We start from the raw sequence: 138,124 nt of genomic DNA, 5'->3' as shown, positions 1-138,124 counted from the left end.
ATCACAAGTTAAAAATGTGAACTTTACGGGGTTCAAAAAAGGGAGTTTGAAGACAATTTAAAAAAAATATCCAACATCATTTATAGAATAGAAAAATGAGACTAAGTGTTAGATTGAAAACTTCCGCTGGAATTTTATGTCAAAAAAGAAAATGATATTTTGATGAAACGGTTTTGCAGTTCTAAAATAGTCATTTAAGAAAAAATAAAACAATGGGGAAGTTAAAACTTAATTAACATGACATTGTTTGTAAAATGAACAGAATACCGTGTAGAACGTATTTTATCCTGGTAAGATCATTCTACTTAATAATCAACTTTTTAATACCTTAGCATCATAATAATTGATGAAAATTAAGTGTGACAGGGATTAAGATTAAGGCTAATGTGAACTTAATTAGTATAAATAATCCAGGTCTCTGTCACAATAACAATCTGAGTCAAATCATGTTTTTAAAGTCTTTATCTTAACTCTTTGGAGTGTTTTACCTGTTATTTAATGTACATTAACTCTGACAAGAACACACTCTCATGATCATTAAGGTTTTAGAGATGTCACGAATACTTCATGGAATCAGGACTTTTCGAAGTTGTTTTTACAGGTAGGCCAAATCTACATGTATATTTTATTTCTAAACTTTTTTTTAGAGATGCTTCGCTTTATTTACTTCATTATATTTTAAGATTTGGTGAAATTGTATTTATTTTAATTTTCAGTATCTGTGATAAGTTCATTTATAAGAATCTGTTAATGCTAGCTTTTTATATACTATAATAACTTGTGAATGATAAGTAATAAATATTATTTTGTTTAATAGGTTTTAAAATATTCCAAAGTAAGAATGGACAAGACTGCATCTCAAGAGACCATTTCAAGATCGCACAGCAAAGTGCATCATTTGTCAGGAGGCAAAATCTGACAAAACTTTAGACTAAACAGCCTCAAGGCATAACATCTCTAAAAGAGTGTGCTGAATCAAGAATTGTTTAGAGATTTTTTTTCTAAATATGAAGCCATTAGCACTGGCCATTAGAAGAATTGAAAACAATTGATGAAAATGACAAAAAATGTTGAAAGTGTTATTTTAATTTTGTCCACAAAGAACTAATACATACTTTTCAGTCAAAGCTAAGTTTAATATAGAACAAACATCAGATTAAGCTGCATCCTCATCAAACTTATCATATACTCCTACTAAATTAAGAAATGTGTATGTTCTGTCAAGAAAAAAAAAAGAAACATGAAAAACTCTTTAACATAACTAGTCAGTGATAGTATTTTAAAGGATGCTAAACATGACGACACAATGCGATTATGACTCTCTGATGTCAACGGAGGGCAAATATCATAAAAAACTTTAAGTCTTTTAGATACGGAGTTCGCAAAACCAAGTCGGACAACTCAAATACGGGTCTTGCCATGGTCTTTCTTTTACATGAACACAGGTATGCTGCAATGAAATCGCTAATACTGCAGCTTTTAGACAGTTGCAACAGATACCGCATAGAAGAGACTTTTTCAACAATTCTTTGTCATTCATATAATTCTAGAGTATCATCTTTCAAAGAAGCCCTACAACGTAAGCTGAGAAACCAGTTTTAGTTTGTAACTCCACTATTTATATATTCTGATGAAAGGAATACACTTCTTGTTCCATATGAATTTGCTGCATGAATGCTTAAAGATGCCTATTATTATACTACTGGTAATAGTGATGAACGGCTGATAATACAGAAATATAATTCCAGCGACGACTTCTTGACAACTGGATACATAGCACTAAAATTAAGGGCTGATATGTTATCTCTGGAAGGACATTCTGGACTGGGTGTGACTGAAAATGTTTCAGTACGTTCTGTTCCGGAGTGTCTGAATTCAACGTATGGTGGCCAAGAGCTTCTAGAAGAAGAATTTGACCATAAAGATCCTGAATCTGATAGGCAAACAAAATTATTAAGTGTAGCACAAGATATTGTTTATGGAGTGAGTGATGGTAAAAAAATGGACCCCTAACACACAGGACTTGCAAGTACATAGCACTAGATGACTAGGTTAAAACATTTAGTTAACCTATTTCATAGTGCAGGACACAGATTGAGCTACAGTGACATACTAGTAGACACATCTTTAGCTGAAAAACAAAACCTTGAATCAATGGATCCTGAAACTGGTCATGTTTTTCCTCTGAATCTTACTTAGAATGAGATATCGAGACAATTAACACTATTGTTCAGAAGTGTATGCATATATCAGAAAGACTGGGACAGTCGCATTCATTTATAACTGTTGCTCTTTACTTTAAGCTTGTGGATTTGAAATGTGCAGTGCCCCAGAATGGGTGGTTTGCAAATATCAATGAATTATTTGAATATGGTTTAACTTTTTGGCACTTCCAGCAAATAAGATTGACGTAGTAGATTTTTATCAGAAGCTTATCATGCAATCACCTACAGAAAAGACGTTGGTTGTTGGCATCGGCTTTTAGGAAGAAGAATCTGTTGCAAACACTGTCATTAAACTTAATTTAGATGAAATAAAGGCTAAACGCGAGGAAGCTGACACAAGAACCATTCTCCATGCTGTTCACAGCAGTAAACGATCAAATTGTGGCACTGTTGTTGTTTCTGCCAGATATACTGATGTATTTGCTCTTACTATGCCACTTGCAGGAAATAAATGCAACAGTATGGATGATGGCTGGAACAGTGAAAAAAATGAAAATACATTCAAGTCAACACAGTGTTAAATAAATCCTCAATAAGAGTTGCGTAGAAATCTACTTGCCTTTCGTGCACTCACTGGCTGTGACACAACATCAAATTTCTGTGGAATCTCTAAGGATCTGTATTTAAAGTGTTTACAGCCAGTGCAAAACTTATAGAAGGTCTTGGATATGGACAACTGTCTGATGAAGTAATGAAAAACTATGAATATTTTATCTGCAAAGTGTATAGCCAAGATGCTGTAGTATTGACAGTTCTCAAAATGTTTGGCAGGTCTACGAGTCCTGAACACATACCCCAACCAGTGATGCTTGCTCATTTCACATTAGAAGAGCTCATTATCAAGCCTTGGTATGGAACAAATCAACTGTTCTCAATTCAGAATTGCCTGCACCTTCCGGCATGGGATGGAAAGTGGTAGATGACACACTAAAGTCAGTTATTATTACCCGTGATCCAATTCCTCAAGCTTGTATTGAGTTCATTGCTTGCAAGTGTACATCTGGATGTAGGACCCTCAGATATGAATGTAAAAAGACTGGGCTCTTATGCACAGATACAGATAATGTATACGCGATAAAAGCATTACCAGCTGTATGAACTCAAGGCAGTAAATTAACATGAAATAAAGCAAATATTTCAATATATATTATTTTGAAACTATTATATGATAAATAGTTTATGGATTTAGCTTCTGTCCTGTAAAGTGATTCCAAATATGAAAAAATGAGTGTACTGTATTCAGCAATAGTTTTGCAATTATAACCAACGTGAATTATTTGATAATCATCTTTTTGGCGAAATTATACAAGTTAGAGTGGGTTTTTAATTGCCTTTTTCTCCTAACAGAGCACACATTTGGATTAAAAGTTATTTATCTTTAAAAAAAGTGTTGTTAATTTAATCAGTTACTATGTTACACATAACTTTGATAAAAACCCCACATATTTTTGGATAATTGTAATACTATTACATATTTATATTAGAAATATATTAATTTGGCGGCCATTTTGTTTTCCGCCATTTTGACCGGCAAAAAACATTTGTCAGATGGCCAACATATATTTTTGAATTCAGCATACCCAAATTATACTAAAAAAGTATATGGGACCAAATACTAACAAAATGCCTGTACCTCTCACATTTATTGAAATCTGGACTAGGCTAAGCAGAATTTCTACCACTAGGCTATCGAGGCGGTTTATGAAAGATATGTAGTGCTTATTATAAATTTCTAAAGTTAACAAATGTATCAACCCAGTGTCAGATAATATTATGACAGATTTACAAAATGTACTTTCGAAGGAAAAATCCATGAAATAAATGAAACAACCCAGAAAATTAGAAAGTAATAGCACTAAAGGAATGAATGTCATATTTTGTTTTTGTTTTACACACTTGTAAAACTTGAAACCGAAGTACACATATCCGATAACGGCCGGGTTTAACAAGTGTGTAAAACAAAAAAAAAAGACATTTATTACTTTTGTTTCTTTTTATAGTCATTGTTTTCAAGTCAAACATTTTTAAGTACTGGCAGTATAAATAAAAAGTGGAAAAAGTAGTACAACATCGGGAGCAGCACAAAAGTTATCCGAATAAACTATATTTTAAGGCACAAATGACCCAAACTGAGCGCAATGTAAGACCTGTCTCGTAATTTGTGCATGAAACCGATTCTTAACAAATGCATAATTTGACAGTCTGATACTTAAGCATAAGCAATGGCGTGTCTCTTTTTTATGCTATGTTTAGGCAGTAGGTATAGGTGGTGATTCGATTCCTTCTTGACTGATTACCGATACATCCGGAAAATACTTTAGACGTGACCGACTCTACGACGGTAGGGAAATCGATAAAAAATATTTATTTTACATGAAAAATACCCATTCTTGCAAATGCTTAGTTTCATAAACATAATTGATAGCGAGATAAATATACATGTCTTTAATAGACCCTTATCTCTGTAATTCAGAAAACGTACCCAGGCCGAATTTAAACTTAAAAGGGTATGGCTAATGATTGCAAAGGTGTATTTATCTGTGAAAGGTCTCTGTGAAAAGCGCATTAAATCATCTAGACGAAGGTATCTTCGATTTGGTGCTAAGCGAAAAGAAAATCCCAGGATAGCCTTACGAGTATAAGGCTATCATAAGCATGGCTGTAAATTGAAAATTGTTATATCATTGTAATTTAGTGAAATGTTGGCTTATTGAAACCAATTTTTTATAAGGTTCATTTCACAGGGACAGGCCATAGACAGGCCAGATTAATTAACAGAATGTTAGAATGTAGGAAGATATAGGTATTTGAGATTTAGCACTGAAAAATACTGGAGCATGGCGTTGTAATTGTGACTAGTACGCTAAAATGCGTTGATACTATTGAAGGAAAAATCATAAAATTAATGAAACAACTTGGAAAAACAGAAAATAATAACACATACTTATCACAATATCGATTGGCATTTTCAGTTGTTTCTGTACAACGAAAGATGAGTAAAATATCGGTTTCAGAACACTGAATTTTAAGGCGAAAATGACCCAAACTGAGCGCCTTGTAATTTGGGCATGCTACTTACCTGATACTTCAGATTAAGCGCTGGTGTTTCGATAAGTGATCAGTTACTTTTTACGCTTTTTTCGCAAATGTGAGCTTAATCTTGATAGATGAAGAACCGCTTCCGTCCTGACTGCCTTCAAATATATCAAGGAATATAAATTTTTATCGTGTCCGACTCTAAGGCGGTAAGGAAATCGATAAAAAAGTTACTCATTTTACAAGAAAAATAGTTATGTTTGAAGTTCAAATTATCAGTCCAAAATGCATGACTTTATGATACCCCTCTATCTCTAATTCCGAAATCGTACATGAGCCAAAATTCGCTATATTTAAAGTAGTATGGCTTATGATTGCAGGGTCGTATGTAGCAATGAAAGGTCTCTATGGAAAGCGCATAAAAATCAGCTAGACGTAGATACCTTCGATTTGAAGTTATAGTAATGTAAATATGGAATGTTGCTTTATTGAAACAAATTTTCTGTAAGGCCTTATTCACAGAGACAGGCCATAGAAAGGTCAGTATAGTTAACAAAATGTTAGAAACTAAGGAGACGATATCGCTTATTAATGTATAGGAGTTGAAATATACAAGTGCATGACGTTGTTAATGTAAAACTCCCGCTAAAATGCGTTGGTACTATCAACTATTGGGTTTGTTAGTGACCCCCACGAAAATATGTGGGGTCAGTATGATACATGTTGGACAAGGCGTTAGCCGAGTTCCCCTATTCATCTTACTGACCCAACATGTTTCCATAGAGGGTCACTAGGAAACCATTTAATTGATTTGTTTTATCAATCACGTATTTTTAGCCTAGAACGACATGAAAATCTACTAACCATGTGACAACATTTAATGCAACGAAAATGCCAGAATCTTGTGTTAAGTAAAACAAATGTTGTATCAGTGAGGCTTGAGATAAAGGTTTCTTCATAATATGACAAAATTCGTCGTAAAACGTTCAGTTCTAGCGACAACCTCTGTATAACGACCACCTAGACAATAAATGGCTTGAACATTACGGCTATCAGCTTTAAAAGGTTTGGATAAACAGCCAAATGATGAATTGTAGTTTAGCAAGTCTAAGTTAATATGCTAGCGGTCACCTTTGAATAGTAGCCACTTGCTTTAAAAAACCGGGGCGAGTAGTTGACGCCACGTGATAAATCATGTTCAGTAAACATAACTCGTGCTGGCGACCACATAAGAATGATGGTCATATGCTTCAAAGGGCTGGGATAAGAAGCCATGTAATAAACTGTAGTTCATCACGTCGAATGCATTCTTGCGACTATCTGTTAATACCAGCCACCTGTCTAAAAAAGCTGGGATAAGCATCAACATTTTGCCTTCGGTCAGCATTTAGTTCCTGCACACCCTTTGCTGCAAGCCGACTTGCAAATATCTCTTATATAAATCTAGCAATGTCGAATAAAGGAAATAAGTGAACAAAGGTATTTTTCTACTTTCCACTCGCGGGCCTTACTACACTGGTTTGGCTGTACATCTACTGGCTTCTGGTATTTCAAAAGTACAAGGACGTAGCTGAGGTTCCATTGGTAGAAATATGTTATATTCACAATGACGGGAAAAAACAACAAAACACGTCGTATAATATATAATTTTAATAAATTTTTAAACAGGAAAATAAAGCTTTTTATTTAAATAAATCCGGCATTAACAAAAGTGTTATCATTCACTGTTGTTTAAGGCTTTGTTGTGCCTGAATATACCCCTATAAACATCATTTGTCCGCATAATGTTAAAGGAAAGGGCTTGTGATATTTTACATAACGTAGAAAAATGGAATTTAGTGTAAAATTGTCCACACTAACCAAATGAACAAGAAATTATTATTTTACCATGGCCGTTATTCATCAACAATGAAATTATTTGAGTTGCTCTGTTATTTTCTCTCTCGAAAGCAGTAAAAATATAAATTTAGTAAGAAGTTGTTTTTTCTGATTTCAAATTATCTGTTAGAACTTTAATGACTTCAGACCTAGTCACACAAATCAACATCCAACTACCAAAATGTTCAAAGAAACACATGGCCGGAGTTCTGACCACAAGTTCTCCACTAAACAAAAATTTAACAAATATTTATACATAAAGCACAAGTATTATCAAGAACTGGCAAGTACATTAAACGATAAACTTCGACAAATCTAAAAATAATCCGCAAGTAAACTTATTTTTGAACGTCTGATAATTACTAAAATATTTACGGGTTTCCTGCCTTGAATTATTCCGATAAAAGTTTTCTACACAACTATGAAATTTATAACATTACAAAACTTGAATAGTGAGCAAATTCAGAAGTTTCGATTGCAAATCAACAATAGCATTAAAATTTAATCTTCTTCAACTTTGTGTAAGAAGTGTACATGATAAAAATGTAAGAAAGACAGTTTTCCTATACAGAAATAACAAATGATTTTTCGTGCAAAATAACTGTATAAATCTATATAAACTAATATTAAATACAGTTCATCAGTGACATATAGCACAAATATTTTGTTTATTTCATGTAAATAAACAAAGTATTCAAAAGTATACAAATATTTTATTATAATCATGTAATAATAGTTATGTTAGTACATTTGTGCCGCGCCATGGGAAAACCTACATAGTGGGTTTGCGACCAGCATGGATCCAGACCAGCCTGCGCATCCGCGCAGTCTGGTCAGGGTCCATGCTGTTCGCTTTCAAAGCCTATTGCAATTAGAGAAACTATTAGCGAACAGCATGGATCCTGACCAGACTGCGCGGATGCGCAGGCTGGTCTGGATCCATGCTGGTCGCAAAGCCATTATGTTGGTTTTGTCATGGCACGGCTCATTTATTTTATGATAGAATTTGTGTGACACAATTCTGCAAGATAGATATTCCTATAACATGAGGGTATTAAAGTATGACGTATTAGATATACTTTTTTTCATTTTATCCGTATAAATATGAAGAAGCATATAGAACGGAAATGTAAGATTCACCAAAACAACAGAAACATATGAGACAAAAACGAGTTTGCACATTTCATTTTTAAACAAGAGCTGTCCGTAAGACAGCGCGCTCTACTATCCGGCGATTTGACAGTAAAATGAAGTTATGTCTCAATAAGAGACATCTATTTTAAAAAAGGAAGATACATAGTACCAAAGCTATGTAAAAAAACGAAGTTTGTCAAAAAATTAAGTATGAAAGGGGCATAATTTGGTCAAAAATACAAATCTGAGTTATGGGGATTGTTACCACACATGCAGATGATGATCATAAGGAAATAATTTTTAATTTCAAGTCATTATCTTTTAAAGTTCCAAAGATTATGTCTATAAACGAAGCTTTCGAAAAAATTCAACATGAAAATAATTCCAAGTATAACACATTGGTGACCTTGACCTTGTGTATAATGGGTTCAGCCCCTCCACATACTTTGTTTGTATGTTGGACAATGTTTATGTGAACTTACAGTAAGATATAAGCAGTAGTAAAAAAGATATAACAGGAAAACAAAGGTTGCCGAAAAACTTTAACCTTAAAAATAACCTAAGGATAACACCTTGATGACCTTGATCTTGGGTATAATGGGCCCAGCCCCTGCACATACTTTGCTTGTATGCTGGACATAGTTTATGTGAACTTACAGTAAGATATAAGCAATAGTAACAAAGACATGACAGAAAAACAAAGGTTGCCGAAAAACTTTAACCTTAAAAATAATCCAAGTATAACACCTTGGTAACCTTGACCTTTGGTATAATTGGCCCAGTCCCTCACATACAACATGTACTTTGTTTGCATGCTGAACAATGTTAATGTGAAGTTACAGTATGATATAAGAAATAGTAAGAAAGAAAAACAAAGGTTACCAAGAAAGCTCTAGCCGACGCCGACGCCGGGGCGAGTAGAATAGCACCCCTATTCTCCGAAGAGTGGAGCTATAAATCGTAGACACAACGGTGGAAGAGATTTTTTATCTGATTTCGCGGTCGGCTGCTTTGAGCGTTACCGAAACGCAGTGGCTTCCCCTAACAGTAAATTTCTCTGCCTGGTGTTATATTGTCTTAAGATTGAGAAAATACCTGCGGCATATTTCATATAAAAGCAAGTTGTTATCTCCAAAGAGTTGAAAGGTTGATATAGTACATGTTTCCTACATAAGTATCAAATGCCATTATACAGTGTCTGTAATAGCCCTGCCTGGTTACTAGTTATATGTAAAACCGTGTGTGGACAATATATATATATATATATATAGAAATATATTACATACATACGAACTTCTAACATTTGTTATGAAAGAGTCTGTAAATAAAATAATGTATTTTGAAAATTATTACAAAAAGAGCATATGGTTTTAACTGGCGGGTCCAAAATTATTTTTTGAAATCCGGGGTGCAGATTAACAACTACTAAGGGAGATAATCGATCAGAGCTAAGCACTTAAAATATGACAGCAGAAAACATTATTTTCACACTGATGGCGACGGTCATTAACTTACGACAGGAAAACATAGTATTGATTTGAACACTGCGAAACAAGGCTGTAATAAATTGATTACAGAAACAATTATAAAAGCCAGCTAACATGTCCCGGACGCTGCATCAGCCGGTAAGATCAATTGACACTGTACTTGTATATTATCAGTTATGCAGGTGATGGTGGAGCCTCGTGCAGCCGCGAAGAAAAGGTGCTAACAGCAAATAGTGTAACTAAAATATCAGCCGATGTACCTGGAAAACATGTTCTTGAACTGTTCTGTTTACAGCAGACGATAAATACCATGAACACTGGTATGGAATAAACAGTAGTTAGAACAGCTTGTGTAATATTTAAGTTACTATTGAACATTATATGTCATAAAATATATTCAAATTAGTAAAACTTTCAATCCTGACGTTTATTTTTAAACAGTATTTTTTAAACAAGTTTGCTATTGTCATACCTATATGAACTCGTGAAAGAACACATATTTATTGCAAATTATAAATGCATATTAAGCATTTAAGAAACATTTGAACATTTTCTTTACTTGGGTTTCTTATGAAGATTTACTGCTGCTGCTGCTACTGCTACTTGAGCTACTGGATTTTGAGGACTTGTTTCCAAGCAAGTTATCCAGAGCATTCAGCGCCGATGAGTTGTGAACAGCTTGACTCTCTGATGTGGAGGTGCTTATAACCGTGACCATGCCAGTCCCGGAAGTACCTTCTCCATCGAAGTTGATTACTCCATTATTAGATTTTCGACCTTGTCCGTCTGCTTCTACAAAATCTACAATAGTATAGTCGTCGGCAACTGTTTTGTTCTGGTCTGTGCCATTGGAGACTCTAGCCTCGTCTGTGTATTTCATGGTATAAGTAGTAGTTCTTTGAAAAGCGCTTTCCCCTTCAGGAGCAATCAAAAGCTGGGTCTGAACAAAACAGAACATAGTCTTTTTTAAGAAGACTTAGAATATTTATAAAACAGCTATATAATAAGACTGTGACAAAAAACAGATCTGGTGCGCCTGTGATATATTACAGACTCCGGTATATACCGGATTAAAGAAGTTTGAACGAAAAATATCTTAAATGTATATATTTTGTAGTCATGGTGATACTAACCCTGACCTTTAGTCAGTATATTATACATATTATATACTAAATGTGTGCTGACAAGCAAAAATTTGCGTATTTTTGCCGTGCGCTCCAATTAATAATCACTTCCGGGCATGCACAGAACGGCTGCACCAGATCTGTAATGAGAAACATTGATATAACAGTTAGTTCTGACTACTAAATTAAATCCAGATGTTATTAGTTCGATCACCAGCCACGGTACGAAATATTACATCAAGCCTTTTAGTCAGTCATACCAAAGAAAGGAAACATGCTAGTTATTAGAAATTCAGATGCCACGGTTTTGAGACCAGTCTAGATTCTCCACCATCAGCGGATTGGTTGAAACTGAGCCCAATCTCAAAACTAACCAATGTCAAGGCTGCATTGTGAGACTAGTCTCAGTTTCCTAACATTGTACTCTGAGAGCCGATTGCGGCATATACTTTTGAAGTGTATATGAGCCGCGTCATGAGAAAACCAACATAGTGCGTTAGCGACCAGCATGGATCCAGGCTAGCCTGCGGTTTCTCTAATTGCAATTGGCTTTGAAAGCGAACAACATGGATCCTAACCAGACTGCGCGAATGCGCAGGCTGGTCTGGATCCATGCTGGTCGCAAACGCACAATGTTGATTTTCTCATGACGCCGCTCATATACTTTTGAAATAATACTTACATTTACTCCAGTATTACCTCCTGACCTAAAAGAAAAAGAAAAAACAATGAACTATTTATAATAGTTATCTGATATACATGTACATGCATTGTTTAAAAATAAAACGCTTTTAATGTGATACGTATTGTGCCGCTTTTATAGATATAAAACCCAATCAAAGTTAGTTACTTATAACACTTAAGCTGCAGTATTACAAAGACATCGGCAATTTCCGTGAGAGTACGTATTCGGCATTCTCCGGACGTAAAGTTTTCCGTATAAACCGGAGATTGCCGAAATCACATACGGAGACTTATGTAATTTGCCAAATGTCATGTGAATGGGAGCGGTGGTCTAGTGGTTAAGGTGTCGGCCGCTCAATCAAGGGATCGTGGGTTCGAGCCCCACTGGGGTCACGACCATGGTTTCTCACATGACACCAGTACTGATTTTTCCAGGAAGCGGGCTCGAGAGTGGTTTCAATAAGCTTGAAGCTTTCATCACATTCGAACTAAACAAATTAGTACAAACTAAATGTCATTACTACCAAATATGTTTGTTAAAAACAATATAAAATACACATCGCCCCGATGTTTTGCATAGTAGGTTTTTGTTCACAGTAGACAGATTGATCAGAGTATCGAGTGTGATTTTCACAAACGCTAAAATATATGTACAGCAAGATTGTACATATATTTATTCAAATGCATTTTATGTATTTATACTAATCTGTGCACTTAAAATATCTTGAATTATTTCAACACCAAGAACATAGTTTCAACATGTATCAACGGAAAAAATTAAATTATATAACCTTTAAGTTTTCAAACTAAACTCAGTGTAAATACATGCATGACAATGCTAACAGTCAACATTAGAAGAACACACATGAGATCCAAAGCAATATTTTGAAAGTCACGGTATATGAGTTCTTTGATTTGTTGCTTGAGTTCTCTTGCAATTTATTAGTAATTAGGTACTATCATACATAATATCTTAAAAGCATTTGCATTTACATTTTGCATTTATCTCAAAAGATTAATAGCTTTTTAATTGACTAATCGTGTTAAAATATGAGATTTTGAAACGCAGTATAAAGAAGAGACTCTCGGAGCAGAGTCTGCTTTGGTTGTATTGAAGAGACGTTGATTTAATTTGCACACTGTTCGCTGTTAAAATTACATCTTGTGTTTAATTATTTAGGCATTCAATATTCCTGCAAAAACAACTTCCAAAGTATTCTTACCGCGCTAACAATTAGGAAAAAAAACCACACACACACAAATACATGCAATAATATTTTATGGTAAAATTACCGAAACTAACTTAGCAGACAGAAACGAAACAGCATGCAGATTGGGCAATTTTCGCGTGTTTTTTTTTTTTTTGTTGTTGTTGTTGTATTTTTTTGTTTGTTTTCATAAGACGTTCATGGTTAGCGTCCTTGTTCGCAGTGCTAAGAATTCGCGAAACGCGAGTGTCAGTGTTTTAAAGACAAGAAACAGATATAGTTCGGTTTTGAAGTCAGCGATGTTTTTTGTATTTTTAATAATGGAACGGTCCGTTACTTAGGTAATGTTATTCAGTGCGATAGTGGTTCTTACCTAAAACCTGCAGACAAGTGTACAAACTGTTCTCTCAAACGTCAAAATCAAACTATTGATATTCCCGTGTATTTTGAATTTGCCAATATTACTGAAAATAAAACTACCGCGACCATTTCTTAATCTACAGTAATCATGAAAATATTGTTTGGCCCACGGGTTTGTCAGTTGACTGATTGTATCACATAAACAAGCGAAAGATAATCTACCGTTAAAATGTTTTAGCAATATTCATACAATTTCTTATGATCATGCCGTGCTTTTTCCCAAAATAATAATCGATGGTACGGACTAAAACGTTTTTGACATGGTAATTGATTTGTCAGTTGTTTACTGAAATCGATTCTATCTCTAGTAGTATGTGTAATTTATAATAAATGCTTTGTTTTTGTTTCTGGTTGGTTAAGCACGAAATATGTGAATGTGCATGAAATCATATTGGTATACTGAGCGCAAATTAGTTTGTTTCAGTTGTAAAATTAAGAGAAAAAAATGTAGAAAATACATCGCATATTAGAAGTTTTGCCATAATACCAGAACAGTTCCGAAGTACAGTCTTGACTGTCCAAATACAGAACTATTGAGTTCGTTGAAAACCTATGCAAGCGCACCTTAACCATGAATCCAACATCATGCAAAAAGTTACTTGGTAGTACATTTATTAAATTTATAAATTACTGAACTGAATGGCTTGCCGGTCAATAATCAAAGCTATTTGCGCGGGATCCCATGAAAGGTTTTTGACCATTACAGTTTCCTTCATTACAAAACATATTTTAAGTTACTGGAAGTGACTGTGTTTCATGCAAACACATTCCGTCATACAATAACGCCACGTGTTTACACGAGCACCCATAAACGATCCTTAAAATTGCAGAACTATAATGCTAAAATTGTGTATTGAGTTGTTAGATGCAAGATAAAAACCCAGATTAAACGGATACAAGTAAAAGCTTGGTTTCTGACTATATATATTTGACCACACTGCTGATAGGTACGACTATATACTTTTAAAAAGCCCAGTCATTTCCTTACCATGTTGTCGTCTTAAGCTCGCCACCTGAAAACCACAATGACATAGAAAAAGTCAAAATTGCTCTTGGTCTACCAGATTTTGAATTCGCAATGCTAACTTTTCTTACATAGGCATATGTTAAGGTATGTATACTGAGTGAAAAGAAACTTTTTAGTGAGAAAGGCATGGGTGGATTACAAACTAAATACACATTTTTACACAAGTAATACTTTAACGAAAAAAAAAACAGCTACTTCAGATTTTTCTAGTCGTACTGATACTTTTAGCGAGCTGTTCTTGAAAAGAGTGTAAGAGAATTGAAGGACCGGCGTCAGAACGCTTAGAACATGTTCTACGAATAATATATACAGAACAAACAAGCACACCACCTAATAGCGGGAGTACAAAAATAAAAGATGGCGCGTTTTATCTAAAGAAGGATGTAGTACGTTTCAAACTTTGGCGTTCCAAAAAAAGTTCACAAGATCATTCATTGAATGTTATCAAATGACTAATTTCATGTAAACCAGCAGTTATGAAGTTAATTCTAATTCTAAATTTATGTATTGTTTTTCTTATTTTTTAGGCGAAAGTCACCGAGAACATGTTCCGACTCTAATCGAGTATTAAACTAGTGGACCTGTAAATGATTATCAGCATTTTCCTTCGACTACGTACCTTTAGAAAGCGATTTCAGTATTTTCCGGTTCTTATAAAAAAGAACTTTCCGATAGTTGCCGAAATAGCATACGAGAGTACGTAAACACACGGAAATTGCCGATCATTATTACGGGTCTAATACTTAGAAATAACAGTTCGCCAAAAGATATCCTACAGTCCCTTAAGAATTTTACAAAGCCCCAAAGAGGAAGAAAGCTACTCACCATCAGAGTTTGATATTTTATATACATATGGCTCAGGTCGCACAACTCTTGGCTGATAATTTGTAAGAGTGGTTTGAATAGGTTCATCGTATGTTCTATATGTCGTCTGCACAGGTTCTTCGTAGCTTCTAGTATATGTTGTTTGCACGGGTTCCTCGTAACTTCTGTAGTTTGTTTGAATAGGTTCCTCGTAGCTCCTGTAGTTTGTCGTCTGCAGCCTAAAATCTTCATCTGTAAATCAGAAAAAAAGACTATAATATGTTTAGGGTTTTGGCTGAATGTTATATTTACCTTAAATGTATTATCGATGCATAATACAGAGGTTCCGCCGTGTGAGTTTTTAATTTGAAAGGAAGCCATTTAAACTTATGATACATGTTTTTTGATAACTTGATATGAACTGCCTTCAGCACCGACTTTGATCACGGAAGCGGTAGAGTAGAAAACTACAATTTATCCCAAATTTAACTTTATAGGCTTTTACTTAACAGCACACCAAATTTAACTTTATAGGCTTTTACTTAACAGCACACCTCTAAAAATGTAATTCACCGAATTTCGGTTTAAACTGGTTGTGACAAGGTAATTGCGCAAAGCAACAATTTATGTCTATAACTTAACCAAGCATGTAACCGGTCTAATTTTTACATTTATTAATAATTGAAAAAACATTGCCATGATAAAGCACCATTTAAGAAATGTGGCTTTGCATCATAAACTATCACGACAAAGTACTATTAGAATAAAAATATGCCTAGTACACAGAAACGCATCTGGCTTCATGTTCACAAAACATTTATTGGTCACAGATGAGTTTGATTTTGAAATTTTAATACTATTAATTCACCAAAACTTCAAAATAAAATTCTAAATGAGACTGACCATCAATACCGAACAGTCATTTGAAAATAGTTATTAACTTAAAATTTTGTTTTAAACATGCGCTTTATATATAAATGACAAACAAAGTTTCATTATAAAACTCAACTGAGACTGAAAATGTTTTGTAAACACGGGGCCAGAGCATAATAACAAATACCTGAACGTCTAATTTTCATGGATATGACTAAATGATTTAAACAATATGGTTTCTTTGAAATTAGACTGACATATGTACGTACATTATGTTTAAATATAACCAGAAGTTGAAACAAAATATTTGGCCAAATGCACTTTTTACATTCATTTTAAAGGTAAATCCCTGTAACACTACATTTGTCACATGGATAAAAACTAATGCAAACAGAGTACATTTCTGACACTATAAAAAGTGTTATTCGTTTTACAGACAAGCTTCCAGAAGACTGAATGTAGATGCTTAAAAAGGACTAAATAAAAATGCGCGTGTCTGTTGCTGATCAGAAATATTATATACAAGTTGCATGTGAAGAATTCTAAGGTAACTTTTTAGTTTGTTAAATTTTTCAGTATGATGAAACAAGTAACACAGGCCTGCTCGAAAGATATGGGATACAGTCTACTTTTGATTTTACTACTTTTTTTAGGTATACAATATCCCAAATCACACTCGCTGGCCTTTGGTACTTATTTACTTTTCGCCTACGAACTAAATGCGTTTCAATTTGCTATGTTCTCTTAAATTTTATATCAAAATTATTTGCCATATGTACAAGGCTATGGCAACATTCTGAAAAAACACCTAGATTTAAGTAGAACCGAACTTCGGTTATCTTGATCTACTATCTTCAAATGTATTAAAATATATACAAGAAAGAATACATACCTATATTTTCATGAAATTTACCCCTGTGAACAATCTGGTTTGGTGACGGCTTGTACTGAACATGGTAAACGTTTGGTTTATACACCTCTCGCTTTGGGGGTGCCACTATCACCTGACGTTGTGGGGGTGGCGGAACCACCACACGTTTGACTGACGGACGTTCTGCGTAGAAAGTGCGAACTGGAGGCAGAAGATATTTCTTCGAAAAGGGCTGCTTGATGGCGAGGTAATGTGACTTTGTGTAGACTAACTGGCGGTTAGGAAAGTTTGGAACATATTCCTTACGGTTCAGATTCGGAGCTGATTTTGATCTCTGAAAAAGAAAAAAAAATGTAAACAATTAATCTCCCAAACTAACTTTTGTTCTACTCCGGCTCCCAACTTCCGGTTTTCCCTGATTTAATTTATTTGCAATTTTCTGACGTAAACAGTTTAGGATTGGTACGTCGCAGACGCGGGAAGAAGTGAAAGGGGGCGTCTGCGGAATAGGTTGATTTATATAAAACCATGACTGAGCTTGCAGTTGTAAATCTTACAGACCTCAACAATTTCTTTCGCATGTGATGCCTCACGCCATATAAAAGGAAAATCACTTCAAACACAGAGATATTTTGCAGATATTTTATTTTTTTCATAAATAATTTTGTGTTCATTGGGTTTAATGCCACACCGATAAAACTATATAGGTAATATGGCGACTTTTCAGCGTTTGATGGTGTAAGAAGAACCCAGTTGCCCCTCCAAGCATTATTTCAGACACGACCGGGCTCCTGGTATAACCACAGACCTTCCGTAAGCAAGCTGGATGGCTTCCTCACATAAAAGAGTTCTACACCCCAAGAGAGTTTTCGATCACACAGCGGCGAGTGTTTATAAAAATGAAAAATTACATTCCCATGATTCTAATTACATGTACGTCTAATTCAAGATCTTCTGTATTGCGAGCTGTATTGCAGACGATATTAGTTTGTCACCTATTTCAGCAATATCAGATACTACAATGCTTATCCATAGAAAGTTAATGTTTCTTGGTACTGCAGATGCAGTAGGTCCATTTCTTTTAGAAACTGTAATGTCTATTAACTACGAATTTCCATAGGTTCGTCGCTGTTTCGCTGCCTGTAGACTGGTATAGGCGACACTACGAGTTTACGATGAAAAAAAAACGTGAAAATACGATGCCACATCATATTCTCGTGTCTTTGTGTCAAGTTTTTGCGAAACAACAATGGCCAAAACGCAGCAACGTATTCGACAATTTCAAATTCATTTGAATAACTGAAAAAAAGGAACACGTGCACAACTTATGTCCTTCTTGTATCTGGAAATACCTGAAAATTATCATACAACAAATCACGGGATATGCTGTTTATGCAAAACAAAAAATAATCTTCATGGGTAAATATTGCAAAAACACAACATAAAGGCTTCCAAACTCAGTTGGAATGCTGTTATCATAATAGACAAAAATAATTGCAACACATCATAACCACATACTACGAACAGAGATATTTTTTATTCTTCTGAACAGAAAATTTGAAAACATAATGTTTTGACATTCTCAATCTATAAAATATGTTGATGTTTTGCTAGTCATTAAAATTGTGAATAAATTTAAAACACATGGATGACTTTGAAAAGAGCTTTTGATGTTTTACTGCGTATACAGTCTGCAATTTACTTTCTGTCCTATCATTTATTAAAATTAATGTGATTATGCAAAATATAGAATCGATGATCGATGAAACAAGACCGTGTCGGTAAATGATGATTCATTAATCGCAATAACATGATCTTACATGTGCATGTAAGGGAAAACATCGTCTCCGCCGGTTCCCTACTGGGAGATCACCTCCAAATTAAATGTAAGCCTACGCAAGTAGTCCATATATGAGCCGCGCCATGAGAAAACCAACATAGTGGCTTTGCGACCAGCATGAATCCAGACCAGCCTGCGCATCCGTGCAGTCTGGTCAGGATCCATGCTGTTCGCTTTCAAAGCCTATTGCAGTTAGAGAAACCGTTAGCGAACAGCATGGATCCTGACCGGGACTTCGCGGATGCGCAGCCTGGTCTGGATCCATGCTGATCGCAAAGCCACTATGTTGGTTTTCTCATGGCACGGCATATAATGAGTCTTAACCTGTCTTTCTTTCCTCGTGTCGTTACTCAATAACAGCTTTATATCGAACCCTGCATGTCCCTATCACATGTTAGATAACAATGGCGTTGAAAGAATCAGAAGTACCGAAAAGAGACACTAACAGCTGTGAAAAGGAGTACTAGTATATTTTGAGGATCGTAGCTATTGAAGCGTTCCTTTCTTATTATAAGAATCCCAAACACTCGCTTCTTTCTATATTTCTTTTGTAGGTGTCTGAAACTCTGATACTCTACAAAATGTCGACCTAACTCCATAAATTAAGCATATTGTAAATGAAATAAAAAGCAGTCTGATTTAGTGGTTTTGAACCTATACAGCGGAGTACTACAGGTAGCTTCTTTTGTGTGAAGCACCGGCAAACGAAAGTTTCGGTTTATTGTCTGTTTGTTTTTACTTTTTGCAAGATTGTCTATCGAGTATTCAACCATATTTATTGAAAATCATTTAATTTTTCTCGCATCATTTATTAACATGTTCTATAGAATTGATTTGATGAAACCCAGTCTCGTAAATTAGATACGAGAGATGCTTCGTCTGACTAGACATTCTCGGCCCAAGGTTGTAGACCAGCCTAAAACTCTAGAATCTGATTGGCTGTCTCTGAGCACAATTTGAAATCTACCAATGAACAAGTTGCATTACTGGACTTGACACCAAGCCTTAGAACATAGTTGCAGAGCGACTGTATTTTTGAAAAGTATTTTTATCACAACTGGTATTTTGTCCTTAAAACTTAACTGCAAAACAGGCGTCCAACGATTCCTTTTTTTAGGAAAAGTGGAACTAGGAATGAACGTGTTACCAGTGGTACAAGGATATGATAATCAGATCAACATGCCGCTGTTAAACGTTTAACTGAAATGTAGCTTCGCAGCAAATGATATGAAACTGTCTAGTAAAAGCATTTAGTTAGAATTGATTTGACTGAATGTTACCTTATAAGCAAGTGTGTTAGAACTTGACTGATTCGGGTAGACAAATCTCTGCCTGGATCTACCGCGCTCATATAGTGGCGTTCTTGGTGAAGTTCGAGTTGGTGATATGGACCTTGCCGTTCGGCTTGTTCGGACCATATATCTTGAATCGCGGGGAGTTTGCTGTGTCGTTACTATCAGAGGCGTAGAGTTTAGATTCGTCGTGGGTTGCGTCGTTCGCCATTCTGAAATGATAATCAAGGCTATAGCCTGGTCGATTGACGTAGCAAATTCGGATTGGAGGTGTAACATGCATATTAAAATCAAGCGTCACATCTATGCATATTTCATATTACGATGTTGCTCATTGCAGAGCATGGAGCGGCCTTCTGCGCATGTGTCCAGAAGTGATTATCAATTAGTGCGCACAGTAAAAATACGCAAATAACTGCATGTCCGTACGCATTTTGTGTATAATATGTATACTATAATTAATAACTAAAGGTTAGGGTTAGTATTACCATGGTTACAAAATATATACATTAAAGATACTTATCTCTTTTTTTTAATTCGCTTGAATCCGGTATATACCGGAGTCTGTAATTTACACAGGCGCTCCAGGTCTGGAGTGAGTCACAGTCTACAGATTATGGTACCCCTTGGTTTTTGGCTCCACTGATCGAATTTCTGAGCCATGCATCAGTGTGTGATTTGAAACAGCCAGCGGTGTTCAGGCAAATATTAGTTACCATGCCCCTTGTGATCAAGCTATCTTATAATAGCACTTTAGAAAAATATATTTAAAAAAGGTAAAAATGCTGTAACTGGACAGCACTTTCAAAAGGTCCTTACTTTTTTCCATCAAATTTATAAATATTTTAAACGGTCTACCATTAGAGCTACCCCCGTGTGCAATAAACTTGAAACAACGAAATCGACTATCGTTTTTGCGTTGTTTCGAGCTAATAATCCAGGGCTATGACCCTAAATGGACACCGTATTTGTATCATTTTTACCTGAATACTTCTGTGGTTTCTCGTTAGATGATATGACCACCATGTCGTCAGTTGATGGGGTATATTCGCTATAATGTTCTTCAAATACTTTTCTGATTTCTTGAAGTTTTTCTTTTCTTCTATTCCTGTTAAATTGTTTCGTCTTTCTGCAAAACAATAAATAAATCAATAAAAATCATTGTATATATGAAATATACAACACTTCTATTAATAAAATTCATCATTCTATTGGTATTTTTTATCAAATTCCAATATTTATGCGGTTTTTTTTTTGTGTGCATGTAATAATATTGCACAGTCATTCTAACCCGAAGTCTCATTTAATATATCAACGGAGAATTATAATTATGCGTTTTCGATATAATCAGTCAGCTCGGAAAACAAAAATTATGTTGTATCATTCCCAAACTTCTTATTTGAAAATGTAAACAATTACATCATAGTATAGTGCGTATTTTCTGACCTGGCGAAGATATTTTTAGTACAGGCTTTACCATTAAAATCAATAGGTAACTTGGTGCTTATCGGATTTATCCGACGTAATAAAACGAAATCTAATGATATAACCGATTACCCTAAACTCAATGATAGAATGGCCCATTTATGACCTTTCTATAAATATCTCCGCCAGGTCAGAAAATATGCACTTTTTTTTATATCTATGTTTACATAAAGTAAACAGGTTTGTGTGTGGATGTCGATCGGAAACAGATTTCCAGTAAAGGTTACTATGACCTTGACCTATCACCTACTGACCCCTGAAACAATACGGTTTAAAACCTACCACATGTATGATGTAATCATGTTATGAAGTTTGAAGACTGCAGGTCAAAGTTCTTTTTAGTTATTGATTTTTCAGCCCAAGGTCACATGGACCCCGTTGGCCTACTGACCTACAAAACAACAGGAGTCATCTAATAACAACACACAATTATCCTATGAAATTTATCGATTATAGGCCAAAGAGTTTTTCGGTTACCGATCGGAAATCAATGTTCGGCTAAAGGTCACCGCAACCCTGATCTTTGAGAACAGTATGGGTCAGTTGTCGGTCACGTCCAACCTGTCTACTAAGTTTTGATATTTCCTTCAATTATCAGTCGGAAAACGAGACAAACAGACAGACGGACGGTCCGCTTACTATATGACATCCCTTCCCTGTCTAAGTGTCCAAGTGTTGATGTTCGTGCACAATAGTGGTCGGAAAACAAGACACACGGACAGGCGCACGATCCGATTACTAAATGCTACCCGTTTCGTTGTTGTGGTGTGGGGGTGCACATTAAAACAGTACGACAAGTAGCACTTGTCACAATGATATTTCAGCTACTGTAGGGGTATACTGTTTGACTTCCAGCGAAAAATGTTTCGTTAAAAGTACACTTTCCCGATAAACCATGAACAACTTTAATATAAAATAGAACTGTATATATTATATATATTATATGTATAACCAATATAGGTTTTACAACCAGCTCTGAATAAACATCAAACTGTAAACAGTGTTTATTTATGATTAAAATCTTATTTCGGACAAAACGGTTAGGCATTGATCATACAGTGATATACATTGTCAATATCAATAATGACCTACTGGCCGCTAACTGACACTCTTTTTTTGATGGAAGTAAAATCTTCACTTTCAGTTAAATATTTCATTTAGTTAGTTTATGTATTTTAATTTTAGTTCGACTGTGATGAAAGCTTATTTGAATAAACTCCGAGTCCACCTCCTGGGAAAAAAATTCTTGTGTCATATAAGAAAGCATGGCCGTGACCTCAGTGGAACTTTAACCCATGACCACAGGGTTGAGCCGCCGACACTTTAACCACTAGAACACCGTTCCCTTTTTAATATTTCATTTCGCGATAGGGCAGTTACATTTTCAACAATTTAAATCATTATTGTTTGATCCGCCTTAAAGTTTTCTGTTTCAAGATTTCCGTTGGATTATTTTAATCTTTACCCTGCTACATTTCTAAAATGGACTGGTCCATCATTCAATTTGGGCAATACCACTTTTCATTCCAAGGGGTATTCACGGAAAATTGCATGATCAGCCTGTACGGATGTTGGTCTGCACTGATCACAAAGGCTATATCCCTTGCCGCCAGCAGGGTAAAGAAGGTTAATAGTAAATATTACCATTAATAATATACGTCATTCTAAAGAGATACAATAAAGACTTTTTAAAATATTAATAAAATCTTTCTTAATTTTAAATTGATCGGAAAAAAAAGTTTCGATAAGGTATATTCATACTGCTTATATGTAACTCCAAAACACCGTTTATCCAATATCCATTTGATTGTTTATCATATTCATATATCTGTTTGTTTGTTTTTTCAGGTGTATTGTATATAAATCGAAATACAGCACTTTTATCTATCAATGTCCATCAATTCGTCTTCAACGCTTAAGATTCTATGGTCAGTCTGTTTTAAAACCTTGTATTTAAACTTCCATTAAAGATTTTGCTGCATTCAAGTGTTAAAATTGCTAAAAACACTTTGATTAGAGAAATCTATTGTCAGCATTTTTTTAGCCGAAATGCCAAATAAAAACACTTATACAATATAGCGCGTAATCCTACTTATGTCTACCACCGACACCTACATTATTTAAAGTGACAGACAAATACTTAATAATGTTGTGCAACTTCTTTTTTGTTACTTTAACCCTCCCTTTCAAAGATTTTCTGCGCTCTGTTGATTGTGGGGTAATTTTGCTTTACATCGCAGGTCGCTAACTTAACAGTCTAATGCTCTGTCTAAACAACCGCCTACCATTTTCAGTTCAACATAGTAGCCAATGCTTAAATGAATATAATACTAAACAAAAATATTTTTCTTCTAGACCGCAATTTTGGCCAGAAATAAAAATTCTGAATGAATTTCTTCACTGTTTAGTAAGCTTTTATTGAAAGTGGACAGTTAGGACATTAAAAGATTTTTACCACGGTGAAAATGTGCAAAATCGCAAATTTTGATTTCAATCCACATTTGTCGTAAAACAAATTAATAAACAAGAGAATAAAGGAGATGAAGTTGAAGATAGCTTAGAGAAAATATTACATAGCTCCTTGTGTAAATCGCCGGTCTATGGTTTGTGCTATTGATAAGTAATTTTTTGTTTGTTTGTTTTTGTTTTGTTTTTTGGGGTTTTTTTTTTTGGCTAACAGTACAAATCTGAGGAAAAATAAGTAAAAATTCCTTTCTAATGTCATGCACTTATTGAATAGTTTGTCGGCCAATAGTCTAATTACTACATTACTAGTTCTATAAATCGCCGTTCCATATTTCGTGCTATACAACCAGTCTAAAGTTCAACATAACATTTAGTTGATCTAATGTAGACTAGCTGCTAGACTATATGTTTTTTTAATTTCATTTTTGAAATTGTGAGTATGGCCAGTCTATATCCTATGTCGTGAACGCCAAGAAGAAGAAAATATCCTGTGTTTATAATCATATTTCAATCAGTTCTCTGAGAAAATATCTATTAAAAATAGACTGGCATTTGGCACTATTCCATGAAATAAAAGAATAATTACAAAAGTTTAAATTTTGTTATCAGTCTAGTGGCTAGTCTAGTCTAAAAGAAAAAATTGAAAGATATCTATCTTAAATTTATTCAGTCTGATGTCACGTAGTTAAACACTTATTGACCATCGATCCTTTCGAACATTGGGCAATAGTTTTGAGTATTGACATACCAGCCATTCAGACCGAGGGCTAATAGTTTTGACTATTGATCGATAAGCCATTCTATAAGGGTACACTATTTGTAGCAAATGTAAGTATTTTAGAAGGTTAAAACGTTTATTTTATCAAGCTTACGTTACAGAATATCAATTAAGAAAGATCATAGCAGATACGAGAAAATTTACTGATAAATTTTTAATTTTATATATATTAATATAACCTATTGAACGTGTTCTTATCGCGTCCATCTAGTACCAGCTACGAATTCGTTTCACTTATTTTTTCACGTAATTATACGCCCTAAATAATTTGTATTTGCTTAGATAAAAAAATAAATAAATAATGTTTTAAATAACATAAAAACACTGACAATGTAAATCTTAAGTAACTGTATAAAACGCAACTTAAAACCGGTGAGCTGTTCTAGTATACGTAGGTGATAAATTAATAAGATGATTTGTCAGAACCGAAATGATGTGTATGAAGCCATTTGCCCTCTACCTTTGATTCTCACGAAGAGTGGAAGTTGTCAGTAACTGACGGGGAAAAACAGCATTATAGAACTGGTAAGTATTCAAACAAACATTAGGTCTCATACATATCAAAAATACTGTTGAAAACAGTCGCCTTAGCCACTCCAATAAATCCGGTCGGTCGTTCGGCCGGTCTGTCGGTCCATCCGTCCTTCCGTCTGTCTATAGACATACATCTAGACATATACGACGAAGTGGCAGATAACTCAATATTCAAAATCATTTCACTCAATGGACTTAACGACGCAGTGTTACTTTACTATACATGAATTCAAATCACTTCATTCATTGGAGACTTGACATACATAATGACAGGACAATCACTGCATGCAAGTATACAACAGAAACATTCAAAATCACTTCACTAAATGGAAACATGAGACATTGGCAGAGCAATCTGGCACTACGTATATAAAATCACTTGATTACTAAGACAATGTATGAAAAAAAAAATAGAGCACTCACCTGACACAGTAGCAGAGCAAAGAAAGGGAGATAACTAAGATTATAAATCCAAATACGATCGATAATGCAGCTATAGAACTATCCGAGATTGGTTTGTCGTCTGCCAGCACTGGACCTTTAATTTACAAAAATAATACATTAACAAGGAGCTAAAGTAAGTTTTCTGAGTTTTAAACAACTTGGAGATACAAACGTTGCACCTTCAAAGCAAATTCATTCTGAAATTTGAAATTGTCATCAAATGTAAATCTTTAACATACCAAATGTAGTGAATATGTTCTTATATTCCTACTACTCCTTAGCCAAATTAGGTTTTTATTTGTTTAAAAGATATGTCTGTGTTGGGCAACTTAGGTAGAAAAAAATCAATTTAAATAAATAAAATACTTTCATTCAGAATCAGGCTTTGTAATGTATTATTATATGTGCTCAGTAAGTATGAAACGTGTGAAGGGTCAGCCGTGAAGTTTTCAAACAAATCTATTACCTGACCAAAATCTGACCACCTTTAAATGTTAAGTGTGGACAACGTCCTGTTAGTTTGCGTTTCTTCTGCTTGGTGCCTTTTGTGTGCGTTTAAATAATCTCCATACATATACAAGCTTATTATTTCCTTATACCCCCCAATCACTGACATAGCTATGGTAACCGTTTGCACCTATGTATGATTTTCAGTTTCCGTTTGGTGCCAAATTAAGATAGTGGACCCGTAACGAACGGCAATTTCCGTGTGGTTATATATTCTCGTTACTTTTCGGCATTCTACGGACGTAAATATGGCTCAAAACGTACACGGCTTTCCGTAAACCGGAGAATCCCGAACTCGCATACGGAGAATATTTCAATTGCCGCCTGTCGTTACAGGTCCACTACCTTAAGTCTGAAAACTGGCCTATTGTAACTTATAACGCCTGTCTGTTATTCGTATAAAATGTTTTGCATTGGATTTAATACCTTTTCTGCAAATATACTGCGGTGTAACTAATTTAGTCTGTGCCTTGAAGGTAGGGTATATCTACTTTTACTATTATAATAGCTAATGACACAGTGAATTGCAAATATTTAGAAAAACCGCTTATTGTTGAAATAAACATGACTTAAGGTTTCATTCATAAGTATACATTCCCGCAGTGTTATTAGATTTACTCATCGTATAATATACATTTGTATTAAATACTTCAGTGGCAACCCATTCCCTATGGTTGTTGATTTCTATTTTTATATGGAACGCAATTATTAACAAATTACACGTGAAAAACATGCATTCCATTACGGCAGACGCCACAAACTGAGCCTTGTAAACGATCAGGCAATCTGACTAAAATACTTGATTTCTAAACGAAGATCTGAGAATGACCCATTCACATTCGTCTTCTGTATATTTTGGATTTCCAATATTGATATTTTTTTTCGCAAATCTATTTTTATTTGAACCAATCAGAAGACTTGTTTCAACACGCGTTTGGCTGAACCATCATAATAGCGCCGAATGTCAAAGAGTAAGAAAAATGCACAGTCAAGCAGGGGTTCGAACCCAGGACCCCTCGCTTACAGGGCAAGTGCCCTACCGACTGAGCTAACTTGCTATTTGACACTTTACGTGACCAAGTCCGTACAATGACATATGATTTCTCTCAAAACACGAAGGCGTAGTCGTGATGTGGTCGTCATAAGAATTGTGAAAAACCCAGGCTAAATATAAATCTTTAAAACTTACAAAATGTTGTAAGTAAGCCTTCTGATTGGCTAGCGGAAGGGTCGTCAGAACGAGGCTATCAACAGCACGTCTTCTGATCCTAAGCGTAGCGTCCGACTGACGATCAGGTTACCGGGTGGTTAAGAATGCTGGCTTCAGATCTCTTGCCACTTAGTGCTGTAGGTTGGTGTCCGCATGGGATCAAAAGGGTTCGAAACGTGTGGGTCATTTTTGTATGGTTTTATAATCATGCAAAAAGAAAACAACGAACAAACATGTGTCGGATGCTTTTGCACGGGGTATCTTATTACGGAAGCTTCAAGGCTCTAAAACGGCTTCCACTCGTGTCTAAAGTAATACTTAAAGAGCACTTGCGTTTTCCTCAATGTTTAAGCATACGAGCTTTAATGGTGAAGATTGAGGTTGAGGCCAATCTAAATACTTATACACTATAATTATATAAAATATGCAATATGTCATGCTGCATATGCAGCCACTACATTATAACATAGCTGAATAGTTAATGCCATTATTAAAATATACCACTTGAAAGAAATATATACCATCTGCCTTTTTCTAATTATGTGCATTTTAGCTATAGTTAATATATTGCATGTCGTCTTAACAACTTTTCATGTGGATTATCGTATAGAACATTACTTTTGAAATGATACACCCTAGTAGAGTACTGAGGTAATGATTCAATGATTACAATAATACGTAGGTGTTGATATCGCCTACCATTTTGCATACCCACTGTTAAAAATTATAGGTTTCATATTCATTCAGATGATCACACAGTGTCACTTATTTGAATTAACCAACCTTGTTAAACGTACACTACTCGTCTTATATAATCTTTAAGTATTTTATAAAACATATGTACAATGTACATATTATACAATGAAATCGTTGTTTTATCTAATCATTAACAAACAGTGTGAAAACAATTCATTTTATGTGCATGTATTCGAATCCTCACCACCGAATAAAAGAGATTCGATCAAACCAGCCGTTGCAGCCGAAGTCACGATTGCATTACGTTTAACCTTTCTAAAATGGAATGGTCCATCATTCAATTTGAGCAGTGCCACTTGTTTACAAAGGGGTGTTCACCGAAAATTTACAGACTGAATAGCTAACAGTGCAGGCTGAGCTTGGACTGCACTGATTGCAAATGCAGCCAGCAGGCTAAAGGTTAATATATATCGCGAATGGCCGCCGTGCGCATTTATTACCATCAAACAAGCCACCATAAACAACGGTATCAGCAAGAAAATTGTTTTTTCCTATCATTTCTCCTCATGATGCTGTAAACCGCTGAAGAGAACTCAATGTTCTAAACTGCTTGGGGTGCGAGAAACGTACTCATGACCCACAGTGTGCAATGTATCAAATGGACCGCTTAAAGTACTGGACCCGTAAAGACAGTCGGCAATTTCCATGTGATTACGTATTGTTACGTATTGTTATAAGTGTTTATAACAGCACATCTAGGACGTAAAACGGCAAGCAAGTACGACGCTAGTCGCACCCGGTTATCGTACACAACCTTGAACGTGACGTCATGGCCGGAAAGAACGTCATTTAAACGCACGTTGGCTCCAAGAAACATTGTTGCCAATGTTGATGGTGGCATACGTGATATTAATGTGAAGCTATGCTATTCTTAATGAAGTGTTGTTGTTCAAGCTACTGTTTTTCAGTGATCATGGAATTGAATAACACGAAATTGTTACACACTGTTGCTATGATATGATATAAACAATGACATAACTGTTTATTATGTAAAACTTTATGGATTTGTTTTATAAAATATTTAACAAGCCTCGATGACCGATTGCAAAAGTTGTTTAGTGCCGTGGGGAGCGTTTTAAGCAACATAACAAAATCATATTCAACATTCGTAGCGGCCAATAGTACGAAACCCGTCAGTTCGAAAGTGTGCTTGACTGTCTAAACGTAGAATTAGCTGTATTTTAGCGTCATAGGATCAAAGTTAGAGCTATGATTAAAGGGTCAGAGATTTAAACGGAACTGCATACTACCAGACCTTCGGACTTCTGAACCTTTTCATTACTGGGATGTGGACACATAATGGACTTCGCTCAGATATACCGTGCAAATGTATGTAGTGGTATTAATGGAAACTAATACGCAAGATTCATGTAGGCTTGTAGTCACTGAGTATTGTAGTGACAAGGCTCTGTTACTGTATTATCAATAGACAAGTGGAAATCCACATTTTTAAAAAAAAAATTGTTTAGTTTTCGGGTCAAATAAGTGTACTTTTTTATATCATCGAACCGGCCGAATGCTTCCCAATTTTTAACTATGTTATAATCTATCTTGTTTCTTAACGTTATTATATACTCGTATGTATCACCGCGGGCTCTCGTTTTACATCAATAATCTTGTAAACGTTCAGCCCATAAAATATTTTTGTACTTTTTTGTCAATTTAATTTGCATCATTTGAATGGAATGCTTCAAAGCTTCAGGTAATTGTCGTTGTTATGGCGATGTAACGCCTATACTAGCTACCTATTTAATAAACTTTTATATCATACGTATGGAAAGGGCGATAGAATTACCAAGTTAAAGTTACATCTTGGTCGTAAGGGAGACATATATCAATAATAAATGTGGTCAATCTATGACAGAAATCTAATAAAAACTGGTTTCCTTTACAAATACGACAAACAATATTTAGATGAGACAATAAAGGCAGTTTTTACACAGTCTGATGCTCAAATAGAATAATCAGAAGGATATGCCGATAATAAATTGAATATCAATGATTATCTAATAAATTACTTTGTCCACAAACAATTGGTTTTATCATCTACACATAACTGGCAATATCATCCACATAGATTTGTCACATAATTAGCCGTATCATTCACGAACAGTTGTTACAATGACTGGTTATATCATCCACACGTGTTTGGTCACATGTTTGGCCACATCATCAACTCATCATCAACTCAAAACCTTTCCGCAACTGTAACGTAATTAAAAGTATTTGCGTCTGATGGCCCTTTCACGCTTCCGTAGAATCAACATTTATCACACGAAATTCATTTTGAAAATATTTCTGAAATGTCTAGGTCTGCAGCTCTCAAATACGGAACTATCTTACATCCGAGGCATATACTGACACTTTCAGACAAGATCAAAAAGGACCTTTTGAGCGATATGATGAAGTTCCAAAAATCTCTATGTACCCTTGCTCCGTTACGGACCCTTGTGGGATTTGTGTTTATCCCGGGCTCAAATATGTTTTCGTAGATGAAAAGCTGACATGTCGTGCTAAAGCCCAGGTTATTTCAAGTCGTTAGAAACTGCTGAAAATTGACTCCCCATTAGCAAAAAAAAAACCCCCCCCCCCCCCAAAAAAAAAAAACAAGAACTCCACGCGCATACATTTTGACGGGATGACCCCTGCGTATGACCCCTGACTATCGACCAATCCAAAGGCGACTTTCGTTTTCAAGTTAATTAAGCATTTATACTTTCATTTTCTTTACTTCCGGAAATAGCTGAAGGTCGAGTGACGTCATTTTTCTGTGTTGTCAAAAACGTATATGCCTGGCGGGATTGCTCAAAATGTGCCTACTGTCCTAAGGATATCTGGTCATATCATCCACATAATTCTAAACACATCAACCACACATAATGCAGACACCTACATGATACGTGTTATTTATTCTCCCCCTTTGTTAAACACATTTCACCTGTAACAGCATTACATAGTTACTTTTTGAAGTTGCAGTATACAGTCATTCATTCTGCAACTAGATCTACTACTTTGTGAAACTGATGATAATATTTTCAATTAATGCATACACTGTAAAAACATACCGTAATGATTTACGGTAAAAATCCTGGCAGCTGGTTTCCAGGACTTTTACCGTAAAGTTTACAGGACAGACAGTTTCCTTTTTTACAGGCCTAACCATGATTTTACGGTAAAGGTCCTGGAAATCAGCTGCCAGGAATTTTACCGTAAAAACAGAATTACAGTATTTGTACCGTAAATGTTTAAACCTACACACTTTCAGTTTAATGAAACCAGTCGCGTATTTGAACACCTATATCAACTGCGTCGTGCGAAAATGAAAATTTTTGGACAGCTGCTATAAAAAAAGCATCTCTAAACAAAGAAAATTTGATACACGCGGCCATTTTCTTCCAGCAATCACCGCGGTTTCACGGTCTAAATTCCGTAATCGCATGTACGGGCAAAATACCGTAAATATTCAACGGTACATACCGCAAAAATTACGGTATATTTTTACACTTTTTATACTTATTGCACACTTTGCTGATAGTTCTTGTTTCAAAATTTGATAACAGTTCTCGTTTGACTTTTTGCTGATCTTTTTTGTTTAACACTTTGCTGATAGTTCTAGTTTCACACTTTGCTGATAGTTCTAGTTCACACTTTGCTAATATTTCTAGTTTCACACTTTGCTGATAGTTCTAGTTCACACTTTGCTGATAGTTCTAGTTTCACACTTTCCTGATAGTTCTAGTTTCAAACTATGCCAATAGTTCTTGTTCTTGATAGTTCTTGTGGTATATTTTGCTGAAAGTGCTTGTTTGAAATCGTGACGCTTCGCACTTTGTAGGTACTTCTTGTTTCCCACTTTGCAGATAGTTGGTCACACGAGAATTTAGTGTAAATTTTAAATTTCCAACTTTACAATTACATCTGTACCTTGTATACTCAACTCCTTTCACTGTTTTGTCACCAAATTCAAATGAAACTTGGTAGATATCATTGACATGAAGTCGCATATTACAGGGACTTTCGGGGTTGATTATTATTTCTTGAACAAATCCATTTTACGAGTTTATAATACTACGACTAAATCTATATCTCTTCATACAATTGCCATCCAATTCAAATGAAACTTGGTACACGTCTTCAATATCAAGTTGATATACGCATTCTATTATTATAATAAGTGTTTAATGTTCGATCATATTTTTAGGAGTTAGCCGCTCTCTGGAATTTATAACATTATATCAAGCACTTTCAATGCGCACGCGCGATAGGTAATACAGTAGTAAATAAATTTTCTATATGTTCTACACAAAATAAACAATATTCTGAGAGCTGTCACACACAGCCAGGCCCATTTCGATAAAAAAACAAACAAACAAGAGCTGTCGGAGGACAGCAACTCTCGACTATTCAACAGCCTTGTCAACTGAATGAATATAAAAGTCGAATAAGGAGCATAAATTTGTAAAAATGCGAAACAGGGTTATGGAACCTGCATAGTGCTTATCAGCTCATGACAGTGGACACGTGTGTGAAGTTTCAATCCATTCCCATAAGTGGGTACTGAGATACCAGCTTACATGTAAGAACTTAACCAAAAACTGCTAAGTTGAAAAAGGGGCATAATTTTGCAAAAATGCAAAGTAGAGTTACTGAACCTTTGCACTGCATGTCACATCATGACAGTGAACAAGTGTGTGAAGTTTCAATCCTTTCCCATTAGTGCATACTGAGATACCAGCTTACATATAAAAACTTAACCAAAAACTGCAAAGTCGAAAAAGAGGCATAATTTTGGAAAAATTCCAAGCAGAATTATGGGACGGACCTGCATAGTGCATGTCAGATCATGACAGTGAACACGTGTGTGAAGTTTCAATCCATTCCCATTAGTGGATACTAAGATACCAGCTTACATACAAAAACTTAACCAAAAACTGCTAAGTCGAAAAGGGGGCATAACTTTGAAAAAATGCAAAGTAGAGTTATGGGACCTGCACAGTGCATGTCAGATGATGACAGTGAACAAGTGTGTGAAGTTTCAATCCATTCCCATTAATGGGTACTGAGATACCAGCTTACATACAAAACCTTAATCAAAAGTTTCTAAGTCGAAAAAGGGGCTTAATTTTGTAAAAAAGCAAAATAGAGTTATGGAACCTGTGCAATGCAAGTCAGTTTATCACAGTGAATAAGTGTGTGAAGTTTCAATCTATTCCCACAAGTGGTTACTGAGATACTAGCTTACATACAAAAACTTAACCAAATCGGGACGCCGACGCCGACGCAGACGCAGACGCGGACGCAGACGCACGGGTGTGTCCAACAGCTCACTATTCTTTGAATAGTCGAGCTAATTACTAACTTTATGCTCATAAATGACCTATTTAGTACTATTATATCTATAAGAAATATTGACTTTCTATAATAGTGTCAATTTCATTTATATTGTACCAGTAAATTAACTGCATGAAAATACCATGTTTCACTCTGATTAAATCACTTTCAAGGTTTTATGGCATTTTTCAATCACGCATGTCACTGCGGCAATTTTCCTCCAAAATAGTTGTCGCAGCTTATCTTTTAACTATTTCTCCAAGTTTTAGCTTATTTTGCCTCATTCTATTATTTTGTATTCATTTGCAAGCAAATAACACATTAACACTGTTAAATATAAAAACTCTTAGCTCTGATACTAGTAACTATATATGAATGAATAATATTTATGTTCTCAATACGGATGATTTTGAAACAAGAGCTGTAACTATTAGTGACAAATGCCCCCGAAGTGTGCCCAAGAATGCTGCAGTTGTCTGCGCAAAATATGCCAGAATAGTTTAGGTGTGAACTTGACCTTGACCTGAGACACCCGGTCACCGGGTCAGAAGCGCGACACACATCAATATGGTTAACATTTGTGTCAAATTATTTTCAAATCCCTTGATAAATGGCAGAGATATGAAACAGACAAGAAACAAACCATGCTAAACTTTGACTTCTAAGCGTGACCTTGGCCTTGGAGCTAGGGGTCTGGGTCTTGCGCATGACACGCCACCTCATTATAGGGAATATTTATGAAAAGTAATTTTAAAATCTCTTCATCGATGGCAGATGTATGGATCGAACACGAAACAGACTTTAACATTTGACCTCTATGTGTGATCTTGACCTTGGCGCTAGGGGTATGGGTCTTTCGCATGATACGTTGTCACAATATGGTGAACATTTATGCCAAGTTATTTCAAAATCCCGTTTATGGATGGCAGAGTTTACAAGTTTACAATTACACGGACGCATGGACACACTTACACACTGACACACACATGGACGGACAGTGCGATTTTAATATGCCCATCTTCGGGTGGGGGGGGGGGGGGGGGGCATAAAAAATAAACCCAAAACAGTGAATATGCCAGTCATGGCTACACGCCATTGAAGGTTTCAGTCTTTCTTGCTATACTAGATCAGCCGCGATACTTATTTAGCTTTCTTTATGACTATTTTTGCTGCAGTTCATGAGTATACACCCGTCTACATTTTTGCAGAATCATGATTTAACATTATTCCCCCCCCCCCCCCCCCCCCCCCCCCAGTTATTTGCAGTATCTTTTTTATCTGCAAGCTTTTGATATTTTGCGGTTCACTCAGATGTATTTATCTATAACATTTCAAATCACGGTTACACCCTGTTGAGGTTTTTACCCTCCTGTAATAAACTTTCTTTAACATGGTTCAGTTGTGAATACGTAAATAAGTTTCATTACCTAAAAAGGCTTGAATAAAACATATTCCTACCCAGGTTAACACGTCGTTAGGTTTATTTTCTAAAGTACTTCGTCTGGCTTAATGTTTTTAGCTATATATTAGAAGTAGTCTAAACGGATTTTAATTTTGACTATGACTTAAATAGGTATCAAGTTTCAGTGTGGTACCAACCCACATCGGCGCTTAAAATGAAACGTTTGATGCTTTCTGTTTTGTTTTTTTCTGCTCTCATTTTTTTATATAAAAATATATGCACCTTTAATCGCATATCTTTGTCGCATTGTTCACAAAGAATAAGAAATTAAGCACAATAACCCGTTTGTTTCTATACACAAATTATATTAAAATACCCCAATGGAACTCAATTATTATAAATATTATCGGAAGATGTTCCCAGTGTGATACTTCTGTTTTTATTCCAATTTTTTTCCCAAAAAAACGCCATTAACATTGATGTATAATACCTGGTTGGTAAAATGTTTAATCCTTCAACATCCAAATAGCAATATCCTGTTTAAGAGATGTTCGGAATCCTTACAGTAAAGTCTTGTAACCTTAACATGCGCACACGAAATAAGCAGAAAGCGGCACTTTTAACTGCAGACAACACCAAATTTAATTATATTTTACTGCCTTAGGTCCGAGGATACCGAAATGATTGCAATTAGTACGACAATCACTTAATATAACAGGTGTGCTCCATATGTTGATTAACTATATATATGAGACGAAAGTTGACAAGTACCTGTTAAAATAGATATTCCATTGTACGGCTAATTCCCTACTTTCATAAGCAGCCGATAAATAAGTGTGGCAATGTTGCTGAGGCTCGGCTGATAATGGCCTTGTTACGCTTCAGATGAGCGGCTTGATCACTAAATTAGATCTAATGGCTACATGACACAGGAGTTTGAAACGCGACGTAATATTACGGCGGGTGTATTTCGATTTATTGATAAAAGGAAATCTATGAATAGGTTAAGAACATATTGAATAATACACTTAAGATCAATTTCACCGTGAACAGGACAGTATATAGTGAGAAAGGCTTTAAGTATTTTGGCCATAGCTTTGATTTTGCTGTGCTAAAGCGCGAATTAAACGAATAAAAAAAAAAAAGCGAAATCGTGACGATATAAATAAATTTCAAATGAGTTTAAAGAATCCATTAACTATATGATTTGCTTTATATGTAGGCAGGATCGAAATGGGGAAACTTGGACCACCGTGACGGTATTTCACCATTATAGCACAAAAGAAGGAGACATTATGAATGTACTTACTTTTATAGAAAAAAACAATTATGATGATAGTTAATCTTGCTATGTAAATAGTATGACAATGGCCAATTTATTGGCTTTCTTGTGAATAATGACATAATAAACTTTTTTATTATAAAGGTAATTAATGAATTTTTTATGTATCTAAAGAACTGCATTTACCTTTTAAACTTAATTTTAAGGTGAAGGTCATTAAACAGTAACGGGTGTATACATAATTATGCAGTTTCAATTCATGTAAAATGCAATAATTGTACAGTACACGCGACCAAGCAGCTTAAATTGTAAATGTGGACATCTATTATTATAATATTAACGGGTACCTGTGAGAATGAGTAGGCAAGTTTAAAAAGCGTCCTCTGCGTCCTTAAACCATAAATAATTAAACAATTATCATTATGGTGATCAACATGGTAAATTATGCAAGCAAGGTATTCAAAACACTTCGTTTTAGATTAGAAGGCAACCCATCCGCAACAAATGTAGATATTTTCATATTCAAAACCACTCACCTATACAACCAATTAAGAACACTAGACGAAATTGTGTAAGGCATTCATCCATATCCTTGATATATATGTTTCTCAATTTATATCCGATCTTATTCGTCCTTGAAACCACATGCTGTCAGGATTTAAACCGTCTTACACGTTTTTGATACGAACATTTCGAAGTTTTTCACACAGTCGCATAAAATATTCATAGGCTTATAACAGTTATAACAAGTTAATCGAAATAAAGTAAACGGACTTTTGCACTAATTTAACCGTATAAGCAAATTTTTAAAAACCGATATTTTATAATCCACACAATCAACCCGGAAAGAAACGATATATTTTGTACTACTTTAAATAAAACTAAGCTGCAAAATTCTGCTTATTATGGGGATTGTTTCGGCTGGCTTTACGGATGAAAGCACATAGTAATAGCCCCGAGACTGCATAATCAGTTCTTTAGACCCGATTATCGCTGTTTGATATCAAATTTGCGGCTCGTACTTTTGTTCATAAAAATGTCCGCATTGTTTAAGTGTTTCTCCATGTTTAATGTATGAATGAGTTGCACGGGTTCATTGATAGGGCATCAGTATCCCACTGTTTACGTACAATTCGTGCTCGTACCAGACTGATTCAGCGCTCAATTACCAGACTCGAACATGTAAGAAACTTACCCCGGGACTGCGGTACGCGTTTCTTTACTTTGATTGTAATTACATGTTACTGTATGAAATGTAGCAATATGTTTGCGTTAGTCATCGGTTAAATGTACTAGCATAAAGACCAACTTTCACGACAACACTCATTCTGGTGTGAAAGCCAATTTAAATGGAACGCTTGGACAACCAGGCCATGGTCAGATTAGAATATCTCTGGTGAAAATCTTTCACGTTAAAGCATTCAGTGAACAGACATAAGTGTAAATTGCCAAACGTTTCGAAAATATTCATGACTTGGCCACTTTCAAAGTTTTGTTTGAGTTAAACGTATATTTCGGTAGCAAATTTAATAAAGGGAGATAATCAGATAAGCTTAATTTTATTCAACTGTCTAAACTACAGTTCAATTAATTATTATTCAAATCTCTTTCAAAATGTTTAGGACACAACTAGTATTATGAAAGGTAAAGAGAAATAGGGAAGTTAAATGTAAACATAAAGTATCCTTAGCCTCATTTGCATATCTTATTTCAGTCGTGTATTTAAATAAAATCAATAATAACAAAATATAGAAAACCGGTAAATAACCAGATTCAACGATAGGCTATACATCGTGTGAATGAAAATTATTTATGACCACCCATAGAAATAAGAACTAATTTAGCATTATTATTTATGTTTTACGTTTGATCGGACACGTCATTTAAATGAACGTCAAATGAATAAGCGACTATCAACAAGGGCATCATACAACATCAAAAAAGATTGAACCCGCTTGATCTTAATATCTTCAGACATTTGTAGTTTTTGAGCACGATATTTTGCTAGATTTATCTTTATGGTCACACCGTGGGCTAAGGTCATGTCCAGAGTAAAGTCACATGGTGACTGAACAGATGGATAACTTCTTTACCGTTCACGTGAAAATGTTCTCACTCGCAAAGCTAAAATTAACCGTGATTACAGCTTAAATGTTTGTTAAGATAAAGAAAGTTGATGTTACGATTTACAGTTGTTTTCTATCTTTTTCTGTTTTCTTTTTAACTGACACGTTAATTTTACGTCCCATTTCAAGAGTTTTTATTTTATCGCAGCTGAGTGCACGAAATCAGCGAATACTGAAACACGAGGTTATAATATCTGGCAGTATCACTTAATTTCAAAATGTTCTTATCACCGTATTTTTTAACCAGTCTTTGAACAATCTTTATCAGTTTTTATAAAAAAAAATCATTTAATAACAGTGCCTTGATCTGCAATGTTGTTTTCGGCTCAAGTTCATTCCGTCCAGTTTGGATTACACGAATCGCTTACGTTGCGTCACACATTGTGTCGAATTATCATAAAGTCGTTTTGTATTTTAGTGTTTTGATGTCATTATGTCGTAATATAAACGTAGTGATACCAAGTTGTGTTGTCCTTGTGTCGCAAAGGTTTGGGGAACGTTTTTTTTTTTTTAACCGCGCCGTTACGACAGTGAGATATGACTCTAGGACAAATCGACGTGACATGACGACAGTGAGTAAATAAATAAATAAATAAATAAAACAAGCGATGCGATAGGTACGGATACGATAAAGCGCATTGACTTGTATCGTACCGCCTTGCTTCCCTATGCCGACTATGCTGGTTCGATTCTAGAGTCGACCAAGACCGTACTTTAATTCTGGTGACTCTTGTGTGCCTAATAAAAATCAGTTGTTAATTGTACGACCGAAATTTAACCTAAGCGAGGAGATGGGGAGGTGTGTGTGTGCTTGTGTAATGAGAGGAAAAGAGGGGGGAAGGCTGGGGGAGGTAGTGGATGAGAGGTTCAGACTTTGTTTGGGACGGGCATGTCTTTTTATTTCCAACAAGGTATCATTATGACGAATGAACATCGGATTATGAAGGCAAGATTCATTTATCCCAATTTCTTCAAGGGAGGTAACAAAGATAGGAAGTTATTACTGTTGAATATCTGATTTACATGCCTTCAATGCCAAAATACTTCCATTGTGTTTGCTTCAGTTGTGACAATAATATTATATCTTTATACATGTATGGTACTGTCTTTTGTGTAATCATAGCAAATTCAGAATCTCAGCACGACTGATTTTAACGGTCTTTATGTTGAGCTATACTGCCGAACTTCTAGCGCAATGTAAAATCGTATGTAAGTTAAATTGATGACAACATAACTCAAGTTACGTGTTCATTCTTTTCTGGTTTAACATCACTGTGTGGAATTTCCGTTATGCTCTTGTTAAACTGATGATAACTATCTAAAAAGGGATGCTGCAGGTCGTACTATGAGCATCTGCTGCGAACTAGATCCATAACGTAAACTCCTTAGGTCCCCATTACATGTCACGTTACTGTTCTGTCTCGGGATTTATTAAGAAAAGTATAAATACCTTCCAAATGTTTCAGAATATAATTATATTGTAACCATCAATACTAATCTCTCCCTCATCCCCACTCCCTCTCTTTCTCCCTCTCTCTCTCTCTCTCTCAAGGGAACATTTAAAAAGTGACCGTGCGACCGTGCGACCATATACAGAAACGTCCTCTTTCCTGACGAGAGAGGGCAACAAATTTAGTCAACCTACCCGGATCCTTATTAGGAACAGGTCATCAATTAACATTGTTTTACACAACATTTCTTCAAAGAGTTTATATATCACACATTTTAAAACTATTAGGCAGGCAAAAGCATCAATTTATTTTCAATTTTTACTGTAGAAGCCAAAATTGTTTATATGATATTTGGACAAATTTTTATATCTTATTGTTTTTGATATAGATTTCACAGGCTTTTAGTAATTCAAATATCAGAGGAACGTTTCAAAAACGTCTTTTAATTCACTTTTATTATTTTTTTTGTTATCATTGTTTGAGGGTACATAGTGATAGAATAGACATTGTAGTTTATGTTGCAAAGGGTGTCGATGAATAATTATTCACCTCATTCAAAGTCGGCTTTTTTTTAAAGTATATTTTTGCATGCATTTTAACTGCTGATAAAACGGTATAAAATGTAGACTAGTCTTAAATAATTTTACAAGGGAAAATTCAGTTACAAATGAAATTCAACGTCAAGCACATACAAATACGACATTTTCTGTTCCTGTTTGTCTAATCCTTCTTCCTGGCTCAAGTTCTTACCTATGCTATAAAACTCGAATCTGTTTGATGCAATTGATATACCGCAATACACTCTACATAATGTTTTAAAGTTAATTGATGAATATTGTTTATACCCTGGTCACAAGAACCCTACGAGCTCGAGTAGGTTTTCGGTCGAATTTTGGCAAATTCGTACGGCGGCCGTACGGACATCGGTAACTATTACGAGCGTCGTACGGATTTTTTGAACTTGTAGAAGACCTGGGAAGTCGGTGAAAATGTTTTACCGAGCTCCCGAGTTATCTATGAGCTCGTAGAGATTTTCGAAGTCGGGAGCAGCTCGCAAGAGTCCCGTACGAGAACCGCACGGGTCCTGGAAGAGCTCATACGGACACCGCAAAATGTCCATGCGGATTTGGAAAACTGCGAGGCTTGCCGATGCGCTCGCACGACTATCGCAGGGGACTCGCACGGTCAACGTACGATGTCCGTACGATATTAAGGACACCGTGCGGAGAACGTGCGATGTACGCACGGGACTCGCAGGGCCTTACGATAGCAGTACGGGCTCCGTACGACTTCCTTAATAATTCATGATGGTAAAGAAACAGGAGTACATTTCAAGTTCTTCCAGGTACTGTTGAGGCGTGGTACAGATTGGAGCTACATCGTCTCAGACGCATGCGGCTCGCACTGCACCAGGCTCGTGCCCATAATGACATTTTTTCATAGCACTGCTGCTACAAGAACAGCTGAATGCTTGGCGGCGGTAGCGGAGAAGTACGTGTTAGTAAAGCCATGGTTGCAAATGCGCCTTCTGCTGGACGAGTACGATATCCTCATGCAGGAACTAATGCGAGAGTCCCGGGGGACTTTAAAGGTTCCTTCGGATGGAGCCCGAGATGTTCCGGGAGATACTGCAGAGAGTTGTATCCCGCATACGAAAGCGTACAAAGTAAGTGTAAATAAATTGTTGTAAATATGTGTTGGTATGTTTAAAATTATGTAAATAATTAAAATTGCAAAAGCATACAATACAGGAGGCATCTTAACTTACGGTATCTTAATTAATATAATATTGATCAATTAATACATGTAATCGCTTCAGCTGAGTAGCTACAAATGGACAATTTAAACGGGTTTATTCCTGTCGCATGTATGCCATACGGGCACAGTACGAGCGCCGTACGAGCCAAAGGATATCGTACGAGGTACGGCCGGGCTCCTTGCGAGCTCCGCACGACTTGTCTGCGATGTCCGTACGAGTAGCCTACGATTGCATTCTCTAAAGATCGTACGGGACCCGTACGTACTGTGACCACACGCTACCGTTGTACAGAGATCGTAAAGGATTCTAAAACTGGTGGACTCGTACGATTCTTTAAAACCGTACGGACATCGTACAGTCTTGTGTCGTGTCTTCTATGCAAGTTCTAAATAAATTGATCTGATAATCTTTGTTTAACTTCGTATAAACTATATCAGGGTTACCAACAGATATCATTGTCATTTATTTGGTAAAACAATGTTTTATTCCCTTTTATCCGGATTATGCAATCCAGTTACATGAGACAAAATACAAATGATATTGGCTTTATCATTAGTTAAGGGAAATAAATCATACAAAATATTGATAAATTTGCTACCGAGTTAAATCTCTTGTCCAGCTGAAAATTTCGACTTTCATTTTTATGCCTTCTAAACAATATATTTTAATTGATACATGCGTACTGCTTTCTGCCTTGAAAAATTTAAAACAATATGTAAACTTGCATTGCTTTAATATTTCAGAATGTAACATAAAACCTGTAAATAGATCCTTTGAAAGCAAAGAATGCAACCAAGAAGAATAATAGAACATACACGAAATTTTTAGAGAGTATAGTTTTTTTTTATCAATAGAAATTATTGTGCACAATAGGCTTAAGAAAACAGGCGCGTAGGAAGGCCTAAAGAGAGTGGAATCTAGCCAGTGGGAGTGGGGTGGGGGGCCGGGAGGGGCTTTGCCCCCTGCCCCCCTACCAGGGCTCTGCCTTGCCTTGACCCGATGGGGACCAAGGCGGTCCCCATATCCCTCGCCTATTTGGTGATTCCACTTTCTTCAGGCCTTCCTACGCGCCTGTTTTCTTAAATCTATTGCGCATAATGCATCGGATAAGAGTCCCGTGTAGAAGAATGACATAAAACTGTTATAATGATTAACTGTCACTAAAAGCTCACTGACTTTCAAATTTCTCAGAGTTTTCATCAAATGATTAATCATTGAATAACGTTCCAAAAAAAAAATATTAAAAATGAATAAAATAAAAAAGACAAATAAACAGAATCTGTACAAAACCAAATCAGACCAAGGAAATCTGACATTGATAATTTGCATCAAAATTATTCTGAACATTTATTTAGTTTCCGTGGCTTTCTTTTCTTGTTACATAAAATATTACACTGCAATATGGATACACACGGATTTGCAAACACTTTTTCGTGAACATTACTTTAAAAATCCGGTGCTAAAATTGTTTGAAGAATGCCGACACGCCAGAAAGCCTGTACAACAAATACCTTATATGTCGCTAATGTTTCGTTACTTATGCTAAAATCATTGCTGACACAAGGGTCAAAGGTTATATTTTAAGATCTGTTTTAATTCCCCAGCATCTGATTTATTGATTCTGAGCAAAATGATCAATGACATGCTTGCATTTTGAAACTGGTCTATAAACGCAAAATTTAGGAAGTTGGGCTCAGGACAGCTGTAAACGAATACACACGGGTATAAAAAGAGTATGACAAACGGGTACTTACATTTCGCCCTCAGGCCTATTTGTTAGAAACTTTTCAAACAGAAAAGATATGTTTTTGTTTACATAAATTTCATTTTATTCTATTATTTCACGGACGTGTTAATTCTGCTTGAAATTACTGGAAGCCTCACTTTTTATGTTTCGTTTACGTTAACCAGGATATAACTTTCACACGTTAACATAACTCAGAGTTGAGTGAGAACGGGTTCAGCGTAAGACAGAATGAAATATATTTGAATTTGCATTGCATATACTATTAGGCATATTTAGTTAAATTTGCTAATTCTTGCCCAATTTACCCTAAAGAAACGTTTTATGGCCAAGCCTTGAAAAATTCAAACAGTTCGTAGCTTGAACACACGTGTATTTCATGAACACAACACAATGATATTCAACAAATATTTACATATACCGCTAGAAGGCCATAATCTCATGATCGCCATTTCCATTTCTCAACCTGTTTAATGCGGATTATCTATATCTGACTTTCTTAACAGATCAACTTTCACAAACCTGCATTTAATTAATTCGTAGACAGATAAACGGTAATGTGCACTTTTTCATGTATAAGATATAGGTTCCAATTTTAACTCGTTTAAGAGATGATGCCGCATAATCAATTCGACTCCAGTTATTATGGATTTTTGTGACGTCTAGTTTTATAGGTCGGCTTTGTTCTTTTTTTTCGATAGAAAAAAATATTCCTGTCGGACCAATAACGGCCGATTGAATGAAAAGTATCAACGTTCAAATATTTCAATGCTTTTGACTTCCGAGGTATTGTCAAGCTTTGAATTCAACAGGGGAGATGCAAGTTTGTCTTTTCCTACATTGTCAGTATTAACACCGATATATTTGTGTTAATATGTTATCCGGCCGAAGTTTTTAGGTAAAAAATAAATAATCCGACAAAATTTCCTAAGGATTCTGGTTCATCCTGCTAATGTCTTTTGTTGTGGCACGTTTTTCCTGCCGTTATTCCTTTATCCTAAACTGCTCTAGTAACAAGAAATTCGTGGTTATGTAAAGGTAGTTGATGAGGCCGGAGGGAATGCAACATACTTTTACTGGGAAGGAATTGTTTTGCCCTAGTGTTCTATGAATATTTTACAAAAAAAAAAAAAAAAAAAAAAAAAATCGAAAGCGGTCCACCTAGCTACTCCGGCAGGATTTAAAACTTCCATTCTTATTCACACCAAACAAAACGAATTCTGTTATTGTCAGAATTCATCTTCCAATTCATCTGCCAAATAGCAGAGCATCTTCTAGCCGAACAATGTGTATTATGTTTCTTCCCTTCATCAACCACCTATTGGTTGACCAATAAGACACACTTCTAATTTCAAAACGTCTGTATCTCATTCAAGCTCTAGAGTGCAACCTTACTGATGATACTGATGAAACATCTTATACATGGATTTCGGCGCACATTTTTATCTTATCTTAGAGAGGTCCAGAGACGGAAAGCCAGCTCTAGAATGGGCAATCTAATCGTTGGAGAACATCACGTTAACTGTACATTAATCGTGTGTTGAATCTTGCAGCACCACGAGATATCTTTAAATATCTCGACTGATGAATATACACCATATGATCAGTGCCGAGTATTGCGACTAACATGTATGGAAACTTGCATACAATTATTTCTATCATATCAGACTTGAATGTATGTTAGGACTAGGCTGATTAATATATATGCCATGAAGGTATCAGTGCCGAGTCCATATCAGACGAGTTTCTCATAAAGAAGGAAAGTGGATTGATATTGATATTAGTATTCAATATTTATAATTTAATACTAAAACTGCTTAATGAGTACAATTTTGTGTGCGTGCGTGCGTGCGTGCGTGCGCGCGTGTGTGTGTGCATATATTTTGTTTTAAATTTGTTCTCTCAATGCTAGTACGTTCTTACTGACTTACGAATCAATTCTGTTGGGATCACCATTATAAATTTGGTGTAATAATATAAACGTTAGACTGTGAAATGTGTGAAGACAAACAAATCAAGGCGCAATATAACTTGCATGCCTTTAATACTAAGTAATAAGTAAAGGGTTTTAACAAATATTTTATTTTATTTCTATATAGATATCAATATAATATTATCTATAAAAATAATGAGTTAACTGCATTTGGTATGCAAACCTATTTTAGTCAGCATCAAAAGTAAAAAGAAAACATAATTATATATATGCGCAGTTCATGAAAACTTTCTGGTACAAACATTTCTAGTACAAACATTTCTAATAAACAAGATTATTCAATCAAAATCATAGTGAAAACAATCAGATAATGCAATGCACACGTAGTCCATTGCAATTACGTGCATTAAATTGATGTTTGGATTGATGACCCTCAAAAGGGATTCCTCCATAAAAAAGACTGCCCGACTGAGCTTGTTTTGACCCCACATGAACCAGTTACGAACTTGACCTAGAGATCCTAAAGACACACATTCTGACTAAGTTTAATAAGGTTGTGTCACAACCGTGGCCTCTAGAATGTTCACAAGGCAAATGTTGACGGACGACGCATGACGGATGATGGACGACGCACGACGGACGCCGGACAATGATAGGTCATAATAGTTCACCTTGAGCACTTCGTGCTCAGTTGAACTTAAATACATTTTAGAAATATCTGAATAAATGTTTTAAGTGTCTGAACTGTGTTCCCTGATTGATTTACGGATAAATATATAACTATAGTTGAAATGACAATATATAGTATTTATTTCTCAATAATGTATTTACAATTTTGAACTGACATCTGGACGTGGTTTACCTGTTCAAACGTGATAGATTAAGATTTAAAAGATATGGAGGATATCATCAGTGTAAGGGCGAAATCTCTTACACCAAGTAAACATTAGATGTAATATTTTAAGATAAAATTTCTTTACTTCATACAAGTATAAAGGGGCACCAAGTATCATATAGTACAAAACAATTAATCAAAACGAATAAAATACTGTACACAATTCGACATGTCGAGCAATGATAATTCTAAACTGATGTAACATCCATGACAAGAAAAAAAACATATTATTTTTACTACATGTTTAAAGCACTACCCATTCTGATGGCCAGAAACTTTTGAGAACTTGACTGTTATTTTATAGCTTAATTAACAAATAATTTATATCAGAACCGTGTTTTATCGCTATTTATTCATGATGGATGGTTATACGTCGGGCGTAATAATTTCCCATGGGTGCAGTATCATTTAAATGTATATATATGTTTATGTTAGTATTATATTAGCTATCTAAATTTGAAAATAACCTTTGATTTGTTTATCGTTTTCCTGAAAAATATAGAGTGAAATATAACAAATCAAGTTATTCTAAATTGTCGCTACATTAACTGAGACACACAGAAATGGCATAACATCAGAAATAACATCAGAAAGAGAACTCCCTGCTAACTTTGGTCCTGTCTGGGACAATGACAAATATTTGCAAACGATTAATATAGTGCATTGAGATTTCTTACACTGCGCATAAGCACACAAGTAGGCCATCTCAAAACCTTTGATGTATTAAAACAATCTATAAAAGTACTAGTATATATTCTGGACGATATAATGTCAATTTTGAAATCATGCAATTTTTTTTACATATCTCGATTATTTTTATCGATAAAGACACAAGGCTCCCTCCGTGCATAATTTCATTACGGGCGGGCTCCTGGGTAGAACTACCGACCTTCCGTAAGCCAGCTGGATGGCTTTTTCACGTGAAGAATTCAACGCTCGAATCAACAAGTGATTCAAAGTCAGCGACCTTAACCACTCGGCTAATAGACAGATATAGTGGCATAATGTGAAGGAATTTGAAAATGTCCCTGTGAAACAAGAAGACGTTTCACACTGAACTGCATCAGAAGTTATATCGCTGCCACGCAGGGTAAAAGAACTACTATTCGATTAGTTTGATTGTCATTGTTCAACATCCAATTTGATATTTTATTAGAACGAATAGATTTAAGAAAAACACATGTAGAACAAAGTTCTAGGCCATTACATGCATTGGTGTACAGTTTGAAAAATTGCCAGGTATATAGGGTATTTCACAGTTTGTATTATCATACAGTTCACCTCGGTAGCCTAGTGGTAGAGCGTTCGCTTCGAGTGCGGGAGGTCGTGGGTTCGATCCCCGGCCGCGTCATTCCAAAGACGTATAAACTGTACTAGTAGCTTCCTCGCTTGACGCTCAGCATTAAGAGGATAGTGCTAGGACTGGTCAGCCCGATGTCAGTATAATGTGACTGGGCGGAGAGTCGTGCCACATGTCTAAGGCGTGATATTCCAGTGAGGCAGCACTATAAAGTTGAACATTGTGCTCACTGCTACAAGTAGACACCGTCGTTGATATGACTAAATTTTTTTTTGGAAAAAAAAGACGTTAAACCCGAACACACACACACACACGCACACACGCACACGAAACAATACAATGCACAGTATCATTATACAGCTTATAGTTTAAAATAACAGTAATTTTCCAACAGCAGCATTTGATATGAAACAAAACACTGTATAGCTATCTATAGCAGAGAATGGATATTCCCAAACTAGACAGACAGTATGCATCAATTATACGGAATCTTTTTTTTTCCTGTTGCTTTGTATTAAACTGCTTGATAACAATAAAGTGTTTGAAAGCCTTGATACAACATAATAAAGTTAGATGACTAAATTAAATGTACGTTACATAATATAACCGTTACACTTTAATCATATTGACAAGTAATATTTACTCTTATTGCTTCACATAGTGACTAAAAAATTTAAACACACTCCAAGTCAAAATACCAATCAAACGCTTTAAATAATTCAAGTGCATTGTATATATACATTTGAATGACTTGCATTCACTGCGTATCCAAATTGTCATTTTTACAAGCATTTCTTAGAATTGTTACAGCCAATAATCACCCATGCTTTAGCTTATTAGTAAACTGATCAATAAGCGTCCTTGCATTCTTGCTCCATTGTAAATAATTAGCGGACTTTCCGATTTCTGCTGTCATCCTTAGATATTCTGATGAAAGACCTTCGCTGATCATAAAAGTCTCTTGATAAAATTTCATATTTTGTATGATATCCATATAACCATATAAATGATGATCCCATAACCAAACACCAGAAACAAACATATTATCTGGCATTACCCTTTGTGAAAAGTATACTGATGTAAAATAAAAGTTAACTGTGTGCATCACGATACTTGATAATAGCTGTTTAATAACTTGCCTCAGATTACTTTTGGATGACGAAAGTGCACGCTTTATCATGTTGGTCTGGCTTAAGCCTGGACAAGTTGAGCCCATGGAATTAACAAATATATTTACACAGTCCGTTAAACCGAAATATTCCCCACCAAAATTCAATAATGCGAACAACGCTTGTTCTTTCATATATCCGATAGATCCTACGTTATAACTGCATTTTGATCTTTTTCTTCTCTTAATTGAAAGGGGTATAGCATTGAACAAAGCCTTACTTGCAATTCGACAACTGTTTCGTGCTCTGGTTAAATAATACTTAAAGCTATTCATGTGTATTTGGTGTTCTTCAAAAGTAAAACTTTTGAGTCGCCAGATAATTCTGATGATATCATAATAATGCTTGAAACCATTTACATTGGAAACAAATACTAAGATCGATTTAAGTTCAGCTAAGTCATCTGTCATTTTATCAAGTATACCAAAAGCTTCTGCACTGCGTTTTATGCAGCGAAATGCTTTATATCCCGCATGAATATTCGTAATTGTATTTCTTCTTAATCGATTTAAGCAATAAAGGGTCTTTTTGCGATTTCTGTTAAGAAGAAATCTAGACCATATTTTGAAAATGAAGTGTACTTCCGCATTGCGTTCTGGTGTGCGAGTCTCAACTTGATGTTTTTCCAAATACGTTATTATCACTTTATTATCAAATAACTTAGCCAGATATAATGGAGTAAACTTATCAGCATTTGTGCACTGAATCATACTAGGGCCCCAGTACTTTCTGATAACCCTTAAAGTATTACTGTAACCTTGCATAGCAGCTAAGTGCACAAACGAAAAGTTTCTACTATTATGAGAACAAATAAACTCCTTTGAAATGATTTTTCTATTTTCAGTGAGTAGTATAGCCAATATTGTATCCTTCTCGTCATGCATTTGCCGATAATATCCTTTAAAAAAATCAAAATCATTTTTCAAAATATATGTCAAATACTGCATCTGGTGTGCTTGACTTTTGCCAGTGTAGTTTAATAAATTTGTAAATATCATATCTTGATCCTGTATCTCAAATGTAATCAAATTATCTGAAATGTCTTTAAACACTGTTACACTGGACTTTGACTTATTACCAAAGATAGGCCATACAAGGACATCTTCAGCTTTCCTGTTTATTTTAATCTTCATTTTGATAAATTGTTTTACAAGTTCAACATTTGAACCTTGTACAGCTCGTTCTAACACGTTGTAACCCTCGTAGTCTAACCTTTCAAGGAGGAAGCTTGGCATTTTTTTGAAAGTATTGAATACAAATGTCGCAATTATATGATTCCAATCTATCATCGGGTTTTTATATGTTTTTGGCATGCTGATTTTAAAATGACAATGTTCCGCAAGTTCATGTAGAGTACAAGGTAAAGAATATAATTTACAGTTCACAGATAACAAAAGCTTTTCCAGTAATTCAAATAAGAATGAGGAATGTTCGTTGGCTGGTTTCAAAATCGATGACATTATGTAATTTGATAAGAAAATATTACTCCTATCGTGAATAATCATGTAATTTATAAGAGCAGGGTCAAAATTAAAATCGATATAAATAAATATAGCCGTAAAAAGTGAAAGCCGACGTTTTTGCACGAGTAATTTCATCACTTTTTTAAGCAGACCTTCTTTCAGCATTCGTTTAATTTTCATGTACGACAATATATTAAAACACGAATATTCCTGAGGTGATAAGGTAGCCGAGAGCTGATTAAAATATTTCGTGTAGTTTGCGGTGATAAAAAGTTTAACTGTATTTGTAAGCGGGAGATTCTCGAGACCGTGAATTAATGGTGTTTTGCCGTATATATCCCTAGCATCTAAAAGCCCATCATTCTCATTTGTTTTGTCCAGAAGCTCAGATATGATTTTGTAATGCCCGTTTGAAATTGCGTAATGAAAAATATTTCTTTCATACTGATCTGTCACAGATAAAAGAAACCCATTATCGATTAAACTTTGACAAATTAAAAAGCTTTTTTCAACAGTTTCCTTAGCATCATCGGCTGTTTCCATAGACACATTTACTTTAACAGTTGTGAACAAATAATTGCTTGCGTTTGACCTATGGAAAATAAGATAACGTTTTACTTTCTTAATTAAATAGTCGACAGCTTCAAACGAACCGCAGGTTAATGCTGAATGGAGTGGATCTGAGCCATTTTTACAATGTAAGTGTAAAATATTCTCTTCTACAGACTTTATCTTGTCTAGTACTCTTAAGCTACCATGGCATGCAACTACATGAGCAACATGGCATCCTTCACTGTCCCTTGGTATTTCAGTCCAGCTAACACCCATTTGCTCTAATTTATGAAAAACCCAAAGTCTGTCACATTTACCTGCAATATGCAGAACTGGTAATTCTGAATCACACATGGATGTGTGCAAATTGTTCTGCTCAATTTCACTTAATTGAGAACTGTATGCGATGTCGTTTTGCTTTTGGCATTTAAGGTGAACATCAAACCCACATCTGACAACAATTTGATCGAAAATCTCCCGATGATTGTACACAATTGCAGATATAAGTGGTGTTCTACCAGACCTATCACTACAATTTAAAGCATTTGAGGGTTGTGATATCAATAAGTTTACAGTTGTTATTTTATTTGCCTTTACAGCCGCATGCAAGGCTGTTTCGCACATAATTAAATGCCAGTCACAAAATAAAACGTAGTCTTTTTTACTGTACCCGTCAGCAGATAATAGATCCTTTCCTTGAATTCTTCTCTTATTTTCTGGCACCCAATATAAATTTCCTGTGCATGTTCGACACGTGTCTTCAATGCCTTTGTTTAATGCAAATTTCACTACATTAGCATTGCCATTTTCGGCTGCTAGGTAAAGACATAAATCATCTAACATGTTTGCCATGTGTTCAACAATTATCTTGACAATATTTGTATGTCCAACCTTGCATGCTAAATGAATAGGCAAAAGATTCAAGTCATTCATTTTGTAGAAAGAATATCTACTTATAGTAACGTCTGTCACAAGAATATCTCCAATTATATCTAAATGGTTATTTTGGGCTGCTATATCCATTATTCCGTATCCCCAATGTCGATCATGAAAAGATATGTCAGCCGCTAATCCAAGGTGAATAACATTTGCATAAGATCTTAGTCTAAAGTTGATATCAGCATTATGTTTTAAAAGATATCGAACTATCTTTGTGCGGCCTAAAGAGGCTGCTAAATATAACGGTGACATTCCAGCTTGATTCAATTCATTAACATTAGGAAAATGATAATGGAGCACTTCTATTGCCTCATCACAGTCGCACTGTTTGATTAAACGATGATGTGGTAAGTCATTTACAATAATTTGAGATTCGTTCACTTTGCTTTGACTAATTCTATGAAACTTATCCATCAGTTTACTTCTTGAAGATGCGTGCGATATATGTATTGCTATATCAACTAGGTCAACTGGTTTATTCTGACTCAAATTATCAAATAGATAAAGTGCGTGTCTCATGTGACCACGCGTTATATCAAGTCCATATCTGCCACTTTCGTTACTTATTAACCACATTTTCAATGACATATGTGCCAGATGTACGACCGGACCCAAGTCTAATGTCGTTATATATTGAAACTTCTTCATGACGTCTAAAAATTGTTCGTTTGTTATGTCTGTAGAGACTTGCATTATTTGCTGAATGTAGTTTTCAGTAGGTGGTAATGGCGCTGCACATAATATTTCAAGAATGGCTTTCGGCTGATCATACTGCTTTCCGAAAAGTCGTTTGAACTGATTCCAGTAAAATTTATAGATTGATTTAGGTAACTCTGTCGCTTCTTCAAAGCTCTCTGGATTTTTTGCAATACTGGACACCAACAAAAAATTTGATAAATTATGCATAATAAAATTATGACCTGTTATTGCTTGTGTTTTATTTGAGGCATTAATAAATAAACTTATGTCTTTAAGATTAAAATCATCATTGTTTCGTAACCTCATAAATGAAAAGTCCGTTGCCAAAGCGTAATATGCAGTGATGTTTCTAGATGTTATAATGAATTTAAAAGTATTCGGAATTTGTTTCATTCGGTCTGAATTCAACAAATCAAATATAGCGTTATCACCGTCCTTGTCTTCGCATTCATCAAGCGCATCAATAGCGATTATGTATTTCTCATTTTGAACTAATTGTATTTTCCGAAGTGGAGCTATTAAACACTGATCCATACACCCAAAAGGATCTTGTTCACAAGTGTCACTATCATAGTTCGCAAGACAAGCCCTGTCTTTTTCCAGAACGTGTGCAAATTGTGTAAACCTTTGAGCTATCATAGATGACACCCGTTTGATGAATGTATTACTTCGTTGTGACAACTGTACGTCAAATTTACATATATAATACGCAACAAGCCTCTTTCGTAACTTAAAACTCACATCCAATTCGTTTGAACACACAATCTGAGCAACAATCGCAGACTTTCCATATCCCATATCTGCAACCATAACAACTCCTCTGCTCATGGACTCATTTACGATTTTCTCAGCAAGATCGTCAAATAACCAATTCCTTCCTACAAATCGATTATCACGTACAAGATAGAGCTCCATATTAATACCGTCTTTTAGTAATCGATGTGGCCTCTCTGACAGACATCCTAAAAATAAAAAGAAAATATTATTTAATTTTCCACATTAAACAATAATGTCCCCAGAGTGTCAGACATAATACATGATCATTTTTGATGATCACCGCCCGAATGGATCTCATAATAATTGATATAATAGTGTTCATTACTTTAGATATATAAATACATTGAGGAATATTACATTTAGTTAAACAAATGTGCATAACAATACATGTGTTAGTAGATTATATCAGATAAACAAGTGACCGAGTATTGCAGTGGTTATACAGAAGTCCCCTACTGGTATAAAACTTAGTTAGTGTTCGTCTCTACAAAAATAAGTTTTACTTAAATTTCAGTAGGAATCGAGGTCTACAAGCATTGATCATGTACACGACACATTGTATCATCTCGGAGAACATTTGTGGACAGTATTAAGATAATCCATCAATGCACATAAAAGTTATGAAGCGGAAACAACATATTTTACTTGGCCTTCAATAGTGAACTGGACCTGCACGACAAAGAGTCTAATCACGGTAAACATTTCTTTGCAGTAATAAAAATATCCTTCAATGCAATTAAAAGTTAACTCTGACCTTGAACTTAAACCGACAACCATAGATCGTGTGTTGACACATTGTCTCAATATGGGGAACGTTTGTTTGTGCAACTAAGTGGTTCATCAATGCATATAAAAGTTATGGAGCGGACACTTTTTATATTGACCTATAACCTACAAGCATGTACGTGCATTATCTACATATTGTCCTGTATATACATACCACTGGCACCAGACCAGAAAGAAAATGCCTCTGTACATGTTATACCCTACCCCTAGGTATTCTATAAGAACCATGGCCTTGAACGGGAAAGTGCACTAACCCATTTCAATCGTACATTTCTCATCTAAAACGCGCAGTTCGGTGAATGGGTACCTAGCATGTTGAACAAGCGATAATCTATCTTCCATCGTGCACCAGTCACATTGTCTCAATATTTCATATTGCAGAGATACTCCACGTATTTTATGCTTTCGTCAACGTTACAAAAGACCTTGCGTGAACCTCCCTAATGAACATCCGGTCTAGAGGTCATAGGAGTGTGCACATGTTAGGTGAAATGTAAACAAACAAAAACAGAATGCAAAATATTTACAGTTTTACAATAAAACTCGAGATGATGAATGGAATTCATCTTAGATATGATTTTGAATTTAAAGGCATACCTTAGTATACATCTGTTCTGTTTATTTTATTCATTTTGCACATTTATGCTGCATATACACATTTTAGCGAACACGTGTAGTTAAACAATGACTGACATACATTTTCACATCAGCCAATCAAAATGGTTTAGTAATCTAGACCGGAATTTCACTATGGATATATCGGTATATACAGTAAGTTTTTTGTGTAACGTTGAAAAAACTATACACTACGCGTTGCTTCTCTAAGATAAAAAATATTGAAGAAATGTGACTGGTTCACAATTGAAGATTAATTACCACGTGTTCAAAATCCATAGTACACATTAACCGAACTGCATGTTTTAGGTATGAAATGTGCGATTGAAATGCGTTAGTATAAATTCCCGTTCATGACCATGGTTCTTATAGAATACCTAGGGGTAGGGTATAATATGTACAGAGGCATTTGTTCTGGTCTGGTGCCAGTGATACATACACAGTTTTATCAACCTAGCTTGAATATTTTCGAGTAATTGCAGGATCAAGATTTGGGGGCGGACAGACGGACGGATAGAAGGCATCCCTATTTTCCCATCCGGTGAGCCGGCAGGGGACTAATAACCAGAATACTGTAAGCATGTTATTACATACAAACATAAGACGTTTTTGCTCTTCTATCTACTAAAATCTATAATAATTTGTTTTAAAGATTTTTTGTATTATTTTTTTTTATCATTCATTAAAATCATGTCTCCGATAAAACGCCGCTAAGAAACTAAGACGCTATTCCAGTTATGAGTGGACCACTTACCATATGATTCATTCTTTATGTCGACTACATAGTTTTCCTTCCCAGCAAAATCATCTACCGTATCCCCTGCCTTCTGCATGTACGGAAAAAACACACATGTGATGAATATCGGTATGACGAAGGCCAGATAACAATTTACCATCGTTTTCTTTTCTAATCTGTCGAAATTTGACTGAAAATTGTTCAGCTTCGCCAGCATTTTTTCGTTTGTTCCTGCGATTTTCTTCAACTCGTTTAAAGCATCTGCCTCGTGTCCATGTAAATCACCCTGCTCAAGTTCCTTGATTGCTTTAGCAACTTCATTGTAATTTTGTATCAACGGAATGACATTTCCATGATTCAATACTTTGTGAATTGCTCGAAATACTGACGTCATCTCTTGAGAAGTCATACAAAGATTCGGTGCATGTACATGGAATAACTTGTTTCTTGCTTTTAGTAGTGACTTTGAAAACTGGACAAAATGTCCCGGAAACTCCTTACACCCTTTCCATATGTTGAGGTTTGTAGATACATCTTTCAAATTTAGATTGGAAGTATCCCAATCGGTGGCAGTAAAAACGTCGGCGATATTTTTGTGATGTAGTGGCCATTCCCAAGATTTCATCTTGTTCCAGCTAATTTGAGTATTCAGTCCAGTCATGTACGTCTGTAATTCTATACGCCATAACTCACATATTGAGCACCATCTAAAACAAAGCATAATTATTGAAAATAAATTAAACGATATAAGGTTTGCAATCATTCAATAACAGCTGTCTATACATGTACTTTTTCCTCACGAACTACAGGGACAAAATTAAGTTAAAGTCTTCAGAAGAATTTGATTCACATTTAACGTGCTACATTGTTATCTACCTTGTCACCGCTGGCTATCTCAATGACCACAGATTGAATTTTAAACATAGTCATTGACGACGCTTACCTGTTTGACAATCGCATTGAGAAGAGATAAAAGTCCGATTTCAACACATAAAGTTCAAAACGTAACATAATCGAAATACGATTCATGAATTATAATAAAGGAAGTTAAGTTTAAATTGTAGATGATTTGTTTTTGCCGCCTTGCCCCCGTATCCCACTTTAAATTACAGTCAATATGAAGTTTTAGTTTTCCTTGCTGACAACTCCACATACATTTTCGCGATTTCAATTAATGTCGGTAGCAACATTTTGTTTTGCTAACATTATGGTTTTCTCTTTTCCTTTAAACTGATTTGCCTATCATAAATCTATTTAATTTTTAAGAGGCTCGATCGGATGGCACTATTAAGGACACTCATTTGATATGCGAAACATTTTTCAGCACATATTTCTTTTAAACGAAATCATATAGTTATTGAACATTTTAGGCATCTGGAGCAACGTATTAAATAATTTTATCAAACAGTATTATAGTAAAACACACAAACACACACGCACGCACGCACACACACAAAATTATTTAATCATTCAAAGCCTATTAAAAACTCATTCAGAGATTATGTTTTATTGCATTTATGTATTGCAAACCTAAAATGAAACGTGTTTCTTATCTTATCCTAAGGTTATGAGTATAGCATAAATACGTATATCTTTAAATCGAGATTTTTAAGTTTCTAAATAAATAACATGGAAAGCTATAACTGTTTTCTGATGTTGATATAAAACTTTATGCTGCACTTACACCAGTGCATGAAGTGCCTCTACTTATATATGCAGTGCTTACGCATGTTATATGATTTCCATCAGTATATGCGGTGATTTTCACTCTATTATTTAAGCAGTCCTTTCCGAGATGTATATATCGGCATATACAGTGAATTCCATGCTTTCTATAGTATACTCTGTATTGCAACTGTATGGATTGGGTTTATAATTTCATAAGGTAGTTTCAGCTTTATGCAATATGCCCTCTACTGTGTAATACCATGCAGTGCTTGTTACATTCTGATAACATAATGTGATGTTCGCTGATTCCAGCTTTTAACAATATAAGCTCTACAAAATATATTTATATCAAAATATAAAATATACATAATGTAAAATAAATACAAAGATATATGCCTATTTCATCTTACAGCTGTAAAACGACTGTAAAACAGTTCGTATTATGCAAATTAGATACAACTGTAAAAACAGCACAGCTGTAAAAGTCTGTAAAATTATTATGAGTAAAAGGTACAGCTGTAGAAATGTTGAAGGTGATGAAAAGGGTGGTGCATTATTGTAGGGAACGAAAGCAGAGATAAAAAGTATTTTAATTGCAAAATTCAAGAATTGCAAAGCAGAAACTATGCATAAGATCTCGTTTATACAAACATCTTTGTCATGAAAACATATTACAATTTTGTAATTATTTCTTTTAAACCCGCCAGCTTCAAAAATATATTAAATAACGTCTGTGCTTGCACAATTATATTAGATAATTATATTAGATGTTTAAACAAGTTCCATTACAGTTAAAATTCCAATATTTTAGACGCAGTGGTGTCAGTTACATCCCGCCAGAGTTGGCTGACGGTACTCATGTTTGCCTCCAAAATTATTTACAGCTGTTAAACTTGAGACAAGACGGTTTTACAGCTGTAACTTTCAACTGTAAAATGTTTACAGCTGTAGTTGTTAGACCCGAATATTTTTACACCAGTCCTGTAATTTGCAACTGTATATCTGTCATTCTCCACTTAGGTCTTCAAAGTTTACAGCTGCAATTTCAAAATACAGGTCTTTTACAGACGTTTTACAGCTGTAAAATAGGTGATAGTTTCGTACAGGTGCACATATAAATAGAGGCACTTCATATGCAGAAATAAGTGCGGCATAAAGTGCTATATAAACATCAGGCTCCAATTTTAGGAAAAAACTTAATGCTTGTGTTTGCTTTTGATGCGTCTTCAATGTTGATTTTTTCATCCATACCAGAACCGTATATGAATATTTCATAGATCAAAAAACAATTTACTATTCTGAATTTTACAGCAAACGAAGTATAGAAATGAGAAATATACTTGAGCAAATACTTAAGTTCTTATATCGTGCTTAAATAGAAATTTCATAATTGCGTGACTGAAATAAGTACTGCAGACAAATACTACTAACCATAGTATAATTTAGCTATAAATACCTTGTTTTGAAAAAAACAATCATCATTGAATAACAATAACTTGATCAATGGAATTATTTTAAAATAACAGACTTAACTGTGTAATTACTTAAGTTTTTTCGTGAAATTGGAGCCAGAAGACAGCTATGGCAGTAGCATTACAATTTGTTATAATATTTCACATACAGAAGAGCTGTAGCTGAATTTTTGAATTATCAAAAACGGTAAAAATCAAGATGCAAGTTGATATTGATTATAACTTGAATTTTATAGAAAGAACGTATCTAACTGAAATGTAGGTGTCAGATATATGCATATTGTACGACATCTTAAAATGGTTTACAATTTAATAGATAAATTCAGATCCACTGTTAAAGTTGAAATTTGTGCTATATATAGCACATCATGCATAGGAACATAAAAAGAACCCTTCAATATTTAGGCCAAGTTTTGTTGATTTTTCGTCATTCAGACCCTCCTGCCCTATTTTCTGTCATTGAATTCTGATGATGACAACTCCAATATTTCTCAGCGCATTAGCTCTCAGTGTCAAATAGGCGCGATTTCCTCTCAGATGAAAGCGTTTCCCATATGTAAACAATTGTGTAAAATTTAAGATTATCTTTGAATTATTTAGAACATGCGATGAAAAAGCGAAATCCGGTATATCGACAATTAGACAGTGAAACAAAAGTTTTGTAAAGGCCGAGAAGATGACAGTATGAAAAACTTTACGGTGTCTCAAATATACTAGATGTAACCGAATTTAAACAACAATGGTAGCACAGATGTGAATTTGACATACATTTTGGAAATAAAATATGACATGGGAATAGATATATTGAGGTGACCCAAGGAGCAACAATGTGCTGCCGAACAAGGGAGACATCCGATATAGCTTTTGATCACTCATCGTCTGTTGTTTAACTGCCTTTTTCTCTCCTCCTGTCAACATTTTTCTGCCCAGAATCCGAGTAACAAAAAATTAAAAAAAAACTCTGGCCTTCCTGGGAAAACTTACATTTAAATGAAATGACTTATCTTTTAAGTTGTGTCATACACGTGCACAGATAAATAACAGCTAGGATTTAAACCGTATCATTGATCCTGTGCAATGTTACATACAGCGTTCATTTAAACAATATGTAGACTTAGTATAAAGGCTTATAAATCTCTTGGCGTTGGAATGTATGATTCGATCGGCACTGTTATGATGTTTGTTTTGTTGAGTTTTAAGGCTTAACGACACATTGTACATGTAAGTCATATATCGACTTTCCTGTTTTTTTATGTGGGCGAAGGCATCGAGTGCTCTCCCCGGCATTATTTCAGGTACAGGTAAGCATCTTGGAGCAGCTGGATGTCTTCATCATATCAACTATTCTAACTACATGCTTTGCAGGGTTTTGACCCCCGACCACTCCTCCTCCCCCTCCCCGAAAATAAAAATAAAAAAAAGAAATAAACAAAATATGAGTTTATTAGATGATAGATTATATATTAATTTGCTATTAAAAGCCGATAATATGGCGCAGCCGGTAATATGGCGCAAATGACGTCGCCATTTAAAATACGTGTAAAATACGCGCGACGTTGTCGTTTTCAACGCATCCGCACGTTCAGCTATCATGTAAACAAGTCTAACTGCGCAGGCGAGAAGTCATGAAAAAAAATCAACTAACCTTGCACAACGTTTATAACAATTTAGGTAAAGATATTAACCATAAAAACAATATTCCTTGATAAGTATTTGTTGCACTATCGGTCATTTAAACCTCAGAAATCTAAAATCTTTCTCTGATATCGGCCATTTTTATGCATGTACATATCAAATGACGAAATGTTTGTTTATGTCATACATGTCAAACTTTTATCGATACGCGCATCGGTTGTTTTTGAATCGTGTATAAAAGCAATAGGCCTAGACCTATAGTGAGGGAGTAATTATAATTAGTTGTTTTCTATTCCAACAGATTATTTTTTTTACATATACACAATATTAGATACATTTTTTTGTATATATAAATGTTAATTCAATTGACTCATCACTGCATAACGCGGTCCCACTATTGCATGTGGAAACCTAAAATACCAGTACACGTGTCAGTGGCAGGATCAGCTGATTACTTTACACTGTAATGTCATATGCGCCATATTACCGGTAAAGTAAACATAGATGTAGATCGGAGTGTGGTGTGTTCCCAGACCTTTTTTCAAGTAAGTTTGAACGTATTTTCTTTGAATGAAGTAAAGGATGTTCTTTGTTGTAAGAGATGTATTCCAATTATTGTTTCCTTATTTTGTGTAATAGAGTTAAGTTAATTCTTAGGTGCGCCATATTACCGGCAACAGGGCTACAATATTAAAGGGATATGTACATGATGAGTCTAACGGAAGTGGCCTTCTTTCCCGAAAAGTTAAGGCCACTGACTTTAAGTTACTTGCCCCTCTTCGATGTGAGCTCGAGTCTCAATCGGACCGTTGAATTCCCCATGTAAGGAAGTCATCTAGCTGGCTAACAGAACGTCCGTGGTTCTACCCAGGTTACCGCCCGTGACGAAATAATGCTTGGAGGGGCATCTTGGGTCTTCCTCCACTTTCAAAAGTTGGAGGTCACTATATGACCTATAACTGTGCCGATGAGATGTTAACATACGCTACTAAAAATCTAATACAGTTCAAATCATTACTTACTTCTTGACATTCCTCTGTTTAGCACTGCACTGCTGATAACATGGTTTCAAAGCACCAAGTTTCTTTTTTATTGAATCATGCACAACTTGAAGCTTGGCATCTGTTATATTTTCCAACGCCTTACCTTTAACACTTAAAGCAACTAAAGAACATCTAAAGTTTAAATGTTCCTCAAATTGTTTTACACCTGAATTAGCCATCTTCGATCAGTCGTTGCGGAATATAATCTAAGTAGAATCCACCTTTTATCATTGTATCACGTGACTATTGTTATCATTTATAGAGTTTGGATTTACTGATTAAGTTTTACATGTTTAACAGATAAGAACTAAACGATCTAGTTAAAGGTAAATCGTCAACGTTTATGCAATCTATTAACGTTCATTCAATCACTCGTCCTCTACCTCTGATTCATACGAGGAAGTGGGTAGTAACTTGCGGATAACAGGTTGCACTTGTACAGAATCCAGGAAGAATACTAGTTACGGTAACTGACTGCCGTTACATAACTGAAATACTATTGGAAAACGGTAAAGGGACTGGCCTCCAGATCGTTTGACAACAAAAAAGAAAATGTTTAGATATATGGAAATAAATGCTATATTTCTTAAGAAGGCTTTAAAACGTAATTATTGACAAACTATATGTTACTGTTTTTACTACTTTTTACGATTATAAATATCTTTATTTTGAAGTCATAATTCACTAATAGCGCTATTGATTACGACTACAGAAAAATGTCGCGGCGGTCCGGAGTTCGATTCCCGACGCGGTCATCTTTTTTTTCTTGTTTTGGAGTTTTTGAAATATCTTAGAAACAAAAACTCATATTCTAATGTTCTGAATATGATCAAACTTTATTTTGATAGAAAGAGTATTTTTTAGCCAAATCTGGAGTCCGTGCCTATAAACCCAAAACAAACAAATAAATAAAGAAAGAATAAACATGTAGGAAACTACCGTCTGCAAAGAATCGCGTATATCTTGACATGCTAAACATTTATGTTATTTTTATATGACTTATATTATTAGCAAAAGTGAAAATTAATGCTTTCAATTCATCAGTCGCATGGGGTTTCCATAACAAATGGGCGTTTTCAGTCGTTTTCAACGGAATCAGTACACTTTTTTTTGTATATTATTAATTTGAGTTAAAATTTTTGAAAATAGAAAAAACCTTTTTTCTCCGTAATTGTTAAAGGGGAGAAATATGACCTATGGTGCAAAACCCCTGGAGTACTTGGGTGGCCCATAAAAGTGTTCATTTTTACGAAAACGCATTATTATCTAGGATTGCTTCGTTCTATGTAAAAAAACAGAGAAAAGTCAAAGCAAAGGTAGCTAACGAAATTCATTTGCAAACTAACCGCGAGACGTTACTGCGTAAAAGTCTTTTTCATAGGACTACATTATAGGAAAGTAGAATGTCATGCTTTTCCTACATCTTGTTGGTCAAAACAGCTTACCCTTTTCAATAACACTATCCTTGTGACATATACAACTGATAACATTTCCACAGCTTTTTCCATGTCATTAAACTCCAAAAATGACCTTGTCTATCGATTACTTGTCCCTAATAAAGGTTCAGTACGAAAGCTATCATAGATTTTCTTCCATTTAGCCAAGGGCTCCAAGGTATCAATGTCTTGCGAAGAACAGCAACGTTCCGGAATGATTACTACGGCAACATCGGGACCAAAGATGTTATAGACTGTTTGAAAATTATGGATGTCGGGCCTAATGCAGATAATGCGATCCATGTCGGTTTTAGAGATTAAAAACTTTGTGGAAAGTAAAGCATTTCGAACAAATTAAAATACATTTAAATGAAAATAAAATACAACAAGAGTACATTCGCTTTATGTTTTTGCCACACACGCTTTGGTAGAACCATGCTAAAACCGTTTGGCAAAGTACTTTCAGTTAGCTCTGTGAACATTATGGCAGAAAAAATATTGCAAATTTAAATTTTGCATTGGAATAGTAAATTTGAAGTTACAGACAAATAGAAAAACAATCTCCCGCATTTATTCAGATTTAAATGCGGCAACGGAGGACTACTTACCGTTCCAGACAGGCCGCCGCTTTGTCTGAAATCGATGTCTGCAGGTAGGACACTACGGAAATGCTTGTAACGCCAGAGTAATTATAATGATCAGCATAAAGTATTACAAAGCTTTACAGAGACAGAAGACAGTGAAGCAAAGAAAAGAATAGAAGAACATTAGGAAAGAATTAAAGAGGAGAGAAAGGACAAGGAGAATGGTGAACAGAAAAAGACAGAGACAGAAAGAAATAATGATCAACCGCATACGGTAGATAAAAAAGAGAAAGGCAACACAGAAATGGAAGACGAAAGCAGAGCACAGAAAAGAGACAAAGATGCGGATGATGAGGTACAGGATAGTTTTAATGCTTATATATTCTTCATCAGAAGTTCAGTAAGCCTTTTGTAGACCTGTTAAGTTTAGCGATCTCGAACCAGTTTTCCGTGCTGGTAGGGGACGAGTCGCAGGTAGATTTCGACGAAGTCCCAGGCAGTCCCCAAACGCCTGACGGAATCATGTACGACCGTCTTAACTTGCAGAACTGATTATTTCGTATAATGTACCTAATTAGGACGTATTTTGTATAGAACATCGTTCCTTCATAGTATCACAAAATCAAAATCAATATCGCTCAGTTTATATTACACTTTCTATTGTGCGAGGTAAACATAAAATCAATATCATTCTCCTCGTTTAAATGGGTCAACAGTATTGTTGTTCTTATAACATAGACTGGTCCAGTTTATAGGTTGGCAAGGGCTACTGATATGCGGTTTGTATTGTATTTTATCATTATTTTTGAGCATGGATCCCATTCAGTTTGGAACCGTCCATGTTTACAAACACGTCCGTTTATTTTATGAGGAGTGACTTGTTCCATTGGTTTAAATATACAACCTAAGATCAACATTATAACAATACTTTACATCATAGTAAAATTGTCTTAGTCATAATACTGTGTCATACATACAGACAAACGCCAATCAACCATTTAGCTATTAAAACAACTACCGGAGAAAACGCTTTGATCTATTGCAATATATTTTTATAATTTTCCGACTTAATGTCACAAAATCAAACTTTGAAATCGTTAACAAAAAGCATCTATTAATTTATCGTAATATTTTTTAAAATCTATTTCGAAATCAGTTTATCGGAAAAAGTTTTACACGGATTACATTTCATTTTGGCATTTGTTTTTGTATCTAATTTTAACCCTAATACTGTTCTATTTATTTGTATCTCTGATAAATTTATTCCCCTTTTCATACATAATCTTCACATGAATTGATTAGGATCCACAGGAAAATAATAGAATAGACAGATACAAAAATATAGTGGGTATCTGACCCTGCGACAACTACTTTGGCTTTGCTAGAAAACAAGGGAGTAATAGTTGACCTTATTCCTTAGTCAATTCAAAATAGTGCAGTGTGTATATCATAATTTTAATTACTTATTTGCATTATATGCCACCATGTTTATCCTTTTCATACAAGACAATGTTAAACTGGTAATTTTCTTTAAGCGTTGCAAATTTATTGATTGTGCTAGCGAGTCTTGGTTAATTTGCCGATAATAATATGCCGTTTATCTCGCACGAACAAAAAATCTTATATTTACATAACACAAACTTTCCATTTGTTAACACGAATTATTTTGGATAAATTGCGCACATTTTGTAGAATCAGCTTCCTAGACACACAAATCACCAGACAGAACAACTGTGACGTCACTACGGAACGTTCTCCTTGAGGCCATATGCGGGAGTCCTCAAAACAGCGGTACGTTATCACTAAGCGGCATTATTTTTAACTTTGGCGCATTTCTTTTTGTAGTACGAGGCAAATAAATGGAATGATATTCAATGGATATAAATGAATAAACCAAACTGCACATTTTACCGTGAAACAACGTTCTGTGCTCGTTATAACAGATTTCACACAAACACTATTTTGAATATTTTCAGCAAGTTTTATTAACTGCTAAAAGAGCAAAATAACTTTTGGTGCAATATGAAACCTAAGTGTGTTTTTTTTTCAGTATTTTATATATACATTTTACATTCTCTATATATAGAAAACTTTTTTATACATAATAACTGAAGATATCACTTGAAAAGAATAATTTGACAGCATGTTACAATTTTTTGCAATCTGCATCTACCGTCATGATGATTGTTTTAAAATAACGTCATTTACATTATTCATCTTATTCATTTCAAGTTGTAGATACAATAGCAAATAATAACATGATTATATCAAACTGTACCATATTAATGATTAAGGTTAAAAGAAACAACAAAGATTTGCATTCGAATTAAACAAACATGGCGTAAACGTCCCTGTCAATACCTACAAATTGTAAATAGATATAATTTACAAAGAAAAGTTTTACGATGATATTTTATATCCAATGACATGTGACATGTAGCTTTAACAGTAAAAATGTTACGACTGCTGTTTCGGAACTTATTTTAATCTTCCTCGTAGATAGCAAGTTAAAAGCATGAGAAAAAAATCTGAATGTTCATGCAGGGAACTGTATTTAATGTTATTACCAAAGTCATGTTTAGAAAATATCTGTAAGTAGAATAAAATCAATGAAATCTGGTTCTACAATTATTTTCTCATTGTTATAACACTTATTTGTAAAAGCAAACACAAATAGTTTTAACAAGGATACAATGTTTGTATACATTTTGGAAATCGTATTCATCAGTGACATTTAAACCGGAGATATTCTGACCCGGGAAATCCTGGCGGTGCACAGGTTAAATCCCATGGTAAGAACAAGTAGTTTTTCTGACAGATATGTATAAAAGGCTGGTCATATTCATTGCAGTGTATGTATGAACGTGGATCGCAGTAATGCGGGAACAGAGACTGGCTCGTGACTCTTCGTTGGTGGCATGGGTTATATGCCAGTGGTAGAGTACATGCCAGTTTGGTTTGCTCCCACACAGACCCTGGTGGACAGTCTTGAACCCAAGGAGTGCCCTTCGTGTCGCAGTGGATATACATTTTATCATCATTTGGATGTGGGAAGAACCGTTTTCCTGTAGTAGGTAAATAATTAGCTTTTTACGATCGCCAAGTTAGTGACTGTTAGTTATAATTATAACAGTTACTTGAATCATTAAAACGCGAAAAAATGTCATTGAAACAAAACATACAGTTTAACAGTTGCAATAATAGTGGAATCCTTAATCGCAGATGTCACCATTAATTAAAACAAAACATGAATAATGTTTTGTCAAATGAACTAAGGATGCTACATTTCATCTATTTCACCGGAGCTGAACAAAGCGGGACAATATTGCCCGAAGTTCAGAGGATGAAGTAGAATTTATAAAAAAATTTAAGTGTGTGTTGGAGCGATGTGTAATGTGGTGGTGGTTAAGGGGACTGAGGTTTTGTACGACGATGGCGATGGAATAGTCAGGAAAAATATACTTAAATTATTTATTGAGGGGTGTGGGGTGGGGCTGGGGGTGAAGAGGGAAGTCAATGTTGTATAAGGGAGGAGGGGAACATAAGCTCAATCTAGACCTTGATATTTTACCTATCAACAAAGGACATATGATCGCACATTTTTTTCCTGTCGTCACCTACATATATACCAAGTTTGAAGTCAGTACCTTGAGTGGTTATTCAGTTATATTCTGGACACAAAATGCGATGGACAGATTTTCTTTTTGATGTAACCTTGACCTTTGACCTAACGACTTGTTCATGTGCTCGAATACAGAGTCGGGTGTTGGGAGTAATGTGGATTGTTGCGTTCCTCAAATCAACTCAACACCACCGACATATATTACGAGTTCAAATTCAATACTTGAATAGTTTTGAAGCTACCTGAATGATTATTAAGGCATTCTCTTGACACGAAATATGACCATCAGTTTTGATCTTACTATGACCTTGACCTTTAACCTACATGCCTGGTTCATGTACTCTGCACATTGTTTCACTGCTACCTGTATATACGCCAAAACTGAAATGCATACCTTGAATGGTTAATAAGTTATGCTCCGGAAATGAAATATGAAGGACAATTTTCAGATCTGAGCTCAATTTGTGACTTGACCTTTGACCTACTGACCTGATATTTGCTCTCTGCATATCTTCTCATCGCCACCTACCTATATGCAAATTTATATGCAGTTGCTTAGGGCACGAAATATGAGGGTCAAATTTGACTTTTATGCTCCATATGAGACCTTAACATTTGACCCACCTAGTCCATGCACTATGCACATCATCTCATCGCCATCTATCTATATGCTAAGCTTAAATCAATATATGAAATGGTTATTGAGTTATGTTTCGGACACAAAATATCACGTGCAGACGACGGACAGACAGACTTGAAAACGCACGCGCCATTGCACGTTTTTTTTTTTTTTCAAAACGGGCGTTAAACACATTAAAATCGTGTCTCATACCTGCGGAAATACTTTGATTTGAGCATGGGTTGATCGTATCAAATGCCCGTTTGCTGCATGATGCTGAAAACGTCTGGTTTGGATGAGCACAAACTAAGCATTTGTCATGAAATACCTGAAATAGTAATAGAAGTATCAACCAGTTAAGTTGGTTTGCCGCCTTTTGTATTTTAAACTAGAAAAAAAAAAGTAAAGTAAAGTCAAATTTAAGTGCCTATATACTGCCATTTTTTAACGTCTTTGAAGATGTTTATTTTTCGAAGAAACGCTCCTATCGTCCCTGCTATAGCATTGCAGTTGTAATTGTTTTTTTATGAGATTTAGGCAGAGATCTTGTTTCGAGAAGATTGTTTTCAGAACAGTCGTGACATATATCAATGACGAAAGTCATGTACTTGCCGAAGTGTGATGTTATGTATTTTTAGAGCAGGAAGACATTCATAAGATGTGCTTTTCCAAATAAATCATACTATTATCTATTTATTAAATATCGCACTAAATAATAATTGGAATTCATTGATTTTCTCATATTATCAGCTGTTAAGTTGCAGAAAAACAAGATAGCAATTGTCATACTGGGTTCTCTGGCTTAATATTGCCTACAGAAACAAGTTTGGTCATAATTATCCCCCGAAAACGAACCTACTGAATGTTGTAAGACATAGCGAATCTTTAATTTTTCAGTTTTTAACACAAAGCTGGGTCCTGTACAATTTATCGTCAAAGACATATACACGAGCTTGGTAAAAAAATTCATCGCTAATTTTGTTCTGTATTGATGTGTAAAATACCATATTATAACAAGTTTACGAATAAAGATAAAATGAAATCTTCATAATGTTCCATATCATGATTATGCAACACAATATGACACGTTTCACATTATACATACCTCGTTGGGTGGACAAAATGCTACATATGTGTTACAAGACAGGTCACATATCAAAAGCTTGTTTCTTGATGTTGGATGGGGGAATTTAAAGTTCCCCTCCAAAATGCTAGTTTTGTTGCAAGGACTTGTAAAGTTCCAGCTGTTATCTTTCCACGAAACAAATATAAATATAAATAATTATTGTAGTTCTTTCAAGGTATTATCATTTTAAACATAAACAAAACGTTTTCGTAAGGTAATTATTCGAAGCATTTTTTGTTAGAGAAATAATGGTTTATCTGTATATGCTTCAACATGATGAAAAAAGTGCCTCCTTGCTCGTTTGTGCAGAAGTGATCAGTCCATTTCCGCTACAAATCACAGTTATAAAGACATAACTACTTATCGTTTTTGCATATTTTTATCATAAAATATTGCTTGAAAGATCTTTATTAAGCTAATATTGAAAGTTTGAAATTCATACTTTATCTTGACTTGAATATAACATAAAGAGGAAATAACTTACATCCTACACACATTCCCTGTGTGCTCGACACTGGTGCAATATCCTTGACATCAATAACATTTATTGTGACATTAATTGTGTCCCTATAATCTGCCTGATTTGAGGCTGTGATATTCCCGCATTCAGTGATATTGACTGCGATAGAACAGTCTATTACGTGAACGGTGAACATGAATTTGGTTGCATTTTCGTAGTTAAGATTCACTTTTGTAAAGATGCGACCATTATTTAAATCGATGGCGAATACTTTAGCCACATTGTCATCTAAAATGCACAACATGGTATGTTACATTTATGCATTAATGAGGAAGCTGATAATGTCTCTTTCAAAATCTTGTCTCTAATTTCATATTAAAAATATATAAAATCTTAAATAAAAAGGCATAATGGGTAATGTAAACTTACTATTACTACGTAACACGGTGTTACTTTTAAGTGACGTGGCATTTGAATAGTTTGTAAACAAAATAAGGTATAAGAAATAATTAAGTTATCACAAACTGTAAACAACAGCCATGATAAATTTTACCTTCGATATTATAACATGTCACTGAATCTTGATCAGGATCATGAGCTTGTACGCTACCAACGACCTCACCGGCTGGCTGGTTTTCTTTCACACGAAATGTTATATTGTCTTCACTAAATGACGGCAAATGATCGTTCACATCGACTACTCTAACTATAACTGTTATCTTGTCAGATGATAGTGGTGGTACACCTCTGTCTGTCACTTGTATTTGGAACTAGTAATTTAAAGTTTTCCATAACAGCAATATGATAGTCAGTAAAGATTTAAACAAATGAGAATAATACATTCAAAACGTGAGTGGCAATATGTATCAAAATATTGATTCTTAATTTTTATTCCAGAAAAAAATCAACATAGAAACAGAGCATATAAAATCATTTACACTGAAAGAAGCTACAAAATACCAAGTTTTTAAATTCGTTCAAATTCAGTAATTTATTTGTTATCTTTAGTCCTATTGAATAAATATTTACCCTATATGAGTCTTTAGTCAATTTTCCGATAACTTTAAGAGTTCCAACAGGTTCTATTTCAAACACGTCAAAAATGCTGTCAGATATTCCGCAGTCTATTTCACTGATATTAAAGTCTGCCTGTGCGTTTATGCCCATGTCAGCGTCAAAGTAGTTAAAGTGAAATATCTCGTATCCAACATCCACGCACTGAATAATATAGAACTCTTTATAAAATCTACATTTAGGTACAAAATATCCCGGTGCATTAAATGTTAATAGAGGCCGATTAGTAAACCCCGATTTATGCCGTTTTGTCTTTTAGTTGAATTAAATTGATCCATAGAAGTTAGAGACTTTTGAATCAAAACACGTCAAACTTAGGGCTGCTGTTCAAACAAAAAGTTCTAACGTCCCTTTAATAGCACGTATGTCCACCATTTGCATTAATTCCCACCAAACAACGGCTTTTCCTGGAGTTAAAATTCGTTTGAACTAAGAAATGCTCTTTTATCATAACAGAAAGTAAGAAATCGGAATGATTTCGGATACGTTACTCTTACATAACGGGTATATGATTTCCGACTTAGCAGGCCAGTTAATTATTTGTACATCGTGGTTCATAAGAATATTTCGTCCTCCCGAGCAGTGCAACACGATTTGTTATCTTGAGTAAGTGTCATTCCTCGATTAGCATCAATATGTGGAACTATAAAGACATTGATAATTTCTTTCTGGTACCTCTGTTCGGTGGTTATCATCGCGGACACGATGTTAAAGGTAGGTGTTATTAGTCAGTGATCTAAAAATTGATTAAACTGAAACTTTTACTCATTGCAGGTAAGATATCAAATACGATGATTGCATAAAGTTTCTTTATACAGTTGTTGTTTTTATATAATCTGATAAACCTAGGTGACAGATTATGAATGCTCAGTATTTGTGTTTAAACTTCACGAATTATTTTTAAAACTTTACCTCATAAACTTTTATTATGTTATTGCTGGGCACGTTTGTTATAACAGGTGCATTTAGGTTTACATCCAGTACGGTAATATTTACAACTGAATTGGTCTGTAGTTTAGGATCTCCATGGTCTTCAACAACCAGGCCAATAAGGTACGACCTGACATCTCCTATTAATGATTTGTTTAGAATTATATCACCAGAAAACTGGTTTATTTCAAATAAGCCGGGTGGGGATGTATTGTAGCTAATTGAGTAGCTAATTAAACTGTTGTTTGTTCCTGGTTCATCTGCATCTTCTGCAGAAACTTTAACTACCAATGTTCCGATTTCTGTATTCTCTAAAATACGTTTGGAATACAACGAGCCCATAAAGTATGGAGAGTTATCGTTTGTATCAATTAGTTTAACAGTTAAGACGTCTGATGTGGATTTCTGTTCTTTTGGATTCAGTGGATTATCTTGTGCTTTTATCCTCAAAGTATAAGTAGGCTTTGTTTCTCTGTCCAACTCGGCCGATACTTCAATACGACCCTGAAAGTATAAAATGACTCATGAGTATTATAAGGTAAATGAAGTCTGCTTTTGATTTTCAGTTTTTGTTTTATGTTTCCATAGTATCTTCTGTTGACAATAACTACAAAACAACCTGTATGTCACATGTATAATATTTTGTTTGTTTTAACTGTAAGCTCAGTTTAAGATGTATTAGCCGCTTTCATTTTCAAAATATATCAGATAATTGTAAATAGTGTCTATTGACAGAACGTTGGTCACTTTTGACAAAATAATTCTAACAACCGATTGCTATTGCTGATAAAACATAAAGTGTAACGTTAAACTGGCATTGGATAATTGTGGAAACGTACATGACATTGCTGGGAAAAATACATATCTTCTTCTTTCTAACATTATATATAAAGCTTTTTCAAAGTGTACAAATGTTACATATGTAAACGGCTTAAATGTATCGTATCTTAAAACAAATTACAGTGAATAATAGACATAAAAATATTTATATAAAAACGTTCTATCTGATAAATGGGCAGATTATATAAATCTCACCCACACCTCCAAATGCGAGTTCGAAACCTTGCTTAAGGTGTCAAAGTCGTCATGTGATAAACTATCCAACAGAAGGTCGCTTGAATATTTGCTTGTGCCTGAAACAACGCCTGGAAAATTGCGCTCGCTGTAAAACAGGATTACAGAAATGGTGCTACCATTTTACGTTGAACTTACAGTAATTGGATCGATTTTAAATTTTCCGTCATCTTCATCCTCTATTTGGTATGTGACATGTGCATTTGGACCGATGTCAGTATCAATTGCTGTAACCTGAAGCACAAGCGCATTAATAGAGAGATTCTCCGGAATACTTATCTCATCTTTGAAGTTAAAAAGCTGTGGAGCGTTGTCATTAACGTCGAGGACGGTCACAAAAACTTCAGTTGATGAACTTAATGGAGGTACACCATTATCTGTAGCAGTTATATGTAACGTTACTGGCGACGTGGTTTCCCTGTCAAGAGGTCCTATTTTAGTGAGAACGCCTGAAATACATAAGAAGATATTCAGATTTACCATACTGTAAAGTAAATGCTATCAAACTGAAATAAAGACTTCAAAACATGTACATTTGCAAAACGAAAGTTAAAGTTGAACTAGAGCTGCTTTTAAGAAAAACGCATGTCTCCAACAACTGCTTAATCATCTTAATAGTTTTATGTGTCATTCAAGCATCAAAACATGTACCACTGGTATCTTTGTACATAGTGATTTTAGGTGATTCAAGGGCCATAATTCTAAAGTGCATGAGCCGTTTTGGCTAGTGATCGAACTTGGCCGTGGACTTATTGGCAAACACATTTTGTTCAAGTTTGGTGAAGATTGGATGAGAAATATTGAACTTGGAGTGCGGACACGTGTGTAAAGAGCGATTGTCGTTAATTCAATGGCAATAATTCTTCAGTGCTGGTCCATGGCTAATTATCGAACTTGGCCGAAGACTTATTGGCAAACACATTTTGTTCAGATTTTGTAAAGATCAGTTGAGAAATGTTCGACATAGAGTGCGGACACGCTTAAGTGTGCACAGAACGATTTTTGGTAATTCAATGGCCATAATTCTGAAGTGCCTGGGCCGATTTGGCTAGTTATCGAACTTGGCCGAAAACTTAATGGCAAACACATTATGTTTAAGTTTGGCGAAGATCGGATGAGAAATGTTTGACTTTGAGTGCGGATTAGTGTGTACAATACTGCATTAGGACTGTCCGATTATCGTTTCAACAAGAGGCTGTCAGAATGGGACATATGGTTTACTTGTTTTTTTCCACTTCTTATAACATACTTAATTAACTCCTAATTTCTTACAGGAATAGTAAATAGCAAAATGAAATAAGACAGGAGACAATTTTTTTGGGCAAAAAGGGATCGTTCTGAGGTAGAGCTAAATTCAAATTGTTCAAGAAAATATATAACAATGTATATACAAAGAAAGATTATTCACAATCTACCATTATAAATGTGACTCTTTGGTATGTATAAGGTACCTGTGACTTGATCTATGTCAAACGAAATTGACTCCGTTGAAGATCTGTTGATACTGTAGCTTATAATCCTATTTTCATCTTTGTCTGTTGCTTGAATTGTAAGCAAAATTGTGTTATCCTGTGCATTTTCTGACACGTTGATGTTATAAGGAAGTCCTACAAAATCTGGATGATTGTCATTGACGTCCAGCAACATGATCGTGAGTTGTGCTGTTACAAACAAACATTTGAATAAGTGACATTTTATTTATTCTTTCTCGTAGAACAAGTAAATGAAAAAAAGATTTTTCTTGGATTATGGTTACTGATTAACATCAATCAGATGTCCTAACAGTATATGTTTTTAGATTTTGACAGGTAAATAATGATAAGTGTTAGACTATCTACATTTCATTTTACCAAAAACATTAAAAGGATGGTAGTATCTTGGTCTCACAATGTTGATGTAAGTATTTGTCCAGTAAAATATATAATCTAAAAATGGTAACAATTTTTTGGAATGTACAAAAAGCTAATGATACTGTAATTTGACTTTTGTGACTTCTATAGGTTTTGCTTCCTCTAACTGAAAAAAGCTTAAGTTTTGTATTGTGTTAGCATTCCTTATCTCAAGTTGACTGATGTATTTGACCATTGAATTAGCCTTAAATGTACAAAACACTTGATAGACTCTGTAATATGCCTGCTTCTATTATTCAAATACATATGTATTGTAAAGATTAAATTTGAATATTTATACATTATCTAAATGCATCTTAGCATAATACGTGGGTAATATCTTGTCCTTTTCGTCATTGTGTGTTAAGTCATTTGATAGAACATATTACTATAAATCGTGCTATCTTGAGTCGATCTTCGTGCAAGGTGAACACTCACTGTGACGAGTGGACAAATGACTGATTTACCTCGGATAAATGTTTACACGGAGAATCGGGTAATAACTTGATATTATCTGCATCGTTTATAACTTCTACACTCTCGTTTGGTTAAACGACCATCGATTTCAATTAACTGATACTATTGCAAAGAGCGTTAATCAATATAAAAAAAACACAATAGTCGTGTTTCTTTTGAGACTGAGTTACAAATCACTAAAGCTAATGTATACCTTCCGCAGTTTGTGGATAAGGATGATACGCGTTTGTGTCTGTAACTTGAACAGTAAGCTCAACAGTTTTAGCAGTTTCTCTGTCTGGCGGATTACTAACGTAAACTGATCCGTTGTTTTCGTGGATGCTGAAATAATTCTAAAAAGACAATTTTGTAGAAATAAAACTGAAATAAGATAATTGGTTTTATTTACTTCGAGATAGGTATACTATTTTTGCACAATTATTCTACTTATACTTGAACACATATGTTTTCATATAACGAGGTAATATGCAATAAAAGTGGTCATACCTCTAGACTGCTTAAATGTTCTGCTTTACAGTTACTAGAACTTCTCTAAAAGACCAATTCACATTAACATGTAGTTACAAATTCTGTATTAGGAGAATGTGAATGAACTATTATTGACATACATAAATATGTTTATCATTTGATTAAATATCATACCTGTTATCAATTTTGTACCATGATACTTACTTCAACCAGAGTGTAGTTGACATTATGACCTAATTCATCTTTAGCTTCTGTCTTTATTATTGTGTATTCTAGCTTGTTATTTTCATCCGCGTCAGTAGCTGGACAATCAATTACGATCTTTCCTATATGTTCATTTTCAAAGACTTGAACTGTATAACTTGTTCGACTGAAGACTGGAAACTCATCATTTATATCAATGATGTCTATACTGAGTGTAGCGGTACCCGTCAACGGAGGAGCACCCTGATCTATCGCAATTATTGTTACATTATAACTAGGGGTTGTTTCTCTATCAAGCTCTCTATTAATCTGCACACTAACTTCTCCAGTTAATGAATTTACAGTGAAATCATTATTTGCACCATCGGTTATGAAAAATTGAGACTTGTTATTTGGATCTGTACCATCAGCATCAGATGCAAATACTCTACCGACAGGAGTTACTGCAAGACAGACAAAAAACAAATGACAAATCTTATGTTTTTGTGTTACAAGTAATTATAAGATTACAATATACAATGTACTTATACAAAACAACCGATTTAAAAAATATGGGCCACTCATTCATTCGGAATGATCATGATTTTACAAAAAAAAAATAATAGAATAGCCTATTTCCTTAATGTGAAACTCTTGCTTTCAATAGAAAATGATTTTCAAAACCTTTTTTCAAAAGAAAAGAAATACTCACAAGCAGTTGCAATTGAGGTCGAGTTTTCGGTTATTTTAGCACAGAATGTAGATGAGTTAAAAACTGGTGTTTTGTCATTTACATCCTGCAAAACAAAACCAAGGAAAAACTGGACCAGGTAATAATTTCACAAAATAATATCATAAAATGCCTAATTACGAATAAGAAAAAAAAACGTTATATCTTATTAATTTTTTAAATCTCAATATTATTATTATCTTCCGACATAAAACACAATAGAAATTATTTACTCGGAAACGACAATCACTCGATGTCTGTTTTACAAACTTAAGAACATATCAGCAAGCGTTTTATAGTATAAAAATAATTTTCAGGTAAATATATGAGTTTATACCTGAACTGTAATCTGTAGGGATGCATTACTGGCTCTTGAGGGTGAACCGAGATCTCGAGCTTCCACAGTTACTCTAATGATCCCAGCTGCATGTTTTAGTTTTTCATAATCAATGGCAGGACTCAGAAACATTTCGCCCGACTTATGGTTTATTGTTATGTTTAGTTCCATGCTTTCTGGAGATACTTGCATGATTTCATACCGTATTTCACTATTGTTAGTCCAAGGTTCGTCAGCATCAAATGCCTATATTTAAGAAAAGAAAATAAATCGGTTAATGACGTTAGATGAGTTTTCTAAATAAATATATCAATTGAAAATCAGTTAAAACTTATTCATCAATTAATTACATAATGAATAAAGTGTTGTTCTTCGCAAGTCATAAGGCTTGATAAAATAGCTAAAATTGTAGGGCATATAATGACTTTACTTTTACGTTCCAAAAGATTCTTACATTACATTCTAGATTAACATTGAACTTGAAATATTCTATACAGTAACTTTGAAAATATATATACCTCAAGTTTGACCAGTGCTGTTGAATTATAACTCGGGTCATTTTCTCGGATAAATGTAGAATACGTAGGCCTAGCGAAAACAGGAGTATTGTCATTCCGGTCTGTCAGATGTACAACAAGGGAAGTAGAATTACTCCTGCCGCCTAGATCTGTAGCAGTGTACGTTATGAAATAAACCTCGACCTTTTCTCGGTCAAGTTCCGCTTGGCAGTCACCGCAGAATGTGCTAATCGTGCCGTTGTATTGATCAACACGGAATCTGTTAAAAAACAAAACAAATGTCTTTATGAATGCTATTTTCTATGATCGAGCTTTTTATAAGTGTGCACTGTCAATAAACTGATGAATCCTCCCCAAATATACCATAGACATAGGAAGTAAAACAGGATTTGCTTAAAAGGCTTATATAGTTTACTATAAAAAGAGTAATGTTTCTCGCATATTAAAGGTGCCAAATAAAGAAAGACAAATAAAAACATACATCTTAAAAATGACTAAACATTTTGAAATATACTACTACACATTACGATCGCCGTGTAATATTCCCTTGAAGTCAAAACATGTGCATAGAAATGAATGATATTTTTTTGTATTTTCTTAGACTGACATGGGTGGTCATTTTATCCTACTCTCGTGCTTATCGCTTTTCCATAATCGTTCGGAAATTCTTCGGGATGACGGGATATTAAAATTGATCCAAACGAATATCTGTTTATAAATTATAGCTTCAAAAGTCCAAATATGTGCGACGGGTTCGTAAGCAGTCGGAAAACATACTAGGCAAAAGGTTTCTATTTGTTGGTTATTCTTGAACATACTCATGACTATTTGGTCAGAACCGATGCATCATTGTTTTTAATGTTTGTTTAATATGATGGGAAGGGTGCGTTTTTATGAAAGAGTGTTTTACTTTGTTATACAGTAAGAAACGTATGTATTAACAATACGAAGAAAAGACTTCATTCAGAGTAATACGCTGTTACTGGCAAGTAGAAAATAATGCCTTTATTAGCGGTAGCGTTTATTTATACTGTGGTATTTATAAATATAATGTACATGTGTAGTATGACAATATATACATACACATATTTATAGTATGTAGAACCCAAAAATTAGTTTTTTTGGCCAAAGAGAGGGCGCTTATACCGTGGTGTACGCTAGTACATGTCTAAACTAACAATATGTACTGCGGTATATGATGGTAAAGAAGCAACACAAATATTTTTCTTTTCTGTTTTGAAAAAAAGAAGTATATTTTGTATGGGGAAGAGGGATCCGTGGTTTATACTTGGGTATATAGTTATACAAGAGAATAATCAATTTATACGAGAGAAATGCATACATTGACAATATGAGAAAATGTTATGTGTGCGTGTTTGTTTGTTTTTTGCAAACCGGATGAAAGGCAGTATACCGTAGTTCATGTACATTCTAACAGTATATTCCCTGATATACGGTAGTTCAAGCATATAAGTAATTATATTTCTTTTCAAAATAGAAGATGAGGTGTGCGCTTTATGAGGTAAGGTGGTAGGACGTTAATATTGGTGTTTAATTTGTAGTATATCCTGACCATATGAGTACGTTTCATTTAACAGTAATGTAGTTCTGTTATTTGGACATAGTCCATTGTATACTGTTACAAGAGTCATCAGGACAGCTAAATACAGAATTTCGTAGCGTTTCGAAGGGTCATATCTCATAACTAGGCTTGATAATACACGAAAGCTCACTTCATATGTACTAATCTGCAAGTTTGGATCTAATACGTTAAACTGTAAGAAAATGTTTGGAATTGGGCAATATCAAGTATTCATAGCCGTTACCCCTAAACCAGGTAATATTCATTTACGCCATGGCGTCGTGACGGGCAAAAGTTTTCTTCAATAGTTTTAGTCAGATTCTTTGAAAAGTGTATATAGGGGGTTATCCGGACTAGACTTATTAAATAAGAATTAAACAATATAACTCATATCGTAAAATTACAAAAGACCATGACTTCTTAACCAGACAGGGTACTTTCATGATAACATGCACAAGTGCAGTTCACCTTAATACATTTTGACAGATAACGGATTTGACGGACAGGTGGGTAGACTAACGGACTGAAGGACAAGCTGGCAACTATAAGCCTTTTAAAATTTTTCAGAGAGCATAAAAACGTGTATTAGGAACTGAAGTCACAATTATATGTTACATCTAAAAACATTTAACTACAAAATTTATTTAGTTGCATTATATATTCCTGTAAAGTGTTTCAAAGCCAACTCGTAGTTTTGCTTATACACATGCACACTTGTTCATGTTATGTTTACTGTGTTTAATAATTGTTCGTATTTTCAAAATAGTAGAAGTTAAACATTGAAAAGCATCATGTCAACAAAACAAAAATACATGTGTGTTGAGATTATGGGTTAGGATAAAGCGGGTGACACTACTAAATAGAAGTCTTGTTAATTTGATATACATGTTCATACATTCTAATACATATAGTCGTCAATCACAACGGAGAACAATCAACGACCCCATGAATCGAATTCTTCGCCCTTTAAGCCCAGTTACTGCAGTATTTTTAACAAGCAAACTTTCAATTCATTGAGGTATGTTTCCAGATCTCTTTTAGCACAGGAGTTACAGATATCTTTTTAATTGACTAAATGCATAATGTCAATGGAGAAGATGCGGTGTTTGATTTTATCAGATCTGTATATTTATGAACATTTTTTCTCATGTCGTTTCAAAGAAAATCTATACCTTTTAAATCAGCGCTTTAACGGTCTTCATGTTTTCCAAAAAGCTGGTGTAGGCCGACTTACACATGTGTATTTAGGGAATAAAACACTGAATGTGATATTCGTAGATTACCTATTATTGCCCCCTGATATTGAATATATAAAACACTGAATGTGATATTCGTAGATTACCCATTATTGCCCCCTGATATTGAATATGTTACGTTCCCAAACTCGCCAGAGTCACTGTCGTTCGCCTGAAAAACACAAAGTTTATAATAAAAATAAAGTATTGTGCTCCTTTGTTTACTTTATTCCGTTTTTGACAATGTTCTTGTCGAACTTTCCATTTCATGACCTAGATATACAGAGGGGGTAATCTGACTACAAATGTAATTTTGTAACCGTAGAAAACTGATAAACATTTTGGACACAGTAAAAGACTAACAACAATCACTTATAATATAATGTTTGATGTTTACTTATATAACCAAATGAAATATTCAGAATTAAATGTATAAATTAAATTCCGTTTTTTACTGTAAATACTTCATCCTTTGCATTTAGATCCTAACGTTACAAGAGTTAACTTAGTTTAGACATATTAAGTTCATACATAAATAGATATGGCATATTGGTCAAAACTACTCACAATAGGAGAAAATTGGGAGAAAAGAACAGATGACATGACAGACATTGCACTTAATAAAGTCAACCGTACTGTAATTTGTCCAACGAATGTACCAGATACAGAGTTTTCTGGAATACTGAAGGAATAGCTTGAATTTTCAAACTGTGGATTGTTGTCATTCATATCTATTACATTAAGTGACACTGTTGCTGTTGCTACAAGACTGTTGTTAGCTCTATCCTTTGCCACTATCTGAAAAAATACAATATAAACAAGCGAAGAGTCAGTTTGTATCAAATGGTTATTTTTAATCATTATCCGTAGCAAAAGTTTTATTTCGTTAGTTTTTTCAAGTATTATTATACTTTTTACGTTCTTATCACGAAGCTGTAACTTCAGGCGAAAATATCTGTTTTTCTTTCGTATTTTTCTATTAGAAGTTCCAATGATCGTGTACAAACACCTAATCAAAATTAATCAAAACATTACTAATTGTGCTCATCTTATAAATCAGAAACTTAATGCTAAATGTTCTAAAAATCAGGATCAATGTATATTGTAATTCAGCATTTTCTGCAACAACCTACCAAAAAGTCTACTTGTTTAATTTTTTCATAGTCCAAAATCTCCTTATTTGCTACTCTAATAAGTGCTGAACAAGATTTGCGGATAATTGAAGGGGAAATGACAAAATCATCGCACACACTTCCATTGGGATACATAAGTGATAGTTCAATAATAGCATTAGTGTCCTGAAAAAAAAATAGTATTTATTTATCGTAGAGTAGGATAAAGCAATCATGAAACATGTAGTTACCTTTTATCAGAAAGTTTTGTTAAGTATGCAAGTACCTTAATCACTTCATTAAGTTGAATTAAGAGTGATAAGACAAAAGAAACTATAAAACATAAGTGTAATGTATGTTTCTCATAATAGCTGACTGTAATTTATTTAAACTGATTTGATCCAAACTGAACAAAGTATCTTTGTCAAACATCAAACAAAATATTAAATAAGATAAATTGTATGGCAATTCTTTTACCAGCAAATTATCTACCAATAACTATAGTTTTGAAAAAAAATGTTTTAGAAGAAAGTGACTATTTCGAAGGCAAACATCATACCTGGTCAAGATCTGACACTAAAATTTCCACTGGGTCTAAAAGAGTTATCGGAACATTTCCTGGAGTATTTTCTTGGACTTCAGCTATGTACGTATCATTTTCAAATTTTGGAGCATTATCATTTTCGTCTTCAATGATAATTGTAACGTCTGCTGTTGCATTTGTAGAACCGTGTTGGTCATCAGGATAGAGATCCACTTCCTGGGCCTAATGATGAAATAACATTAAGCATGAAAAAACTTGTTTTATTTATTTATTTTGTCGGGTTTAACGTCGTTTAGGTCACATGGCGACAGTCCAGCTTTGATGGTGGAGGAAGACCCCAGGGGCCCCTTCGTGCATTATTTCATCACGAGCGGGCACCTGGGTAAAACCACCGACCAGCTTTTGTAATACTTCATTGAAGCATTTGAAAATACTGAAATAAACTTGTTTTATTTATTTATTTTGTCGGGTTTAACGTCGTTTAGGTCACATGGCGACAGTCCAGCTTTGATGGTGGAGGAAGACCCCAGGGGCCCCTTCGTGCATTATTTCATCACGAGCGGGCACCTGGGTAAAACCACCGACCAGCTTTTGTAATACTTCATTGAAGCATTTGAAAATACTGAAATAAACTTTTTAAGTATTTTAGAACGACGATGACTGCAGTTTTCCTTTTAAATAAAGTACAACCTACCAGAATTATAAGAACACAGACACCAGAAACATGGGCGATATCGTCTTTATCTCTATCGATGGCTTTTGAAGTGCTAATTTGGCCTTTTTGATCAATGCTGAATTGTGTTGAGCACACACCTGAAATCACAAAAGTGTGATTACAATGTCTGAACGTGGGTATAACCTTTCAATTTGTCTTTTGGACTGGTATTTTGTATCAGTAATTGTGTTTGTATATTTGACCGAAAGGCTTCAAACTGAATGTGTTTCTATATATTCTTTTGGAGGTATAAATACACACGGATTAAATACTTATAGTTAAAACATGCTATTCCATGGCATGTGTACTATAAGAACGTTAGTACCAAAAAAGCCATTCAATAAATTTTTAACAAATTGTTTCGCGAATTGTGGTCAAAATGTATTATTTTGTACGTGATATTCTGGCCAATAAAACATTTGGAAAGTTATTCGTTTCAATTTTTTAAATAATACAATAACATAAACATGATAAATACAATGGAAATAATATTTTTTATGCTAACTAGGATAACCTAAACGTTTTTAACAATCCATCGACAAAATTTAAATTGAATATCTTTTGGTAACCAAAATGTCTGCTATTTACAATTATTATAGTAAATATCTTATCAAAATCATGTCTTATGATAAACTTAAAACTAGAAAGATATTTTGAAAAATTGTAAAATTCCTGTTTCTTAAAATTCTTTTGAATGATGTATAACATGAATGATACTGAAAGAGAAACCAGTGAAACTCTAGTCACGGAAAATGTGGAAGAAACAGTAACAATTCATTTCAACTACTCTCTTCAATATTTTCTAGTGCCATGTGTGAGATGATAAATTCGTTAAAGATTATTTATAATATTTGAATCCAATTTCTTTCAAATATGTTCTGATTAATTTTAAGAATGTAATACGTTATAAAACAACCTGGAAGAATAGTGTAATTTACAGGATTTGGTATTCCAGTATCCCCGTCCCTAGCCGACACCTTCAAAATAGGACTATTCTGAAATGGTTAAAAGCAGGTATATTTCAAGTTATAAGCAAATTAAAGCAAAGTTATTCATACGTTTTTGTTTTCTTTTAATCCTAGAATCATGTGCGTTAAAATTTATATGATAATTTGTAGGATGAATGTGAATTAAATACTCACACAACACTCTGAACGTGCAAAATTAGACATGTTTATACCTATATGTATTTCTTGTGTGTGTGTATATATATATATATATATATAATATATATATATATATATATATATATATATATATATATAATATATATATATATATATATATATATATATATATATATTTATTTCCAAAGACGAATCGCCTCACCTTTTCATCACATGATACTTAAACATATAGCTTTGTTACCTTGTTGATATTTTCTGTAACTATGGCTCTGTATGGTATGCTTATAAAGAACGGAGGTTTATTCTGGACGTCCAGAACTCTGACGATGAGATCTGCCGGAACGCCTGTGTTCCCTGTACCGCTGTCATCCTAGAGCATTAAAATAAGTTTTGTGTAAAAAACAACATATTTCTATTGACACTATTACTATAATTATATGCTTTTGATAAACAGACTTTCCTTTATTTTTGACAGAGGGGATATTGAGAATTTTGGTATCACGCATACAGAGTTGGCGTTAGGATTTACCTTATCAAGGGTACATTCAATTCCTGAATCTAGATTTAACATTTTGATTCAATTAAAATAGTTTGACATTTTCATCTTTATAAAAACCAAGTCTCAAAGTTAGGTTCAAGTATTGCAACATAATCAAAATATTTAGTCCACCTGTAAAAGATACTGCTCAAAGATATACTAGACTAAGTATAATAAAGAAGCAACTCTTTGAAAATAACGATAAATATTGCCCAGATAACCAGAGTGGTATGTCATACAGGAGACCACGACTTTGTTTTACAAAGGTAAATGCACGTACCAAAACTAAAGAAACAGCTTCAAAGGCTATTAAAGAGAATTCTCATTTTCTTTTTGAATTAAAAAGAAATCTCATTACCTGCGCATAAACATCAAATTGGTAATAATTGTTGGTACCATAATCTAATTCTTTCGTTAACGTGACTTCAGCCGTTTGAAAATCTATGCTGAAGTGCGCATTATAGTCCGCTGCTGTAGAATAAGACTGAAATGACAAAGACTGAAATATTCACACGCATAACTGGTTTTCATTTTAAAATCCTTACCATTCATATCAATCGTATCAAACTATATGTAAAGTATTCAAACCAAAAACATATACAGTGTACACTTTTCATTATAGGATCCATCAACAGCCATAACTTCTTAACTTACATAGTAAGGTATGCAAATATGTCATCATATTATGACCGATTTAGTGATGGGAATAGTATTGGTACACAAAAGGAAGCATATCAGTTGATATACACTTTAGATAATATAATATGTTAAATCTGGCTTTAATGCTGTTTTATAAAGCTTGAAAGCACGTGTAAACATTCAGCGGACATGCGTGTATGTATAAAGATATCTTTTCGGTGACAATCTTTGTGTTAAGTCTTGATAAAAATGTACTTGATGCAATAAAATGAAAAACACAGTTACGCGCTTGATGCATAAACGCCACCTTATCCATTTTTTCATTAGCCGTTTGCAAGATATTCACTTAAGTTAAAACAATTCTAAAGTGGGGCAACATTTTAAAGAGGGCTGTGACTAAATACAGAGTTGGTGCGCCCGTGATATATTACAGACTCCGGTATATACCGGATTAATTAAATTTGAACAAAAATACCTTAAATGTATATATTTTGTAACCATGGTGATTCTAACCCTAACCTTTAGTCAGTATATTATGCACATTATACACTAAATGCGTGCGGACATGCAAAAAAAAATGAGTATTTTTGCCGTGCGTTCCATTTGATAATAATTCCGCTCAAGCGCAGAACGGCTGCACCAACTCTGCAATGAGAAACATTCTTTAAAGAGTCCTTTCCATGCTAAAACCCGTTTCGTTCAAAATATTGGCAATCACTTTTAATTCGGTTTGTAAAAAGCCAAAGGCATACCAAATCAAGGGTCTTGCAAATCTGGCTTTGACTGTCCATCTTGGAAAAGAAATAATTGAAGTTAATTGTTGAAAAAATACTTACCTGTGCGTTGGGCTAAAAATAGAAACAATACTATAGGTTATTATTTTTTAGAAAAAAAAAAATGAAACGAGACATTGACTTTGAATATGAAATTAGAATTACCAAATTGAATGCCATGCACAAATCATCCTAATCGGGTTTTAAGCGTTTTTTCATAATTTCATCCAGTTTTAAATTACATACTTTTTTATTATTAGATAAAAAATCACATAATATAAAAGTTCTTCCTGAAACCCTTTAACTTTGTACATGCTGTTTTGTACCAAACTGTATATTATCTTCGTCATTACCTTTTATTAATGTGTTGAATTTTGTTTAGATGGAATGTAGGCTATCAATTTGTTGCAATTTAAGTTCAAGCTATTTTTCAACGTGTAAACACTAGATACGATTTTATCTAAATAATATATTTTCAGTGCTTTTAAACAAAGTCTGCTCATACTTATCTAGGAATGTGACGCGTAATTACGCCAAGCTGCTCCTATGATGTCTATTAATTTCTACATCTTTAAATGAAGGGGATATACTTATTACACATATTACTACATTTTTCAACTGATCAAACTAATATACTAGTTAATGGTAATATCCAATTTAATTTCACGAGTACAAAACTACTTGACTGTAATAACATGAATTATAAATGATCCGATCCGAAACTATTAAATTATGCATATAAGTTTTAACGAGAACACAAATATGAACAATTTATATCAAAGTATAACAGTACCCTATCAATCGTAATATTGTAAAACCATATGTTGCAAGGATATTGTAGGATAAAATGGGTAAAACTTTGATAAGCAACGTTGAAAATACAACAGAAAAGGACGTTAACTTTTACTGTACATGTAAGGTCAATCATGAAGAAACTATTTACATGTAGTTATACTATAAGTTTTTTTTTCAAATCAAAGCTCACCTGCCAGTGATGACTTACAAATTAATGCCACAGTGCTTGATTGCCTTTCACATGATCGAATAGGAAATAACTAGACAAGTCAGAAACAAATCCGTCGTGGTTTTCAAACATACATAAGACAAAACGATTAAGCGTATAATTACCCACATACGATAACGAATTCCTTGTGTACCAAAAAAATTACTGTCAGTATCAGTTGCTGTTATGCTCGTAAATGTTTCGTTCCCGAGGAAAGGCAGCTACAATTGAAGTAGAATAAAGTCGATAACAAATATAAAGGGTGGATACATTTCACCCACTATATATGCCTGTAATAAGCTCAATTTAAGCGTTCAAAAATTCGTATATAAATGCATTTTCTATCAACTTTACTTACTCTGTTATTTCAGAAATTATTATAATAACATTTCCAGAACTTAAACAACTGAACAAATATTTTAAAATATATCATACCTCTTTTATATTCCAGGAATAATGTGGGGTTTTGAACACAGGTGAGTTGTCGTTAATGTCTGAGATGTATAAAATTGTGCTGAAATTATTCTGAAAAGAAACAAAAGACAATCAACACTATGGAAAATAGTTAAGTGTGAATCTGAAAAAGTCTGTATTATCAGGATATTCGAATCATGTTATAACCAAAGCATAACAAATATTTTTTGAGAATAATTTTTATCAATAATTATAACTACAAAGAAGTCAGATATACATCTGTGTTTAAATTGGTGTTTTTATCTTTATTTTTCTTTTTGACCCTTGAAGGGCCATTAAAAACTTTTGTTGTGGCAATATTTCATTTAGAAAATGCCCTTATTTTTTTGTTACCATTGTTACAAGCCAACTAAATTATCAACATAAGAATAAGAACAGTTTTTAGGATTTTCATTTGCCAAAAGCAGCAAATATTACCATATAACCAATGAGGTCAGACGCAACAAGCTTTAGCACGACGGAACTTTTTCCAGGTGGCTGCAAAAGTTAAAAGTAATATTGATCAAAAGCTTTTATATAGAAATCTAGAACAAAGCGATAGATTTAAAAAATACAAATCTCACAGAAAAGTTTGTCGATGTAATTTTAGAGGAATTATTTCCATCTCTCCCTAAGGAGTTGTCTGGTATTTTCTTTTCAAACTATTAAAACACTGAGTATGACTTTTATTGTCGCGATTAAACTTATCTTTTAAAGAAAGACAGAGTGTCATAAGAATTTTCGAATCACACACTTGGCTTAACATTTGACATATTAAAGTTCCATATAATGGCTTTAAATTTTTTATAAACAGCAGATGAAATTGCTGTTCTAATAAAAGTTATGCATAATTACATAGGTAGAAAACAGTTCTCGTAATATTGCACATGAACTTTTACGATTAGCCATTAGGGGAGGTAATAAAAACAATGAACACAATAAAACTTTCTATTAATATGTTAATTAATATTCAGCCCTTGCTAAATATTATAGAAAGTAATTATTGAAAATAGAATTTAACGGAAAATAAATATATTTTACATTGATAAAGAAAAATGTGGCAGTCATATTATACAAAAAGACATTACGAGCCTTGAAGTTCGTGTCCTTTGTAGAAATGCTAGGAACGGTAAAATGAAAAAAAAAAACAACAACTAAAGTTAATGGCATTGAAACAATATTTACATACTAGACCATTCGGATCGCTGTCTAGAATAGTCTTTGTGATAACTTGCCCCGTGATATTATTGCCATAGGTCTGGTTCACATAAACTATATTAGCGGTTTCAATGTTTGCTGGTCTAACACTGATTTGTTCTCCTGCATCGGCATGTGTACCTGTGAAGCTGAAGAGAACTGTTCCTAAAATAAATGGAAAAATTCTATTGTATTTGATATTGTTCTGATTGTACTGTCGCTGATTAACATATTGTTATAATAGTCTATAATGCACTGAAAACAAGAACCGTATCATCCCTTTGACCATTTGATAAAATATTTATTAAAAACATAATGAAAAGCATTGAATACATTTTTACGGAAAAAGGAAACGTGTACATGAGGTTTCACACATATGCTCATTCATATGAAAATTTATGAACAAACAAATTACACTACCCAAAGTATGAACTCTGTATGCTTTTTAACTAATGTATGCCATATTTACGCCTTATTCAGTTAACATCTAAGCTCATACCTGTAAGATTCTTTCCGAAAATATCTTTTGTATTATCTTTTTGCAATCAAATACTCAAACACAAATTGCAAGTGACATTTATCTAGTATTATGCAATAACTATGTACGAACTGAATTATGAGACAAGCATTTTCAATATGCGTATAGTTCATTATTAATAAATAAGATAACATTTACATGAATGGAGAAGTTAAAACAATTTCAGAGTTTTGCATGATTGTATGTATGACCCTATGGTCATATTCAATATATCGAAAATAGGAAACCAGCCCATTTAAGATACAAGAAAAAAAAGTAGCTGCATATTTCAGAACACTACAAATCGTGACAGCTACGGTAACCATTGTTTCAATCCAGTATAAAAACGCCGAACAAATGAATAAATCAAACTAGATCTAATTTTGAAAGCAAAGTTGTAGTTTAAGAACGCCTCTACGTATAAACTAATCTCAAAAAATTCACCGTTTCAAACCAAATACCATCTAATTTTTTAAAGAATAGCAGCAAATTACCATTCGGAGTACCATCGGGAAATGTGACATATCTTGGGTTACCAGTTATAAATGAAGAGCTGCACATGCTTTCTCCTGTGAAAGAAATGCTAGATATGATAGCATATATAATATACAAACATTTAAAGCATGCATAATGGCGAATTCTACCTGAGAAACTACTTCAGTTTATCTTGGATTGGATTTAACTTTTGGACAAAAACAAAGAATCGAATGTAGTGTACCTTTCTTGGCAAATTTTACAACTTCAGTGCTTCAGTATTATTATATTTTCAAGTCCTTTGGGATCATGTAGTCCATCCAACATATATGTAATAGAGTTCTGCTTTAGCTGGGGCTAAGGGGGCGTGAGAGGTATTGCACATTTAATTACCTCTAATAAAGAGACTCCATCAAACCGAATCTGCTATCATTCTTTTCAGGTGTATTTATTTATTTCTTTTTGCTTCCAAAGGATCTTTTTTTACAGATTTTATTATACAACGATTGTAATGAAAGCAATTATATAAATAATTTTGAAAGATATTCAAAATAACCATCACGTTTCAAAATTTAGAAGTGTTATATAATACGAAATAAACCACTCACCTATTGTTACCAATAGTATTACTGTTCCTAATTTGAAACAGCTGCTTCCAAGTCGCATTTTGTCAAGTAACTGCAAAATAGTTTTATTGTGAGCAGTTTTATATCAGTCTAACATATGAAACACATGTTCTTACATGACTTGTAAACATATGTACAGAACTTTCCTAGGATTCTGGTTGTGAATATATGGCACCGAATATTGCACTATATTAATAAAATGTGCATTTTAAATGCGTGAATGCGTGCGTGCAAGCGTGCGTGTGTGTGCGTTGCAGATTTGGAATGAGAGTAGAGGAACTGCATGATGTCTACGTTTAAAAAGTTAAAAGTATTTGAAAAGGGTCTATGTCCCTATGTATAGTCAAGATACTAAAGACTGTCATATGAAAATGGAAATGAGTTGCGAGGAAATTTTCCAATAGATACAACATCGCATTAACAGTAAGCCTGATGTAAAAAAAACTGATAGAATTTACTCTCAATTTAACAATACTTTCCATACACAGGTATTAGATGCATGTTACATCGTTGATTCACACAGAACAATCAATTCGTGATAACAATAATGTTAAACCTATATTAAGTAAATTACAATGTATGGTTGTCATTTAAACGAAGCATTTTACAAATGTTTAAGGCAGTCCTGCACTTTGATATACCGGAAGTGATGGCGTAACGTCATAGAATAAAGCCTTGATTCGGTGTACGAAAATGAAAATCATATAAAGAATTAATGACAATGACAACTTGTGAGCAAGTTTATTGCACTGTTACTATATTTCTTAAGTTAAAAAAAGAAATTAAAACATTATGACATGTTAAATAATTCAAAATAATGTCTTACAATTAGCGTGAAATATTCGGTTCACTTTAATCATAGTCAAATATCTCAAAAATAAGCGCACGGACCTATACATTTTATTTCACCACAGTAAAGGCAATATGTTTATTTACAACTGTGAGAAGATTCATCAAAATATACAATTTAGAAAAAAATCTATTAGCGAAAATGTTTTGAAAGTTATGATTTTCCCATATACTCCATTATGAAAAATTGCGTAAGATCAACATTTTTCAAATCAGTCTTGGAAACAATCAAGCACACAAGCCTATCCTTTTATTTGCTGAATTTTCTAGGTATTTTCTGAAGTTTTAAAAAATCAGAGTTTAATCCAATTCTACATTGTAGAAAAAGTTTCCATCCAAACATACAGAACTACCCTAATTAATAGGAAAATTGCTTAATTGCGTCTTGAAAGTAAATATTTTGGACAAAGACTTTTTTTTTACCTTTTATGCAAAACAAATTATTGTTCTGTTTTTTTTTTGGCGTATGAGGGGCTCACCTCCAGAGTTATATCAATGTTTACAAAATACAGAAAATATTATCATTGATAGTGATTTAATACAGAACAAACACAAAGTGATTAAGCGAAATCTATATAGTATTCATTTATAAACACGGATGTTATGAGTAATATATTAAGTAATTCGTGTTCCGTTAGGGCCAGCGCCTGCTCCGTGTGAACGACGGTACGTTGGCGAAGCGCGACAGTACGATGATGACGATCCGTTGTACTGTCGCGCTTCGCAATCGTTCTGTTGCGCTTCACCATCTTAGTGTCGCACTTCGCCATCGCACTGTCGCGCTTCACCATCGTAGTGTCACCATCGTACTGTCGCGCTTCGCAATCGTACTGTCTGCTTCATCACGTAAACAGAGAAAGGTTGATGAAACGCGACAGTACGATGCCGAAACGCGACAGTATGATGGTGACACTACGATGGTGAAGCGCGACAGTGCGATGGCGAAGTGTGACACACGATGGTGAAGCACGACAGAACGATGGCGAAGTGCGACAGTACGACAAACTGTCACCATCGTATTGTCGCGCTTTGCCATCGCAATGTCGTACAGCGCGACAGTGCGATTGCGAAGAACGACACTATGATGGTTAAGCGCTACAGTACGATGGCGAAGTGCGACAGTACGATGGACTGTACTGTCGGGCTGCGCTATCGTACTGCTGTGTTATCACCGTCGTAATGTCGCGCTTCGCCATTGTACCGTCGTACCTTCTCACTTCGTGTTCACAGGGAGCAGGCGCTGACTCTTACGCAACAGTGTACGCTACACTTTCAGTCGTACGTTCATACTTAAAAATTATGAATCTTAGGTACTGGTAATATTTAATAGAATTGTGAAATAATGGTATTTAACTGTAGGCAAACCCCTGAAATATATTATTTATTCAAACTTTTATCTGTCAATGTTACATATAATGACGGATATAAATTTAAATAAATACCTTTGAAGTTATAATCCTGTTCAATATCACCGTACAAATAAAGCCAAATAACTTTGTAGATTTGTACAAAACAACCTTATGTACTCATTCGCCTGTTAGTCTGACTTAGATCACCAAATATTGTTGAGATACGAAAGGATAAAATATCATAAAATACCTTATGACCCGCAGGTCCCAACAAGGTATCATAAACCCGCGAGGCTTCGCCGATTTCTGTAAATCAAAGAAGATAATGTCTTGTGACGAAAATTTAAATACGTCAGAAACAACAATGGCTGATCATTGGAAAGTGTCGGGCAAGCGGGTCTGGCTAACGATCATTCAAGAATCGGAGATTGATTTTCTCTGCCATTTCTACATTCAAGAAAATTTATTTATGTTATCAAATTATGCCTATTGTTCAACAAATGTAAAGACAGTTTACCAGAAAATGCGATGTAAAATAGACTTAAGGATGTGCTAGACATAATTATTTTTGTTGTTGTGTTTCTTAAAATAGATTAAGCGTAGTAAGTGGCTATTCTTACGGTCCCGTACGAAGCTATTCTGTCAATCTATCTTTCGATAATGTCAAAACTCTCACGGGGCGTAGACATTTGGCGCGTCAAACCACAAAGAATATTAAAAGACTGAAGTGTAAAAAGATAGCAAAAATAGCTTGGTTTAAAGTAAAAGTAAACAAGAAATATCTTTAAAAATGATGGTCGGCGAATTGTAATAAGGAAAGAAGTTTATGAATTTTTCATCTAACATTCATCTTTCATCTAGCATTTTTCAAATTGCAAAACTAAACACCGCACTTTAACAATTTAAATGGTTTTCTTTTAATTTTTCGCAAAGGTTTCGTATGGTTGCAATTTTGTTTCGTTTATCCTTAGACGAATAATTACAGCAGTAGTTTGATGAAGATTCATGAAGCGGTTCATGAGAAGAGGTCATTAAACGTGTTTATATTTTTAGCTAAATGGGTCCCTATCCCCATTTGTAACAAAATAGCAGGAGACCTTACGATATTGTTACACATCGAGTTTGATAAAAATCCATTACATTTTAGTGGTTAATGCGAAGAAAGGCATATCTGCTTTTAGCTATAGTGGTCCCTAATACGGCCCAAGTTCCTATATAAATAAATTTGGAAGAGGACCTTATAATGATGCTCCAGACCAAGTGTGATAAAGATCCACCAAGCTGTTCATGAGACGCTATATAAAGGCATTTCTAGTTTTAGCTCTAGCAGCCCCTAAGAGGGGTCAAATGTCCCAGCTGAACAAAGTTGGCTGCGGGCCTAATAAAGATGCTACAAATGAAGTTTGATTAGAATACATGAGAAAAAATCAATTAAAGGATTTTTTTATTTATTATTTTTATTTATTTCTAAAATAGGCCAACTGATCCCGCTTTAACAAATGCATATTCGCTATTCATGATTCTTTGGACAATGACGTCACACCTATAAAAAAGTGAAGGTCAAGCAAAACATACAATTGTAATTATTTCAATATTTCTGTTTCATAAGTTTGACCGTAGTAATATCACATAGATAAACTGTATGCAGCGTACGTTCATTTCAGTGTAATGAGATTCAGTCATTATATAGCATATATATATAATAAAACAGATTTCAACTGAGTTTAATATTTGCATACCATACTAAAGAAAAATATTCATATATAATAAATCAGTTAAATAATTTATAACAAATATATCAAAGCAAACAAGTACTCATTTTAATATGCAATCTGAATAAGTCACAAAAGCAAGAAACCTTTTCATATACAGATGACAATTGTTACAAGGAAACTCTTTTAAAAAGCAATTCTCTACGTAAAAGACTCTTATCACACCCTTATTCATGTGATACGCAGACCGTATTCAGCTCTTTTTTTAATTTGATATAGGTTTTTATCATATTTATTAAACTTACTTATCATTTTGAGATATATCACTATTCTTGCTAAATATACTGAGCCAAAGTTAGCTTTAAAACTGTGAACAGCGCCGTTTAGGATAAACGCTTTGTCTACATTTCACTCAGCGTTGCACAATCAACAGAGTGAAAGAAATTGACACTCTCGTCCAATCAGGCAGAGTGTTGCATAAATCTTCCATTTTGATAAATTATCTATAATGCGTTATCAAGTAGTTTGATTTGCAAACTGAAGTCACGTGGCATAGGTAGCGAAAACGAATTTAGACGGCGTTCGCCGAAAAAGTAACTTTCAGGCAGTTTAAGGTGAGACATCATCAATACAGCAAATAACTGCATTGAACTGCTCAAGGGCTGGGAGGTGGATAAGAGCAGGCGGGTGAAAATTGTAGCAATATGCTGTTCTTGAGAAGAAAGAATGCTTTATATTATCTGTAGTTGCTGTAAATATTTTGTAACTGAGGAAATGGAGGTGACGCGATTGGCGAGTGAGGGGGACTAAGAAATCTTCTTTCGAGATGGAAACTAAATCAAGGTGGACTTTGTACATAAAGGAAAGTCTATCATCAATACGTCTGAGATCAAGGCGATGAAGTTTGAGGGATTATGTCTTTGACACTGGAGGCTTGACGGTAGTCCGCCTTAATCCAACGAGCTACCAGTCTCTGGACACCCTCTTTCTGGTATAGGGTGACCACACTCCAGAGCTATATTCCAGCTGGGGTCAACAAGTGCCTAGTATGCATTGTTGTGGAAAAAAAATGACTTTCTATTACATTCGCTATGAAATCTGCTCTGAACAGGATTACAACTTACATAAAAATGGCAAAATATTTGGTAAAAATAATAAGTTGTATACTCACAGAAGATAGAGAGGCTTCTTAGTAGAAATTAAACAGCTCCCCTATTTTTTCAATAATTTTGTCGCGCAGTAATCTAACAGTTATGCATTTCGCAATAATAGTTTAAACACTATTTTAAAAGATTTTACTTTATTTGTAATTATTTTGGGTTATACTTTAAGTATAGCGACACTGTTTTAACGTAATGACTGTAGGTCTATAATTGGCTTCATCGTAAGTTTATGCACTGTTGTCATTGAATCTGCTTTAGCCTTTATTACTGTGGATAAGTCTATGATAAGCAATTAGTTGGCATAAGCAGTGATGAACAAAATGTGCACTACTGATTTATAGTTTTTCATGCATTATACTTTTTAGGTACTTGCTGCTTCACATTTACGAGTATCTGTTTCATTTTTGTTATACACCTCTTTGATTTTGTGCGTGTGCATGCGAGGCGGTGGGGGGAGGAGGGAGGGGTGGCAGTGTGAGGTGAGGGGTAAGGGGGGAGAGTCGGTTTAGATAAAAGCCAACAATGTTAGTCATAAAGTTGTAATACAGTGCGAAAATAGGTGCACAATGGCATATTGACATAGGGCGATCTGGTAAATTTGAGGATAATTGCACTGATGAAATTTTACCGAGGCACAGCACCTAACTCTCAAATATGCTCCATATGTTTATTTTGTTGATCCTTTTTAATCATTTTTGTTGTTGTTGTCTTCAAGATCGTTATCGTTGAAAAAAAAAAAAAACATTTATAGAATCATCCTAATGAGAGCGTACATAAAATCGATGTGATAATCACATTATTAATTTCGTTCTGATAACATTGAAACGGTTAGCATCGCGGCTGATATCATGCTGTTGTTAAGGTTGTTATTCATGTTAAAACTGGATGTCTTGATTCAATGTCATTTATGCGGATAACATACAATAAAACAACCTATATCCAACATTTACATATGCAATTGTGGTGATGATTTAGTTCGTATAAATTCTCTCTACTTTATAATAATTTATAATGCGACTTGTATCCTAGCGGATCTACGTTGAAAGTTCAACTGTTCTGAATAATGTTATATCTTAACATCAATATATACAACTTCTAATAATATATTATAGTATTCCACGTAAGATCCAGTTTACTTACAGAGAGAGAAAATATAGTTCTGTCCCAATCAGTTTAAAAAGTACTTAAAAGTCACTAGCTGATTCATGAGACATGAAAAAGATTTGGTATATATAGCAAATGTGAACCAGTACGAAGTGATAGTACAATTCTGCCTGTATTAGTAAAGCGATTCGAAACTAATCTTATTGGGTTAGTGGACTTGCTGTGGCATATGCGTGTTGGTTTGTACTGCTAGGCGCTTTGCCGTAATGGGTCTGGTATATTGTGGTGGTGAATTAGTTCGTATAAATTATCTCTACTATATAATAATTTATAATGCGAACTTGTATCCTAGCGGATCTCACGTATGGGAAAGTCAACTGTTCTGAATATAGTTATATCCCTTAATGCAAATTATCTCTATATATAATCAAAGTATCCACGAGATCCAGTTTACTTTCAGAGAGAGAAAATATAGCTTCTCTGGTCCCAATCAGTTAAAAAGATTAAAATGTCACTACTGATTTATGAGACATGAAAACAGAGATTTGAGTATATATATGCAAATGTTGAACCAGTACGAATGTGTATTACAATTCGGGCTCGTATATAAAGCAGCATCGAAACTAATCTTATTGGGTTAGTGGACTTGCTGTGGCATATGCGTGTTGGTTTGTACTGCTAGGCGCTTTGCCGTAATTGGTCTGGTATATTGTGGCGGTGATTTAGTTCGTATAAATTCTCTCTACTATATAATAATTTATAATGCGAACTTGTATCCTAGCGGATCTCACGTATGGGAAAGTCAACTGTTCTGAATATAGTTATATCCCTTAATGCAAATTATCTCTATATATATTCAACGTATCCACGAGATCCAGTTTACTTTCAAAGAGAGAAAATATAGCTTCTCTGGTCCCAATCAGTTAAAAAGACTAAAATGTCACTACTGATTTATGAGACATGACAACAGAGATTTGAGTATATATATGCAAATGTTGAACCAGTACCAATGTGTAGTACAATTCGGGCTCGTATATAAAGCAGCATCGAAACTAATCTTATTGGGTTAGTGGACTTGCTGTGGCATATGCGTGTTGGTTTGTACTGCTAGGCGCTTTGCCGTAATGGGTCTGGTATATTGTAGTGGTGATTTAGTTTGTATAAATTCTCTCTACTATATAATAATTTATAATGCGAACTTGTATCCTAGCGGATCTCACGTATGGGAAAGTCAACTGTTCTGAATATAGTTATATCCCTTAATGCAAATTATCTCTATATATATTCAACGTATCCACGAGATCCAGTTTACTTTCAGAGAGAGAAAATATAGCTTCTCTGGTCCCAATCAGTTAAAAAGACTAAAATGTCACTACTGATTTATGAGACATGAAAACAGAGATTTGAGTATATATATGCAAATGTTGAACCAGTACGAATGTGTAGTACAATTCGGGCTCGTATATAAAGCAGCATCGAAACTAATCTTATTGGGTTAGTGGACTTGCTGTGGCATATGCGTGTTGGTTTGTACTGCTAGGCGCTTTGCCGTAATTGGTCTGGTATATTGTGGTGGTGATTTAGTTCGTATAAATTCTCTCTACTATATAATAATTTATAATGCGAACTTGTATCCTAGCGGATCTCACGTATGGGAAAGTCAACTGTTCTGAATATAGTTATATCCCTTAATGCAAATTATCTCTGTATATATTCAACGTATCCACGAGATCCAGTTTACTTTCAGAGAGAGAAAATATAGCTTCTCTGGTCCCAATCAGTTAAAAAGACTAAAATGTCACTACTGATTTATGAGACATGAAAACAGAGATTTGAGTATATATATGCAAATGTTGAACCAGTACCAATGTGTAGTACAATTCGGGCTCGTATATAAAGCAGCATCGAAACTAATCTTATTGGGTTAGTGGACTTGCTGTGGCATATGCGTGTTGGTTTGTACTGCTAGGCGCTTTGCCGTAATTGGTCTGGTATATTGTGGTGGTGATTTAGTTCGTATAAATTCTCTCTACTATATAATAATTTATAATGCGAACTTGTATCCTAGCGGATCTCACGTATGGGAAAGTCAACTGTTCTGAATATAGTTATATCCCTTTATGCAAATTATCTCTATATATATTCAACGTATCCACGAGATCCAGTTTACTTTCAAAGAGAGAAAATATAGCTTCTCTGGTCCCAATCAGTTAAAAAGACTAAAATGTCACTACTGATTTATGAGACATGAAAACAGAGATTTGAGTATATATATGCAAATGTTGAACCAGTTCCAATGTGTAGTACAATTCGGGCTCGTATATAAAGCAGCATCGAAACTAATCTTATTGGGTTAGTGGACTTGCTGTGGCATATGCGTGTTGGTTTGTACTGCTAGGCGCTTTGCCGTAATTGGTCTGGTATATTGTTGTGGTGATTTAATCGTAATTCTTCTACTAATTATATATATATATAATATATAATGGGTTTTATTATATGCGCAAAATAACCTGTTATCTTCGTGATTCCTTATCCTGTTCGGTTAGAGGCCGTCAGACAATTTTGTAACTATTTATGACGCATCTCCCTTTAATGAAATTATAAGCATATATTTCTTAAACAAAATGATACGTTTACATTGCCATTTCAATCATGGTCAGCAATGGAATAACTTAGAATTTCACCAAACTTATACCACCCGCTTATGTCATATTTCCAGATATTGTATATAAACTTCATCATGATTCAGAACTGTTGATTTTTTTTAAGTATCCTGTAGCCATCCCATAAGGGAACAGGACATTTTCAGAACGTTCTATTTATACAATCATCACACAATGCTATATAATGACTGGTCAATTATTATTTTGTGTAATAAAGTCTATAAAGATACTTTTGAAACGTAGTACGAAGAATGCAATCAATCAAAATAATTACAGAGATTCTGTGAAATTATTGAGGATATGTACTATTTAGGAAATTAAATGAAATACCTACAGGAACAAACATTGTATTATTAGCGCTGTTAGTAAATATTCTTCTGAATGCCAAAATGGTAGATAGATACTGTAGTTGTAGATAATGTTAAGTATAAAGTTTTCATGGAATCTGGATTTTAATTTGAAATTGCAAAGCGGGAGTATAGGATTATCAAACATATAAATGAATTAAAGTCAAATGATAGTATTACTCAAAGTAATATTTTAATTCCGAACAGTACCAAGTAAGTTAAATAGTCATATTTGCGTATTTGCGTATATGCTCCTAGTAATGATGTAAACAGTCTTCTAGCCGTATTTGGTAGCTTGTTCTTGTTAGCTGTGATCCACCGATCATGGTTTATATTGGTTACAGCGACACCATGAGCCTTAAAAGTGTTAGAGTGAGCCTTCACTGTATGTCAGGGTAGTAGTCTCAATTATAGGTCCGCACATATCTGCGTCAACGATGTTTGCAACCTCTCGAACAGTTTTAGCTAAAAGCCAATAAGTAATTCTGCTCAGGACTGCGTTTTAAGTCAGCCGGTGCATGAAAAATTTTACAACTTGGTCACAACTTCTTTTATCAAAGCTAAGGATGACATGTTTTTAGAATATGGATTAAAAATGAGTCTATGGTAATTTCTATAAAATAGTCATTCCACTGTAGTTTGGCAAGTTTTCAAAGTTATTATTCTGTGTTATGATCTATGTCGTAAGTTCACCTGCATTTGTGTCCACAAGAGACTAAGATGTTGACAACAATCCCAAGTTGTACGATTTTGTCGGGCGGAGATGCAATTTGATATCTTTTTTCAATGCCTTTGAGCATAAAGTGATCTGTCAAAAACACTTGATAAACATCTTGTTTGCTCTACCCCTGATGCATGAAGTTCCCAAGTTGAATGTAGTTTCCTAGTACAGATCCTATCTTCGAGACCTTAGTTTTATCATTGATAAGTGACTTGTGAAAAAGTGTACCGGTACACAAATACATCACTGTTTTGCAATATCATTTCAGATACAATGTTGGAAAATAAAAGAAAAACAAGAAAAATTAAAAAAAAAAATGATAAGATAATTATATAAAAATAAAAAGAACTTATTTGGATGGGGATGTACCTCAGGCTACATCTTATGGGGTATATATTTCTCAATTAATCCGGTTTGCCAGAGCGTGTAGTCATGTCAAGCATTTTAATGAACGTAATCAATATATTACAAGTAAACTTCTTCAGCAAGGCTACCGTTATTACAAATTACGTAAATATTTTACTAAATTTTATTATCGTAATTCTGATTTAGTTTTAAAATTCAATAGTAATTTAAAGACACTTCTGCGAGAAGGTATTTCTAAACCCGTTTTTTATGGGGATGTGGTTTACAAACTTCGTAAGATCTTGGGTCATGGTAATTTTCCAAATGTATTTGAAAAGATTATCAAACGTTTTATTAAAAGAGGTTACGACCCAACTGTTTTGAGACATACCGCATGTTTAGTGTTCAGCCCGTTTACAGTTGGACACTACGCTTCCCTCTTTGATTGCGTCTGACGAAAGAGGGGGAGGACTCTATGATGAGCAGTTTTAAAATCCTATCAGGACTGAACTGTTTTGATATTTGTCTTCTGACCTGTTTCGTCAGGCCCTTAAGGGTGTTTCTCTTGTTGCTCTGTCTTCTGAAAAGGCATTGAGTACATACGTTTTTGGTTCTTAAGGTTTGCTTTTTATATATTTATACACGAGCATTTTTGTGTTTTACATGCCTTGCCTTTTTGTTTCCATTACGTTTGTTAGAGATTCACCTGGAGGGGATTACTTTTATTTACACTGTCCCATGTCTTTGGAACATGGTGGGGGTAAGAGTGAGGTTGGGTGCGCACCATAAACCGGTTTAAGCTCCCCAGTGGTGTTTTTGCCACTGACCGTTCCAAGGCGGTGCCCTACTGTGTTCCTTTGTTTGTTCGTTTTGTCCTTGTATGTTGACTTTGTGTGCGCGCGTGTGTGTATGCTTATTGTTCGTCTTGTCCTTATGTGTTGGCTTTGAGTGTGTGTGTGTGTGTTGTTCGTTTTGTCCTGATGTGTAAGCTTTGAGTGTGCGTCGGTGTGTGTGTGTGTGTGTGGTGCACGCGTTTGTGTGCTGGGGGGTTCGTTTTGAGGAGGCTGCGCTTTTGGTGCGTGGCATTCCCTGTTTGATATTTTTCTTTGTTTTTTTGGTATATAAATTTTAAGTGTATTATATTTTCTGCTCCTGCACTTGGCAAAGTTTGGGCCGGCAATCATATAAAATAGTTGTAAACATTTTTAAGGTTATAAAATAGTGTAAAGCGTTACAGCTAGCGGTTAATATTTGTTTCAACTTGTGCATTTAAAAATACTTTTTCAAAAGTAAGGTCACGCGGCTATAACTATTTGTAACGGGAGTTAAGAAGAATTGCCAGTTTTTCGCAGATCGCTGGTTAACTATGAAATTTGCATTACGGTTCAATTAAAAACATGGAATTGGATTGGAATTATAGTATTCAAACACGTGAATATGTCGTATATAAGGTTAGACTCAAATAGAGTATGTTAAGTATACATTTTAGCATGGTTCAGTATTTATAGGGATAGTATGATCATTTCATTGAGTTATTGGCTACGAAGAAGATTTATACTCAAACTAAAGCTCATGTCTGCATATAACAGGTTGTCTCTTATTAGAGTTAAATATTCGAATGAATTCGGCCTTAAGCAATTTACTAATCTACCTAGTAGTAAATACATCTGAAGCCCCTGCCAAAGATATATAAGTTTTGGTTGCTTTTCATGGCTGTAAGAACTATCCAGTTTCAATATTTTCTCCCAGCACTTATTGATGAATCTCTAAAGAGTTTGCAGAGGTCATACGTTTTAAAATGTAGATTAATTTCTTTTCTGTCAGTCCATATCTAACAGGTAGTGATTCAGTGGAGTTTTGATCTTGCATTATAAGAATGTATATATATATAACATTCTAACAAGGAGACAACGTATCTGATATTTGAAGATTTCGCGTTTGATCAGGCAGAAAGGGAGAGAAACAATTCAAGCTTGAAATGTTTTGTTAGATATTATTACAACGATTATGTTCCGGTTCCGTGAATATTGGCCTCATATGCTGTCAGACAATTTGTTGACATACATTCAGTTGTCAAGAGGTAAGTTGTAATTTTACAGCCACCACTTCCCATGAAAAGACGTTATAAAGTTAGCTGACTTGGTCGTTTTGGAGATTTATTACCTTCTAGTATAAAAACATAAATAACTTAAACATTGTAATGTAATGGAAAAACATAGCTTGAAACACAAAAATGAATCGATGTACAGTTTCAGTTTATTTCCATTCGGGGTTTGCAAAACTGCATATAAAATTCAACACAATTCTGTACTTGGCTGTAACATTTACCAGAAAGCCATGCAATAAGTACTTTAACCCTTAGCATGCTGCAGGCGAATTTAACAGCCTTTGCAAACAGCTTCGAACCAGATCAGACGCCGATTAAATCGGCGTCTGATCAGGTTCCAAGCTGTTTGCTACTCTGACAATATTTCTTCCAATTTTGGAGCAAATTGAATGAACTTTACAATTTTAGCAGACGACATTTCCAGCAGAGGACAATTTATCTAGCATGCTAAAGGTTAATACATGACATCAGAAATAGTAGGAAATCTGTGTTGAACTAAAGACAGGCCTGTAACACAAATTTTAGACAGGCGATTCGTATTAGGAGTCATGTAATGAAATAAAACAACATATAACTCGATCTCTAAGGATGTAATAAATATAAATAATCTATTTTATATGTAAATCTATTTTCACGTGGTTTAAGCTCCTCTTGTGTAAGTTTTCTACGGAAAAATGAAATACCAAATGTATCATACAATACGAATTATCAATTTTCACACTTTTTCAATCATTGGGAGAAATAAGAGCAGAACCACAAATTGTTTTTTAATAATGTGTCGGTTTACAGAAACCAAAACATAAATATCACGCCGCTACCAATTTCATTGAATTGATACACTTTTGAATTTAATCAATTATTGCCTATTTGCACTGATTATATAGAGCTGTAAAAATATCAACTATGTAAAAATCAAACACTAGCACTTTTCTAGAAATACTGAAAGTTTTACATATTTCTGGGGCAACCCAGTAAACCCAGTCAAGGTTTATATACTCCGATCGGAAGATGTGCCCAGCCTGTTAAATCTAATTTAGGTTGCCACATCACTAAATCATGTTAAATCAGCTTGACCGAGGGAATATTATCTTGATCGAGATATAGAAGTAACATTTGTATGATGACATTGAGATATATCAACAATCACGCCATGTTTTTAAAAATTGTATTTTTTGGTACATTGTCTACCCAATACAAATGAAAAATCCTCTAATAAAAAATCTGAAAAATGAACTTTTGTATATTTGTATTTATTTGCTATATTATCTAAGTATTTTTTTTTCAACATTTGGACATGGAAATGTCTTCATTATATCCGATAATCGCTATATCTATAAAGGTAAAGTTTCTTGTTTCGCTTGGGTAATCGACAAAAGTCCCCCGCTGGAATGGATGGAACAATTTATTCCAGCCGAGTCCATGGCAGGCGTCTCCCCAGCAACCATTCTAGGCCGATACTGCTGGGACTAGCACGAACTGGTCGGGATATCAACCGCGGCCGGGAATCGACCGATTGGTAGCGTTGTAGTCGAACCCGCTATTCACTACGCCACTGACTCCTCCTATGTTCGCTATAATTATAACCCTTTTATTTTATACAGAACAAAGAAGGTCTACAGTTGGGACATTTTAAAATGTTCCTTGTAACCGCAAATTTGTTTATAGGTGACCTTTACTGTATATATTCTGTTCTGTTCATAATTACTTTTAAAATAATTTGTCATCTTCTCCCGACATACGTGGAGAAGCTGTCAGTTACATGTGGAGGTAAAGTGAATACTATTACAGTATTCAGGAAGCTGGTTGTTTTACATAAATGAGAGACTGTTAGATAAACGTGTTAATTTCAAGTAAAACAAATAACAAATGTTTTTTTTTACAGTGATTGGGCTAGGCCCCATGTGAACTGCTACAGAAGTTGTTTGTGTAACAAGATACAACTTTTTGTAAAATTACAAAGGGTCATATCTCACTATATAATCACTTGTCTGTTAAATTGGGTCAGATACATTAAAACTGTAAGAACAGTTCCCATTTAAAGACTTATATCAGTATTGGGCACTATAAAGCGTTCCATAAAATTTTAACTGGCCGTTACGTCTAACCGGGCAATGTTCATTCACGTTGTGAGGATGTGCGCAAGTTCTCTAAATAATGATTTTAGTCAGATTCCTTGAAAACTGTAGAAAATGGGTTATGCGGACTAGGCTTTTTATTAGTACTACACATATAGAGCACTTTGTAACATTTCAAAGGGCAATAACTCTTTTAGCCGACGGGGTACATTCATATACTGACAACATGCACATGTCCAATGCACAGGAATACATTTCAATAAGTTTTGGTCAGATCCCTTGAAAACTGTAGGCTTTTTATTCGGATATATAATGGGTTGGCTGGATAAGCAGGCAGACTGACGGACTGAAAGTCAAGATCTCACCTCTATGCTCCTCAAAAACAGAGTATAAAAATAATAATTTAGAGCTGAAGTCATAATCAAATGCCGTATGTAGTAATCATTGTCAACAAAATCCATTTTAGTGGCAACATGTATTCAGACTTTTTCCCCTTATATTTGTACCCCTCGACAACAAAGCTGTAAGTGTGTGTGTGTGTAGAGGCGGGAGGGGGGATAATGGTTTCAGGTTGTCTGTCTGTATGTCTGTCCGTCTGTCCGGAGACACAATCTTGTGCGCACCATCTCTCCTCATCTCCTTGACACAATTTAATGAAACTTCACACAAGTGGTCAGTAACAACAGTAGTTGTGCATGAGGCATGTTAGGTTCTGTCAGAAAAAAAATTGCAGAATTACGGGACTTTGTTTTTGTTACTATACTATGTACATAGACAAAGTCTTATGCGCACCATCTCTCCTCATCCCCTTGACACAATTTAATGAAACTTCACACAAGTGATCAGTAACAACAGTAGTTGTGCATGGGGCATGTTTAGTTCTTTCAACAACAAAAATTGCAGAATTATGGGACTTTGTTTCATGTTAAAATACTATGTACATACAGTCTGCATATGCATATGCGCCTAATCTTCCGAACCCTTGCACACAATTTAATGAAACTTCACACAAGTGATCAGTGCATGGTGCATGTTACGTTATTTTAAATAAATATTCTGCATAGTTATGGGACTTTGTTTTTGTTACTATACTGTATACATACAGTCTATATACATACAGTCCACATAATTATGCAATCTTGTGTGCGTCTAATTGCAATGTACTGTGTCAGTGCATGCGGGGGTGGGGGGGGGGGGCGTTTGGGGTGTTGGGTACATTCATCACCTTTAGTGATAGCTCTAGTTCCTTATATATTCATAAGTGTAAGAAGGATGATTCACGCCGAACTTCAAGTTTTGTTCACACTCCCCGCAACCCCCCCCCCCCCCCCCCCCACCACTCAAACAAGAGAACTATCAACGGCCTCATGAATCGAATTCTTCACAATTTAGTTGTCGTTTGAAATGAAATATAAAATTGTGTTTGATTTTCAAGTGTTAGCAGTAAGTCGGTTACTTTAAATATTGCTCGGATATCATCGCAATTTAATCAAGCAAAAGTTCAATTCATGGAAGGTATGTTTGCTCTAGATCTCTTTCAGTACAGGAGTTACAGATATCTTTTTAATTAACTGAATGTATGACCTAAATTTATGCGGTGTTTGATTTTATCTGAAGTATATCAATTTAAGATGGTGTTATTATGAACAATTTACTCTCGTCGTCTCAAAAAAAATTCTATAAAAATATTTGAAACCAGCGCCTTGACTATCTTCACCCCCACCCCCCACCAAAATACAGATCTAATCAGACATGTTTGACAACCTACACTCTTGTATTTACGGTATAAAACATTAAGTGTCGTATTCGTAAATTGCCTACTTTTTGCCTCCTGATATTGAACAGGTGATATTCCAAAACTCGCCAGAGTCACTGTCGTTCGCCTGGCAAACGCAAATTTATAATAAGATAAAATAGATTGATACTTTTTATACGTTATTGTGTGTTAGGCACTCGCTAAATTTAAAGAGGAGGAAACTCACTACACATGTAATTTTGATAAAGTAACCCTATTAAACTAGTGAACATTTTGGACACAGTAAAAGACTATTGATAGTCACTTAAAAATGATGTTTGGGGTTTATTTTTAATCCAAGGAAAAGATCCCAAATTTATGGAATAAATCAAATTCCAATTAAACATTACTAAAAACATTCTTCCTGTTTACATATAAAATATTTTAGAAAAGGCATATTAGAGATAGCACCTAAAAAATCAATTCATCTTTACAGATATTTTTTTCAGAATGAAATTATAACTAAGTTCACCAATTTAATAAATATATTTATGGTTTTCCATTTCTCCATGTAATAATAAAAATATTTGATAATTAAAAATGACTTCCTCAAAAATACCTGAAGCAAAATGAACAACTCTTGTATTGAACGTTTTTTAATATTTTTATGATTTCCCAAATTATAGTCTGTATCAAAAGTCTCCACAGCTACATAAATTCAATAGAGTATAGTGTAAGTTTAGTCTACTTTCAACACTTTGAAAGAGCCTGTACTGAAATTCCTTTTGTCTTTTAATAAGTCAAAATCCAAGACTAGCTAAGAGTCTAAAACTCATGAAAAAATCTGAGTGAAAGGAAATGACATGTTCTTTATTATATACTTTCCAAAACAATACCACAAATAAACCTGGAAAGAGTTATTAAAGATTTTATAAAGTAAACCAATCTGACTAAAGTACATCTCCTATAACGCTACGCATAGGATCTGAGAACGACCTATTCATAGCCTCGTTCTGACGACCCTTTCGCCAGCCAATCAGAGCCTAACTTACAACATCTTGCAAATCTACATGTAGCCTTGACTTTTGATATTTACAATTCTTATGTCGTAAAGTATCAGATAGCTGGCTAGCTCAGTCGATAGGCTACTTGCTTCGTAAGCGAGGGGTCCCGGGTTCGAGCCCTGGAATGACTGCACATTTTTCTTACTCTTTGACATTCGAACAAGTCGTCTGATTGGATAAAATAAAAATAGCGATACTGGAAATCCAAAATATACAGAAGACGAATGTGAATGGGTCGCTCTCAGATCTTCGTTTAGAAGATCAAGTACTTTAGTCAGATTGAAAGTAAACAAACCCCTACACCATTTTACCATCCATAGTTTCCACTCATGAATGCACTCAATTCAGGTGATAATTGTTGATATAACTGTAAATGAGAAGCTCCAACAAAAATCATTTTTTCAAGTTGTGTAAACAATTTAACTTGTAAGTTAATGTTGATATCTGAAGTAACCCGTTTACTTTGTTTACAACAATAACTAAAACACCTTATAGTTTGTTTAAGGTAGTTGACCTGTTAAGAAAATCATCAAATCAAGTAATCCCTATATGCTTTTTCAGCATTAATTTTATTCGTTTTTCACGGAAAACAATGATCGTGATAGTTCCGCCCAGATAATGCTGAACTGCGAAAAATACATTGCAGAGAGTCAATACATATCAGCTACCTTAAAATGTTATAATCATTATAATTACAACCACTACCTGAAAATGTTGTAATTTCATTTGATGACAATGAGTTCGTCTGTTACATTATTTGCAGCAAAGTACTCCTGAACAGTTAGAGAAATGCTTCAAAATGACTAAAACTCTTTCAAAATGATTAAATGAATTGATGAATATAACCAGTTTCCTACGTTTTACACAAACGTGATACAAATTTAACTTTTTTTTTCTAATTTCCCATTGTTGGACATACACATTTTACATTTTAATATATAAGTTTTGTGTAAACCAAGGTATCATCATTGAAAACAATAAATAACTGGCTAAAAGATCAAAACTTAATAACGTTTCTTAATGTGTAAAATTTCTTTAGAGGTATTTATGCATTATTTTAGTTTATTTTCATGCACTTCTAAACTTTCTATCAGGGCCTCATTACAACTTATACAGTAATTGTCAGCGTAAGGCATGAGAAAGATGTGCATGTTGTATATAAAATACAAAGAGATTTTAAAAAATGTAGGTCATATTTTGTCTGCCGGATCAGTTGTTGGGAAAAGGACATATTTGATTTTTCTTTCGCTTTTGACCAATGTTTTTTTTTTGTTTAAGTTTATTGGTGAATTCAGAGTGGTTCCGCTAAGATTTTCTTAGGTATGTACCATATAGACATATATCATATTTTGATCAAAACAACACAGGAAATGAGAAGAACAGAAGACAAAAACACATAAGAAATCTGTTTAAAGAGTTTTCTGGAATTCTGAAGGAATAGCTTGAATTTTCACAATGTTGATTGTTGTCATTCATATCTATTATATTCAGCGACACTGTTGCTGTTGCAACAAGACTGCTGTTACCTACATCCTTTGCCACTATCTGGAAAAAACATACACAAACGAAAAGTTAATTTGCACCAGATGGTGTTTTCTTCCCACTATATTTCGTTAGTGTGTTAAACATATCACGTTCTTGTCACGAAGCTGTAACCTTTAAGTGAAAAAACATTTTTTGTCGTACTTTTTTTCTACTTGAATTACCAATGACTTGTATAAATCTTATAAATCAGAGATTACTAAATGCTAAATTTTCTTAAAATCAAGATCAATGTACACATCAATCAACAACAACCTACCAAAATGTCTATTTGTTTATTTTTTTCATAGTCCAAAATCTCCTTATTTGCTACTCTGATAAGTGCTGAACCAGATTTGCGGATAATTGGAGGAGAAATGATAAAATCATCGCACACACTTCCACTGGGATACATAAGTGATAGGTTTATCATGGCGTTAGAGTCCTGAAAAAATAACTTTAGAGTATAAATTTGTTATATAATAGGTTCAAGCAATGATAATTACCTTTTTTCTCATAAGGTACAGCAATTATACAACTGGATTTAGAGAGATCAGATAAAAGAACTTTAAAACATAAATGTAATAAGTGTTGCTTATCAGTAATTGATTGTAATTTATGTTAAATGATTTGATCCAAATAAAACTTTGTAAAATATCAGACCAACTATTAAATCAAATATATCGTATGACACTTCTTTTCACCATCGATAATCTACTAATAACTACCGCTTAAACATGGTTTAGACGTACGTGACTTTTTCTAAGGGATACATCATACCTTGTCATGGTCGAAAACTAAAATAACTACTGGATCTATAAGAGTAATTGGAACATTTCTTGGAGCATTCTCTTGGACTTCAGCTATGTACATATTATATTCAAATTGTGGAGCATTATCATTTTCATCTTCTATGGTAATTGTAGCGTCTGCTGTTGCATTTGTGAGACCGTGTTGGCCATCAGGATAGAGATCCATTTCCTGGGTCTAAAGATGAAATAACATTTATCACGAGTAAATATCATTGAATTGTCCTCAAAATGTTTTTAAAACGTTATTAAAGCACTTGAAAACACTGAAATAATCTGTAAGTATTTTAGAACGATGAAGACTAAAGTTTTCCGTTTAAATAAGGTACAACGTACCAGAATTGTAAGAACACAGACACCAGAAACATGGGCGATATCGTCTTTATCTCTGTCAATGGCTTCTGAAGTACTAATTTGGCCTTCTTGATCAATGCTGAACAATCCTGAGCACCTACCTGAAACCGCAAAAGTGTGATTATAATTTCTGAACGTGGGTATGACTCTGTAATTTATTCTTTTGACTGGTATTTTGTATTATTAATTGTGTTTGTGTATTTGACCGACCAAAACTGGCAAAAGGCTTCAAATTGAATGGCTTCCAATATATTCCTCTAGAGGTATAAGTACACACGGATTAAATGCTTATAGCTAAAATCGTACCATTCCATGGTATGTGTACTTTAAGAAAGTTAATTCCAACAAAGCCATCGACCGCAGTCCGCCAAATTTGTAACAAAATGTTTTGTTGATTGTGGCTTATTTGGCAAGTAAAGGTATTTATGTGGTATTACAAGATACCTTTTAATAAATGTAATTTTTGTGACCAAAATATACTTTTTCTCTGCGTAAAATGCTGACCAATCGTTTTAATATCTTAGATAAAACAACAATATATTAAATACAATGGGAATATTGTTTTTATGCTACCTAGGATAACCTAAAGGTTATTAACAATATACCGACAAACAAAGTCAAGAGATAAATTGAGTGCCTTTGGTGCCCAAAATGTCTGTTATTTACATTCAGGCATTAAAGTAAATATCTTGTCATGTCTTATGATAAATTCAAAACTGGAAAGATCGTATTTTTTGAAAATTGGCACAATTCCTAATTATGCATAACAGGAATGGTACTGAGAGTGACCGCAATCAAACTTAAGTCACGGAAAATGTGGACAAAACAGTAACAAATTATTTCATTTATACCATTTAATATTCTCTGTGTATCACGTGTGAGATTAGAAGTTCGTTAAAGATTATTTCTAATATTTGAATATCTTTTCGTTCAAATCTCTTATAATTTACCCTCGGAATGTTATACGTAATAAATCAATAACAACCTGGAAGAATAGTGTAATTTACAGGATTTGGTATTCCAGTATCCCCGTCCCTAGCCGTCACCTTCAGAACTGGACTATTCTGAAATAGTTCAATGCAAATGTATTTAGCTTGAAGCAAAGTTATGCAAAATAAGTCATACGGATTTTAAATTTTATATACATGTATGTTAAAAGTTATATATATGTTACTTTGCAGTATGAACATTGATACTCACACAACACTCTGAGAGTGCAAAATTAGACACGTTTATATACCTATATATTTCAAAATACGATTCTCCTCACATTTTCATAAAATGATACTTAAACATTAGGTTTAGTTACCTTGTTGGTATTTTCTTTGATTGTGGCTCTGTATGGTAAGCTTTTAAAGAACGGAGGTTTATTTTGGACGTCCAGAACTCTGATGATGAGATCTGCTGGAATGCCTATGTTCCCCGTACCCATGTCATCCTAAAGCATTGAATAAGTTTTATGTGAAAATATCCAAATTAAAAAATGGACAAGTTCATTATGGAAATCTTGCAGGGTAAGTGTTAATATGATGTCATATTGAGAAATTTGTTATAATGCATACAGAGAGAGCGTTAGAATTCACCTTTTCAAGGATACATTCGATCCCTGAATCTGGATTTAACATTTTTAAATGATTTGACTTATTCATCTTTATAAAACCAAGTCTCAAAATTAGGTTCAAGTACGGCAATATGATCACAATACTGAGTCCAACTGTAAAATATATTGTTTAAAGATATATAAGTATAATAAAGAAGCATGTCTTTGAAAATAATATAAATAGTGCACAGTCAACCAAGACGGTTGTCAAACAGGACACCATGTCTTTGTTTTTCAAGTGTTAATTCACATACCAAAAACTAAAGGAAAAACTTTTAAAAGTAGAAGACTTTGATGGTATGTTCATTTTCTTTTTGAATTAAATTGTATCTTATTACCTGCGCAAAAACATCAAACTGGTAATAGTTGTTATAACTATAATCTAATTCTTTCGTTAACGTGACTACAGCCGTTTCAAAAGATATGCTGAAGTGTGCATTATAGTCCGCTGCTGTAGAATTAGACTGAAATGACAAAGACTGAACTTATTTAAGAAACTGGATTTCATTAACTAAAGGTCTTATCATTCGTATCAGACTGTAAAGTATTCAAACCATATACGTATCAACAGCCTTTAATTCGTCTCAACTTACTTAGCATGGTATGTAAAAATTTCATAATATTATGTCAATATATTAATTCTTATATAACTGATGTAGCATCAGACCCATAAAGTAATAGAATTATTATTGGTAGAGAAAAGGAAGATATACGCTTCAGATATATAATATGTTAAATTTGGTCTAAATGCTGTTTTATAAAGCTTGAAGTATTCTGTAAACATTCAGCGGACATTGTATGCCTAAAGATATCTGTTCTTTGAAATCTTTGTGCTAAGACTTGATGAAAATGCGCCTGATACAAAATTAACAGTGATCCATTACGCGCTTTGTACATAAACGTCACCATATCTGTTTATTAAATCATCATTTTCTTTAGCCGTATGCAGGACAATCACTTACATTAAAAAGAATTCTAAAGTGGGGCACAGTTTTTTAAAGTTTCCTTTCTTCAGAAAACTCCATTTCGTTCACATTTAAATCGGTTAGTTAAAAGTCATACCAAACCTAGGGCTTTGCAAATGTGGCTTTGACTGTTCATCTAGGAAAAGAACTGTTGAAAAGTCATTGTTGAAAAGTTACTTACCTCTGTGTTGGGCTAAAAAATAGAAACAATATAGTAAATTAAATCATATGTTGGTTTGATTTGATCATATTTTTTGCTTCTAATTTGTATACAAATACACAAACCATACTAGGCATTGACTTTGAATATGAAAATAAGAAATACCAATATCATGCACAAATGATAAGTTTTTATTGGTACTTTTAATCCAGTTTATATAAATAAAAGTCACATAATTAAAGAAGTTATTTCGAAAAACCCTTAAACTTTCTTTAGTACCAAACTGTAATTTATCTTGAAGTTTGTCATTTGTTTGAGTAATGTGCTGAATTTTGTTTGGATGAAATGTAGGTTATTTATTTGTTTAATCCACATGTATAAGATCGAGCCATATTTCAACGATTAAACACCAGATACGACAAAAGTAAACTCATTAGTAAATTCCATTTCAATATGATATATATTATGTTTTTTTCAGTGGTTTTAAACAAAATTTAACCGTTTTTGTCGTGGAATGTCACGCGTAATTACGTCAAGCTGTCCGTGTAAAAATCTATGATATCTACTAATTTTGACATTTTAAAATAAAGGGGAGTGCAATTTATTATTTTACTACATGTTATTCCAATTAATCACACTGATTTTCTAGTTTTTGGTAATATCAAATTTAATTTCACGAGTACGAAACTACTCTTTTTGAAAGTAAGAACATTATAAATTATAAATGATCGAAAACTGATTGATCATGCATATAATTTCTAATGAGAACACAAAGATAGACTCTTTATATCAAAGTGTAACTACGTTACAGTAATCTATCCAATTCAGAAAACTTTGCATGAAAAAATTTGGTAAAAACCGTTAAAGATACATACCAAAAACGCATTTTCACTATACATGTAAGATCAATATAGTTTTTAGTTTATACTAATTTGTTTTAGCTCGATTGTGATGAAAGCCTCAAGCTTATTGCAACGACTCTCGAGTCCGCTTCCTGGAAAAAACATTAATTGTGTCATATGGAAAGTCATGGTCGTGACCCCAGTGGAGCTCGAACCCTCGACCCCTGGATTGGGCGGCCGAAACCTTATCCGCTAGGCCACCGCTCCTCCTATAGTTTTTGAATATCTTTCATTTTCTAAGTTAGCTATGTAGCTGTATAATGATTCTAAAAAGATCAACAGCAACACAGTTTACATATTTAACTATGTAACATTTTAATTGATATATCACTCAGACAAGGAAAGATATTGTAATCTGACATTTGAACGCACACATAGCTTTGGATTTTTCTCCATTTTTACTGTGTACTGTGGTCTACATCATGAACTTAATAAAACATTAAGATTCGGAGGCATTTTATGTATATAATTATAGTACTGGACACAACCTATGAATTTAGATTTGTCGTGTTCAATCGTTTCCTAAATTACATGTACATGTATACTAGGCAATGATTTAGTACTTTATAAAACACGAGAAAAAAGTCGGTAGGATAATTCCTTAGTATAATCAACAAGATTGCTGACCTGAGAAAGAAATTATCAGACATACTTTGAATTGTTTTTTTTTTTCAAATCTCGGCTCATCTGCCATTTATGACTTTCAAATTATTAAGTTTGGTTTTCTTCCACATGATAAAACGAAAAGTAGTTTGGACAAGTCAGAAACAAAGTCTTCGGCGTTTTCTTTTACAGAAAATAGGTTTTCAAAGATACTTAAGGCAAAAACAACTTTGCATATGATTACCTCCATACGGTAGCGAATTCCTTGTGTACCAAAGAAATTAGTGTCAATATCAGTTGCTGTTATGTGCGTAAATGTTTCATTTCCGAGGAAAGGCAGCTAGAATTGAAGTAGAACAAAGTAGATAACAACCAAACTCTACACATAGGTTGCATGTGATAAGCTCAATTCAAAATTCTTATATGAATGCGTTTGATATGCATTTACTTAAATAGTTATTATAATAACATTTCCCGCATTTAAAATAAATATTATACCTCTTTTATGTTCCAGGAATAATGTGGGGTTTTGAACACAGGTGAATTGTCGTTAATGTCCGAGATGTATAACACTGTGTTGAAATTAACCTAAAAGAAACAAAAGACAATCAACACCATGAGAAATAGTTTAAACCGTTTCTAACCAAATCCTGTCTTTTTTACTCTGATTATGTAAACTGGAAAAAGTGCCCCATAATTAAGATATTCAAATCATTATATATCCAAAGCATTGCAAAAATATTTTCAGAAGTTTTTTGTCAATATAACGACGAAGAAGTCTGATATACATCTGTGTTTAACTTGGTGTTTTTATCTTTATTCTTCTTGACTAAACGTTGACCCTGAAGAGCCATTTGTAACTTTAAAGAATATCATTGTTGTGATAATATTTTATTCATACATTGACTTTATTTTTGGTTAGAAACTAATTAAACTAGAGGTGCTTTTGAGAAAAGCGCATGTATCCCACAGCTGCCCATATGAAAAATGTCTAGTTTCTCTAGATGGTATAGACGGGTGGATCCAGTTAGATGGTCTGGATGAGTGGATCCCATCAGTAATTCAAGGGCCATAAATCAAAAATGCCTGGGCGGATTTGGCTAGTTATCGAACTTGGCAAAGGTCTTATGGCCAAACACATTTGTTCAAGTTTGGTGAAGATCGAAAGAGAAATGTTCGACTTAAGAGTGCGGACAAGAGTAAAAAGGCGGATTTTTCGGTAATTCAAGGGCTGTAACTCCAAAATGCCCGGACCGATCTGGCTAGTTATCGAACTTGGTCGAGGTCTCACAGTCAAACACATTTTGTTCAAATTTGGTGAAGATCGGATGAGAAATGTTCGACTTAGACTGCGGACAAGAGTAAAAAGGCTGATTTTTTTCCATAATTCAAGGGCCATAACTTCAAAATGCCTAAACCGATTTGGCTAGTTATTAAACTTGGTCAAACACATTTTGTTCAAGTTTGATGAAGATTGGATGAGAAATGTTCGAATTAGAGTGTGGACAAGAGAAAAAAGGCCGATTTTTGGTAATTCAAGGGCTATAACTCCGTGACACCTAGACCGATTTGGCTAGTTATCGAACTTGGCCGAGGTCTTATGATCAAACACATTTTATTTAAGTTTGGTGAAAATCGGACGAGAAATGTTCGACTTAGAGTGCGGACAAGCTTTGAGACAGACAGACAGACAGACAGACACACGGACACACAGACACACACACACAGACTGGAGTGAATCAATATGTCTCCCACTCTACTGTGTGGTGGGAGACATAATTATCTATATTGAGAACAAGAACAGTTTCTAGGATTTCATTTGCTAGAAGCAGCAAAATTAATATTACCTGGTTACCAGGGAGGTCAGTCGCAAAAAGCTTTAGCTCGACGACACCTTTCCCTGGAGACTGCAAAAGTAAAAAGTAATGTACTGAAGCTAATATATAAAAATATACAATCGAGCGATAAATAAAAACAATACAAATATCATGGACATTTTTTTCGGCGCAGTTTTTGAGGAATTATTTCAGAAACAAACTTTTAAAACACTGAGTATGACCTTTATTGCATCGAATTAACTGGTCTGTTAAAGAAATACAGAATGGCATAAGATTTTAAAGATTTTAGAAAAGATTAACACACTTTGCTTAAAGTTATAATACTGGCCAGGTAAGATTCCGTAGCGAATGTAATAGAAAAATAATTTTTCTACCAGAACGCATAAAACTTCCGTTCACAAAGACATTGGCTGGATAGATTTACTTGTAAATTATTAGATTCCGCCGATGGAGACGGATATAAAAATGTTAGTTTCGATTTTAGTGACACAACCGCCATCACTCGGATACATCCGTAGCTACACTAAAGGAAGTGGCTAATCGTACGGTCCCGTATAAATAGTGAAATAACCCGGATTAAATACAGGGAAAAAAAGATGTGGAGAAAGATGCTCAAGTCTTTACATTTTAATAATGTCTATAAACATTTAAAAATCAATAAAAATAAAGAAAAAAATAACCGGTTTCACCCGTTCAACGCTGGATCTTCAGATAAATGACGTTGTCTCCAGTCATCGACGTCATGACGTCATAAATGTCGCTTGCGTCTTAGAAATGACGCCGCTTATGTTTTGTACAATTACTTATTTAATTTATTGGCAGGTTAGAGACCACCAATTTTTTTCACATAGACTTATAATGTAACATTATGGCGTGTACGGCCTTCCATATATCGGAACATGTATATCTAATTACAAGTGTTTCAAGAACAATCATAGTTCTACCAAAATATCGGACGAAAAACATATGTGTGTTGATATTTTACTCTTTATTTCGAATTTTCGTACACTTGTCCTTTTTCAAGAATATGGAAATATTTTTCTGACTAAGTAATATCCATGTAACATTTATATCACAGGAAATGAATAATGTTGACGTTAGTGACAGGACGTCAACATTATTCATTTCCTGTGATATAAATGTTACATGGATATTACTTAGTCAGAAAAATATTTCCATATTCTTGAAAAAGGACAAGTGTCCGAAAATTCGAAATAAAGAGTAAAATATCAACACAGATTTGTACTATACTTCCCTTCGGAAGATTTACAGACATATTGGAAAAACATATGAATAGTGATACTTTATTTAAGTAATTTTCGTGTGAATGAGATTACCCCTGTTTACATCATTGACATAGCGGGAGAAATTCGTTTGATAAACCCTGTTTCTCAAATTTCCCGTTTCCCCAATATAATCTTTGTTGCACCTGTTACATTTTATTGCATATATCACATTAGTGGCATCGCATGTTCCTGAAAAATTTATTTTGAACGACTGGCCATTATAAAATTTGTACCCATTCCCTTCTATTATGCGTGTACACAATTTACATCTAGGTCGTTCACATTTTCTTATTGTAGCCTGTTTGATCTTCTCATCGTATCATGCTCGCGTAAGGATCCTCTTCAAATTTTGTGACTGTCTTTTGCTTTTAATAATAGAAGTTTTTCTTAAGATTTAAGCCATCTTTTGGTCGTTTTCAAGGATAGGTAAATTAGTCCTAATATAATTAAATAATTCAGGGTTTTGAGGGTTAAATGTTGAAACATATGGTATTACTTCTTCTTTTTCTTCAAATTTCTTTACCTATAGTAATTTAGTTCTTTTAAAGGTTAATTATGCTAATGTCACGTTTTTCTAGACTTTCGGCAGGAGTGATTTCAATCTCCCGAAAGGAAGAAATTCTGCACTGGATGAGGGACAACAAAATCTTTTGAAACAAACACTTAAAAATCCAAATTATTATGAAAAACTTAACATTGACCCTTCTAGATCAGACAAGAAAAAATATTTAGATCTGATAAAAAACATTCACATTGTCTTACCACAAAGTAGTTCAATTATTTAACTGATTTCCAAGAAAGTCAAAGGAATTTTTATGGCTTACCAAAAGTACATAAAATGAAATTTGACCTTCAATTATCAGGGTTGACCTTGACGTTTTGCAATACGATTTGCATTTCTGACTTTGGCTGTTGTATACACATTACATAAATAAAACTGAGTGACTTATGGTAACAAACTAATTTTTAAGAATAAAAATAAATTTAAAATATGCCATTTTTTTGTGATCTATACATAAATTTGACTTTTGACCTTAAACATCAGGTTTGCCCTTAATTCATTTTTGATGAATTTCGTTTTGCTGAAATTGGTTGACATATATACATTTACTGACAATCAGGTAGTTACTGTAATTAAACAGTGAAAACTGGTAGTCGTTAACTTTACTCTACCCTCTAAATTTTAACAAGTGAGTTTTACCTCCCTTATCACAAACATACGTGAACAAAATATATATAGGCATGGCTTTGACACTAGTGAAATGAGTTTTCATGGAGGATATGAAATACTGTTACCAAAAAGGTATAAACTTCTTTTGGCCTCAGTTGTTGCAACAAAAGTCCGTGAGCTCTCGGACCATAGCTAATATAGTGTTTCAATGGCTTAAAGTATTAATACACATGTATCGCAATTCAGCTTAAGATTATACTAACACGTTTAAATGAAAACTAGCTATACAAGAATATCTATATACGTATGAGTTTATTCGTGTACATTGTTCTGACATATAGATTTTTCTTAATACCGTTGTTACAGTTATATATTCACTGAACCAAAATGTACATACTAAGCCACTCGGGTCGCTGTCTATAACAGACTTTGTGATCACTTGCCCTGTGATATTATTACCGTAGGTCTGATTCACATAAACTATATTAGCGGTTTCAATGTTTACTGGTCCAACACTGATTTGTTCTCCTTCATCGGAATGTATTGCCGAGAAGGCGAAGAGAACTGTTCCTAAAATAAATGGAAAAATGTCATTGTATTTGATATTGTTCTGATTTTATTGTTGCTGATTAACATGATATTATGACAGTCTTTAATGCACTGAAAACAAGCAACGTATCATCCCTTTGAAAAAATATTCAAATAAATAAAAAACGTAATGAAAAACATTGAAGACACTTTTACGTAAACGGAAATGTATACATAAAGTTTCACACATATAATTATTTATTTGAAAATTAATGAACAGCAAAATAAAACTTAATATCCAAAGCATGTACTCTATATGCTTTTTAACAAATGTATGCCAAATTAAAGCATTATTCATTTAATATTTTAGCTCATATATATATAATAGATTCTTTTCGAACATATTTTTTGTAATATTATTTTTCAATAAAACACTCAACCGCAAATTGCAAGCGACTATCATTTAGTATTTTGCAATAAACAATACTTCCATCTTCCAGACTATGTAACTAAATCAAGAGACAAGCATTTTACATATGCCTATGTCGTTATTAATAAATAAGATAGCTGTTACATGATTGGAAAAATTAAAACAATTTCAGAGTTTAGCTTGATTGTATTGTAATGGAATTCTCCCTTACAAAATGAACGTCATGAAATTATGTGACAAATAAAAATTTAGCATACAAGTAACTGCTGAACTAGAGTAATTTAACTTAATACTAGGACCGTTTTCAATATTTAAAGTGTTTATACACGTCATACCTAAGTAACTTTCCTTCAGATGGACTGTTTCCTACAAAGATTCTTCATAAGAATTAGAATGTCATCGTTGTTGACATTTCTCCTTGTGAGAGAGTACTCTACATTAGGATACGTAACTCTTGCAATAATTAGTCTAGGAGGCAGATTGTTCTTTAAGCGAATAAATTAATTACTCCCCGACACGTACAGGAAGAAATTATTACCACATCATGACTATCTACAGACGTATTGGAACATTTCTGACGATGCTGCCTTGTGTCATTTACGGTATTCAAAAATGGCGGACACGGAACTTTGGACTACTTCTACATTTTAGGGTCCGGCTTTTCGTGAATGTATCTTTGTCATGAATGAAACTTTTAGGGATTCATATTTATGCTTAAATAACTTAAAGCCTGGTGTAAGCCGGATATTTCATATCAATTTTAACATTTTACTATGTATGTACTATATATTGTTAGCGTAACAAATTTCGTCTGAATGTATCACTACGCTCAGCGTATAATGCTCTGGCTTCTTGTCAATATGTTATTTCATAACGTATATCATGTATAATTATGTGACTTTTCTTTTAAGCCGTGTTTGTACTATTATAGCCTGAAATGTAATGTACTTTTATTGTTCTCATTGTTAAATGTTGCTTTGGGCGTATCACAGTATCTAGTCTTAAGCCGGGATTTTCATTGGTCAAAGCCGTTGCCATTGGCACTCCGAAGGCTATAAATACGGGTGTCCGCGTTCTGTCAGTATTTTCTTCTCAACCGTAAAACCTTTAGAAGTAAAACTCACAGACGAGACATTTCTATTCAGAAATACATAAAAAGCTCTTTAACAAGGTAAATGAAACACTTATTAGGCAGTCTTAACTTTATTTTAAAGAGCAGAAAGTAAAATTCATAGAATAGGCACTTTTAGCCTTACAGGACAACAACAACAACAACAACAATATTATGAAGTAAGTACAAGACCATGTAAAACCGAACCTTGCAGTATGCCTAGTCTGAATTACCACGTTATGGCAGAACCAAAGAGATGCATTAGTCTACGTAATACTACTTATATTCACATACTATAATGCTTTGTACTGATGTAGATTCTATATATAAGTGCTTTGACTGAAGAACATCCCATTGCATAGGCCTAGGTCCTCTATTGTTAATCTATGACGATGTATTTATTTCTACGATGTAATATTCATTTCTACGATGCCATATTGTCAACTTCTGGAACGCACTTTTATGTTATGTAAGCATTATACGATTATTATGACGTTGAAATATTAAAGAGCTATTTTTAACCGTTCATACGAGTTCCTGTGGTAATTTGAAGGTATTGATGTAAACCAGAAAGGAGTACCTGTATATATGCACTTCATCTTAACTGATGGTGATGTACATGTATATATATCGGTTATCATTATGGTCCGATATCCTGACTAGATAGGACCGACAAAGTTTGTCCAAGGTATATGATATATAATGATGCACCTACAATGATTGTCCGATGTCGACGCATCCAAATAGGTTGTCCCAAGTATCTATTTCAACGCATCTGGTGTTAATCGCAACATACACATGTATTTGCATGCTTTATCAAGGTAGATGTTGATGTGCAAATACCAGTTATTACTAAGTAGAGCGGTATCCTGATATCGATCCCGTGTAAAAAGGCCGAAAACAGGAATAAATCAAACTAATTTTGAAAGCAAAGTCGGCCTTAAAGAACACCTCTAGATATAAAATTAATCAAAAAAAAGTGCACAGTTTTAGACCAAATACCATCTTAACTTATTAAGAATAGCAGCAAATTACCATCCGGAGTACCATCGGAAACTGAGACATATCTTGGGTTACCAGTTATGACTGGAAAGCTGCACATGCTTCCTCCTGTGAAACAAATGTTAAATATACAAAATGGCAAATTCTATCTAAGAAACTACTTCCGTTTAGCTTTGGTTTCGACGTAACGTTCGGACATTAACATAGAATCGAATGCAATTCATCTTATATGGCAAATTTTACAACGTAATCGTTTTGAACACGATTGTAATGAAATCAATGAATTACATTGACTGATATTTAAATAACCATCACTTTTTAAAATTTATAAGTCAATGTGCTATATAATAGGAAATAAACAACTTACCAATTGTTACTAATAGTATGATAGTTTGTAATTTGAAATATCTGCTTCCAAGCCACATTTTGTCAAGTAACTGCAAAAGTAGTTTTATTGTGAGCAGTTATATATCAGTTTAACATATATAATAGAAAGAGTGGAAACTCCACAGGTCACTCAGCACGACAAAAACGGAAATGTTGCAGGCTCGGTTTGACTGAGCCTGTCCATGGACGGCAGTGGAAATGCATGCTACCGTCCACGCCCTCTAGTCCCGGGTTTAGAAGAACTCAACATTTACACATGCTACAAGTACAAAAATAATTTAGAGACATCCGCAGATGTATAAGACATGTACTTACATACATGAATTGGAGAAAACATATTCAAAGAATTCTGGTTGTGAGTATATGGCACGTATATGTTTCTATTTTGAATGTGTGCATGCCTGCGTGCGAGCGTGTGCATGCATGTGTGTGCGTTGCAGAGTGGGGATGAGAGTGGAGGGTCTACATGAGGTCTATGTTTGAAACGATAAACGTAACTGAAAAACATTTATGTCCCACTGTATAGTCCGACATACTATATAACATAAGACTCTTATATGAAAATGGAAACGAGTTACAAGGTAACTTTCTAATAGATATAGACTGTGACTCAATGCAGACTTGGAGCGCCGGTATAAATTACAGACTCCGGTACATACCGGATTAACTAAATTTGAACGAAAATATCATAAATGTATATATTTTGTAACCATGGTGATACTAACCCTAACCTTTAGTCAGTAATTTTAATGCATATTGTACACTAAAGTATCATGCAAAAATATGCATATTTTTGCCGTGCGCTACAATTGATAATCACTTTCGGGCATGCGCAGAAGACCACTTCAAGTCTGCAATGAGTCACAGACACTTGGGGTTCGGACCCCCATCTACCCCGCTCTCCTCCGCCCCTGGTTAAGTTTAGCCAATAATTTTTAGCATTTTACCATGTATTGAGCATAGAAGAAGATTATAAAACGGATTTTGTAAAATTTCAGTGTGTTTTAAATAAATGTATTTTTTACCATCAATGCTCTCAATACCACAGGATTTGAAACATCGCACGAACAATGTGAATACTTGCTTGCGCTTGACCCTCGCTTTGTGTAGTGCATGTCATAAATCGGGTATCAAAATTATACGCTTCGATAAAAATATTTGTCTAAGGTGCAAACAAACAGTTCCGCTATGTAAACAAACCTCGTGTAACATGTACTGAAGCGATAATCCGGTATAATGTAATCGTAACAGTATTAATTTTGGTACCCAAGCAGGGATCAATTGGCAAGGAAGTGTTTAGATTGACTGATTTATAATATTTATTGATTTCCCGACGAAATACAAATGACAGTTGTCAAGACTGGTGCCATTTGACAGAATGGTAACAGACACGTCGATTGATACCAGTGATTCATCATGTTCATTGGTAGGGGTTAATTTAAAAGTTGAATTGGCTATAGTTTCTATTAGTGTCCGTGCGATGTTTCAAATCTTGTGGTTTTGAGAGCATTCATGGTAAAAATACATTTCTTAAAAACACGCTGAAATGTTACAAAATGCGTTTTGTGATCGTCGACTATGCTCAATACATGGTAAAATTCTAAAAATTATTGGCTAAACTCAACCAGGGGTGGTGTAGAGCGGGGTGGATGGGGGTCCGAACCCCAACTGTCTGTGCAATGAGTTACATCGATAGATATAAGGCAACATCGCTTTAAAAGTAAGCAATGATGTAACATCACAGATACTTAACAATAATTTCTTTAAACAGGTATAAGACCCGTTTCACATGGTTGATTCACACAAAATCAATTTGTTATTCCTAACGTAAGTAAAGTATACACGAAGCACTATATAATAGAAAAATGCTTAAAACGCGCAAAACAATTTCATTGTTTTGTGTTTCGGCGTTAGAGGGGCAGAACTCCAGAGTTATGTAAATGTTTCCGAAATTTAGAAAATATTTTCATTTGGTAGTAAAAAAGACAGAACAAGCCGTTCAGTGAAATCTAGGTCATCAAGGTAATAAGTAATATAAATAGAAAAGCTTGAAAACGCGTCAGTCTCGTAATGAAGTGATGTGTACAATTAAAGTAATCCGGCTACACTTTTATCGTACGGTCAACCTTAAAAATTATCAAACTTAGGGACTGGTAATATCTAATAAACGTTGATATTTGTTTTTTCAGAATTGTGAAATTTTGGTGTTTATTTCCGGATAAACCCTTTAACTATTATCATGCTTGACACGATTGATTCTGCCTTTGCGACCAGAGTGTAGATCATGATCAGCCTACACATCCGTGCAGTCTAATCATGATATGCACTGTACGTAATTCAGTCACTATCTTTTAAGTAAACATCCCTTTCAACAGTTAACAGTACTGTCAAAATTGAAAGCTGGACAAGTTCATTATAGAAATTCAGCAGGGTAAGGGTTAATATAAAATTTATTCAGATAACTAAAGTATCTGTCAGTGTTACATATAATGATAGATATAAATTTAAATAAATACATTTATCACATGTTTGACGTCGTGGGAGTGTTATAAAGCCATTAAATAAAAATGATAATACACTAGTGTAATAAAGCTTTGACGTCGACGTCGTTTATAGTATAGGTAACGTTGGTCAAATTGACTTGTTTATATAGTAAAAGAAAGTAGAAAATCTAATGTTTCGACAGGACAGGCTAACATGTGATAAAAAGAATATTACATTTGTGATTTTCCACATTGAATTTATTAAACTCGTTGAATAAAATTGATAAAATGCTCGGCACAGCCTCGCATTTTATCATTTTATTCAACGAGTTTAATAAATTCAGTATGAAAAGACACTCATGTAATATCCTCTATTTATTACATTAAATATGGCAAAATATTTGGAAGAAATTATACAATTGTCGACTTTTTCATAGGTTGATATCAGGATTTATCAACCCGAAAAGAGTTATATTCACCGAGCCGAAGGCGAGGTGAATATAACTTTTTGAGGGTTGATAAATCTTGATATCAACCTATGAAAAAGTCAATAATTGTTTTATTACATGAATAAATGTAAAGTTAGTCTTGTTATTACAATTGTAACTTTAATAAATAAATAAGGAATAAATTCAGACCAAATCAGGTTGATATTGGTTTTCCAAGCACCTATTTCGATCTATTTTTATTTTCGTACTATTTATAACCCAAGATAAGTTGATATGATATGTACTCATTACTTTTCGAACCGTTTTCAGCCAATCAGAGAAACAATAGAATACAGTCATGTAATAAAATAATTTTATTTACTCACAGGAGACAGAGAGGCTTCCTAGTAGAAATTTTTAGCTCCAGTATGCTTTAATAAATTTTGCCGCACAGCAATTAAACAGTTATGCTTTTCACAAAAATAGTTTAAACTCAGTTTTCAAAGCTTTTTGCGGTATTTGTAATGTTGGATGTTTCTATTTTACATAATAAACTGAACAATGCTTCGACCGTACACGGGTGTATGCCTTATCTATGCTCTCATCATAAGTTGATAGCCATTGTTTGTGTCAATGATGTTTACTTTTAAGCCTATAATTTATTGATTGGATAATGTATTACAGCCAAAACCACTTCACCCACTTTAGAAAAATCATTGCCTCCTGCATTCTTGGTTATCTATTACAAAGCATTTTGCTCATTTCTGCTACGTCGCCAAGTATACTGAATCAAATAATAATTCTATACATTTGTGCACTGTGAACTACATGCAATAGTTTGAAAGAGGGCTCACTGTAATTGCTTACAGGCATTTTCAATTGTATATAAACACAAAATGCATTCAGCCAGGTCGTACATGGTACTGTCGCCCAAAACAATACTCACCTACCCTAATATGAACTAATGTCTAAACAAAGTATTTTGAACCAGGTATAGATTACTGGCAAATGTGACACTAACTGTCGTCAAATGTTATTACTTAAAAAAACTTCTTAGATACTATGTGATGAGTAAATATTTCTGATATTGTCGTTTCCAGTTCATCTATATTTTGCCAGGATTGAAAATCTCTACTCAGTAACGGGGACATTTTTCAAATATACGTAACAACAATGGTGTTTTCCCTCTGGGTCTGTAGCATTTACTATGAATGCTTGTTTTCAATATATGCCATTACGGTATTTAAATTATTACCAAATATTTAAATAACTTTATCTCTTCCTAAACTTATCCCTTCTATAACATAACATCTGCCTACTAAAATGTGGAAAGCACAACATGTGTCACTCAAAATGAAGCAGAGGTTTATATGTAAAGATTTTTAAGTGATGGAAATGTATGTTAGGCATAGGAGGTAAGTTTATAAATGTATACAAATTTATTCTAATCCATGATGTGCATGTAATTATGTTTTACGGTGTTAGAATGTGTTTTCTCTGCTGTTGCAATTTGGTTTGACCGTAAAACATTACATAATACAGTGCTGCCTATTTAAACATGTTTGCTAGCGCGCTATGAAAAGGAACATTGTGTTGAACTTCGTGAATTCCATTGCGGCATTCAAATTTTATAAATGAAAGTTTCACCAAAGAGAGACATGAGAATTATGATTCAGATTTAATATACATTCTCACTATTGTTTTAGTAAAAATGTGATGCATTTTTCCACAATACAGTTATGGAGGTGAGATAGTTTGTCTTACAGCATTGAAGTTGTCCTGATTTAATTACTGCAGCCCAATATGACTCATTCTGGTTCAGTAATGTCTACGCCATTATGTAATACTTAAAACCTATTCTATACAGTATATTTTTAAAAATATGCTTCTGTTAAGAAGAAGAATTAATGTTACGGAGGTTACACACGTATATATATATTTGTTGTGTTTAACGTCGGCGATTTTCCAGCTTTGATGATGGAGGGAGACCCCAGGTGCCCCTCCGTGAATTATAAGCCAGGAACACCCATAGGTAAGGGGGAAGTGATTTAAAATCAACCACCTTAATCGCTTGGTTACGGAGCCCCCCACCTAGAAATTGTTTTTATTTATGTAGTTGAACTAACGTATTCTTAGATATGTTTTATTGTAATAAGGTTTTTCTGAATGTTCTTTTTCATAAGACACTATTTTGTATTCAATCTGCAGAGAAGATATAGTTGCACACATACCTTACAGTGGTTTGTTTCTGATAGAAACATTTGAATGCTGAACGTCCGAAACATCAATGTGACATACTGAAAGACAGAAAATAATAGTAAGGAAACATTCTTGAATACTATTAAGTGAGTTGTAATCGTTCAGAGAATGGAAGACAAACACACCAACACCAAAAAAAAAGAATCAATTGTTGCTGACAAATCATTCAATTTGTGTGGGAGAAGATACATCTGGATGGTAACGTTGTATGATATCGAGCTGTCTACAGGAAAAATGACAGACCTAAGTTATGATTATGAGAATCTTTCACTGGCTGCTGGTAAAGATGGGAATATCCGGCACGAGGTTTACCGCCTAAACATTTACCTGAGTGCCGGATATTCCAATCTTTACCCGTTGCCAGTGATTGATTCTTTTTCTTGCGTGCCTTATTCTTCAATTGTAGAAGATATAAAGAAAAACGTAGGTTTTTCTTTAAGGCGTTATTCTGTTATAGCAGCGTATGAATTTACGCGTTCATTCATAAATTATAGCGCGTGAGTCATCTTACAACCCTGGGTGTAAGATGAGTTTTTCTAGCACCGGAAAAGTACGGGAAAATCCTGTCGGGCATGCAAGAAGATTTTGAATAATTGCCACATTTGGTAGTTTATTTAGTTGCTGATTTGTTTCATACAGGTATTTATTTGAAAATTTTCTGTTTCAAGGGCTGTCTCTTAAACGAAATGTTTTGTTTTTGAATTGATGTTAGATTACGGGTTTCTCTAAGAATTTCTAATACTTTAGTACTGTCAGTACTGTAATATGACGACTAATTGTTTTTGATTAACGTTATAAAACATATAATAAATGTTCAAAAGAACGCGAATTTACCGTAACCTTAATGATCTTAGTTTATATTAAGTACAAATATACACAATTACTGAACATAATTTAGTAAACAAGAAACCCGCCTGCGGGTGCCATCGCTCGTCTACAAACACTGGACAATATGTAAGAGAGAGTTATAGTTGAGACTTTCTAAGTACAAAAAGGGCCATAATTCTGATAAAATGCAGTTAGAGTTACGTTTCCTTGCTTAAACAGTGCCCTAATGATGATAAACAAATGTGCAAAGTTTCAAGGCTGTAGCTCTTACAGTTCTTGAGAAGAGGTGGATCTAAACAAAACTTTTCTAAATACAAGGACCATAATTTTGACAAAATTTATATCAGAGTGGCCTACACAGTTTCCTAAATGATGATAATTAAGTATGCGAAGCTTTAAAGCTGTAGCTCTTTAAGGTTTTGAGAAAACGTGGACTAAAACAAAAAATTTAACCAACGCTGGCGCCTACGCTAACACCGACGACGACGCCGACGATCACGTGACGACAATACCTTGTAGGTTTTTTTTTCAAAATACAGACGAGCTTAAAAGGCAACATGTACTTTCTGTAATAGTCATTTGATCAGTTTATTTTTATGTGTAGCACTATGTTAACTAATTCATATTGCCCATTTGCCTCTCAACAAGAAAAATCGTACTACATTTGCAAAAATAAGATGTTTTTGACTTAGCATCTTGATGAAAGCAAGACGCCGTTACAATATAATCAACGTGCGCCGGGTTCGTGTTAATGACTGTTTTAGAAGTGGCGTAGCTCCTGACTGTATGATCTCTGCAATGAAGTTAGTAGAAAAATTGCGAATCATGATCATGGTTTATCTTTTTGATTCGCTTCATCAAAGTATATAAAACCTAGTGAAAAGTATGCGTTATTTTTAACAGTCCTCGTAAAGATTAGTATCGTTACGCCTTAAAATTCAATAAAATATATACGATCATAACAGACCGACAAAGATAAACTATTTAGAGCCGATCGATTCGTACAGCCCAACGCTACGATTTTTAAGAGCCCTTATTTATTAGGTCTACATTGTGTTTTGTAGGCATGGTACAAGAGATCATAAAGAGATACTTTATCAATCCTAAGTAGCACTTATCCATGCACATGTGTGACACCAGTTAAAAGATAAGTCATTTCATTGAAATGTGTTTTGATGTTGTAATATATTACATATAACATTATATCAAACTTTCAGCTTAAATAGTGGATCTGAAATGTACTTATTTTCAGGAGAATATAATCGTAACTTACAATCACTTTTTAAGGAAAAAATCGGGTTTACGATCTGGCTGCAAAATATATATGAGTATTTCGTAAGTAGTAAAGTTTATTTCAAATATGTCTTAATCGCTAGATGAATTATACTTCGATTCAAAGTTTTCGGAATACAAAAAAAGGACTTCTGCAAACAACCGGAATCAGATACAGCGAAACCTATATCCGTGAAATCTAAAGAAGCACAGGTACAAAGGAATTTCTACTGTGAATTGCTGTCTAACGTGAACAATCTTGTTTTGATTAGAAGAAGAGCTGTTAAAGCCAGCGAGATATATTAAACAGCTTACAAAAAGCTAAATTATAAACACATGCAGTCACATGTTAATTGATTAACTGTCATACTGATTACTTACAGTAGTGACGTCATCAATTTCTGACATCATAAAATGTGACATCATAATCAGTATTAGACAATAACACAAGAAAAATATACCAACCGCTGCTGCAACCCTCTCCTCAGATAACCTTTGACTTGATGAATTTGATAATGACGTAATTGTTGCCTACATCACTATTCCTAGGTCGCTAACTCCCAATTTATCGGCTACACTTAAATGCAATAAAAATGAAATAATCTATGAAAATATGGTTTTTTATAGTTAAATCGCATGTAGTTTCTATTTACTCAATTTATTGTTCACTTGAAACGAATGCCCTTAGAGAATTTAAAGAAATGATAGGCTTGAATAATAATCAATACATCAGTCTCCTACAAATGCCAAACTGATAAACTATAGGCGATTTAATTTAAAAGTATTTTTCGTCATTATTAAAGGTAGATTCTAATTCAGCAATTTTGTAGCAGACAATTCGTTTACATCCTATTTTATCATTTTGTTGAGCCCGCTTGTGGTGAGCTCAATATAGCCGCCACTTTTGGCGGTTTGGTGTCCGCGCATCCGTCCGATTTTGTTCGGACCATAACTTTTACATGCATGGACCAATCTTTTTTATATTTGGCATGAATGTTTGCCTCAATAAGAAGACATGCCATGCACAAAACCCATGTTCCTATATTAAAGGTCAAGATCAAAGTTGGAGGTCAAAATTCAAATTGAAGTTTGTTCGGAGCATTTCTTTTTCATACCTGGTGGATTTTTGATGTAAGTTGGTATGAATGATCACCAATATGAGCGGGAGTGTCATGTGCAAAAACCAGGTCATTAGGTCCAAGGGCAAGGTCACACTTAACAGCTGGCGGGCTCGACATTCTGCCCGTGGGCATACTTGTTTAATATTTAACAATACATTTTATTGACAGTTAGATTTATTGAGTTTCAGATTTAAAGTCACTGGAATATGAGGACCGTTCAAAACTAACTTATAATTTTACTCTTAGACTAGCTTTTATATACATTAATGAAGCAAATCAAAATATATACCAGTGTGAATCGCAATTTCTCGTCTAAATTCACTACAAATTTGACCTGATTATTATCATATTGTCAGTAGTCACGCTACTTCAAAAACTGTCACTTATAGGGGCCTGGTGCACGTTGAAGATATTTTAACGGCGTTAACGACGTCGTGCCTTCATCGAGATTCTTTCGTAAAGTTTGCAATAATTAAGTGTGTTAATATCTATTATCTATCCTGATGAACAATACCTAAGCCATAATAAGTTACTTGGTTATAATACTAAATAAAAGTATGAAAATTCATACAGAATGCTCAACTTGGTCTTTATTCAAGGCGTCAGTAGTAAAGTAATTGTTTGTGCGAAGTCAATCTAACCCCATTTGACCTTTTAACCCTTGGTCCGAACCGACCAATGTCGGACAATTTAAAATCCACAGGTTTTAAACCCAATAAAAACCTCTGATTTAACTAAAGATGATTTAATTAAAGATGATTTAAAATGAAGAAAACATATGTCTTTATTTAAAAATAGTTTCCACTTAAAAACTTTAAACACTACACCGAGATACAAAATGTAGAATAAGTTTGGCCTAATATAACATACAGGAAGTAAAATATAATGTGGTTGAATTTAGACCACATTTATTTTCTGTTTAAATAACTCTTTTACTTCCTTGTTTTGTAATCCTTCTACATAGATAAAACAACTGTTAAAGACATTAGAAATGACACAAAATGTACACAATACCAATAATACATTAATAATTATCCATGAAACAAGAAAATTTCAAACTAAAATAACACAGACCGGGAAACCAAATGCTAAATATAACAACTAAAATAACACAGACCGGGAAACCAAATGCTAAATATAACAAATATTAATAAGGTTGGTTATTTACAAATCTATCCTCTTTTTATTAAAAAAAAGTAATATCTCCCTTTGATAATTGAAATTCATACAATTATTTTAATTAATATTGGAAGAATAAATTACTTTAGGAGTTGTTATTATTTAGAAACAAAAAGTAATTGAATAAATTATAACACATAAAAATAAAATTATGATATTTCAAAACCATAACACTATTATAATAAAGAATATACACTATATATAACCGGTTTCAACTTTTATATCATTGAGACGAGTTCTGTTATGCTTAGTTCCGGAAGTCAATCTGACGTTTCCTTGTCTGTTTAAAGGTAGCTTGCAGTATGGTTTGTGTACTGGATCGCCTTGTCTGTTAACGGTTACAGCCTGCTGTTATGACATTGACTGGTTGTGCAAATAAAGAATTCTTCCGTCAATGTTGTAATAGCACTGAATTGCCTTACTTCGTTCTTGTCTCTCGTTTCGAAGGTTTCGGGAGGCAAGAACAATGGGGTTGAAGGTGATTCTGGCTGCAAAACCGGGCAGGTTTGATGATTTAGGAAAAACCAGCTGTTTTGGTGAGCCCACAGATGAGGTCTCTTAGGAAAGACTAATGGTTCACCCGGCGTCGGGTGTGCACGTAATAAATTCTACTGGCGTCGGGGTTAAAATAAATGTACAGAACACGGCTTTTGCATTTTTAAACAACTATTAAACAAATATTACAAGATTTAAGTACAAACAACTGGAATTACTCAACGTTTGAGTATACCATAGGCATATGCATGATTGAAATTATTTATTATGTTTTACATTGTTTACTCTCAGTGTTTTATCAAAATCGTGTGTTGTGTGTGTGTCGTGGGGAGTAGGGGGGGGGGTGCAAGGTAGACACTTTTGGCCCTAACCTATATTTCACTAGTTAATTGTTTCAGCTTTCACAAAACGCATGCGTATATGACTCAACGCAGGTAGGAACCGCACATGTAATATCCAACTACTGTGGCTTATGTGTTTGTCCCTCATTATCATTGAAGATATAGCTTTGAAATTAAGATTGTGATCTACAATTTGAGGGGTTTCACTGCAAATTCAGTTCATTTGTTAGGGCCGGATGACGATATCAATTTGGAGTAAAATTTAATATTTACAGAGCAAATGTTACTATATGTTGCATATCAAAAATATATGGTACTGGTTGATTTCTTTCTCATCCGTATAGGGATCATGCAAATAGGACCTCGCATGAAATTACACGCCTTGGTAATTCGGGTTAATATGACCTACGTTTTTGTGCTGATCTGGCATAAAAACATGTGTGTTTTCAGCTTTTGATATACCATTTGAGAGGATTTACTGCGGGGATCAATTTGATGTAGATATTAACATTTATAAAGCAAATGTAACTATTTGGGGGGGTTTGCCGCCAATTCAGTTCATTGGTTAGGGCAGGGTGACTGTATCAATTCTGAGGAAAATTTCATATTTACAGAGCAAATGTTGCTATACATTGTATTTGGATATAATATGGTACTGGGTGATTTCTTTCAACTTTCACAAAACGTCATTCATAGAGGACTAAATGCAAGTGAGGACCTCTCAAGATATTACAAGCCTTCGTAATTCGGGCTTCTTTGACCTAATTTTTAGTCCTTATCTGGCATTGAAAACATATCTGTGTATTAAGCTTTTGATGTAGCATTTGAGGGGCTTTCACAAAATGCATCCGTATACGACTCAACGCAGGTAGTAACCGCACACGGTATTATAAGCCTTTATAATATCGGGCTTCTGTGAGTTATATGTTTGTCCCTCTCTATGATTGAAGATATATCTTTAAAACAAAGATTGTGATCTGCAATTTGAGAGGGCTTCAAACAGTGCCGGTTCTTGCATATTTGTTCTGTTTAATTTAAGATTAGTTGTATTCCAATAATAATAAACAAAAACGGCGCTGTCATAAGCCAGTACCTTACCATTTACAGTGATCAATACGGCCACAATTATGTATGCAGACATCTTGTAGAAAGTACTATATCATTTTCATCTCTGCTCTTTACTAGCAGTTACTTCAGTTGTTGATTTCATCTTAGTAGAATATAGGCATATTATAAAAACCGAATCGCAAAGGTTCAAAATGTTGTTTCACGAGCCATCAGTAAGTAAAATTGATTTGCTATCAAATCAAAGAATTACAAAGTGTTATTAAATGTTCTACTGACATGAATATTGGTATGCATTCATAACAAGGATGTTAGGTATTTTATCGTTTGTTTTTCAGTAAAGTGTCGAAAAATTTCTGGTATTTTCACTGTGAAAAATATGATATATATTTTGTCTGGTCGATTCAGACGCAAATAAAGCTCTGCACTATTGATCCAGTGATCTACAAACGCGGGTTCATGCACGAATATATTAAATATATTTTGACCTCGTAGGAAACTACAAAATGGGTAAATTAAGTCAAACCATAAAGAAAAAAGAAAACTTGTTTATTTGTTTGTTTTTATTTGGTGTTCACTCATGAATTATATTTCAATCTTTCAGTGAAACAAACAAATACATGTATCCTCTATATATCTGTTCTAGCAATCGCCTGGAGACAAAGCCGTTATTTGTCAAAAGCTGGACACAAATCAAATGACGGTTCTTTTGAGGCTCAGCCATTTGTTCATTTTCAAATACAAGATACCACTTGATAGCTTTTGTCCGGGCCATTCAAACACTGATAAAACTTTCAAAGTTTGTTCTGCACTGTTGATCCAGTGATCTTTAAAGGACGGTTCATGCAAACATTTTCTAACGATAGTGTGTGGACATATTGGACTAGAAATATATATATATATATTAGAAAAACATGGAAATGGCATACCATTTCTGAAAGTCAAAAATTAAGCTTAAATGCATTTACAAGGTTTACTTCCTTGATTAAATAATCTTAATTACTCTAAGACTTCCTTTGACACCATCATTTAATAATTTAAAAGTAAAAGACATTGCCTCGAAGCCTTTTTATCGTATGCATGCTTATCAATCTTATATTAGAAAGTATAATTTGCTTTAAATTGTGTATCGTAACATATTTTGTTTAGGCACATTTTGGCTATGTCTAACTTTGCCTCATCATGTACATTGTTAATTAAATTTTATAGTGATTATCACATTCTGTAATTTTAATATGCTTTATATGATTGAACCACCATTGAACATAATAAACTATGCACTGTTTATATACAATGTGAACTCACAAGTCTATGACCTTTTGTTCAATATAATATCTATCTATCTATCCACCCACCCACCCATCCATCCATCCATCCATCCATCTATCTATCTATCTATCTATCTATCTATCTATCTATTTCCAAAAAGTTAAGTTTGGTTTCTGTTCCTACGTTCATGTGATGGTGTCCGGTGTGGACCCCTAGAAGGCAGCCTGTCTAGTATTTCTGTAACTCACCAATACCGAAATAACTAGATGGTGTAGACACTGTAACTAAAAAATTAAAACCGGATTTTTTAACATTTAGACTCCAAATATATATTGCTAAGTGCATCAGATAATATAAACACAACATTAAAATGTTGTGTGTTGTGTGTTATTTTTCAAAAGAGATATTTACTCCAAAAAAATTAGTCCCCATAATATTTTTGGAAGTAGGATAGACAACTCCTGAATAACTATCTCATCAAGTTTGCTGATATGAAAATAAACTTAGGTATTTTCCCGGGATACCCTCATTAAAGTCTGTTTCTTCATTTCATTCAGATATGGAATATAAGCAAACGCAGGAACTATTTAACAGTACAAGGACATCAAACAACCTTTTTTATTTTCCTTCGGGACAGGTACACATGTTAGGTCATACTTGTAGTTAATAAACCAACATGTAAAACACTTATAATTATTAGCTCATCAAAGAAATGAAGACTATTAACTTCACAATATTTTATTACTTCCCTTCATTGTATTTGTCATCTACATTCTACATATCTTTTATGGAATTACCCCACTTTATCTCATATAAGCTTTCTTATATTGCAATTTAATCAGTCAGTATTTTTACCTTAAATTTTAAACAAATAAATATATACCTTTTTAATCCATGGTAAGATGAAAAGCATATCTTGTATTAAAGAATACCATAGAAACATTTATCACACATGAATGCAAGATATACACAAAAATGATGTTGAGCCTTGTTGCCAATGACAATGTTGAAAAATATTAAAGCTCAGATGGCATAACAGTGAGATAAAATCTATTTCTTGAGTTAATAATTCCCATATTAACTTATGACTACACAAATTTAAAGTATGTTGTTTTTCTCATTTCAGTAAAACATATCTAGAGAAGTAAATACTACAAAGACTGTATATCAATTTTTTTTAAATACCACCAACATAATTTTTCTTATTTCTTTTATCTTGATTATGTAGTGTACTTATCTGGAATGATGAGATATTCTAAAATGTATATTTCTTTATTCCCCTGGATGGAAATAAATAAAACATATAAACAAAACAACCATTTATACCAACCAAATTGTTAATACTTAAATTTTGTTGATGTTAGTAATTATATGTTGAGACATCAAAGCAAGATAAAATATAACTAAACAATTGTGGAACATCATTTCTAGATCAGATTAGACTGTATCATACAAATGTTTAATATATGAAAATACGTGACAAATCTGGTTGAATAGAATATTAATCTAGTTATGGTAAAATGTTGAACTGCTTTAACATTAATCTACAAGTGATGAATGAGTTCATTTAACCATAATTTTGATATTTTATGCATTAGTAAGTAAACTATAACATACAAGAAATGATCACAGACAGTATAAGTTGCTGAATGACTGGGTCAGTCTCCACCACAAATAATATGAAACTTCAGAAGTCAAATGAAAGGTTATTCTTTAAAATAGATAAGTCACATTTTAACATTTCTATGAATGCAATTGTTAAATTAATACTTGCTTTTTACATGCATTCCATAATGGGAAATAAAAAATGATTTAACAATACATGTATACAGTCTGGTCATAAACACATTCTGTACAGATGATAATACATAGAAAAGTCAACATATTTCTTGTGTTGGTCCATCTCAGTTTACAGCTGGTGCATGACTGTCTCACACCTGAATATACATCATGCAGCACAGTTTGGGTAAAGTCCACTTCACATGACAACACACTTGTAGCACTTCGGGACACACAAAGTGAAAACAATAAAGAGATAAATCTGATGATGTTCACCTATGATGTCATCTAAATTTAGCTCCAACAACAACCTACAGCCTCTGATTAGTATATGATGTAATAATGATAAACTAACTAAAGTGTTTTTATATAACATGCAAAAACAATGAACTTGAGAGCTGCCACAACTTCACCTTATAAGTAATAAATGTTCACTTTTCCCCTTGTTGTAAGTGCTGTCTTAAGGCAATTGAAAACAATAGACATTATAAGTACAGTGCAACCTCTGTAGAGCAACACTCTGAGGGATATACAAATATTTTTGACAATATTTTTGTCACACACTTCCTAGGTAATCAACATAAAATCCGTGTCAAAACATTTGAATTAAATTGTTTTCATTTTCTTAATATAAAGATGTACTTCATGCTTTACTGACTGATACAATATACTGATAAATTTGTATTACAATGTTTGTTATCAAAGTACATTTTCATTCTATTTTTTAAGTGTTTACATTACAAAGCTATCACACATTTATTACTAAAACATATTTATTAGCATTATCTTTGTTGGTAATATGTACTTAGTACATTGAGGGATACACAAAGGTACAGGAAAGGAATGTTTATGCCAGGCTGACATAAAGTCTAGAAGGTTTACATCTTGTCAGGAATGTCAGTCTTATAGCTGACTTGTACAATTATTTCAGAAACAAGTCTGTAGTCATACAGCATATAAATGCTTTGAGACCTTTGTTTAACATACAAAAGCATAATACCCCCCTGCATTTAATTATAATGGTAACATCTTCTGGGACTGCCAAAGGGTAAGACAAGTGAAACCACTTACATACTCAAACTTCTCTCTACCAAAACTGAAAATCAAAATTATACAAAAAATTATCTTTTTACCTTTATTTTTGTACAAAAGAGGACCCCTACATTTAATATAAACTTTTTACATTTATTAATCTCAATATAATAAAATTAATAAAAAATATCTTAACTCATTTTATGTTTAAAATTATAACCATTAATAAACATGAAGCTGAAGTGTTTTAATTTATAAAGCTGCAATTAATATTGGAAAAAAAACCTGCAACTATTGTACATGTGTATATATTAAAAACAGTATCATGAACCTGATTATAAAACAGTCCCAGTTCAAATGTAATAACAGATGATTGTCAGAAAATCAAGGTATTGTACACATTAATGATATCATGTATGCCATCATAAACTTCATATATAACAAAATATACCATAATGTCAATGTAGCCTCTTTTTTGTTATTTCAACAGCTTCCAAAGACAGACGGCAACTACATGTATCAGACACTGAAAGTAAATATACAAATAATCATTACACAAGAGAATTTTTCATGTTAAATAAATGGAGGTAATTAAATGCAATCTTAGAAATTATTGCTAAAAAGTAAAGGGAAGTAATTATTATCATCAATTATCAAGTATGCACAACATAAGAAACAGCAAGCACTTGAAAAATGCATTATATTTCCATGCAATTTTAAGAATATTTTACTGTATGTAAGGATTCTCTAGATTTTGATTCACATTAAGCTTTAAGATACTTTTGATACATCCGTTCTTAAGTCGCAAAAACGAAATATTATTTCAAAAATGCAAAATATTGTTTCGTAAGATCTTTCAATGAACTATTATATTATATCATTTCGTATCATTTTTACAAGCGGACGAGTATTTGGTAAAATGCATAAATATTTCGTTAATATAAAATATGTCACATTTCGTAACAACAGCGAAATGTTTTTAATTTTTTTCGAAATAATCTGTATTCTGAGAATTACAAGCGGGTGCTGTGAAAAGTTTTAAAAATGGTTTTATGTTCGCATGAAACTTTTATACTCCACACACATTTTGACGGAAGAAATCAAAATTATACATTGTACCAATCCCTGATTTCTGGAAAAACGAGACAGAATTCATCAGTGCGTTATACGAGAAAAGCAATAATGCATAACAGTGCTATCTCAAATTGCGACAATGCCAGTTTAACTGTTACAATTAATATATAACATGTTGTTGGCATTATTTCCCAAAGCAAACATTTCGTTTGAATACAGAACATTGAATTCCAGACAGATTTAGTGTTCGTAATCGAACCGTTTTACAATTGTACACAACACTCCCTTTCATAGTTTGCATTAGCAGACAAGGAGGCTGCAACTTTGATTTCTAATGTGCAGATATACGAGGTGTTTAAATTTGTTGATACAGATAGGAGCAATTTGATTAATACATGTAATGTCATGATTACTCGATTAAAACGGAAATGTATGGTCGTGAAAACACCATTTTTATATCATAATTTCCAGCCATTGAAGAATAATTATCTTTCAGAAGAAATAAAATGATATCAGGTTTTTTATGTCTGCTTGAAAAATAAGGATAGGAAAGGAAGAAAATAATTCAATCGCTTTAAACGTGCAAATATAGCAAGTGTATTTACTTCAAATTACGTCTGAATTCAAAGATATTTTAAAATTGTAATATACCTAAGACTATATATTAAAAGAAATA

General features: G+C 34.1%; 4 protein-coding genes and 2 long non-coding RNA genes across 8 annotated transcripts; all 6 read right to left on the bottom strand.

Moving 5' to 3' along the window:
- Window positions 1-6,896: 6,896 nt before the first annotated feature.
- LOC123563890 (uncharacterized) lies at window positions 6,897-36,926 on the bottom strand. 3 transcript variants are annotated; one of them, XM_053536510.1, is made up of 9 exons: window positions 36,635-36,926; window positions 25,590-25,704; window positions 20,887-21,032; window positions 19,892-20,115; window positions 16,793-17,105; window positions 15,049-15,279; window positions 14,185-14,209; window positions 11,567-11,591; window positions 6,897-10,700 (listed from the first exon to the last, which is right to left on the bottom strand). In XM_053536510.1, the coding sequence occupies exons 1-9, from the start codon at window positions 36,684-36,686 to the stop codon at window positions 10,329-10,331; spliced, it is 1,503 nt and encodes a 500-aa protein (XP_053392485.1). In that variant the 5' UTR covers window positions 36,687-36,926; the 3' UTR covers window positions 6,897-10,328. The 3 variants fall into 3 exon arrangements, with proteins under 3 accessions (XP_053392485.1, XP_053392486.1, XP_053392487.1); XM_053536511.1 differs by lacking the exon at window positions 36,635-36,926 and adding an exon at window positions 35,588-35,741; XM_053536512.1 differs by lacking the exon at window positions 36,635-36,926 and adding an exon at window positions 35,307-35,325.
- Window positions 36,927-45,897: 8,971 nt separating this feature from the next.
- On the bottom strand, window positions 45,898-61,060 carry LOC123563889 (uncharacterized). The gene is made up of 3 exons (XM_045357017.2): window positions 60,840-61,060; window positions 55,061-55,749; window positions 45,898-53,090 (listed from the first exon to the last, which is right to left on the bottom strand). The coding sequence occupies exons 1-3, from the start codon at window positions 61,037-61,039 to the stop codon at window positions 48,124-48,126; spliced, it is 5,856 nt and encodes a 1,951-aa protein (XP_045212952.2). The 5' UTR covers window positions 61,040-61,060; the 3' UTR covers window positions 45,898-48,123.
- Window positions 61,061-65,089: 4,029 nt separating this feature from the next.
- On the bottom strand, window positions 65,090-78,244 carry LOC123562179 (protocadherin Fat 4-like). Its single transcript, XM_053525660.1, has 15 exons — window positions 78,240-78,244; window positions 76,388-76,646; window positions 75,870-76,115; window positions 75,515-75,599; window positions 74,824-75,266; window positions 74,345-74,483; window positions 73,237-73,446; window positions 71,924-72,234; window positions 70,694-71,215; window positions 69,737-69,925; window positions 69,261-69,477; window positions 68,732-68,995; window positions 68,227-68,372; window positions 67,335-67,449; window positions 65,090-65,945 (listed from the first exon to the last, which is right to left on the bottom strand). Exons 1-15 carry the CDS (start codon window positions 78,242-78,244, stop codon window positions 65,605-65,607), a joined length of 3,492 nt encoding a protein of 1,163 aa, XP_053381635.1. The 3' UTR covers window positions 65,090-65,604.
- Window positions 78,245-80,183: 1,939 nt separating this feature from the next.
- On the bottom strand, window positions 80,184-115,037 carry LOC123562726 (protocadherin-23-like). The gene is made up of 10 exons (XM_053525647.1): window positions 114,918-115,037; window positions 113,569-113,658; window positions 113,315-113,410; window positions 111,587-111,598; window positions 110,779-110,904; window positions 110,150-110,278; window positions 82,492-82,570; window positions 81,555-81,673; window positions 80,876-81,082; window positions 80,184-80,213 (listed from the first exon to the last, which is right to left on the bottom strand). The coding sequence occupies exons 3-10, from the start codon at window positions 113,318-113,320 to the stop codon at window positions 80,184-80,186; spliced, it is 708 nt and encodes a 235-aa protein (XP_053381622.1). The 5' UTR covers window positions 113,321-113,410; window positions 113,569-113,658; window positions 114,918-115,037.
- On the bottom strand, window positions 106,420-108,966 carry LOC128555099 (uncharacterized). The gene is made up of 3 exons (XR_008369788.1): window positions 108,823-108,966; window positions 108,458-108,664; window positions 106,420-107,701 (listed from the first exon to the last, which is right to left on the bottom strand). It is a non-coding gene; the product is annotated as an uncharacterized LOC128555099 (long non-coding RNA).
- A 5,330-nt stretch (window positions 115,038-120,367) lies between the features above and the next one.
- Window positions 120,368-124,288, bottom strand: LOC128548483 (uncharacterized). Its single transcript, XR_008367087.1, has 3 exons — window positions 124,121-124,288; window positions 120,804-120,873; window positions 120,368-120,544 (listed from the first exon to the last, which is right to left on the bottom strand). It is a non-coding gene; the product is annotated as an uncharacterized LOC128548483 (long non-coding RNA).
- Between the last annotated feature and the right edge of the window lie 13,836 nt (window positions 124,289-138,124).

Source organism: Mercenaria mercenaria, chromosome 2 (assembly GCF_021730395.1).
Source record: "Mercenaria mercenaria strain notata chromosome 2, MADL_Memer_1, whole genome shotgun sequence".
Lineage (NCBI taxonomy): Eukaryota > Metazoa > Mollusca > Bivalvia > Venerida > Veneridae > Mercenaria > Mercenaria mercenaria.
Note: the sequence above shows the minus strand (reverse complement) of the source record. Positions and strands in the feature narration are given on the sequence as shown.

Excerpts from the sequence above, each read along its gene's own strand:
- LOC123563890 (XM_053536510.1), bottom strand. The coding sequence starts at position 36,686 with ATGGATGAATGCCTTACACAATTTCGTCTAGTGTTCTTAATTGGTTGT. Across the intron at positions 17,106-19,891 it reads CTAACACACTTGCTTATAAG|AGATCAAAATCAGCTCCGAA; the intron begins GTAACATTCAGT and ends TTTCTTTTTCAG. Across the intron at positions 11,592-14,184 it reads GAGCTTAAGACGACAACATG|GTCAGGAGGTAATACTGGAG; the intron begins GTAAGGAAATGA and ends TTTTTCTTTTAG.
- LOC123563889 (XM_045357017.2), bottom strand. The coding sequence starts at position 61,039 with ATGGCTAATTCAGGTGTAAAACAATTTGAGGAACATTTAAACTTTAGA. Across the intron at positions 55,750-60,839 it reads AAACAGAGGAATGTCAAGAA|ATGGTGCTCAATATGTGAGT; the intron begins GTAAGTAATGAT and ends GCTTTGTTTTAG. Across the intron at positions 53,091-55,060 it reads CATAAAGAATGAATCATATG|GATGTCTGTCAGAGAGGCCA; the intron begins GTAAGTGGTCCA and ends TTTTATTTTTAG.
- LOC123562179 (XM_053525660.1), bottom strand. Across the intron at positions 73,447-74,344 it reads TTATCCACAAACTGCGGAAG|CACAACTCACGATCATGTTG; the intron begins GTATACATTAGC and ends TGTTTGTAACAG. Across the intron at positions 67,450-68,226 it reads CATTTTGTCCACCCAACGAG|GTATTTCATGACAAATGCTT; the intron begins GTATGTATAATG and ends TTACTATTTCAG.
- LOC123562726 (XM_053525647.1), bottom strand. Across the intron at positions 110,279-110,778 it reads AGTTTGATGTTTTTGCGCAG|GATGACATGGGTACGGGGAA; the intron begins GTAATAAGATAC and ends TCAATGCTTTAG. Across the intron at positions 82,571-110,149 it reads TCAAAGAAAATACCAACAAG|AATAGTCCTATTTTGAAGGT; the intron begins GTAACTAAACCT and ends TAACCATTTCAG.